The 132,063-nt window shown below is 59.9% G+C and overlaps 1 protein-coding gene across 1 annotated transcript; it reads right to left on the bottom strand.

Annotated features, from left to right (window-relative positions):
- Positions 1 to 17,765: 17,765 nt before the first annotated feature.
- COL22A1 (collagen type XXII alpha 1 chain) lies at positions 17,766 to 127,002 on the bottom strand (the record flags this gene model as incomplete). Its single annotated transcript, XM_081111084.1, has 63 exons — positions 17,766 to 18,151; positions 19,968 to 20,045; positions 21,950 to 22,132; positions 22,513 to 22,579; positions 23,137 to 23,316; positions 25,620 to 25,664; positions 27,167 to 27,202; positions 27,583 to 27,654; positions 28,538 to 28,591; positions 30,821 to 30,874; positions 31,134 to 31,187; positions 31,696 to 31,740; positions 33,589 to 33,642; positions 35,694 to 35,747; positions 37,356 to 37,409; positions 39,348 to 39,401; positions 39,666 to 39,719; positions 40,721 to 40,774; positions 45,645 to 45,698; positions 46,270 to 46,383; positions 48,131 to 48,178; positions 50,950 to 50,994; positions 52,096 to 52,149; positions 52,598 to 52,633; positions 53,113 to 53,190; positions 55,645 to 55,689; positions 56,414 to 56,518; positions 57,867 to 57,920; positions 59,008 to 59,061; positions 60,303 to 60,347; positions 61,165 to 61,218; positions 61,490 to 61,543; positions 62,296 to 62,328; positions 63,951 to 63,992; positions 66,309 to 66,362; positions 66,762 to 66,824; positions 67,394 to 67,438; positions 69,325 to 69,378; positions 70,674 to 70,727; positions 71,553 to 71,606; positions 72,254 to 72,307; positions 77,262 to 77,315; positions 82,331 to 82,384; positions 84,396 to 84,449; positions 85,240 to 85,269; positions 85,523 to 85,567; positions 87,972 to 88,016; positions 88,317 to 88,370; positions 89,703 to 89,747; positions 90,081 to 90,134; positions 91,073 to 91,117; positions 92,018 to 92,071; positions 98,797 to 98,835; positions 100,033 to 100,095; positions 100,841 to 100,885; positions 101,865 to 101,981; positions 102,262 to 102,342; positions 103,055 to 103,330; positions 105,840 to 105,963; positions 107,637 to 107,748; positions 109,436 to 109,510; positions 123,185 to 123,751; positions 126,915 to 127,002. The coding sequence occupies 63 exons, from the start codon at positions 127,000 to 127,002 to the stop codon at positions 17,964 to 17,966; spliced, it is 4,794 nt and encodes a 1,597-aa protein (XP_080967210.1). The 3' UTR covers positions 17,766 to 17,963.
- Positions 127,003 to 132,063: the final 5,061 nt, after the last annotated feature.

Here is a 132,063-nt window from a genome sequence, read left to right as displayed (position 1 = left end):
GACCTGCACCCCGTTTCCTCCACACCTCTGTGTTTCACATTAAAAAGTACAAGTTCAACAAAAAACATAGCTCAAATACATTTCTCTTACTGGGTATCAATGTTTTCTCGCTGAAATGAATGTATTTTCTATTGTTTTAAGGATTTTTTATTGTGAAACCAGAGGCCCATGTACCGGGGGAGGGCGGGGGGCAGCAGTCCCTCAGCCTGGCCTATGCCCTCTCACAGTTTGGGACCCATCGGGGGATATCCGCCTGCCAGCTTAGGCAAATCTCCCGAAACCGGCTCTCCAACATCCCCCGAGGGGTCCTGGATTGCAAGAGGGCACAGGCCAGGTGGAGGGACCCCACCAGTGCATGATCTGAGCAGGGGAGAGACACAGGAGGTTGGCCAGCCAGGGAGGGACCGCAGAAGGTCTCCAGGGCCAGACCCCAGCAGCAAGCTAATCTACTGGTTGGAGCATCTGCCCCTTGGTGGTCAGTGCACGTCACTGCAAGTAGTTGAGTGGCCTTAGCATATCATTAGCATATTTTGCTTTGATCGGTTGAACAGCCAACCTGTGGATCAGACACTTAGCATATTAGTCTTTTATCATATAGGATTGATCAAACAGATAAAATTACATATATGCATAAATACTACACCCACACAGTATAAACATACATGTTCATAAAAATAACAATACAAAATTAAACTGGACACACCCCTGTACACATTTGAAGGAAAGGCACAATGCCCATACCTCTTAGGGGTCAAGTGGGTCCCTGCCTGACCCGATCTCCTGGTTCTTCCTCACCCGTGGACACTGCTCTGAACTCTGTGTCATTAAGTCCCATGCTTTCCTGTAGTTAGCACATATATGTATCTCTTCAAATGCACTCCTTATTTTTGTGATAGGAGTTAAATTATATGCATTCTTCTGAGACCTATATATTTTTTCTCATCATGTTTTTGAGAGTCAGTCATGTGGCTTTGGGTACATTCATTCATTTTCATGGCTGCATAATGTTTCATTTAAGAATAAGGAGGGGCCAGGGTTGGGGAGTTGGGTGAAAAAGGTGAAGGGATCAAGCAGCACGAATTGGCAGTTGCAGGACAGCACAGAGGACCCATGGGGAATGGAGTCAGTAAGATGGTGATAACTGGGGGGGGGGGGCCAGGAGGGGACATAAAGCAAGCGGGGACCACTCTGTGAAGCCCATGATTTTCTCATCACTTGGCTGTACATCTGATACTGATACAGAATCATATTGAATGTAAACTATAATTGGAAAAACATCAAAGTATAAAGTGGGACTCACTTAAGAAATGCTAGTCTTAAGGGATATGTGGGTCATTTCCCCTGTGTGTCTGTGCGCTTGCATGCTATTTCCAATAAGGCATTATGAATATGCATGAGCTCATGAATATTCAGGAATGCCCTCCTGTTCCTCTCCTGGTACACTTCTCTATGCAGGAGGGCAACTGCTTACATATAGAGTGCGCCCATGCTCCGATGTCCTGGGGAGCAGCATGCCAATTTTCAAAATTATTGCATCATCGTACACTCATTTCAGCAAAGGACACAAGGTCCCATGGCTGCCTCTCTCTAACAGCTGGTAAGGTCAGACTGAGACTTGGCTATTTGGATGGACTGAACATGCTGGTTTGAACTTGAGCTTTTCCTATGACCAACACTGTTCAGATGTCTGTATATATTCACTGGCCATTCGTGTCTTCTGTGCCCCGAAATGCTTGCCTTTTGCTGACTGTCATTGGATCACTTCCCTTTTCCTGTAGGTGTGAAGGGATTCCTGACAGATTCATAGCACTTCTCCGGTTTTGTGTGTTCAAACATCATCTCCCAGCGGGTGGCTCTTGTGTATTCACATTTGCGTGATGTCTTCTTATATTAACGCACGTTTACCTAGTTTGTCTATATCTTGGTTTTTCTGTGCTCTTTAGCACACTTTTCTCTGTCCTGAGACCGTGAAGATCCTCTCCTACGTTACTTCTTAAATTCTTTGCTTTTTACCTTTAAGTCTCCCACCCAGTTCCCTAGCGGCATTCCCTGTCCTGGCCCCTCCCCCCAGGAATCCCCAGATGAAGTTTCCCAGGCCCGGGGCCGGCTCTGCTCCCTATTTGCTCCGTGGATGCAGTTTTCCTCCTTCTTACCAACCATTTGCCACTATTTGTAATACAACAGTTTCACACTAAACTCTGCCGTCTGGCAGGATGTCGGCACACACCTGGGCCGTCTCCTGGGTCGTACATGAGCTACTCTGGACAATAGGAGATGAGATGGTCGAAGTCTGCAAGGAATGGGACTCTGATTTCTTCATGTAAATGTTAGACGAGGTTCTGGTAAGCTCCACTGGAATTGCACTGAATCCATAGAACACTTTGGAAATAACTGACATATTTAGGAAAATGACTATACATCCTTTTCGATCTTCTAATGCAATACAATTTTTTAATCATTTCTTTTTGTTAATCCTTGCCCGAGAATATTTTTCCATTGATTTTTTTAGGAAGAATGGAAGAGAGAGGGAAAGACAGAAAGGAACATCGATGTGAGAGAAACACATGGATTGGTTGCCTCCTGCATGAGCCCTGACCAGGGCCTGGGCCAGGGAAGAGACTGCAACCAAGGTACCTGCCCTTGACCGGAATCAAACCCACGACCCTTTGGTCTGCAGGCCGACACTCTATCCACTGAGCCAAACTGGCAAGGGCTCATTTTTAAATTTAAACTACTTGCAAATATTATATTAGGTTTTGACCTAGATACCATGTGTAGATCTGTAACTAGTTTAAATGTGTCCTTTGGAAAATCACACTTTCTAACCTTGGGCAGGTAGAAATGCAATAGACTACGGCATTGTTTTTGGTTGGCCACACCCCTATAATCCCTTATGAATTAAAATAATTTGTCCATAGAGTCTGTTGGCTTCTTACAGAGAAAGCTGTATTATCTGCGAATGGCAGTAACTGTCGTTCTCCCTTTACATGTTTTATGCAAATGGTTCATCTCCCATGTCAGGCTTCTGGCTGAGCCCCCACAGAGCAGGGAATTGAAGAAACGGGAGTGAGCGGCCCGCTGGCCTTTGCAGGGAGAAGGCTTTCTGACAGCTCAATGTCGTGCACACCGTCCCACTCGTTTATCCGTGGCCACTTACTAGTTACCTGTCTTTGCACTTAGGTTGCTAACATTTTTCAATAATAAATGGTTCTTGAGATCTTATTGAAATGTCTTCTGTCTATTCAGATCAGGGAGTGACTTTCCACTTCTGCTAATGGAATCAGTGACATTAATACGTCACGTAAACTTGCTGTATATTTGCATTCCTGGAATAGGCCCCGCCGGTCACAATGTTCCATCTCTCTGTGCCTCCTGTTCTCTGCAGCCTGCCAGCGTTCCACTCAGCATTGTTTCACGGTGTCCATTAAAGAGGTTCCAATATTAACTTTCTTTCCCAACCTTGCTTGGTCGGAGAATCAAGGTTACACCACCCTCTGGGAAGCAGTGTGCCGTCTCCCGTTTTTCACTTCTTGGGAATGTGAGGTATAATATTAACATGTGCGTGTGTTTTTAAATATTTAACCGGAAGGCCTTGTTGGGGAGTGGGGGGTAACGTTTTCTTTGAGGGAAGAGGGCACTGACTGATCGGACCGCCAAGTGAAAGTTACCGAGGAAGCCCAGGGAGGGACGAGGCTTGCTTTTTCAGGATCGAGCCTGTTTATAAACGGAAAGAAGCTTAGAGGGTGAGACGGAGATAAAGGGAAGGGTGTGGAGGGGACCTGGGGGTTAAGAAGAGGTAAGCTCAGTGCCCAATGGAGTAGACAGGCCCTGGGAGCCACTCTGGCCCTGGAGGCGGGATGTAAGAAAGATGGGGTCTCCGAAGGTGAGAGGCTGGAAGCACGAGGAACTAACTCTTGCCAATGGACTTGGTTTTCTCTGAGAGGGAGCACACGGGCCAGGCAGCCTGGTGGGGAAGAGGTGGAATCAGGGCAGGAGGACTGATGGAGGAGAACAGGTGGGAGGGAGCTGGTCTGGCCTGATGTGACCCCACAGGGCAGGTTACCGAGCCGGGGTTGAGCTTCTAGAGGGGCCCTCGCAGGCCTGGAATGAAAGGCGCTGGGGGGGGGGGGGGGCTATGAATTCAGGTTACTACCTAATGTCGGCTGAAGAGCTGGATCATGATGGACTGGAAGAGAGAGAGAACTGGGGACTCCATCCCGGTGGGTGGCAGCTGATCGATGATTCTCTCTCACTGATGTTTCTATCTCTCTTGCCCTCTCCCTTCCTCTCTGAAATCAGTAAAAATGTATTTAAAAAATAAAAATAAGAATGAAGTGTAGATAAGGAGTGGGAGGGAAGGAGGAAATTGAGAGGCAGTGCTGGGTCAGAAAGAAGCGGTCTGAGTGTATGCTTGTTGCGGTGGGGTGTCCGGGTTTGGGGTGGGTAAGGTTAAGTCAGTCCTAGTGATGTGGGACTTCGACGTGAGAGCCAATGGAGCCGGGGCCTGCGAGAACCTACTGCCCTGGAAGTCTGCCTGTATGTTCTCCTTACTGTCTGCCCTCGGAGTGCTGAGGAATCTGCGTACATAGTGTAACATAATGCTCGCTGTCAAATGGATGAGGGGGTCCCAATAGTATCTCTAGATGGAGAGCGCATGCTCAGAGAGACAGAGTGCCATGCGCAGTAGGGATTGCGTAAAATGAGCGAAGGTCCCCCACAGCTAAGACAATCTGAGATGCAGTATATGGTCCCTACCTCTGGGGCACGTGCACCCCGACCGCCCTCTACCTCACACTCCAGCAGAGCCAGCACCTCAGAAGGCAGATACAGGCTGGGCATAATGGATGACAGGTGGGTTTCAGCAACTGGAATGATGGATGGATGACAGGTGGGTTTCAGCAGCTGGAATGATGGACGGATGACAGGTGGGTTTCAGCAGCTGGAATGATGGATGGATGACAGGTGGGTTTCAGCAGCTGGAATGGACGGATGACAGGTGGGTTTCAGCAGCTGGAATGATGGATGGATGACAGGTGGGTTTCAGCAGCTGGAATGATGGACGGATGACAGGTGGGTTTCAGCGGCTGGAATGATGGATGGATGACAGGTGGGTTTCAGCAGCTGGAAGGACGGATGACAGGTGGGTTTCAGCCGCTGGAATGATGGACGGATGACAGGTGGGTTTCAGCAGCTGGAATGATGGACGGATGACAGGTGGGTTTCAGCGGCTGGAATGATGGATGGATGACAGGTGGGTTTCAGCAGCTGGAATGATGGACAGATGACAGGTGGGTTTCAGCAGCTGGAATGATGGACGGATGACAGGTGGGTCTCAGCGGCTGGAATGATGGATGGATGACAGGTGGGTTTCAGCAGCTGGAAGGACGGATGACAGGTGGGTTTCAGCAGCTGGAATGAAGGATGGATGACAGGTGGGTTTCAGTGGCTGGAATGATGGATGGATGACAGGTGGGTTCCAGCAGCTGGAAGGATGGATGACAGGTGGGTTTCAGTGGCTGGAATGATGGATGGATGACAGGTGGGTTTCAGCAGCTGGAATGATGGATGGATCACAGGTGGGTTTCAGCGGCTGGAATGATGGACGGATGACAGGTCGGTTTCAGCAGCTGGAATGATGGATGGATGACAGGTGGGTTTCAGCAGCTGGAATGATGGACGGATGACAGGTGGGTTTCAGCAGCTGGAATGATGGATGGATGACAGGTGGGTTTCAGCGGCTGGAATGATGGACGGATGACAGGTCGGTTTCAGCAGCTGGAATGATGGATGGATGACAGGTGGGTTTCAGCGGCTGGAATGATGGATGGATGACAGGTGGGTCTCAGGGGCTGGAATGATGGATGGATGACAGGTGGGTTTCAGCAGCTGGAAGGATGGATGACAGGTGGGTTTCAGCAGCTGGAATGAAGGATGGATGACAGGTGGGTTTCAGCGGCTGGAAGGTCAGATGACAGGTGGGTTCTAGCGGCTGGAAGGATGGATGGATAAAGATCTGGCAGGTGGGTTTCAGTGTGTTTCAGCCTAGGGAAGACTGAAGGAAATACTACATCCGTTCATTTGTTTAATCCTGTATCAGATAGAGAGTGTGCACTGTGGCCCCGCACCACAGTAGGTGCAGAGAGCTCAGGGCACCTGGGAGGGGACACAATTTGTAAACAGGTCATCAAGGACTACAGGAAGCCTGCCAGAGGGCAGCTCCCCAGGCCGGGGGCAGCCAAAGAGGTTCCAGAAGATGGGCCTTTGTCACTCATTGGCTGTGCGACCCGTGACAAGTCCTTCCAGGGCACGGCTGGGAGAACCAGGAGGGTTAAGGAAGTGCTCTATACACGGCGACCTGAATTACAAACGCTGTTGATTATCAGGAAGGTGACTGCCCTGAGACACGGTTAAGTCCCAGCTGCTCAGCATGACAGCCAGGGCAGCCGGAACTCTGACTCACACGTCACCTCCTGGGCCATGCGGTCTGCGCCCCAGACATGCAGGGCACCTCGCCTGTCTCAGATCATCGATTGCTCGTCAGCCTCCGGCCCCTGCTCACTCCTGCATTTATGTACCAGAGCTCATTTGTTCTGATAAGCTTCTTCATTAGAACCACTGTCATTGATCACTTTTCTTTATCACAACGAAAGCCTCACACGACACAGGTAGGCGCGTGCATACACACATACACACACACACATACACACACACACACACAGTCTTAGATCTGCTCTCCTGGGCAAACTGCTGGATGTCAAGATAAGCCAGAAGAGACCAGATGCATGTAACGGCCCTCTGTCACCTTCTTGGGGTGTCCGTGGTTCTGACGCCGCCGCAGGGGGAGAACCCCGAGGCTTTATTTCCCGGAGCCGACCTGGAATTCTCGGCCAGCCTCGCTCCTGCAGCACAGGGATGTCCACCCGGCACTGTTTTCTGGAACACAGACTCCAGGGAAATCGCTTCATGTGCCACAACAGGGGAGAGTGGTCGAATCAAATGAAAGGTGACAAGCTATTAATCCAAGATAAAGTCATGCTCTGAATGTATTTTAAAATAAAGTGTTCTCTTAAGTGAAAACATAGATTTTATAAGAGTTTTATGGTGTGTGATCTGTTTTGATGTAAAATTAATAGAAAAAATATAATAGCCTAAAAGTATAGAAAACCAAGACAGGTTCTGAGAGTTGGGAGTACAGGTGATTTTAATTCTTTTCACTGTGTTTCGCTACATTTTCTAAAGAGCCTATAAGACATTATTTTTTCATGTCATCAGGTAAAAGAAAATGTTGTTTAACATTTTAAAAATCACCTTGACTCAAATGATCCAAAATTTTGAAGTCTAGGCCTTTGTATATTTCAATAACCACCTGTCCACCCATCCACCCATCCTTTCATGCATCCATCCTTCCTTCCTTCCATGCATCCATCCACCCATCCCTCCCTCCCTCCCTCCCTCCCTCCTTCCATCCCTCTACACCAGGACAAATAATTTATCCCACGATGTTGGCCTCACCTCCTGACACCCTTAGGTTACAATGAAGCCGAGGGAGGCAGGGAATCTGAAATGCAGAGGGAGGAGGTGGGAGCCTGTGGTGTGGTCCCTCCTTCACATCGAGACCCAAGTACCTGTCACAAAATAAGCAGGGCGCAGTGCTGGCTCCACGGGCGGCAGCCGGAGCAGGACAGGAGTGAGGGGGAGCAGAAGCGAGGGCCAGAGGCCCGCCGGACAGCGCCTTCCGCGACTCCTGAGTCAGACGCTGCGCTGAGACAGGGGAGATCGCCAGGCGAGGTCTCAGCAGCAGGGGCTGAGGCAGCGATATCACCTGTGCCCAGCCCTTCACAGGTCCCGGAGCCCGTGCCCCAGGTCCTGGGCAGCCCCCTCATGCACACGGAGGAGGGAAGTCCAGCTCAGGAACCCTGAGAGACGCAGCCCTAACAAGGACCCCCGTTCCCACCTCTCCCCACTGCTCACTGCCACCGACATGCCACTTGCCGGCCTCGTGTCCTCAGGTTACAGCGTCAGCGTCTGTCAGTGGTGACCATGACCCTGGCTAGCACTGCCTGCTTTTTAGGGTCTTTTAAGCAACACAAGATCCAACAGGTGTGGAAAGCGCTCAGGGAAAGCGCCCCCCGCCTAGGAGACCCGTGATGTCCATCACACACGCAGTCCCTCGCTGGCCCGCTTCCTTCTGTGGAAACCCGCCCGCCCCACAAACCGCGGTTTGCACATGAACGCGTCTTGGGAAGCACGGAGGCTCCGATTGGGATGTCGACGCTGAAAAGAAAACGCGGCCCGTCCCCGCCGCTGTGAAAGCAATTTACTCACTTCCCACAGAAAGGACCCTCTCACTTAAATGGAGAAGAAATCTTAATAATAGATGATTGCTTTATGAATATGAAAACTATATATATTCGCTGCATAATCAACCGTTTAATTGGCACGTTGTACGTAGCCTCTCCTTGGGGTGCGTGGGACGGGTTTGAAGCCGCATGGCCGGCTGTCCCAATGCTTCTTATAGAAAACCAGAGACTGCTCCTCAGCTGAGGGGATGGGCAGTATCACATTCAGGTCCTCCACCAGTTAGTGAGCACCTGCTGTATGCAGACTGCTGCAGGGTTTACTGTCTTCAGGGAGCCCCACCCCACGACGATGCTCAAAGTCCACGAGATTGAAGCACAGTTATCACAGCACAATCTACATAAACTCCACAGGGGAAAAGGCTGCCCATGGGGACGAGAAAAGAAAAAGATGCACGTTTTCAGAATGGAGCACTGACGCGCGCGGACGGTGACGTTTCCTGCCCACTCGTCAACTTAAAGCAGGTGTCACTCCCTCTCACCACCTGGATTCAACGTTGTATTAGCAGTCCATCTTCGGTGATCATACAAGGAAAGGACAGGAAATGCAGCCAAACAGGAAAGGGGGAAGCAAAACTGTCCCTGTTTGCAAACGACGTGCTACTGTACACGGAAAACCTTCCAGACACCACCAGGAGTCTCTAAGAACTAATACACGAATTCAGTGACGCTGCAGGATCCAAAATCAAGGTTCGGAAATGGGTTGCATTTTTATGCACTAATGACAACCTCCCAGAAAGACAGAAGCCCGTTCACAACGGCATCCAAAAGAACAGAACACCGGGAGTAAATCTTTGCTTGTTTCTAAGTATTGGACAATCAATCGGCTTCTGAACACACCCCTGTGGGAGGAGCTCCTCTGACGGCCACGGCGAACGGGCCTGATACCCACCGAGGCGGGGCCTGCGGCTTCGCAGGGGCATCCGTTGGCCACGGGGCCCCTTCGTTTGCTGAGAAACGACAAGTCGATTTTGAACACACAGTTAGGAAACTCAACTCCCTGCCATTCTCCCCATCGGGCTCCTGCCTGTGACTCCGTCTCCACTTGCGCATCACGGCTGCGAGTGGAAACGGAGGCCCCGGGTTTGGCTGACATGGCACCGTTTACCGCCAGCGCCTCTGTGTCTCGGGATAAATGGCTGGTCCGCTCTCTGCTCAGGGGTTCCGGGTTCAGCGTCCCTTGGAAGCCTTGGGGAGTCACGGCGGTGTTCACACAGCGACCGGAGGGGGAGAGGACCCAGTAACCTCACTCATCGGGCTGCAGGGCGCCGGTCACCGAGGGGGAACGGGCGGGGGGCAGCAGGCTCTGCAAGTGGGCTGTCGCTCCGAGGCCAGCCCGCCCGCCGGCGGCTCGGCTCTTGACTCTCCGTGGGCCGTGCCGCCAGAGGCGGGAAGGTACGAGGCACGTGTCGGTTTGCTCAGGACACCTTCCGGGAGAACCTCTGCCACGTTTTCAGGGGCGTGGAAGGCAGTGTGGCAATCTGGACAGACACAGAGCCAGCCCGAGGCCCGTGGCGTTTGTAAGCCCCGGCGTGAGCTCGGGGAGGCTTGTTCTGTGTCTGGGGAGTCCTTGGGAGGTGCTGAGCAGGTGGGGGCGAGGCCTGGTGTGTTTGGAATAAAGATCACGGGTGCGCAGAGCGAGACGGTGGGCTGGAGCCAAGCAGGTCACAGGGAACGTGACTTCAGAAGGGGAAATAAGAACGAAAGAGAAGGCCTTGGAAAGAAGCTCTGGGCAGAGTGTGTGTGTGTGTGTGTGTCTGTCTGTGAGGGGGGTGGGGGGAGGGGGAGGGGGAGGGGGAGGGGGAGGGGGAGGGGGAGGGGGAGGGGGAGAGGGAGAGGGAGGGGGAGAGGGGATTGAGCTCCATTCTAGGACAAGCAACACAGTAATGAATGGAGTAACTGCACTGAAAAGCCTCAGTCGGGCTGTGACCAGGGAGACATTAGGCCTGACTCAGATAAGCGCCCTAGAAAAGCGGAGCCCGGACGGAGGGCGCCCCGTTCGGCCGCCTCAGGGGTCAGCACGTCCCCGCGGGGTGCCAGCGAGGCCTCGGCCCCCGGCCACTGCCCAGCGCTGGTGAGGACGGGGGTGAGTAAACGAAGGGATGGAAACACGGACGAGACAAACCCCGTCCTTCCCGTTGGCGTAGCGGCGGTCACTCACCTGCGAGCCTCGGCCGCCGTCGTGCGTGCGCGGTGCTGCGGGCATTGGTGTAGATGCGGCCCGGGCAGCACGGGACAGGCTCACCGTCCGCCGACCCCACGGGAGTACTGTCCCCGCGAGGCGAGAGGCAGAGCCTGAGTTCCACAGGGACCCACGCTGGGTCGGCGGCCAGCTGAGCGCCCCAGGCCGCGCAGGAAGCAGTTATTCTCCTGGTGAAGGTTCACGTTTCCATGAGTCAGCGCCAGAGCGCCGAGCCGGGGACCAGGAGTCACGCGAGAGCGCCGAGCCCGGGACCAGGAGTCACGTGAGGGCGCCGAGGCGAGGACCACAAGTCACGCGAGAGCGCCGAGCCCGGGGCCAGAAGTCACGCGAGAGCGCCGAGCCCGGGACCAGGAGTCACGTAAGAGCGCCGAGCCCGGGACCAGGAGTCACGTGAGGGCGCCGAGGCCAGGACCACAAGTCACGCGAGAGTGCCAAGCCGGGACCATGGAGAGAACTGGCGCTGCGCACGCGTAATAAGAAACATTGCGCGCAGGCGTGGGCGTGTGATGTGCTGCGTTCCACAGTAATATACGCTCCTTCGAAAGGATTTGGAAATTATACCAAAGCGGGAAGAAGAAAATGAAATTACCCACCAGCCAGAGACACACTCCATTAGCATTGCAATAGGTTTCCTTCACGCTCTGAGTTTCCTCTTTATGTGACAGGTTTTAACAACAAACTGCAGAGCAGCCTCTCTTACCGGCAGTGAGAATATGGTGTGTGAGACCCAGCACTTTATGCTCGTCCGTTTGTCTTGTAAGTGAGACATGCTCTCCTCCTCCGCGAGGCCCGGGAGGGGCCTGTCTTCGCCTGCACATGCGCCCTGTCCTTCCTCGCCAGCTGAGGGTGTTGCTGCCCCCACTGGTGTCTGTGATGACGGAGGGGATAGAGTGCAAGTCCAGTTCTCGTTTTCAACGTCTACTCTAGACAGTCCTTTGCATCAGCTCAGCCTTTTATTGTTTGCAAACTTGGCTCAGCTGGCCCGTCACCGAGGACGCTTGGAGTGCCTGCCGGACGCCGGGCACCGCTCTGCGCACTAAGACGCCACAGAACACGACAGAGAAGGCCCTGCTCTCCTGGGCGTGGTCGGTTCTAGAAGGTGGTCGGCGACCTCGCACCAGCCATCACGTGCATCCGGGGCTGCGGTCCTCCCTGCGGCCACCGGCTCAGGCACCAGGAGCGTGGACACACCGATGACTTGTTCGTGGTGAAGGACATGAAGGTGGGGTGTTCTGGATGCAGCCCAGCGCTCTCCTGCGTTCCCCGCTCCACCCCGCGAGCAAGAGCCCGGGGCTGGTCCCGTGCGGTCCTGCAGGGTCAGCGGCACGTTCACGCTCAGAGAGGGGTTGTCAGAAGGACACCACCTGACGCTGCTGGCTCTGATGATGCTGGAAGGGTCCATGAGCCAAGGAGGGTTGGCAGACTCTGTCCGCATCTGTTCGCCCACCGGCCTGGGAGCCCGTCAAGGGGCGACACACAGTCCCAGCACCTCCACGTCCTCAGGGCTCAGCTCCCTCCATGGTGCTTGATGGGCAAGTCCGCGGTTTTGTCTTCTCCCTCCAGGGTCCACTCTAGTACAGGTGCCTCCGCCCACCCTCCTGTCAGCAAACCCATGTCCTCAGCCGGGCTGCGAGCATCACCATAGGCCCGAGCCGTCCAAGAATCTGCCGTCACCACGGGCAGCGTGTGGGGGCTGACACTCCCTGTGGGCCTCCCAGGTTCCAGCCTCACACCCTGGGCGGGGTCAGCAGGGAGTGCCCAGGGGGAGTGGGGGTGAGGGCCCTGAGACTGCAGGAAGCGGGCAGGGCTCAGGGAGAACAGGGCTGCTTTCCACCCGGGCGTGAAATAGGGTTTTCTCTGAGGCCAAGGACAGCGCCCGTTTCCAATTTGACTAATGCCTTCCATTAGAGCTTTGGCACGGCCCAGCGAGAGGCACCATTGGGCTTTGTTGTGATTGCTTTTCAAAGCCAGAAACTGCTTTGTCATTCAAAACTGTCCCCGGTCTTGTCCCAGAATCCTAAGCCAAGGTTTATTGAGACGGAGCTGAAGAAGGGCCCCCCCTCCAGCTGCTGGCTAGCTGGCGGCCTGGGCAATGCCTCACCTCTCTGAGCTTCAAAGTCTTCTTTTTTAAAAATATATATTTTTTTTATTAATCTCAGCGAGGAAGGGAGAGGGAGAGACAAAAAGATCAATGATAAGAGAATCATGGATGGGCTGCCTCCTGCATGCCCCCTACTGGGGATGGAGCCTGAAACCCCGGCATGTGCCCTGACCAGGAATCAAACCGTGACCTCCTGGTTCATAGGTCAGCTGCTGAGCTATGCCGGCCCGGCAGCATCTAAGTATTCTTCTTTCAAAGGGGGATCATCACACCTGCCCAGCCTGCTTCCCGAGTTGGTTGTTTAGATGAAACAATAGGCAGCAATGACGGCTGCAATGTATCAAGTCCTTACTGTGCAGCAGACACTGCACAAGACAGTGACCCTCAGCATCTCCCATGGCCCTTGGAGCAATCCTGCGAGATGCGGTGGGTAGAACAATAGCCCCTAAGGCGGCCGCAAAGCTCCCTGGACCCTGTGACTCTAGAGCAGTGGTTCTCAACCTTCCTCATGCCGTGACCCTTTAATACAGTTCCTCATGTTGTGGTGACCCCCAACCATAAAATTATTTGCGTTGCTACTTCATCACTGTAATGTTGCTACTGTGATGAATCGTCATGTAAATATCTGATATGCAGGATGTATTTTCATTGTTACAAATTGAACATAATTAAAGCATAGTGATGAATCACAGAAACAATATGTAATTATGTATGTGTTTTCTGATGGTCTTAGACGGCCCCTGTGAAAGGGTTGTTCAACCCCCAGAGGGGTCTCGACACACAGGTTGAGAACCGCTGTTCTAAAGACTGCATGGCCAACGGGAAATGCAGATTGCACGTGGAATCATGGTTGTTGACAAGCCAACCTTCAAATGGAGAGTCAGAGTCAGAGAGATCACCATGGAAACGAGGTGGGAGAGGTGGTGTCAAAAGGATGCCACCTGAAGCTGCTGGCTTCGCTGATGTTGGAAGGGCCATGAGCCAAGGAGTGCTGGCAGACCTGAAAAGCTGCAAAGGGCAAGGAAATTAATGTTCCTCTAGAGCAGTGGTCGGCAAAATCATTAGTCAACAGAGCCAAATTTTTTAAACTTAAACTATCTAGGTAGGTACGTTGTTATTAACGTAATTAGGGCACTCCTAAGGCTTAGGAAGAGCCACACTCAAGGGGCCAATCTGTGGCTCGCGAGCCGCAGATTGCCGACCACTGCCTAGAGCAGTGGTTCTCAACCTTGGCTGCACATTAGAATCACCTGGGAATCTTTAAAATCCTGATTTCTGGGCCTCATCCTCCGGAAATTCTGTTTCTTTGTTACTAATGTTGTGGCCCCAACCCATAACAAAGAAACAGAATTTCCGGAGGATGAGGCCCAGAAATCAGGATTTTAAAAAGATTCCCAGGTGATTCTAATGTGCAGCCAAGGCTGAGAACCACTGCTCTAGAGCTTCCAGAAGAAGAAAGCAGCCTGCTGACGCTGACGTCAGCCCTGGGGAAATGTAAGATAAACTTGAGTTGGTTTAAGCCAACACTTGAGGCAACTTGTTATAGAAGCGACAGGAAGACAATATGCTGTTATTTTTTCCTTTCTGTTTGTAACAGATTAAAGAAACCGAGAATCAAAAAAATTAAATGTCCTCTTCGGAGTCTGTCAGCTACCACCAAACAAAAGCCCGCGCTCCTAACTCGGGCTCCAGCTGTGGGAGCAGCAGTGGTGACCAGCGAGCCGGGGGCAGGTTCTGGGGTTGTGCTGTGGAAGGGCCCCATTCCTCGCTGCAGCAAAACCCGCCTGAGCCTTCAGGTTCCAGCAGGCGGGCAGTCGAGCGCGCATCCCTCAGAAAGAGCCTGGGGAGCACCGAGAGAGCTGCTAACTTGTGTCAGAGCCACATTAATCAGAGACGTAACCGGGGAGGGAGAGATCTTTCATTTCTCAAGTTAATGAACAAACGATTTCCCATTCATTATGCATGGGCTTTCCAAGCGCAACGAATAGCTCAGGGACAAGCAGGAAGTTCCGGTATTTATAGGAAATCAGCACCCGCCAGGTTCAGGCGCATCACGTATTCAAGTAGCGGTTTAGTCCGCGTGATGGATCTCACTTATTACTCTACCTGGTGTTTATCGACTTTACATTTTTAAGGCGCGAGAAGTGATGAGTTCGTGGAGAATGCCCCCGCTCCCCACTCGGCGTTGGTTTTGTTCCTCTGTGGCAGTCAGATGCAGGTTCCCAGGAGCCTCAAGGCCTGCTGTCCCGGTCTGAGCTCCCAAGGCTTTTGCTTGTCTGTCTGTCTGTCTTGTTTGTTTGTTTCCAGGAGAACTAAGTTGCCTCTTGATATTCATCAGCCGTTTTCCATTCATTTCTGCTGCTGCTTCTGCTTGGAAATTAATCTCTTGCCTCTCTCCCCTCCAGCGGAAGAGCGTGGTGGCTCCTGGGTGCAAGGCCGAGGTCAGCCATCAGGAGAAAGGGCTGCTGACGACTAGGTCTTGGTGTCCACTGCCAACCAGCAGCAGGACTAGAAGGAACAGGATGGAACGCCACCTCCCAGCCCTCACCCTTTCCCCGTGGCTACAGCCACAGACACTTACAGAGAATAAACTCAAGGTACTTTCAAAAGGAAAAGAACAAACCACCATGAGGCTGACATTACACAACAAAGCCCATCGCTACACCGTTACTGTAATAGTCAGTGTTCCACTCGGCACAGCTTTGGTTGAGGGAGGAGCTAAACACACCGGAAGCAGGAGCGTGAGCCCATGTCACTTTCCCTAATGGAACCGGCTGTCATGGTAGGACCCCCCCACTCCCCTTGCTGAGAGTGGTTTTCTTCAGCGTGTAGGTCGGATTCGGTCTTTTTGCCATTTTCCGCCACCGCAGCCTCCTGCGTCCGTCCCTCGTGGAGCGCCATCCTGCTGCTGCGAGGGCTCAGCTCCATCCCGGGGTCCTCGCCAGCCTGAACCCCTGTCTCGCTCCATCTGGGGCCTGTGCATGGCTGGCTCCATGTCAGTTACATTGGGAGTGGGAACGTGAGGCGAGGGGCTGCCTCTCCTTTCTCTGACCCCGTCCCCGGCTGCCTTCCCCACAGCCATTTCCTGCTCCCAGCAGCTCAGCCAGGGAGGGGGGCGCGGGGGGGGGGGGCTCCTACTGGGGAGCAGTCCAGTCACCCCTTACAGAACCTCCGGGTTGGTCCAGAGGCTCCTCAGGGGCCCCCTCTTTGGGATTCCCCAGCCCATCGTGAATAGCTGGCAATCATTTTATTTATGTACAACTGTAGGCCTGGTGTGTGAATTTGTGCATGGGTGGGGTCCCGCTGGCCCGCCCCTATCGGGGTCAGTTGGGTGGGGCAGGTCGGGGGGAGGGGCCACAGGTGATTGGCTGGCCAGCCCCACCCCCTAGCTAAACTCCTGGTGGAGGGGACAATTTGCATATTAGCCTTTTATTATATAGGATTTCACCTGTGCCTTACAAGATGCTATAATTTCTTGAAAGCAGGAAACTTGCCTATTGTGTCCTTCACTGGACACTCTGCTTCCAGCACAGTGTGGCCTTCAGTGCCTCCCACAATCCTCTGTGCTGGGGAAGGATGGGCTCGGGGACTGTCGGGGGAGATGCTCAGAGGTGATAGTTCAGACCGGGCAGGTGCTGTTATTCTCATTGTTACTGTAGAGTCGTCCACGCCGGCCCCGGATTCTCTCTCGCGCGGCACTAATGACATTACATTGTCAGGCGCTGTCCCAGGCGTGCCCGTCTCCCTGTGCCTTGTCCAGAAATAGCACTTGGAGTTAATTATAGTCCACTCTGCAGGCTGTGACCTCTCTGTGCCCGGTCACCTTGGCCCCCCTCCCCAGCACCTGGCGCCATGTCTGCTGAGCTCAAAGGAGGGAGCGTCCGTCTGGGAATAGACGCTGGTCCTCAGGCCCGTCTCTGTCACATCCTCGTTCGCTTGTCCCCACGTACTCTGCCCCCTGGAGAATGAGGCAGCGCCGAGTGACAGCCGGCCCAGGAACACCTCCCCTTCTCCATTCTCCCCGACCACGGGGACCACAGGGACCTGGGGCAGGAGACCAAGGTGAGGCCGGGCCAGGTGCCTCAGCAACGTCTCCCTGACAACAGCCCAGCCTGCGACACGCAGGGTCTGGGTTAATAAGCAGCCCAAGGTCGGCTGTCAACAGGGTGCGCCTCCTGGCAGGTGCACCGCCCAGAGCAGGGCCCACTTCGTCCGCCATCTGCCCTCAGACCTCAGGGCGATGGGAGGCGGAGCTGCGATCCCCACTGCTGGGGAGGAGCAGTGTGGGAACGGCGGTCTGGGCGTGGTCTGTGCAGGTCCTGCTCTGTTCCATGAGCCTTCTTAGGTCTCGAAAGCCTGGATGACAGAAACCCCATGTTCTCTCCTTCCCACAGGTGCTGATAAGGACATGGCGGTAAGACAGGAATCGTCACGGGGCCGAGGAACAGGAAATCAGATTTATTGAGCACCTGTGTGGGCCAGCGTGTCACACGCACATGCACACGCACACCCAGGCTGGTTCAGGGGTGCGGGGGAGGCACCCATCCCAGCTCCGGCAGCACCTGCACACCTGCACCCTCAGGAGCGCCCGGAGCGGCCACCGCCGCCTTTACAGTGCAGGTGAGTGAGGTCAGTAAGGCGCTCGCACGGACAGGTCCTTCCGTGGCTGAGACGCCAAATCCACATCGAAGGGCAGGGCCTGCTCCCCCGACACCGGCCTCCCCATCCCAGTCCAGACAGGATCCCGGGGCACTTCCTCCATGCAGAGGCCTGGGACGGATCCCGCTCTCTGCACCCCCGGCGGGAGGCAGAGCATTCACGGGTCTGCAAACTCGTTCCTCCCGCTTCACTGTCCCTCCTGGGAAGGTTCCCGGCGCCTCTGGCTGGGCCGGGAGAGAAGCACCAATTCATTCTCCAGTTCCCTTCGGGGCGAACAGGTTAGTTGGCCAGAGGCTGGTCGGTTTCAGCACCAGGAGTTCCTTCATGGGCAGCATCCAGTCGACGGGCTGTCGGGACTACGACTCAATCCACTGACCCCAAAAGAAGTTTCCACTTCAGAGGAGAGGGAGCAAAACTCGCAAAGCATGAACAAATGCAATAATAATAATAATTAATAAAAATAATAATCTGACTGACCGCCAGCATCTGTTGGTTTTAATAACACCGAGGTCTCTGGAGAAAATAAAACAAATGATAAAAGAAGAAAAGCAGGTGGCCAAAATGTTTCAAGATCTCTGACGTCCTCGGGCTCTGAGTTCAAGTTTCAGAAATCCACCGCAGTCCCCGGGCCTTCTGGAATCTTCTAGGGGCCCTTCACATTCCCCGGACGGGCGGCAAGGCTGGCGAAGTAGGCGCACTGGGAGGGGTCGCACTGGCCGGGGGGGCCAGGCGGGCCCGGAGGGCCGGGGTGTCCAGCGGGTCCGGTCTCCCCCTGAGGGCCGGGGCCCCCAGGAAGCCCGTCTTTGGCGTAGCCGGGCACCCCAGGTTGACCTGGCCAAGGAGCAAAACAAACAGAAGGGAGTCAGGTTTCTCCGGAGCAAAGGAGCCCTTTCTCGGTGCCTCCACTGGGACGAGCTGTCCTGGAGACACCCTCAGAGAGCAGCCGGGTGTGGGCACGGCACGGTGCCCTGGGAGACCGGGACGGGCTCCGTGGACACCAGGGCGCAGGGGCACCTGGCTGTGCAGGGGAAGCGCTGCCTGGACTGTTGGCCAGGACAGCGATCGGTGCCACCGAAGAGGAGCAGACAGAGGCAGGGGATGGCCGGGGACGGAACCTGTGCTCCATAGGGGGCGGATGGGAAACCCGGCCTTCTGTGTTCTCACAGGCTCCTGGGAGGAGCTTCTGACTGCGAGTGGGACGCCCAGTCCTGTCACTAACCATCATCCGATTCACCTGTCCCTAGAGACACCTGGTGACATCCCATTCTCCATGCCCAGCTTGTCCCAGACAGTCTGCGGTCGCTAAGCTTTATCACGTGTGCACTTGCAGACGGGGACCACATCCGCCTATTGTGCAAATCATGGGCAAAGACCACGTAAAAAGCATGTAAGCAACTGACAGACCAGAATGACCCAGAAAATATGACCCATGGACACGCTTCCCTGCCTCCACTTATTAAGCACCATGACACAATATATAATCAACCTGTCTCCCTTTTTGCTTTGGCAACTGGGAAGCTCGGTGCTAAGGGCTAGAGTTAACCTGCACAATGAGATTCCTTCTTAAGTCTTAATAATCATGTTAGGAAATCTGAGTCCCCCATAAACGAAATAAAAAGTAGATTCTTGCCTTCAAAAGACCTTCAGACATTTCGGGAACACTAAAATCCCTGAGGGCTTTGGTGGTCGCTATGTCACCTACAGCCCTGCCCTAGACCAGGTCCTGAGACCAGCAGCTTACTCATTCCTGCAGCTCAGAACCCCTGAACTCCAGTCTTACCCCAACCGCATCTGTACGGTCAACTCCCCCTTCTTTACTTGGAATTGCCTTATTTAAAAATATTATTAACATTCAAGCTACTGAGAAGCAGGCAAGAAGTCAGAAATAAGTATTTACAATGCATTTGTAGGCATCTTCTCTAAGGAGAATAGCAATTGTGGCCACTGGAGGGCATTTGGAAAATCAAGAAGATATATATACATATATATACACACTAAAATTAAAATGACCTCTAGCTTAATATTCAGAAGTGACCTCGGGCCATCGTGTGAACTAGAAGTAAACCTAGAAACCTCAGTGGCACGGAGCTCGATAACCACGCAGTGAGTGTCACTCCTTCCACTTCCTGCTTCCATCTCGCACTGTGGAACTGCTGCGTTCCCACAGAGCCCGGGGTGGGGAGATGCACTTGCCTGGTCCCCAAACAGGCCAGCCTGGGACAAGCCAGCCCTACTGGCCACCCTGCCGCCTGGCCAGCACCCCCTAGATATGCTGAGACATAAGGATGGGGCGCAGAGGGAAAGAATCAGGGCTCCACGTTCAAGGGTATGTGGGAAAGGCTGCTTAACCAACTGAACTTGCATTTTTATGCAAGTTTCTCAGCCCATGTAAGAAGCCAGCGCGCCCTGGGGATGGCTGAAAGGGGCTGCAGCTCCCAGCACGGCCCAGGCTTCTTTCACCCCAAATCAAGGGCCCAGGGATGTCCCACCGTTGTCCTAGCAAGTCCAGAAGCGGCATTTCAGATGGGACAGAAAATCCCTGTCCGGTGACCTTGTAGTTAAAGGTCACCCTTTCTCCCCAGCCTTCCCCGAAGGGACCCACCACCATGGACGCTGCCCCCACAGAGACCCCAGATGCCACGCCCACCTGGGATCCCGGGGGGGCCCATCTCGCCTCGGAGGCCGACACCTGGCGTTCCTGGGTCACCTTTGGCTCCTCGCTCACCTGTGAGGGGAACACGCACCTTCAGACGCAAAGACGGACCCATGGTGAGGGCAGAGACAGGGTCCCCCGTGTAGGAGGGGGGTCCTCAGGGGCCTGCGGCCTCCACTCCGACCACCCACAGCTGGGCCCTAATTCCTGTTCACACACTCCCCACACTCACCTTCACGTGCACGCATTTGGAAATACGCACAGGTGCACACAGCTGACACTCGCTCCTAAATGCACGCTCAGGTCACACATTTACACCGTGAACCCCACACATAAGTACCTGTCACATGCCCACACAGGCACCTGCACACGCCAGCAAACAGGTACATACTCATACACACACGGAGACTCACGCAAACGCAGGCAACCACATGCACACACACACACTCGCCGCAGACGCACGCGTCCGTGCATCCACTCACGCAGGCTACACGTCACGTCCTCAGAGCATTTGCCAGAACCTCTGAGAGGGAGCAAGGCCAGCATCCCCGGGCCGGTGGCACGTGCACAAGGCAGAGCTCTCCTCCCGAGAAGCGGGGACGCGGCTGGCGGGGAGCGGCACGGGGAGCACGCTGGTCCGGAGCAGATGCGGCCCAGGCGTGGGACACTGAGAATCCACGGGAACAGTCCTCATGACACGTGGGCTGCGCCCCTGCCTCGCTGAAGGGCACACCCTCCCTGGCCTCCCTCGGCCCCGCAGAGCCCACGTTTGTGGCACCAAGGAAAGCACCGCAGAGGGCACCGAGCCGCGTCTGGGTTAACACCGTACGGACGGAGTGCGCGGCCCCGCCGCTCCTTCCCGTCCGCCACCTTTCATGTCGTTTCTACAGTATCTCCGCCCGGCGACGGCTCTCTTTTGTAATCCCGTGGGAAGTGTGCTGGCCTGCGGGGCGTGGGACCAGTCTCCCTGCTGGAACGGCTGCATTCGCTCAGTCTTCCTCCCGGTCTGACGTTTTTCTACGTGTTATGTTTTCTTACGGACACTTATCTCATGCATTTTGTTTTATGAAAAGAGATGGGATTTGGACACAAACGTAACAGAAAGCCTTTTCCGGAGGAGAAACATTACAGGGAACGAATGAATGAAGAACTAGAAGGAAACAGGCCATGGGAAGGGAAGAGGCAGGAGCATCCACTGCCCGAAGCCCAAGTCACCAAGTGGCAGCTGAAATCCCGCCACACACGGTGTCCCCTCCATTATTCTTCCCAGCGGGAGGAGCTACTTATCAGGTTGAGAGTTTGGTTTCAGTCCTTCCTCTCACTCTCCCACGTCTGTCTGCCTGCAGGGCTGTCTGTCTGCCTGCAGGGCTGTCTGTCCGCCTGCAGGGCTGTCTGTCTGAGGGCAGGGCTGTCTGTCCGCCTGCAGGGCTGTCTGTCTGAGGGCAGGGCTGTCTGTCCGCCTTCAGGGCTGTCTGTCCGCCTGCAGAGTGAGTGCCTTCTCGCTGGTTGCCCCGTGGGCTAAGCTGCAGGTGAGACCTGCTGCCCAGAGCGCCCGGGTCCAGGGAAGGCCTGGGGCCTGAGAGCTGGCGGGTCTGCCACCGTTTTTAGCTGCAGCTCCAGCCGGAGGTTTGGTGCCCATCTGCCTGGAGGTCCCATCTCCCGTCCTCAGTCAGTTCTACTCTCAGAGGGGCAGGAAGGCGTTTCCTTGCCCCCCGACACCAGAGCGGTGGAGATGGGAGGACAAGGGAGGGGAAGGCAATGGATTCAGTCCTCCTGGCAGAAGCAGAATTTTGCAAAACTGTCAACTCCGCAAACCGTGTGTTTATCCTTATGGCCAAAGTACACGATGCCAACGCGCTGGCTAGCACGCCGCGATGGGGACGGACTAAATCACGCCTCAGTGGTGCAGGCGCCTCACCGAGGTCCTTCTCTGCCCGTGGACACTGCGAAGCACATCCCCCCCGGTCCTCACTCACCTTTGGGACCAATGGGTCCGGACGGTCCTTCCAGACCCCCCTGCCCGGGCCGTCCCGGGTCCCCCATGGGGCCTGCTCGGCCGGGAAGCCCATCTTTTCCGGGGGGCCCCGGTGGCCCAGGTCTGCCTTGAGACGTCTTCACGTGCGCCGGGGGCATCTGGGCCACGAGGTAGGCGAGTTTGGCTGCGGAGTGGGAAAAACAGGTTCGTGAGGGAGGGATGAAGGATAGAGGAGAGCACGGTGACCCGCTGCAAGGCTCGGGGACTGAGTGCACAGAGAAGGAATGATCACGGCAGAACTAGCTCTACAGGTGGTGAGCTGCCCGTACGAGAGGCAATCAAGCAGGGGCTAGCTGGGCCTCGCTAGAGGGAGCTCTGGAGAGTGGTCCGTGTCAGGTGAGGCTGGCTAGAGCCTGCCAGGTGCCCTCAGCCTGGATTTCTATGGGAGCCGCTCTCAGCCGCCTTTTCCACATGAAGCTGCAAAGTGCTGAAGGAGAAGTGACAGGATGCTCCCGGGCAGTCAGAGCCCCGGCCGCATCTGCGCGCGAGAAAGGCAGGACTCACTCTCCAGCTGCTTCCCGACTTCTTCCTGGATGAGCCGCCGTAGGGTGTCCAGGGAGGGAGGCTCGCCCTGGGAGGGAGGGAGGCGGGTTATATACCTCCCCAGGAACTCCTGCTCGGAGATCCCGGCAGGAACCACATATTCCACGTCTGCCGGCCCGGTCCTTTCCACGTCTGGACTCCCCTCCCCTCTCCTCATCGCACAAGCAGAGCGTCCTGTTTTACTTGTGACCTGGACTCGGCTTGCTGGGCCCCTGCGCTGGGCCGCCTGCTCCTCCCTGCACAGACCCGGGGGGCTGGCCCCGGATCTCCCCTGGGGAGGTCCTGCCCGCCCCAGGACCGGCCGCAGCCCCGCCCGCCTGCATGGACTCGTGTCGCATGTCCTCTGGCTCTGACCCTCCGCCCGTCACCCCGGCCCTGCACAGGTGACCGCACAGTCTTGGAGTTGGGTTCTCAGAGGAGCAGAGTGCGGCCCAGGCCCATGCAGGGACACGGGACACTGACGAATCTCCGAGAACAGTCCTCATGCCACATGGGGCTGCGCCCTTGCCCCGCTGAAGGTCACACCCTCCCTGGCCCCCCTCGGCCCCGAGGGGCCCACGTTTGCGGCACCAGCAGCATCCTTACCCTCAGGCCTGGGAATCCTGGCTGGCCCGGAGGCCCCGGGGGCCCGGCCGGCCCACTTTCCCCAGCCGGGCCTTGAGGGCCCATCAGGCCCGTGTGGCCTTTGTGGCCGGGGATGCCCGGGTCCCCAGGCTGGCCCTTCCCACCGGGAGCTCCTTTGTCACCCTTGATGCCGGGATCTCCCTAGAGGGGGAAAGAAGGGTCAGCAAGCAAAGGACTGGAGGTGCCTTGGGGCAGGGGACCCCAATCCTCTGCTTCCCAGAGAGGAGACCTCCGTCCTGGCCCAGGTGAGGACATGGAGCCCAGGGGGACACGGCCACCCGCCACAGTCACGCAGGTGGTCTGCAGGATGAGAACTCTGATTCCAAACCCCAGCCCAGGGCTCCCTCCGTCTGCTGCCTCTAAGACCGACCACCCAGCTGCCGGCCCATTTCCAGCCCCGGTGTCCTCCGTCAGCTGTAGGGACAACGGCACCACGGACAGAGGTGCCTCACACGTAGGTCACACGTAGGTAACCTCCCTTCCCTCCTCCCAGCTCTCGTGAGGCCACCGAGCATCATGCTGCCTGGACCCTGTTCTCCCCACTGTGGACCCAGAGTCCGAGGTCTTGGATCAGTAACTGGAAACCATGGCAACCAGGGGGGGTCCCGTCCTCCACCCCGTGTGCTACTGTGCGGCTGACCAGCAGGACTCAGTGATCCAGGGTCTGAAAACATGGTGGTCACATGACTGGCCTCGAGGTCAGCAGGCCCCACTGCGGGGCGGCAGCAGAGGGAGGGAGAAATGGGGGGAAAGACCGGAAGCTGGTGACCACTGGAACGGGGGCCTGGCGTGGACGTGCCCTGAGCCGCGTTGCCGGCGGATACGTTCCCAGGAAAAACCAAAGAAACAGCACAGCGGGCGCGTTGGGGCTATTCCGGGCGATACGCAGGGGAACACGCAGGCGTATCGCACACCCACCCGCGGTCCTCTGCACGGACGGCGGCGGGGACGGACCCTGGGAGGGGACGGGGACCGAGGCCCTGGGGGAGGGCCCTGCTTTCACTGCATCGCTTTTTGCAACTTGCACTGTCTATGTGTCTGTCTGACTTCACCAACGATGAAAGAGCCGTGAATTAGACATGAACTTCGCCAGACCTGAGGCTGTCACTCCATGTCTCGGGTGCGATCACGTCGCGGGGGCTGTCCTCTCGGGATCGTAGCCCAGGGCCCGGGGCACCTGGTGCTGAGGCGCCTCCCCTTGGGGCCCAGTGTTTCCTACCCGCCCGGCCCAGCACCCTCTGCGGCAGAGGCCTGTCCCGCTCCCGGCTCCCGGAGCGCAGGGTGAGTGCCTGCCGCTCCCTGGCAGAGCTCCACCGAACCACTTAACGTGGCGGCCACGCTCGGCGTAGTGATTGGGCCTAGAGAAGATTCACAACTGGGGGCTGAGTGTCCTGGCTCCCAACCAAACCTCCAGCCATTCCCGCAGCAAGAGCTCCCGGGGCACCCGCAGGACACCGGGCGGGGGGGAGGGGGCACCCCTCAGTACCGCCTCATCTGCAGCCCTTTCCTGGCTCAGCCTCAGAACCAAGAGCCACAGGACAGAGGGAGGGACACCAGAGGCGCAGGGCTTCTCCTTGCCCACCCGACTCGGAAGAAAACCAAGATGAACGCTTTGCAGGATGGGGGAAGACACGCCTGGGGTGGGGCGGCGACACCGTGTGGGGCGACAGGGTGACAGGCGGCCAAGCGGAGGCTCCTGGGCACACACAGTGTTTAATCCGCCGAAGGCAGGGGCGCTGTCACCCTGTGAGGGTGCCCCTCCCCCACTGGTGTTGCTAAAAGAATAAATGACTTCCCTCTGTGCTTCTTTTTGGAGAAACGAAATGTAAGGGAGGCTTTCTGAGCATAACGCCAAGCAATTCATTATGGAAACACCTGTTCCCTGTCACCCCGGGTGACAAGCCTGGCTCTGGGCGCCCAGCACGGTGCACACAGCGTGCCCAGGGAGGGGGAGCTGTCCCGTCTCTCACGTCCTTGGCATTTGTAATTGCAATGACGTCACTGCTTCAAATAACAACCAAAAAAGGGGGACCATCCGGCCAGCGTGGCTCAGTGGTTGGGCATCGACCTATGAGCCAGGAGGTCACAGTTCGATTCCTGGTCAGGGCACGTGCCTGGGTTGCGGGCTCGATCTCCAGTGTGGGGCGTGCAGGGGACAGCCGATCCATGCTTCGCTCTCATCATTGATGTTTCTTCCTCTCTCTCTCTCTCTCTCTCTCTCTCTCTCTCTCTCCTCTCCCTTCCTCTCTGAAATCAATAAAAAATTATTAAAAAGGGGGGGGGGCGTGGGGACCAACAGCACTGACTACAACAAGGTGGTGGACAGGACCCGCCTCCGAGAACTGCGGACGGAGGAGTCAGCTCTCCAGGCGGCTGTGCAGGCAGCGTGGGGACAGGGTCCCGGCCCCTGAAGCGTCCCCTGCAGGTGGCACGTTCCCACTCACCCTCTCTCCTCTGGGTCCTGCTGCTCCGGGCTTCCCGGGGGCGCCCTGCAATGAACCCAGGACAGACGGTCACTCACCGGGCGGCCCCTCTGCGCGGGCACCTCCACCCTTGGTGCTTCTACCCGACCCCTGTGCTGAGGACAAGGGTCTCGACTCCTTGCTCCGAGAGCCCCCTCTTCGTGCGGACCCTGCAGGCCTGGTCCCCTCCTCCCCTGGCCTCCTCCCGCCAAGGCCCACCCTGGCCCGTGGCACCCGCTCACGCTCGGCCCCCTTCCCCGTCCTCCTCCCCTTTCCGGGGACTGTCCTCTTCAGGATCGTAGTCCCCCTCCCCCTCCACGCCCTTCCCACGCAGTGGTGACGTCTATGACTCCGATGCAGGAGCGTGCGGCCCTGCTGTCCAGTGGCCATGGCCAGCCACCTCCCCTCCACCCTGGCACACTTCCTGTCCGCTATGGACGCATGTTCGTGTCCCAATTCATATGGACCCAGGATGTGGGGGGTGTCTTTGGGGTGATTAGGTTTGGATGAGGTCATGAGGGAGGGCCCCCATAATGGGGTGCGGGGGAGTGGGCCTGGGGACTCAGTGGCCAGCTAGCGCAACGAGGGAGGAAGGAAACCAGTCGGCCAGAACCTTGACCTTGGACCTCCCTGGTCCCCAGAGCTTTGAGAAATACACGTCTGTTGTCTCGGCCACCAAGTCTCTGTCAATGTCATAGCAACCAAAATCAATCGGTCCTGAAGCAATTTTACAGGACCCCGTGCCTCTCTCTGGAGGCGGGAATGGGGGGCACAGTGTGGCCGGGCAGCAGGGGACAGGGCTCCCGCTGGAAAGGGGGGTGGTCAGGTTGGGGAGACCTGGGTGCCTGCTCAGAGCCTAGACTTTGGCCGAGAGGCGCAGGGAGCCAGGGAGGGCTGCTGTGATGGCAGACACGGGCCGGGGAGCTGGCGGGGTTTCTCTCCCGTCACCAGTGAGCGGCAGGCAACAGGGGTCGATGGCTGAATGAGCGATCCGCCCGCTGAGCTGGAGCATGGCCGGGGAGGGGCACCCGCTGCCCGGGTACGGAGCCCTCCGACCCGGCTCCTCTGGTTCAGAAAGTGACCCGAAGGCACAGAGGGGAGCAGTCTTCCTCATTCCAAAGGCAGGGTCCCTGCCCGGCCGTGTGGCTCAGTGGTTTGGCATCGACCTAGGAACCAGAAGGTCACGGTTCCATTCCCGGTCAGGGCACATGTTCGGGTGGCGGGCTCCATCCCAGTGTGGGGCGTGCCGGGGGCCGCCCATCAATGATTCTCTCTCATCATTGATGTTTCTATTTCTCTCTCCCTCTCCCTTCCTCTCTGAAATCAATAAAAATATATTATTTTTTTAAAAAGATGGTACCCGGGACCGGCTACGGACTTGGTGGGGCCCTTGCCAATTTAAACTCTGGACCCCCGTTCAGTGAGCAAGTGTGGAGCTCGGCCAGGCCCAGCTGTGTCACCCCCGTGGAGCTGGCCCGCATCTGCATAGGACAGGGTCACCCAGGGAGGGCAGGAGGGGCGACACTTGCCTCCTTGCCTGGGGTTCCCTTCTCGCCGGGCTCCCCCTGTGAGACAGAACACGACATGGTTAGCTCAGCGGCTGCACATCACAGGTCACGGACTGTCCTCAGAACACAATCCACCCAATCCCGTTCCAGCCAAGACCTCGCCGGACCAGCCGGGCAGGGGCCTCGGGCAGGGCTGTGGGCCAGCCTGCGCGGGAGACGGGGAGACCTCCAGGCGGGAGGAGGAGGCCGCGCCGGGCCTCACGATTAGGGCGCAGGGAGGTGAGGCCCCCACAGGTGTGACCCAGTGCATGAGGCACCCTGGACCGCACACCAGGTCGCTGTAACCCTCAGGCGGACCTGAGGACCCGGGGGGTGAAGGACACGTGGACTGTACCCCGAGAGGCAGGCATTCGGCCCTCTCAGGGTGCTCTGCTTACCGGAGGCCCGCGGGGACCCAGGAAGCCAGGGAGCCCGGGGCTGCCGTTTTCTCCTTTGCTGCCCTTCTGGCCCTGCGGAGGGAGAGCCGGATTAGCTCTTCAAGGTCAAGTGCCAGCTGAGGCCCGTACCTCCGTCGCAGGCTAGATCACTGGCCCCTGTCAGGGAGCGTGCAGGCAGCAACCAACCGACGTGTCTCTCTCACATCGATGTTTCTCCCTCTGTCTTTCCCCCTCCCTTCCAATCTCTCTTAAAAAATCAATGGAGAATGTATCCTGCGTGAGGATTAACCACAACAAAATACACAGGAGACGGGGCTGGGAGGAGATGCATGGACAAGCTGACATTTCTGAGCCTAGACTCCATCAAAGACCCATCTTCCCCACCACGTCCGCCCCCGGCAGACCTGACCCCGACCCCGGATCCTCTCTCCAGGGACCAGGACTTTGCTGGTGACTCGTCCCACCCTCTTCCTACTCCGTAGCCCCCGATCCTTGTCACCTCCCAAACCCCCTCCTCACCAGCAGGACGCCCATCCCTGCTGCGCACTGGCCCTGCTGCCTGACCCCGGCTCTTCATCTTCTGAGCACAGCCAGCAGCGCTGGGCCGTTTTATGACCCATTTCCAGAAAAGTCTTTAATAGGTTTGCTCCTTGGATGCCTGTGGTTGTCCACAGGGAGCCAACTGCATAATCGCATCTATTTAATTTCTTTATTTTTTCCATCACCGTTTATCCTCTCTACGCCCCCTCCTCCCTCCCCTCCCCTCCCCCATGTATTTGAGCCGGTAAAGGAGGCCTGCCTGCACCCTCTTGCCTCCGCCGCCTGCTTCCGCCCGCGAGCCCCACGCTTTCCCGTCGATGCTGCGAGGGACGGAGAGCAGACAGCGTGCGACGGGAGCCGCCCGCCCTTCCGGGAGCCTGCCCGCCTCCGTCACGCGGCCCAGGGCGGTACTCACTGGGTTTCCCGCGGGGCCGGGGTCCCCTGGAGTCCCGGGCGATCCACTCTTGCCCTGCAGGGAGAAGCAGAGGGAGACCGCTGCAGGGCACAGCGCCAGCGATGGGGCAGGGAGTCCGGGGCGGGGACCTGCCTTCTCACCAGGAGCTGCTCCCGCAGCGCGGCCCCGTCAATCGCTCCTGACTCACAGGAGCTTCCAACAGGAGCTCGGAATATCAAGTTCATAATATTGTAGAATGAAATGCATCCGGGCACGTGAAAAAGCCTACCCAGCAGCCAGTGCCCCCGGCCACGCAGTCACTCACCACGACCTTGTCCACCCGTGCATCCACACGTCCTTCACTCACAGCGTCTCGAGGACAAACGGTCCCACGCAAAACTGCTCACATCCCAGCCACACTGTTCCCAGCAGCTCGGGAGGCACGTCTGCCAGCTGACCTCTCTGCACGCCCCCCTCCCCCAAGAGCGCCCTTATTCCCATTTAACAGATGCGGATACTGAGGCTCGGACACGTGGCTCATGCAGGGCCACTCCCTACGTGCCAGGCTCCAGTGCCCCACCCACCGCTCACCACAGGCGCACACTCCAACCAGCACAGAAATGCCAGGTCACCTGCCCAAAAGGGAAGTGAGCTTGGACCCAGGCGACCTGAGCCCACCGCATGTACCCAACCTCATCAGGACATGGCTGTCAGTAGGATCGCAAGTAGGGCCTCCTGGGCCTAAAAGTGCACGTGTCTGGCCAGCATGGCCCAGTGGTTGAGCACCGACCCATGAACCTATCAGGGCACACGCCCGGCTGTGGGCTCGATCCCCAGTGTGGGCCGTGCAGGAGGCAGCCGACCAATAATTCTCTCTCATCATTGATGGTTTTCTCTCTTTCTCTCCCTTCCTCCCTGAAATCAATAAAAATACATATTTTTAAAAAGTTGTCCCATAGCTGTCCTTATCTCTGTGGCACAGGTGGGTAAACTGAGGCACGGGGCCTGCGTGGTCACAGCCAGCCTGTGTGTGAAACCACCTCCCGCTCACCCCCTCCAAGGAGGGCTGCCGGGCGCTCCTCCCTCCGCCCACCCACCACCCACCTGTGTGGCTCTAAAAATACGCGCTTCGCATCTCTCTGCCCCTCCTCCCTCCGGCCCTCACGTTTGCGGGAGGGAGGCGCCAAGACATTCGCTCAGGGCATCCGCACAGCGGGTGTGCACAGGAGGGTGGCTCTCGGCGGCACCTGCCACCTGCTCCCTCGGGGCCGACGGGGCTGAGGCGCGGCTTCCTCCTGGGCTGAGGCCCCTGCTCAGGCCCCACTCGTCTTCGGGGTCCCCTCAGTGTCCAGCCCCTCCCCACGGCTCTGAGCTCCAACCTCCCACCCAGGACCCTCCTGCCAGTGGTGCTTCTGGGGAGGAAATCTCGCAAACTGTCCCCCAGGAAGGTGCTGAATTAAGCAGCAGCCTTGAGTCCAGACCCTGGCTCTACCCCTGAGTCGCTGTGTGGTCTCAGGCAAGTTACCTGACCTCTCTGTGCCCCCCGTTCTCATCTGTGAATGGAGACAGGAATGGCACCTGCCTCCCAGGGTTTGGGGAGGACTCCGTGAGTGAGTTACATAGATGCCCGGGCAGCCTTGGCACCGGGCTCTGCCGATATCGGACACAGGCAGCGTCTGGTTCAAGGTGGTGAGAACCCGCTGGGGCTGGAGGAGCCGCCTCTGAGTCAGGGCAGCAGATGCTCCCAGCCGAGGCCGAGGCCGAGGCCGAGAGAAAAGCCTGGATCCTCGGGCGGAAGCTCGATGCCAGGGCAGAAGGGGCCGGGATGCCCCGGGGGGCCTGGGGGCTCCGGAGCCTGGCCTCCACCTGTTATCACACCCCCTCCTCCCTGCCTGACCCGTGTTTTGTTCCCTCACCACCCCTGGGACACGGTAACATCACAGCTACACACGTGTGTGCCTGCTCTGTGTGCACACTGGTTAATATATGAAGGGTTTCGGCACCACAAGAACCATGTGTGTCCCCTGGGGTGACAGCACCCCCACTGGGAATGCGTGCCAGAGGTCCGGGCCCTGCCTGACCAGGTGGCACCTTTTAAATTTCTGACTGTGGGTAGGTGGCTCCAGAAAAGAGGTGGGGTGTGGGCGGGATGCTGGGGAGCTCAGGGCGGTCACCACGTCCTAACGGCTCAGACATGTTGAGGCTTTTAACAGCACGTGGGGCTGCGGGGTAAAGCACCAGGTATCACCATGGTAACAGGCCCCGCAGACACATGGCGCACGTGGGTCTCAAGGCGAAACTCACCGGTGGGCCCCTCGGTCCTTGGGGGCCCTGCGGCCCCGCGGGTCCGGCATCCCCCTGGAACGGAGAGAGGGACGTTATCACCGAGTCACGCAGGAGTGTGATGGGACACAGATGTGGACCGAGGTCACCTCGCCCCCCAAGACCAGCAAACTGTGCTAACGTTCACCATAACTGCCGGTTACTCCCACAGGTGCCCCCGTGAGCTCCTCTCTGGTAGTTTCTGGGGGGCCCTGGTCCTTCGGTGAAGCCCTTTGCACCTCCCCTACACGCCTGCTCCCCCAGGCCCAGCCAGGCCCCCAGGATGCCCACTTACATCTTTTCCTGGTGATCCCTCCCGGCCGGGGGGTCCCATGGCCCCGGGCTCTCCCTGGAAGGAAAAGCAGAAAGGAAGCAGCGCTGGGAGGGCCGCGATGCCCACAGGCCAGTGTGAGTCCTGGCCGTGTGCCCCTCTGAGCTGCAGGAAACAGCAGCGAAGGGCCGGGCACACAGCCTGGGATTCTGCCTCCTTACCCGCTGACCCCCCACACCCCAGCTTCTCCCCATTCCCAGGGCCCGGCAGGGGCTTCTGCTCATTGATCCTGAGGATAAACCGATGCTCCCCACAGTGAGTGCTGGGCCCTGGGCCTCCGATGCCCAGTGTGTGCAGCCCAGCCCAGTGCCACCTGGATTCCAGTGACTTGGTCCAATTGTTTGTAAGTCAGTGTCTGCCCCCCACCGCCGAGAAATTTCTAGAAAAACTAGACCAGGCGAGGGATGATGCTTTAGGCTTCTTGGGTGACAAGGTGTCGCACTGGCCTGCAGGGCCCAAGAGCCCAGTGTCTGGAAGCGCCAGCCAGGCCCACCTGGGACGACCTTCGCGGCAAGACATCACTTACCCGGGGGCCGGGGGCGCCAGCATCGCCCGTGTGTCCCTTGAAGCCCTGGGTGAGAGAGACCGGAGTTATCCCACCGGAGGGCAGGCTGGCGAGAGGGAGGGGCAGGCACCTGGCGAGATGGCCGGGCGGGTCCTGACTCTCCTCACTCTCCACCCACTAAGAGGTGCGGGCCCTGCTCTGTGCTGGGCGCTGGCCATGCCCCCGGTGCCCGCGGACTGCGTGAGGGCCCTTCCTCCCGGCTCAGTCGCAGCGCGGCAGGGCTGGCCCCACACATGCCCCAGGTGGTGGGGTGGCAGCTCGGGTGTTGCCTGGCCACAGGCTTCTCCTCCTCCTCCTCCTGGCCTCCCACCACTGGGCTGGTCCTGCCCCAACACAGGCCCCAGCACATGGGTCTCCATGGTGACGCCAGGAAGCCCTCCGCCCGGTCAGCAGGCGCCACCTGGGTCTTGGGCCCCACGCAGGTGCCTTCTCCACCCCGAGGTTCTCTTCCTGGTGTGATCGGGTGGGCAGCAGCGGGATTCAGCAAAAGGGACATGGATTTCGTGTTTTATTTCCTTTGTATTGAATGTGGGCCAGGGGAGTTATTGATTTTTTTACAGAAAAACACATTAAGGAAAGAGAACTGGCATTTTGAGCTCCTCCTTCTTGCCAGATAATTGGATTTTAGAATTTTCATGAAAAATAGTACTTTTTTCCAAAAACAAATTTAAGGATTTGTGAAAACAATTTTAAAATTATGAAGGAGTATTTAGCAAAAGCAAACAAATCCACACAAAAAATCCGCAACAACCCCAAAACATATAAAATGAGTTCATTTTTATAAAAAACATGTTATCTATGATAGCCTGACACCCAGGTAGAGATTTGGGCCCATAAAGGTCAGAATTCATGCACATAAAAAAGACCATAAAAAATATACTGGACCATTCACAGAGCATAACCTGTCTGCGTTGTAGAATTACAAGTAACTATTTTCTTCTCTATGACATTACATTATTTTTTCCATCATCATTGTTACTGCTTTGCAATGAGAATGGGTTACTTTTAAACCTGTGAAAACACCTCTAGCTGTGGAAAGTGTTCAAAGCTAAACTGAAGACTCCATTCAGGTTCTATCATCCAGAGAAAGGCCACGAAAACGATAACAAACAGGACAAGAACAAAGGAGCCTTAGAACCACGGCGTGGTCACGTGGCTGCATTTGGAAAACGCACTGCACAGCCGCGCAGGGAGCACTGAGTCTGCAGGAGAGCCCGGGGCCTGAAGGGGAGGGACCCTGCACCCGCGGCCTGGCTGTCGGAGACCTTACCCGCCGCGTCAGAGCCGTGTGGCTGACGCTTATTCTACCAGGGACAGAGCACACTCACACTCACACACACACTCACACACACTCACACACTCACACAGTCATACAGTCACACACATAGTCATACAGCCACACACACAGTCATATAGTCATACAATTATACATTCACACACTCATGCACATATACTCACACACTCACACTCACACACACACTCACACACAGTCACACACTCACACACACACACACTCACACAGTCATACATACAATTATACATTCACACACTCACACACACACACAGTCATATAGTCATACAATTATACGTTCACATACTCATGCACATATACTCACACACACTCACACAGTCACACACACACGCACAGTCACACACACACACACATACACAGTCACACACTCACACATGCACTCACGTACACACACATACATGCGCACACACTCACCCCCCGTCCCCCACACTCACAAACATCCGCGCGCGCACACTCTCAAAACACTCACAAACTCACACCCACACACAATCACACACAAGCACACGTACACACACACATGCTTACACATGCATGACACTTACGGGGGGCCCACGGGCACCCTCTGGTCCTGGCAGGCCTGGCTCTCCTGCTTTGCCCTGAGGAGAGAGGAAGAGAAGGGGTTGAGGGCAGCATAAGGGATCCCCCCATTCTTGCTGCCTGGGCTTCCGAGCACTACATTCTACACGCCCGTCCCTGCCTGCCAGCCCCGCCCCGGCCCTGCAGTCCACTGTCACCCATTCACACCGCCACCCCGCACCCAGCCTGCTGCATCCCTCGCCTTCTCAGAGGTGTCCGGCTGCTTGAGAAACGACGCAGGCCCCGTCATAAAGGGCTCTGTACCTCCCCACCGGCCACCTCCAGGACCACCCCCTCATAGGTCTCTGTGATCAGGGGAACAGGGGCCTGGCTCCTGGGCCCTAGTCAGGTGGGCTGGCCATCCTATCACTGGCCTGTTACCAGCAGAAAAATGCTCACAACCAGCAACTGTTGAGGGTTTTCAACATGTGGGTAGAATGGAGCACTTCATGGGAGTCTATCAATGCCTCCGCACTGGAACCCAATGAGGGAGGCACTGCTGTTCCCCTCAGGCCAAACACTGAGGCACAGAGAGGGTGAGATCTGCTCAAGGTCACACAGCTGGGGTTCTGCCCCAGGCATTTTGGCTCCAGAGTCTCTATATGGCATTCTGTATTATTGTAATTATGGCTCAAATGACTCCTAATAAAAATTATGCAGCAGGCAACTCAAAAGGCTGCCTATCATCCATCTACCTGTGTATCCACCCATCATCTATCCATCTATCTGTATATCCATCCATCATCTACCATCTACCTGTGTATCCATCCATCATCTATCCATCTACCCGTGTATCCACCCATCATCTATCCATCTACCTGTGTATCCACCCATCATCTATCCATCTACCTGTGTATCCACCCATCATCTATCCATCTACCTGTGTATCCATCCTTCATCTACCCATCTACCCGTGTATCCACCCATCATCTATCCATCTACCCGTGTATCCACCCATCATCTATCCATCTACCCGTGTATCCATCCATCATCTACCCATCTACCCGTGTATCCATCCATCATCTACCCATCTACCTCTGTATCCATCCATCATCTACCCATCTACCTGTGTATCCATCCATCATCTACCCATCTATCCGTGTATCCATCCATCATCTATCCATCTACCTGTGTATACACCCATCATCTATCCATCTACCCGTGTATCCACCCATCATCTATCCATCTACCTGAGTATCCACCCATCATCTATCCATCTACCTGTGTATCCACCCATCATCTATCCATCTACCTGTGTATCCATCCTTCATCTACCCATCTACCTGTGTATCCACCCATCATCTATCCATCTACCCGTGTATCCACCCATCATCTATCCATCTACCCGTGTATCCATCCATCATCTACCCATCTACCCGTGTATCCATCCATCATCTACCCATCTACCTGTGTATCCATCCTTCATCTACCCATCTACCTGTGTATCCATCCATCATCTACCCATCTATCCGTGTATCCATCCATCATCTATCCATCTACCTGTGTATACACCCATCATCTATCCATCTACCCGTGTATCCACCCATCATCTATCCATCTACCCGTGTATCCATCCATCATCTACCCATCTACCCGTGTATCCATCCATCATCTACCCATCTACCTGTGTATCCATCCATCATCTACCCATCTACCTGTGTATCCATCCATCATCTACCCATCTATCCGTGTATCCATCCATCATCTATCCATCTACCTGTGTATCCACCCATCATCTATCCATCTACCTGTGTATCCATCCATCATCTACCCATCTACCTGTGTATCCATCCTTCATCTATCCATCTACCTGTGTATCCATCCTTCATCTACCCATCTACCTGTGTATCCATCCATCATCTACCCATCTACCTGTGTATCCACCCATCATCTACCCATCTATCTACTGTCTACCTCCCCATCCATGTCCCTAGAGTATAGAAGTGGCAGAAGTAATGCACAGAAAGTAGCCTTCACTGTGCCCAGGCCGGAGCAGCTCCTGGGCACATAGCGGCTGTTACCGAGAAAGCGCTGCCTGGGCCTGTGGGATGGTGAGAAGTCGGTCCCTTACCGGCTCTCCGGGGGCGCCGGGCTTTCCGTCCCTGCCCTCTTTGCCTTCTGCTCCCTGCAAGAGAAACCCACATGGGTCATCTGCCCCGAGGTGCATGGGGCGGGGACACACGCAGCAGCTAAAAAGGCGTTTCGCCCGCCAGAACTGGGCTGATTTCCTGGTCTTTCCGCAGCACTGAGATTCAGGCTCGGATGTCTGGTCCGCAGTGTCTGGCAAATAATAAAAAATCAGGAGATTGCAAACGTTTCTGTTATTGCTGTCGATCTAGAGGCCCTCCAGGACACATTCCCGAGGTCAAACATGGGATGATGGGCCTCGTGTCTGGGCTCTGACTGAGCACGGCGGAGAGGAGGGGAGACACCAGTGCTGACGAAGACGAGGAGGACACCGAATGATGGACCGCACTCAGCACGGCTCCTGGAGCTCACAAGGGGCTGCAAAGGTCAAAGGCGTCTGCTGTTCACTAGGAGTAAGGAGAGGGCTTTCTGGGCAGATAGGAATGCACGTGCAAAGGCCCTGTGGCCGGAGAGGTGAGGATGTGGAGTGTCCTAGGCCCAGAAGGAAGCCAGTATGGCTGGAAGGAAAGAAGGCACCATGGAGGGTAAGTGGGGGACTGTGGCCCGTGGAGGCCCAGAAGCAGGCACCGGCCAGACTGCAGCCACACACAAGGATTTGTTCCCAGCGGAGAAGGCAGCCCTGGCCTCTCCCGACCGGCCGTGTTGCTAACAGAGCGGAGAGCTCCATCCGGGGGGAAGGCTGCTGAGTTAAAAAGCCCAGCATTTGTGGAAAGAATCATGCAGCTCGATTCTAGAACCTTAGACAAGACTAACCTCTGACAAGTACCCCACTTTAGGGAGCATCATACAGAATCAGAAAGGGGCTGTGCGTGCGAGCTAGTCTCCTGCAGATTTAAAAACTAACTGTAAGACTCATGAGGCAGCAGAGACATGAACGTAAACCGTAGGGGACATTTATCAGATGGAGTGTAGGTAAAATTTATGAACATGCAATACCAGCGTGGAAAATAGAAAATGTTTATATTATCACAAGAATTAATTATCTCAATTCTGTATGCATACATGTGTATGATTCTACTGCCTTAACTGTATGGGTATATATAGACACCATTCATATACACATACACATATATGTGTGGAGAGACAAAATATACTATTTAAATAAGCAAACAACAAATATGTACATAAAAGAATGATACTAAGATAGACCCCACCGAAAATTTAATTGTTTTTACTCTTAATGCGGTATAAAGGGAGAGATTAGAATGAGTTTAATCAACGTATCAGTCATTGTTTTTATCAATGTTGTTTTTATATCATGTTTTTGTTGTTCTCATATCATGACTTCATTGTTGTTATATCATGTTGTTATTGTTTATTAACAATTTACATATTATTTTCATATACATTTTGCTAATTTTCTTTCATCTCTGACACTTGTATTATAAAGAAAGGGCGAATAGCGATATTAAAACATCTCTTCTAATTAATTTCCTTTCAATGTGCACGAATCCGTGCACTGGGCCACTAGTGTTCTATAACACACACAACTCCCCTGGGGGACCGTGTCTTGCTTTAACGAAGGTGAAATACAGTTTTGTTTGCTTGTATAGGAAAGAGACTGGATTTTTCAAATGTCACTTACTGGGATTCCGGGTAACCCCGATGGGCCTCCGAGGCCGGGGGGACCTTCTTTCCCCTAAAAGATCCAAGACAGAAAAACACCATCAAATCTCTCAGGCTGGCTGTTCTGCAGGCAGATGATGTCACACAGAACTGCTTCCGAAGGCTGGGGGGTCGCAGGTGAGAAACGGCGATGCTTCTGCTCCTGCCTCCTGCTTCTGGCATCGCTTCCCGGGCAGGGGTCCTGGGCAGCACATGACTAGGCAGCCTGGTGTGCAGGCTGGGACTCATCCCGGCCCGGCTGCATGGCCTCAGGAGGGAGAGATTGGGGGCCAGGTGAGGAAAAGACATCTGAGGAGGAGAAAGCCGTCCTGGGTGACTCCCGCAGGACTCCTGACACCAGAGTCCCGAGACGCCGGGCCCGGACCTGCTCTTAGCCAGACGGGGAACATGACTGCGATTCCTGAGACGGGGTGTGTGCCTGGCGCTCACCTATCCCCGCTGTGCGACCCTGAACCGTCGCTTCGCCTCTCGGACCCCCCCTTTCCTTAGTTACAAAGGGGGGTCAGGATTCAGGACCTTCTAATGCTCAGGGCGGTCAGTGAGATCAGGGACACTCGTTCGCCATGTAGTCCTTCGAGTGAGAGTGTGCGCAGTGGCCACGGCCTGATGCCTGCCACTGGGCCCCCTGCCCGCTGAATCCGAGAGGCTCTGGAAGCTCCGGCGGTGAGCACACCTCGGGGTCTGAGATGACGGCCGGGGGTCAGAGGCCAGCTCCCAGTTGTGGTTTCCAGGCCTTGGCCCTGACTTCCCCTTCCTTAGCGACACTCTGCCTCTTGACCACTGGCTGACAGCGGCGACCTCCCATGGCACGCTCCCTGGCGCATGGCCACAGGCTCGGGGTCTGCGCCAAGCCCTCCTCTGCCTGCGCCTGCTCACACAGAAGCCACACAGAGAGGGACCGGGAGATGGGCTCCACGTGGGCCTGTGCTGGCTGCACCGCATTCTGGTCTCAGGTCCCAGTCATCTCTCCTGAGCCTTTACCGTAGAGGCCAGGTGACTGGGGCTCGGGGGAAAGTCCCCCTGCGGTGGACTAGGAGAGACAGCTTCGGGGGGTGCCGGGAGCTGGTCCATGCTTGCTGTTTCAAGGGACCTGGCATATATGGCATACTGTTCTTAATATGTTTGCTCACCTTCTAGGCACTATGTGTTTTAACCAAGGTCTCTGAGAAAGGTTGTTTCCCCCAGGTAGGGATTTTCCCCTGAAGTTAGGGAGGGAATAAAACCTCTTAACTAAGTGCCAGGTGGGTAATTAATCACTTTAACTATGAGCAATCATGCTTAAGCTACATAATCTTAACTCCCTGGAATGGAGATAAGAAACACCCTAACCTTTGTAATAGAGATTGATAGGATTGAATCAACTGGTATAAATACAGATGTAACAAGACAGAGAGAGAGACAGAACCTAGGCACAGAACCTACACAGAACATTCTCTAGAGACAGAAGAACTTCGCTGGAGAGAACATGGCAAAAGATCCTGGACAGAAACTGGCCTCAGAACCTAGCGAGAGAACATGGCAAAAGATCCTGGACTGAACCTGACTACAGGAATTGGCAAGAGAACCTGACTAGAACCTGGTGACTGAACCTGGCTGGAGAACCTGGACAGAACCTGGCTGGAGAACCGAGCGAGGAACATGGCTACAGAACCTGGCTGGAGAATCTGGAGAACCTAGCAAGAGAACATGGACACAGAACCTAGCTGGAGATCCTAAGCAGAACCTCTCTGGAGATCGAGACCAGAACTTGGCTAGAGATCCTGGCTAGGCTGCTGATCAACTGAACGCTGCCTCCGTGTCATTCCTTCTTCGCCGACTCCGTCCACGCCTTTGGGTACCCCTGGACCCGCTGGGGTTGGACCCCGGCAGGGGGGCAAGGGGGACCAGGGCAGGTGGGCGAGCGCTTGGGCTTCTGGGAAAGCCAGACCCAGCCCCAGATGGAGGAACGTACCGGTGGCCCCTGGGTGCCTGGCGGTCCAGCAGCTCCCGCGACTCCAGCGGCTCCCTAGGGACAACCAAGCGGGAGGTGAGTGTGTGCGCCTGGCCGCGGTCAGGAGCCCGGCTCTGAGCACGAAGCAACCCGCGGATCTCATGCCCTGGGCCCTGCCCCGCGGCCTGAACTTAAGCATTTCCCCGCAGCCTCTGCCTTCCCCACGGGCTGGGCTCATCTCTGGGACACAAAGACAGTGGGGAGGCAGCATCTGCAGTGGGAGTGGGGTGTGTTCGGGGGACAGGGTTGACAGAGGAGGGGACTGAAGATGGTACGTACCGGTGGCCCAGGGTTCCCCGGGGGCCCCATGAGGCCTGGAACTCCGGGGCGGCCCTGGGGACGAGAGAGAAAAAGGCGTGGGAGTGAGTGAGGAGACATGGGAATGAGAGCGGCCACGACAGCTGAGAACACGTGGCTGCGTGACGCGCAAGGGTCCGTCCTGACATTCTCTCGTCTGTGTGTGCGAGTGCAGTGCCCCAGAGCAACAGCTGAAAACCAGCAAACGCACAGACACAATACAAGCTGCAGCGGGTTACAGGGATCGTGTGCCCCGCTACGACAACCATACCATTCTTTTAGGAAAAAGATCCATGTCTCCATGCGGAGAGGAGTCCACGTGAATTACAGTAAGAACTAAAGTGTAAAGTGTGGGAGGGAGGACTAGAGGGGGGGATGGGAGGTATCTGTAATACCATCAACAATAAAAATAAAATTAAAAACATTTCACACAACCATGTTATAAAGCCAAGCAAAACACCATAAATAAATGACTTCCTGCCCTGCACCCCCAGCTCCTGCCACCTGAAACACCAGCTGCAACGTTCACCATGGATTGCAACGCCTTCGACGGCTCATCGAAAACTCAATGGGTCTACGGCCATACCACCCTGAACGCGCCCAATCTCGTCTAAAACTCAATGGACCCGGCCAGCGGGGCTCAGGGGTTGAGCATTGACCTAGGAGCCAGGAGGTCACAGTTCCATTCCAGGCCGGGGCACATGCCCAGGTTTTGGGCTCGATCCCCAGTGTGGGGCGTGCAGGAGGCAGCTGATCAATGATTCTCTCTCATCACTGATGTTTCCATCTCTCTCTCCCTCTCCCTTCCTCTCTGAAATCAATAAAAATATATATTTTTTAGAAATCAATGGGAAAAAACGTTCTCAGGAGAGGATTAACAAAAAAAAACAAATGAAAAGCCGACTCCTCAGAGAACTGGGGGTGGGGAGCGTGACCAGGAGCCAGAGGGATCCAGGTGGGAAGCAGGACCTGTGATGTTGAGAAGCCCCACTGCGCTCAGGAAGCGTGGGAGGTGCGGGAGAGGCGGCCTCGCTTACCTGATCGCCCTTCGGCCCGGCCTCGCCGTCTGCTCCGCGCTCTCCTGTACTTCCCTTCGGGGAACAGAGAACACAAGTCAGTGCGCATCTCGCTAGAGCCACACTGCGAAAGGGAGTCCGCATGGTTCATCCACCGGCTCATCGCTCATCCCCCGCCCTCACCAGGCGCAGAGCAAGTTCCTGCTGCAGACCCAGCGGGTGTCAGCGACAGAAATGAAGTCTGGCTGGAGGACCGCCAATGGGATGGCTGACGGGCTGTGGGTGCTAGGGGGGGCAGGGAGATGGGATGGCTGACGGGGCTGTGGGTGCTGGGGGGGGCAGGGAGATGGGATGGCTGACGGGGCTGTGGGTGCTGGGGGGGGCAGGGAGATGGGATGGCTGACGGGGCTGTGGGTGCTGGGGGGGGCAGGGAGATGGGATGGCTGACGGGGCTGTGGGTGCTGGGGGGGCAGGGAGATGGGATGGCTGACGGGGCTGTGGGTGCTGGGGGGGCAGGGAGATGGGATGGCTGACGGGGCTGTGGGTGCTGGGGGGGCAGGGAGATGGGATGGCTGACGGGGCTGTGGGTGCTGGGGGGGCAGGGAGATGGGATGGCTGACGGGGCTGTGGGTGCTGGGGGGGCAGGGAGATGGGATGGCTGACGGGGCTGTGGGTGCTGGGGGGGGGGGCAGGGAGATGGGATGGCTGACGGGGCTGTGGGTGCTGGGGGGGGCAGGGAGATGGGATGGCTGACGGGGCTGTGGGTGCTGGAGGGGCAGGGAGATGGGATGGCTGACGGGGCTGTGGGTGCTGGGGGGGCAGGGAGATGGGATGGCTGACGGGGCTGTGGGTGCTGGGGGGGGCAGGGAGATGAGATGGCTGACGGGGCTGTGGGTGCTGGGGGGGCAGGGAGATGGGATGGCTGACGGGGCTGTGGGTGCTGGGGGGACAGGGAGATGGGATGGCTGACGGGGCTGTGGGTGCTGGGGGGGGCAGGGAAATAGCGGGGGAGACAGCAGAGCCCCCTTCCTGAGAGCATCATGGCCGATCCCTGAATACGGACTGAGTTGGGGGCTTTGACAACCAAGAGGAGGAGGTATGGCCGCCCCCGGTTTCAGAAGGGCTCCCCTGGCTACAGTGTGTGTGTGTGTAGGGGAGTAGAGGTGGGGGGCCTGGAAGGTTCAGAATGCAGAGAGCAGGGTCAGGTGGGAGGACTGTGGGTTGTTACGGAGGGCAGGGGGCAGGGAGGGGAGCAGGACCAGAGGTATCTGGGCATTGTTGGGCAGGTATGGGGTGAGCAGTGGGCAGCTGAGCAGGTGACGGGCGGGTGGCACTGGGCAGGGGCTGGGTGGAGAGAAAACCACCCGGTGCCTACGCTCCTGGCCCCTCCCCGACTCCTTGCGGGACCTTGAGCCGGTCACCTAGACCCTAAAACAGACAATAACGACGGCCTACCCATGACAGGGTAGGGACATAAAACCAGGGCAGACGCGGGAGATGCTTAGCACGGAGCTCTGGCACTGGACGAGCTCAGTACACACTGGTGACCATAGTTATTCCGCATCATGTTGGGTGTGATTCACGCCTTGGCCACATGCTGATGTGAGTCCCTGGGCAAGTCCTTCTACTCCCTGTGTCCTGTTCTAAAGGAGAATCGCAGCGTCCCCATCACCACGCTGTGCGGCTCAGGGACCTCCAGGCCGCGCATGTTGGCTCCAGGTGAACACTAGCCATCGCCTTCTCGTCCCTACTGTCGCCACCATCGTCGTCAGCATCCCTGGTCGGGAAAACACTGCGACGCCCGACCTGCCCCACGCCCTCTCACGGCCCAGCCCCGAGGCAGCGCTCACGGCCCGGGCTCCGAGCGGCCCCTCCGCCGGCCCTGGGTCACCGGAGAACAGATGTGCTTCGGGGAGATGTGGTTACAGGAGACGTCTCGGTGCCTGAGAGCAGGCCTTACGCAGCGAGAGTTCATCTTTGGCAGCGCGTCCACGTTGGCTCCCGTTCCAGGGCTGTGGTCTCGCGTCTCCACATCCTTGAGCCGGGCCTGGCTCCCCATTTGTTCATCAGTAAACGAAGGACGGGGAGGCCCACCTAGCCCCGTGGTCCGCAGCCTTTTCCTGGCCGTGCCCCACCTCAGCGTCTCTGATATCCTGATACCCCCCCCCCCCCGTGACATAGAATTCCTATTATTCAAAAAGTGACTCCTAGTCACGTGGAGGAAGCCGAAAAGGCCAGGAACTTGGTCTAAACAAGCTTCCAAAGAACATGGCGTCCACAAAAGAGAAAAATGAAAGAACGAAAGGACAGCTGAAGTACTGAGGAAGAAATCACTAAGAAACTGTTAAAAAATAAGAATATGAAGTGACATGAAGAAAGAGCAAATAAAGTTTCAGAACATGTAAGAGACCTGAGATGCATAAATATGTCACAACAGATGTTTATATGCTGCATACGAGGCCCCTAGAACCATAAGAAATGCAAAAAATTCCCTGTTAATAACTCATTCTCGCATTGCCCCCCTGTGGGGCGTGCGCCACGTCGGGAACCACTGGGCTGGAGGGCCCTTCCCATCCAGAACCCAGAGTTCTCCCGCTGAGGCTTCACGTCCAGCCCTCTCCCCGGATGCGCCGTGTCCGCAGTTCCTGGCCATGCTGACTTCTGAGCTTGGCACCCCTGCCTCCGGGGCCGTGGGGTGTGGGGGAGCGAATGCGGCCGGCGCCCGTGCCGTGTGTCGAGCAGGAAATAGGTTGGGGGGGGGGCACTTGTTCCAACATCTCGGCGTGCAGTTACTTCTACTGCTCTCAGGCCCACAAAGCCAGCACCCCGTCAGCACCCCGTCAGCACCCCGTCAGCACCCCGTCAGCACCCCGTCAGCACCCCGTCAGCACCCCGTCAGCACCCCGTTGTTATCTCAGTGAAGAGGCCCACGGCGCACGGGCCTCTGACACGTAGGACAACTGCTTTCAAAGAAACGGCTCCTTTAGGAGGCCAGCCCTCGGGCTGGGCTGGGCGTGGTCTCCATCCCCGTCTCCTAACGATGACAATGTCGCGGTTCCCGGATCTCCAGGGCCGGCCTCGTCTCCTCTGCACGCAGGTGGGGCTCAGAGCCAGCAAAGCACCCCGACCTGACTCACTTCCTCCCAGGAGAGAGGCTGACATTCGCCGAGCCCCGCCCCCTCTTGCTGGGCACTCTGCCGGGCTCCCCCGGTGAGACCCCATTTCATGCACGTCCTTGTTAATATCCTGAGCTGATGTAAAATGTACATAAATACTAGTATATATATATGTATTTAATGCATGTGTTTTCTAATCTAGCCAATGAGGTAACTCCACGAGGTGGGGCTACCGCCAGAGAGCAGACAGGAAAGCTGAAGCCACGTGCAAGAGTTGCTGTCACCCAGCAGCGACGACTGCGGACGCTCAGAGTTCCTCCCACGTGTCCGTCCCTCGCTTCCTCCGAGCCTGCACATCGCTGGCGCTCTGGGAACGCCGCCTGCCTCATCCTCCCCGTGAGCCTGGCCAGGGGCGGGCCTGAGGCTCAGAGAGGTCAGTGAACTGCCCAGACCCTTTCCCCGGTCAGCAAGTGTCAGTCAGCGCAGAGGAGGCGGAGCCGGGCCCGGAGCGGCTGGCCTCCAAGGCCATGCCCACCGCTCTCGCTGCCCACCAGCCGCCTGCCTACCCTGTGAGTCACCAACTCATCCGTCTCTTCTCCCCACACAGCCTCAGGCCTGGAGGGATGGCCCATCTCTGACCCACCTGCCAGCTCCGGACGTGGAGGGAACTGTTGAAAGGGACGCTTGGGCCCGACCAGCGGGGCTCAGTGGTTGAGCATCGGCCTACGAACCAGGAGGTCAGGGGTCGATTCCCGGCCAGGGCACAGGCCCAGGCTGTGGGCTCAACCCCCAGTGGGAGGCGAGCAGGAGGCAGCCGCTCCATCATTCTCTCTCATCATTGATGTTTCTGTCTCTCCCTCTCCCTCTCTGAAATCAATAAAATATATTATAAATAAATAAATAAATAAAGGGCCGCCTGGTGGGAATGCTCCAGGACGGAGGCAGCGACCGGTGGAAGAGAGGAAGCAGGGAGGGAGGTGAGAACCGTCCCAGGTCAGAGGGGTTCCGCCCGGAAGGTCTGCCCAGCGCCTTCGCCTCCTGGCATCTGATGTTGCCTCTCCCGGCAGACGAGCCAGGCTGTGTCCCAGGCAGGCCCCCGGATCACTGCCGCCGCGGCACTTTTATAAAAGGTTGGAAGGGGTGGTGGCCACAGCCTGCAGCTGCAGGGGCCACGGGGGGTCAGGAAGGGCCCAGGAGGGCCCCAGGGTTGGGGGCCGGGGATGAGGGTGGGAGGTGGCCCCCCTCTCTGCCCCCGTGCCAGCGCTCGTGCGGTCTCTTCTCAGAGCTAAATGCCGTCCCCAGCGGGAGGGCAAAGGCCACAGGCAGACACTCCTGGCAGCCAGAGCACCCACTGCTCTGTGAGCCACAGGGCGAGCCTCACTCATTCATACTCATCCGCCTTCTCCAAGCACTTGCCTAGCAGTGATGTTCCTGAGCCATGTTCTCCCCAGGCCTACGTTCTCCCACGCTAACACACCGCGGAGGCTATTCTTAGTATCATTAGCGAGAGGGAAGGTGAGGCCCAGAGAGGTCAAGGATTCTGCCTAAAGCCACACAGCTCCAAAGGCCGTGCCTGAACCAGTGAGACCACACATCCCAGTCCCGCAGCTCATCGCATACTGTCAACCCCTCGCGTGTCTGTACGCGAACAACCTGAGACTGGACGAAGGGGAGTGACCCTGCCAGGCCCAAGGTCACCGGGAGCGTCAGTGCCGGGGTGAGACCTTGAACGTGGGGCTTCTGCTGGTAAACCGTCCTTCCTTCATGCAGACATCGCTCCTCCTCCCTCAGACTAAGCAGTGAGGGGCGGGGGGTGGAGGCTCACTCACCTGCGGGCCAGCAGCTCCCGGGGGTCCTGGAAGGCCTCTGGGCCCAGCCTCTCCCTGCAGCAGGGAGCAAAGGGAACAGGAATGAGTGTCCTGCCTGGCCCTGGTGGCTCAGTGGTAGAGCCGACTTATGAACCAGGAGGTCACACTCAACTCCCCGTGGTCAGGGCACATGCCCAGCTTGGGGCCTCGATCCCCAATAGGGGGTGTGCAGGAGGCAGCTGATCAGTGATTCTCTCTCATCACTGATGTTTCTATCTCTCCCTCCCTCTCTGAAATCAATAAAAAAAATTTTTTTAAATATTCCATTTCTTAAAAGAAAAGAATGAGTGTGGGATCCCACACCCAGTCAGCAGCGACCCATCACCCCACGACTCCTATTCGAGGGCCTCCCCCTGGGGTTTCCCCACCCCAGCGGCCGGAGCAGAGGGCGTGGCTGAGGACTCACAGGTGGACCCACACTAATGTGGTCAGCGGTGTGGCAGCCAGGCCCTCCTACGACCCAATGACCTCGCCTCCCGGGGTCACGCCCTGGACTGGGCTGGCCCATGGGAACCAGGGAGGCAGCCTGGGACTTCCACAAGGACACAGGACGCTGCAATGGAAGCACCGTCCCCTCCCTCCTCACCTCTTTCCCGTCTGTGCCGTCTCGCCCTGGCTTTCCCGGGAGCCCTTTGTCCCCCTTAAAGCCCGGCAGGCCAGGCAGGCCCGGGGGACCTGGGGGGCAGTCCTTGCACACGTCCTGGGAGAGAACACGTAACAGTTACTTGTAGAGCAAAGGAGCCCGGCCCCGCCTCTCCGACAGGCTGCACGTCTGGAAGGCAGCGGGCGAGTCACCCTCCACAGGCTGCTCTGTCTCCATCTGAACCAGAGGTCGGCCAGCACGGATCTGTCGGAACCTCTGCCCCGCTCCTCCCCACTCTGGCCAGCAGGCTGCTGGGAGCAGAGCCCAGGGCACTGATGTCCAAAGTGCACAAACAGCCCTGGCCAGTGTGGCTCAGTGGATAGAGCGTCGGCCCTCAGACTGAAGGGTTCCAGATTCGATTCCGGTCAAGGGCACGCACCCCGGTCGCAGGCTCGATCCCCAGCCCCATCGGGGTGCGTGCGGGAGGCAACCAATGTGTTTCTGTCACATCAATGCTTCTCTGTCTCTCTGTCTCTCCCCCTCTCCCTCACTCTCTCTAAATATCGATGGAAAAATATCCTCGGGTGAGGATTTAAAAAAAAAAAAAGTGCAGCTGGCGGTGGCGGCAGCACCTACCGCTCAGAGAGCAGCGTCAGTGCGGATGCTGGCCTGGGGGACAGCCGCTGTGCCCTGGGCCGGAGAGACGCAGGGCAGGAAGCTGAGCCTCCACCCGGATGGCGGGAGGGGTTTCCAAGAGAAGGAGCAGGAAGCGGCCACACCCTCAGGGCTTCTGCGGTGGCCACAGCCCGACCTGGCATGCCCGGCGGGACTCCTTGCTCCAGGTCGGAGTTCCATCAAGGCGCCCTGGGCCTGAGCTCTGCTCTGCGTCTCAGGGGCAGCGAGTGCTGCCGTGGCGGGAATCTGAGCTCCTCTCGGCCCAGGGAACCCGTCTCTAACCCGTCTGTGGCTTCCCGAGCTCTTCAAGTTCGGCTGCACCCGCCATAAAGCCCACCCACAGGGGCTCTTGGACGTATCCAGGCACGTGTCCAACATCCGAACGAGATCACGCTAGACCAGTGATGGCGAACCTTCTGAGCTCGGCGTGTCCGCATTTTGAAAAACCCTAACTTAGCTCTGGTGCCGTGTCACATAGAGAAAATTTTTTATCTTTGCAACCATAGTAAAACAAAGACTTATATTTTTGATATTTATTTTATATATTTAAATGCCATTTAACAAAGAAAAATCAACCAAAAAAATGAGTTCGCGTGTCACCTCTGACACGCGTGTCATAGGTTCGCCATCACTGAGCTACGGCATCCACCCTGCAGACTTTGGCAGAGCTGTGGCCCAGCACCAGCGGAACCCATGCCCAACCTGTCTGACTCCTTCCAGAACAGGAGGCAGTCCTGGTAGGGTTAAAGGGCAGCCTCTGGGGTCAGTGGGGTTAAAGGGCAGCCTCCGGGGTCACTGAGAATGGAACCAGATGCACATCAGGCATTCCTGAGCCCTGCCCGGGGGAACTCCTGGGATGACGGGAACGCCGCGTCCGCATCGGCCAATAGGACAGCCGGCAGCCGCTGTGGCTATTACGAACCTGGAATGTGGCTCCTGCCACCCAGGGCCTGATTCTTCCTTGTATTTCATGTCCATTAACCTGAATTTGAACGGACCCGTGGCCTGTGGCTGCCTGTCGGACGGTGGGCCTAGCACATCGCCAGGCACGGTGAGCTCATTACAAACGCTGCTGTTATTAACGCTCGAACCCAGTTGTTCGGACAGAAAACACCCACACGGTCACATTACCGAGCCCGGTCCCCCATCCGCGTTTGCAAAACGCGTGCAGGTGACTTTACGCTTTTACCTTAACCAGGAGCCGGACGTCCTCGGGAGCGAGCGGCGAGGAGGGGCCCTGCCGAGGTAGAAGTGAATGAATACAGGCAGGTGCATGTACACGCATGCACACACACGCGCACACACAGAGACGCACGCATGCACACACACGCACATACATACACACAGAGACACACGCGTGCGCGCACACACGCACGCGAATGGCCTTACAATGTAACCCCTCACACACCTGGCCGTGCACTGACGCACACCAGCCTGGGAGCCACGAGGACTCTCCTGAGGCAGGGACTGTGGGCGGCCAGTCCTCGCCCCATCTGACAGGCATCGTCCGTTCTGGTCCCCAGTCCCCTCCTGCTGCTTCCGCTCTGCTCCTGGTGGCCCCTCCTCCCCACTCCCATGAACCCCTGTAGGCCATGTGGGTACAGGGAGGGCGAAGGGGAGGGCTGCATGCATTTCCCAGAGGAGCAGAAGCTGCTATCGGTCCTCCACAACCTGGCGTGGACGTAAAGCCATTTCCTCAGCTCTCCCAGGCGAGGCAGCAGTGAAGCCTCATCTGTTACAAGTTGGAAGTCTCTGACCCCGAACGGGGGTTCAGACGCCGGGAGCAGGAACAAAGCCCCTGAGAAAGGTGGGGGTGGCCGGGCCCTGAGTTCACCTGCAAACCCCATGTGGGAGGAGGTGCTGTTATGATCATGGCCGACCCTGAGCCCAAGATGGGGGGAGGCTGGGCTCCCTTTAGGAGCAGGAAACACAGGGCTCAATCCCGGGTTCCAGCACCACAAAAAGGGGGTAAAGGAAGGAAAAGGAAAATGCAGATGCCAGAGGGAGAAGGGCCTCCGGGGAGAACTGGAGAGGGGCGTGCCGTGCCGCTTGGCCAACCGGTAGGTTTGCCACAAGGAGAATGGGGGCGAGCGCCCCTCTGAGAGGACGGCGGCCCATCCCCTGGGGAAGGAGGGGCCTGCGGCCACACTGACTGTGGTGGCCCATCTTCCCATCGCGCTTGAGTCTGCGTTTATGATCGCAGGCCCAGCCCAGCACCCTGGGAGGCTGAAGCCGAGACAATCCCCCTAGCAGCTCCTGTGTCCGGCCCCCGGGGGGTTCCTGCCGCTTCCCCGGGCTCACAGGCCGGCAAGGCTGGCACCATAGGCGTCTGCACAGGAAGCATAACCTTGGCAACGTCTGGGGGTATGTTCAAGTCTTGGTCAACCCTCTGGGCTATGGCAATGGAACACCCAAGCGACAGTGGGGTTGGACCAACTCAGGTTTGGGGTGCTAAAGAAACGCCCCGCCCTGCAGGGACAGCTCCCCGAGGTCGAGGCTGCTGACGACAAAGCTGAGACCTGCCCTGTGACCCGCAGGGACCCTGTGGAGGAGGCCGGCCTTGGCCATATTCACTTCCTGAGACTTCAACTTAAAAGGGGGACGGGTGCTATGCAGAAGCCTCCCAGTCACCCTGGGGAGCTAGTAAGATACAGGGCTCACATGGCTGGGGCCGGGGCCCATCGGTGCCGCCGCGCTGTGCCCCTGGCAGGCTGGCGTGCGGTCCTTTGTTTGATTAGAGAGAGCGGCGTGAGACGCACGCTCATACCAGTTACAGAGGGAGAGGGGGGTGACTGTGCCGTCCAGGTAGAGTGGCCCTGGGGTCATTTAATTAGTGACTTTGCTCTGACCCGTTTCTGCAAACCTCGCAAGGCAGCTCTCAAGATGCAAAGGCGCCGGGTGGGGGGGCGGTGACCTTCCAAAGGCCAAGCAGGAGGGTAAGCTTGCCCCGCACACCTTGGAGGGCCGGTCACGCGGTGGGACAGGGAGCACCCGGGGCGGCACTGAGCCTGTGCCCTACCGACCCTCCTCACCTCCGCTGTGCCCAGCCGCCTGCTGCCGGGACCACGGGCTGAAGTGGCAGGAGCCCCAGGCCAGTGCGGACCAGGTGGAGTAGAACGGCCCCTCCGCTCGGGTGGGGCAGCCCCACGGCCCTGTGCCCGCCCACACCTGCCTGGGCGCCGGACGCCAGGGGAGCCCACCTGAGTGTGCTTCCTCACCCGTCACCTGCCCAAGTGGCTCTGCTTCGAGAGAACCCAGCCCAAAGTGGGTGCCCCAGCACAGGGACTGTGGGTGCAGCACTGGGGAGGCGCCCAGGTCCCACCATGCCCCCCAGGGGTGGCGACAGTGCAGGGGAGACAAACTCCGCAGGCCTGGCTCCTCCAAACCTGCATGTGCCAAAGAGAGGCTGGGCCCTGACAGCTCCTGAGAGCCTGGCAAACCCACTGGCTGTGTCCTTGTTCACCTGCTCACAGGCCACAAGGAGGGGCCACGCTCACCGTGTGACTCAGGTGGGGGCCAGGGCCTGCGGAGGGCTGGACGCTGAGGAACAGCTCAGCCTCGCCTGCGCTCCAGCCTCCGTCACCCCCAAGAAGGCATGGCGGGCACCCTGCATTGGCCACACATCCTGCTGCCCGAGTACTCACTGCCACCCCACCTGCATGGGTCCTGGCGGCAGGGCTCTCTGCCCCGTGCCCAGGGGAAGGACTCCAGGAGCTCACACCTGGCCTCCTGCAACCCCCCTGCCCACCACCCCTCCAGCCTTGGCTGTGGATCCAGGACAACAGCTCCCACCACTGCCACTCTCGCTCTCGTGGGCCCGAATCAGGCTATCGGTGGCATTGGCCGCACTGTGGTTTGTCTGGGCATCTCACTCCTCACGTAGCCCCCCTGCCCACAGCTTTAGGAAAAGGCCCCCACAAAGGTCCCTGAGCCGTCTGGGTGGCCCGTTATTCCCGCCGGAGCCCCGACAGGTCGTCAGGATCCACCCAGAACAGGGAGACGACGTACCGGTTTGCCCGGAAGCCCCCTCTCGCCGGGACTGCCTGGTGCGCCCTAGAAGGAGAGAGAAGACACGTGATCCACACTGAGCACGCAGCCGCTCCGCGCGGCCCGCACCCCCGACCTCTGCCTGCCAGTGGAACTCCGTGGGAAACAGAACCACCCAACTGTGCCGCCTGGCGCCGGCCGAAGTTCCTGTTCCCAGGAAATGGTCGGTGCGGGAGGTGCTGAGGACAGAGCGCTACCCCTCCTCCAACTCCCGCCCAAGACACAGACTGCAAACAACTGGAGCACAGAGTGTGTGCACACGTGTGCACAGGCGCGCGCGCACACACACACGCATACACGCCTATCTTCAGCATCTGCCTCCTTTCCCGCGCTCAGGTGGGAGCCCACTTGGCAGAGGGGGAGGCCCGTCTGCTCTCCTGGCTGTGAGATGCCAGCCCAGGTGCCTGGGGAACGTGAATGTGTCGGGACCAGGAGATCACTCCTTCTCTGACGTGGAACCGGGGCGGGAAGGGGCGGGGTTTCCCGGGCCTGCTGAGAGCGGACTGAACCGAGAGGCGGGAAGATGTGCGGCTAAGTGGTCACTGTGACCGCCACGGGGTGGACAGCTCTGCCCGGAGGAACCCGAGGTCATCACCCATCCACTCGGTCAACAAGCGAGAGTCCAGTGACCGCTATGAACCGGCACCCCGCCAGGCCTGGGGACCTGCAGGGCCTCAGACACATGCTCCGTCTCCCCGGAGCCCACGGCTGTCTGAGCAAAAGCCCAGCTGTGCAGGTAACAGTGGGAGGCTGCACCCCGAGTGCCGGACAGATCTGGAGGACACCCTGAAGGGAGAAAGACATGGGGGGGCGGGAACAGTCAGTGGAGAAGTGGGACCTAATTGAACAGGACGGATCGCCTGGACGTGAGAGAGAATTGACCAGAAAGGAGGAGGCGAGGCAGGGGACACCCAGGAGCTCACGGGTCCTGAAGGTGTAACACAAAAGCCAAGGGAGTAACTGGACCCACAGAGGATGGGCCATGATCACCAGCAGCCGACACTCCTCAAAGGCCCTGGTGATGGGCAGAGCCCCTGGAGGTGTGGAGGGCGGGCGCCCTGGGATCTAGGCTAACCTGGACCCAGCCCCGACCAGCGCTCTACTCACATCCTGGCCAGCGGGGCCCTGGGGGCCGGGGAATCCGGGCGAGCCTCGAGGTCCCTGGGGAGAAAGAGGAGAAGAGGCCCCTGTGGCTTTCCGTGCGTCTCATCTATGGGGTCTCCACGGTGGGCTGAGGGGCGAGGCGCCCCCGACAGGCTAAGAGAGATCCCTCGTTTGCGCGAGGCCCAGTGGTTGGGGCTGATGAAGCCAGGATTCAAAGCCAGTGCTCCTGGGGCTTTGACGAATCCAAGCCCCACGGCCGTCCCTCTGCGATGCAGAGATGCCGAAAAGCGCAGCCAGGCTCAGTCTGCCCAACGGCAAGGTGGGCGCGCGGACAGTGACCCCGCCCCTCCCGCCCTCCACCCGCAGGTGCACCTCACGTCGGGGGGTCTGCACTCGAACGGCAGGAGTTTGCTTTATGTTAGGTCCCGGCCCCTCCGATGTAAACCCGCTTCATTACAGAGGACGGCTCCCCGGGAACCCGCCCCTTATCCACGCCATACTGTACCGGGGGGCCTTTGTCGCCGGGGGGTCCGGAAGGGCCCTGGAAGCAAACACACCGCAAGTCAGCAGAGCAGGCAGGAGAGGTTCCCTCAACGTGCGGTGGGTTTACTTCTAAGGCAGGGCTTCCGTGGGCCTTTGAGGTAACCGCCCAGGTAACCGCCTCCCTCAGCCCCACGGCCACCCCCTCACCCCCGCCCGCTAGCATCGCACGGGGAACCTTCCTGAACCGGCACCCTCCTGTCCTGGCTCCCATGAGGCTCCTGACACTGAGCCCCTCCCTGGTCTGTAGCTCTCATTCAGGGCAGGAACCAGCACCCAGCATCCTTGTGCTGCACCCCCTTCCTGCTGGGGTCGGCCTGGGGGACACAGGGCTGAGGCTACAGGGGTGCCCCGCCCCTCCTACTAGGGGGTGCACACACAGACGCGTGCACACGCCTGCACGCACACACACACACATGCGTGTGGGTCTGCATTCCTGCCAGCTGTCCAGCCCAGGATGCTGGATGGATAGGAACTCACAGGAGGGCCGGCAACCCCGATGCCCGGGTCGCCGCGGGTGCCCGGAGAGCCTGGGATCCCAGGGGCACCTCGCTCCCCCTAGAAAGAGAAAAACAAGATGAAGAGGTCAGTTCCGGAAAGGAGGGGCTCAGGGTTCCCCAGGAAGTATGCTCTCCTCACTACTCCAGTGGGACCCCAGCTAAACCCAGCGCCTGCGCCCCGCATGCTCACAGCTCCTGCACAGCCCCTTGTCCTACCCAGGCTACGGCCACGGACCACGGCCACCAGGGTCCTCAGGCCCCTCGAGGCTGACCACGCCCAGCCTGCCTGGCTCCAAATGCGACTGTAACACACAATCCTCCACATGACCACAGACCCAACGTCACCTGTGATCCCGTCAGACCCCATCGTGGCCCCATCCTGACCACACCCCAGACGTGACCCTGCACCCACATTTCAGCCCAGGTCCCTGATCACCAATCAACACTCATTCACCGATTCACCAAAAACTTCCAGGAACCTGTCTTTCGGGGTCACTTTCTAGGGGTGGGTGGGGCAAGGGTGAGCGAGCTAGAACCTCAGCCTCAAGCACGGGGGTTAATGGAGGGGGGTTTACATCCTGGCTTCCACCCTGACCAACTGCTGACCTAAGAGCCGCCAAGCTCTGTGAGCTCATCACTGTCATCAGGGGGGTGGGTAGCGAGGAGCTGCCGCGGACACAGAGGCACTCAATGCGACCGGCACAGGCCCTGCCCAGCTCGGTGCCCGGCCACCAGCACGCCACCCCATGCTAGCCGGCGGCTGGGGGTGTGGCACCCTCATGCCCGGTCACTCCGGACTTTGATGGGAAGAGAGAAAAGGAGGAAGAAAGAGAAAAAAGGGAAGGACTGTGTTTGCCGCTTCCTGCAGGAGGAAGCTGAGACAGCCAGGCCTTCTCATGCACCATTTCACAGGCCGCCACCTCTGAAGGCAGGGGCCCATCTCGGCTCGGTGGGCGGGGTCCGGCTGTCCTGACACGGCGAGGACAGCCCTTAGCTGTCCATTTTTTATGACGGAGACACACTTCTGGAGCATCGACAGTAACGAGGTCGATCAGGCGTGTGCCTCACACTCCGCATGAGTGTTGTGTACACACACAGAGTTTGCAAATCACTACCTGTCCAGATTCCGCAAAGAAACTGAGCCCGGCCAGCTGTGTGGAGCAGGGGCTGAGCATCGACCTATGAACCAGGAGGTCACGGTTCGATTCCCGGTCAGGGCACATGCCCGGGGTTGTGGGCTTGAATCCCAGAGTGGGGCGTGGAGGAGGCAGCTGATCAATGATTCTCTCATCGCTGATGTTTCTCTCTCTCTCTCTCTCTCTCTCTCTCCCCCCCCCCTTCCTCTCTGAAATCAATAAAAATACATTTGGGGGGAGGGGGAGAAACTGAATCCAGAACACATGTGGCCCCAACAATTCTGAGTGACCTCAGCCAAACGCAGCAGGAAGGGGCAGGTGGCCTGTCCCAGCACCTCCTGTCCCTGGGGTGACATTAGTCTCCGGGACACACGGCAGAGCCGTGGGCGGTGCTCGGGGAGCCGGTGAGAGAATGAGCAGCGACCCGGGGGCAGGTGGGCCCTGACATTGCCCGGCAGCACGTCGCTTTATTCAGCTTCATGCTTTTAAACATTTAAAAAGTCCCACTAATATCAGTTTACGCTCCAGCCCATCGTGGCCATGTCTCCTGAGAGCCACAGAGTCCCTCTGCCCCTCCCTCACCTCGGCCAGGTCCCTCCTGAGATTCTCTTCAAAGTCCCAGGTGGTACCTGCTGTTTTTTTGTTGTGTTTTGGTTTTTGGGGTTTTTTTTAGAGCAGTTCCATTTCCCTTTGGTAATACTTTTTTTAAAAAAATATTCTTATTGATTTCAGAGAAAAAGAGAGAGGAAGAGAGAAACATCAATGATGAGAATCACTGATCAGCTGCCTCCTGCACGCCCCACACTGGGGATGGAGCCTGCAACCCGGGCCTGTGCCCTGATGGGGAATCGAACCACGACCTCCGGTTCATGGGTCTACGCTCAAACCCTGAGCCACGCCGCTGGCTGGGCGGGGCTGTTTCTTTAGATAACGTGGTCCGACTGGTTCTGGGAAATGCAGGACGCTTGGGCTGCTAGGACATGTAACTGGTGCGCATGGGGAAGGGGCGCAGAGGGAAGTCAGGAAATAGGGCAAAGACGGAAGAGCAATGAACTGAGAATGATGGATCGGTGCTGTGCACGGGGTGGGGGCCAGGGGGGCAGGTAGGAAGACCTCAAGCGGGCAGTCGGCTGCCTCTAGGTCCAGTCTCGGGACGATGTCAAGTGGGTCCTATGACCTTGAGTAAGTCCCATGACCTCTCTGCACCTGAGGACCCTCATCAATTAGAAAAAAAAATAGAATGTTCTCCCAAAGCCCATCAAAAGGGAGGTGATGGCCGAGGAGCCTAGAGGTGGGATGATGTGACCAGGGAGCCTGACAACGAAGTTTTACAAGTGCGACCCTGGCGCCCACAGCGTGCTCAGGTGAACACGTACCTTGGTTCCAAGAGGTCCAGGTAACCCGGGCGGTCCGCGAGGCCCCTGGGAAGGGAAGGGGACAAGGACGGTCATGGAGCCACGAGAGGCCTTGCCCACCCGCTGAGTGCCCGCCCGCCCCGTGCCCGCTGAGTGCACCCTCTGCTGGTGGGGGAGGACCGAAGGGCAGCCGTCTCCCCGCACCTCACTGTGAAGGGAAACACCCTGTTTTTGAGCTGCCAGGCCCTCGGGGGAGAGGCCGACTCCGCCACCTACGGCTTCTGTGTGGCCCAGGGCCCGCCCTGGCCTCTCCGACTCTGCTTTCCCACCTGAGCTCCTAACTTCACAGGCTCCCGAGTAAGGGCGGGGCCTGTCCCCTCCTCGTTACCCGGCTCCCCAGACCTGGGAGCCCGTGGGGAAGTCTAGCTGCAGCCCCAGGCTCCCCTGATGCTCCCTGACACTCAGCTGAGAGGCCTCTGTGTGCACAACCCTGACCGGCCAGCTGTGGGCAGCTTGCCTGACCGTCCGTCTCAGGGGCCTCTCGGCATCGCAGACCTGGTCCAGCTCTGTGTCCCCACACCTGCCGCACAGCGAGCCGTCCACACAGGACGTGGGGCCGCAGCGGCGGGCGATGCCCTGGAGACCGCTGTTCCCCACCACACCTTCCTCCTGCCGCCCCATGCCGCTGGCTCTGACACGCCTTCTGCAAAGATCGGCCCCGGCGCCTTCCCCTTCCCGCCTCGAACTCTGGCCTGGCTGTCCTGGGCGCAGACAACCCTGCCCGACTCACCGGCTCTCCGTCCTTCCCCGACCCGGGAGGCCCGGGGTGCCCGGGAGCTCCAGGATCCCCGCGGGGGCCCGCCGGCCCCGGGCGCCCCTCTTCCCCAGCTGCTCCCTGGAAGGAAAAACGGACAGGTGCCAGAATCAAGGACACCAGCTTCCCACTGGGGAGGCGGCCCGCGGGGTGGGCAGGCTTTCTGGTGACATGTGACAGACTTACTGCGTCCCCTGGGTTCAATACTGCAGGCCTAGCCCAACACTCCACTGAGAAATCATTTTAATTCATTTTTAACAGTTAACGGTCGGGGCACGTGCCCAGGTTGAGGTCACAGTGGAGCAGAGTGGCCCTAAGTCCAATATGAGCCGGAGTCCCCGTGAGAAGGGGCCTCGGACGCAGACATGCGCACAGGGAGTCAGTGTGGGGCCCGGGGGGAGACAGCCCGTCAGCGTCAGCGAGGGGAGCGGTGCGAGAGCCCTGCCCTCACGGCCGCCAGGGGACGAGCTGACCCCTGCCTGCAGGACGCCCAGACGGGGTGGGGGTGGCGAGCCGGCTGTGTGTGTTAAGGCACCAGTCTGCCACCCTCTCTTAGAGCTGCCTGAGCAAACGAAGGCAACGTGGGCGCGGAAGGAAAGGGTCACGCGTGGTGTCCCGGTCCAGCCTCCCTCCCGGCGCCCCAGCAGGTGCGGCTCCCACCGCAGCCCTCCCTTCCGCCGGGACCGCGGGAGCTCCACGCCCGGGCCAGCAGGTTCCGAGAGGGAGCTGGGCTTTCGCTCGCTCCGGGCAATGCTCACGCTCTCTCACCGCGAAGCCCCGAGCCCGGGGGCGGCTCTGGCTGCGGGACCCCGGGTCGGGCCCCAGAGCCACAGGGCCCGCTGCTCCAGGCAGGGCTCCCGCGGCCTCCTGCAGCCGGACAGGGAGATGCACCAGGACGCAAAGCAAGTGAGGGGGCCTCTCCCAGGCCTAGGGCGGTCCGTGACCCTGGGCCGCCGGCCAGCCCTGCTCACACACAGGGAAGGAGCCTGCCCTGGGGGCCTGGCCTTGGCCCTCAGCCTGGCGCCCTCCGCCAAGGACAGCTGTTTGACTCCCTCTAGAGATGGGATGCGCTAACTGTTGGTGTTCCGGGGGACACTGTCCCCCTTCTCCCTAAGAACTAACGCGCTTCCTCAGGGCCTGGGGGCCTGAGTGCACGCAAAGGCAGGGCTGGTCAGGTCGCTGCACTGAGATCAGAGAAAGCGGGATTTGGAGTCGGACAGACCTGGCTGCCAGGCCGTGTGACAGCAAATCAGCTCAGAGCCTCAGTCTCCACGTCTGTCAAATGGGGGCGTGTGAGTCAGGTCTGCTGTGAGGGTGACGGGAGATGGCCAGGGCCTGCTAGCTCCTGCCCCTCGGAGGGCAGTGCGGGCTCCTCCGTCCCTGCTTCTGAGATGGGTCTACCGGCTGTGTGCTCAGACCACCGTCTTACCGTCTCGCCGCGCTCCCCGTCTTTCCCAGGGGGGCCTCTGATCCCAGGGGGGCCCTGGAGAAAGAAAGGTTATTGACATAGTGGCCGCCAAAGAAGGGGGACCAGACCCCTTTGTAGTCAGTGACCACAGCTCTGTCCTCATGGGTCCCCATTCCTGACTTAACTCCCTGGAGGCCTGGAGCCGCCCCGCCTGGCCCACCACCACGGCTGGTCCTGCTCTGCTCAAGGGCCTGATCCTGCACCCCAGCACGCCCCATGTGTAGACAGGGCTGCTGACGCTCTGTCCCCAGGCTGTGGCTCCCAGAGGGCGGGGCGGGGGCTGGCTCAGGGGACACAGGGAGGAGGAGGACAACCTAAGGACAGGCCGGCCAGGAGACCTGCTCCAGCTGTGTGACCGGAGCGCCCAGAGGGTGACCTTGAGACAAGGCTCAGGACAAGTGTTCAGGGAGTGCACCCAGGGATGGAGAGGGGGAGGGGTAGCCGGCGCTCAGTGGCGCCCAGGCCCCGGGAGCCGGCGTGGAGGTGGCATCTACAACCCATTGGTCAGGGGTGCTCCTGGCCAGCTGGGGCCACGTGCTGTGTGCTGGACAAGGCGGTCGCTAAAAGCCAGGGAAACCCCAGCAAAGGAGTGCGGCTCCTGGAAGCGGGTGGTGCACCAGGAAGCGGGCGGGCTGGGGTGATCCAGGCAACGTCCTGGGAGCAGCTACAGCCACCGCTAAGGACGGGACTCGGCCTCCGGTGCCTCGGTTTCCTCCGGTGCAAACGGGGCAGTGGCCATATCCACCCCCGGGGTGGGGAGGGCTAACAAGTCCGCACGGGTGGTGCTCAGAACCCAGCCTGGCCCGTCAACGCCCACATCTGTCCTCTAAACCAGCGGTCACCAGCCCCTGCTCCGTGCGCCCTGGTGGTCCGTGAGGTCCGAGAGGCTGGTGAGCGCTGCTCTAAACAGCCAGGGGCATTCCGGGCCAAGGCTCAACCCCTCCAGGAGCGCCGCTCTGGGGCCCTGGAGTCGGGCCCCTGGGCCACAGGGAGGCAGAGCCTGGGCGGGCAGGTGTGAAAGGTGAACCAGCGCCACCCGCTCCTCCACTTGGGAGATGAAAAAGCGGAGCCTTCCAGGCCTGGCCCCGCCCCGATTACTCACCACACTTCCCGGGGGGCCACTGGGACCCGGGGGACCTATGGGACCAGGAGCGCCCTGTTCAGAAGCAGAAGCAGTTTAGACAGGCCCGGTGCACCCATCACAGTAGCTACCCCCATCTCTCTCCAAACCCGCCTGCACTCAGGTCCCCAGGATTTGCTGGGACTCCGTGTAGCCCGAGATTTCCCTCCACGGTAAGACGAGCCTCCTTCTGTCTGAGCGTCCTAGCACCCCAATGAGCCGAACCCCAAAGGTGTGGGACCCTGGCACATAGGTGGGACGGGGGTGGGCAGGACTCTGGGAGGCTCCCTGGGGCACAGAGGTGGGCTGTGTGTTCGTGCGTGTGTGCATGTTGGCTTTGGCGAATCAGGGAATGCTTCCTGAAGGAAGTGGACTTGACCTCGGCATTGAAGGTCGGGCCCAGCCTCCAGGGGAGGCGTGTGAGGCTGTTCCGGGTGGCTGGACACTGTGGGGTGGGAAGCCGGGGGCTCTGGAGGTATGGAGGCCATTCCCTGCGGGCCTTGGACTTCCGCTTCCTCCAGGCTGCAGGGGCCCAGCGCTGCCTCTCCAACAGGGAGGGGCTGCCACCTGCCCCTCCGACTAGTCACTGCCCATGGCTGACCCTGCTTCCACGAGGCCACCTGCACGACAGCCTGGTCATGCAAGCACTTTACAGCCGGACATCAGGCCTGGGAGCGAGGGGACAACTGCCTGTGGCTCTCGTGCCCATCACTGCCCCCCGGAGACGGGCAGGAGGCGCCTTGTCCTGCCTCCCACGGGAAGCGCGAGCACAGCCCGGGAGACAGAACTCTAGTCGGCCAGGGGACAAGTGCCAGCCCTCTGAGGCTCCGGTGCAAACAGAGCAGGCACAACAGGAGCGTTCCAGGCGTGTGCATGGAGGCGTGAGCATGGAGGCATGTGCATGGAAGCGTGAGCATGGAAGCGTGTGCATGGAGGTGTGTCTGTGCTCATGGCTGCATCTGCACGTTGGGCATTTATATGCACAAGTGCACCGCAGTGTGTGCACCAGATTTTAGAATGTACGTGTGTGATGTGCACGCAAGCACATGTCAGGGCCATGCCATCTGTGTGTCCCTGTGCATCACCGAGTGCGTGGAAGGAAGACGGGCACGTGGACACATGGGCCCTGAAACGCTGGGGTGTAGGGAAGCCAGCCCCTCCCTGCAGATGGTGTGCTCTCCCCCATGCCCCCCCCCAGTCACCCAGAACTGAGCCCAGGGTCCCTCCTGGGTGACCCTCCCCCCCGACCCCGAGGAGGCAGGCAGGGCAGGACTCACAGGGTCTCCAGCTGCTCCGCGTGCACCATCTTGTCCCTTGGCGCCCTGCACGGGTTATGGGTTGGGGGGGGGAACAACATTATAGGCAACTGTCCTCGTCCCCATGCAGGGACTCTCGGAGCCCCTGCCTGTCAGTCAGGTGACCCAACCTGAAACCACGGGAGGGTCTGCAGGTGCAGGAAGCGTGTCTGGCCTCCATGGGCAGGTGGCCTTGTGCCCCAGCCTCGCCACCCAGGACGCAGATGGGTGTTTACCTAAAAGGGGCTCTGAGGGGCAGGTGCCCAGGCGCACGGCAGCCAGGGGCCCTGGGATCTGGCCCAGGCAGGTCCCCCACCAGGTCCCCCAGAAAACACGAACCCCTGCCCCAGAAACAGGCAGCCAAGAAGCCAAAGCCAAGAAAAACATCAAAATGAAAATGAATATGGACGGCGTCCTGCAAACTGGAGCTGCCGGCCAGGCTGGAGGGCGAGGGTTCCTGCTCTGAAAAGCCTTCAGGAGCCAGGAGCCACCTGGGCCTGAGCTCGCCGCCCTGAGGGAGGGCCGGAGTCGGAAGGAAGGCAGTGCGACCGAGCCCAGCCCTCCTGACCTGACACATCAGTGATGAGCAAGGACACCCAGGGGCCTGGAGGCAGGGCCGCCCTGGGGGGGGGGGCGGTGTTTTGGGGGGCTCTGGGTAGACCACTCCACCCAGGGTGCTGGGCTAGAGGTCCCAGAAGCACTGTGCCAGCGCCCTCTGGTGGGTGCTCCTGCAATGGCAGGCCAGCGGGGCCAGGGGGCCAGGGAGGGACAGAGGGACGGAGGACAGAGGGACTTGTGGGCACTTCTGTGTCTGGGGCCAACGGGTGGAGCGAGGCTTTCTTACCGGCGGCCCAGCGAGTCCCGGAGGCCCGAGTTCTCCAGGACGGCCCGGCGGCCCCTGCAATGACACAGCCGCCATGAACGGGCCACCCCCATTCTGTGCAGAGGGGGCGGGTGTGGACATGCGCAGTGGGAGCGAGCTGAGATCCACAGATGGGGGGACGTCCTTGGGCCCCGAGGGAGGAGGAAGGGACCACATTCGGCTCAGCTGGGCTCCTGAGGGCGGGCCGTGCAGTGTAGACCTGGGGCTGCGGGGCCTTGGACGTCCTGTCTCGGGGGGTGGGGGGGGGGTTGCCTGGGGCATGGGGCTGTGGGCACGGGGCACTCACCGGCTCCCCAGGCACGCCGCGGTCCCCCTTCTCTCCTTTCGGTCCTTGCTCTCCCTGTTGGTGGGGAAGCACCAGGTAGGGCAGACCCAGGGCCCCCTGCCCTCTGCGTGCACCTGCCCCGCCCCCCACCAAGGCGGCTCCTCCCACTCCGCTCTGACCGATTCTCACTCCTCCTTCAGACCTCAGGTCAAGAATGGCCTCTCAGGGTAACTGAACCCCAGGCGGGCCACGCCCTCCATGGGGCAGCTCTGGTGGCAGGTCTACACTCACCTGTGTGGCTTCACCCTGCCCCTCCCGCCCAGAGTCTGGCAAGACCAACAGAAACTGAGGCAAAGAGTGCCCAGGGCCCCGGCTGCTCGGGGAGGCGCATTCTAGCTTCTGAGTCAGGGAGCCTGGGCGGCCGGTCAACCGTCCATCAGGCTCTGCCGTCCTCTGAACAGCTCTCTCAGGCCCGTCCCCTCACTGCCCCCCTCCCGGGTTCCCGTCACTGCCAACTCCCTGGCAGGTGCCTCACCCGGCCACTCGTGTCCCCCTCCCACACGATCCCGCTCCCTCCACACCACCAGCGCCTGCGTGGAGGGAAGAGGGAAGTTACCCCCAAGGGTCTGCCCTTGGCCTGGGCCTCGGGGAGGTGACCTCCAGGCCCCTGGACACGGAGCCTGCTCCTCACACGGCCTGTTCCCACGGCTGTCAGCACGAGCTGGCCGTGACTGGCATGGTGGGCAGAGCCAGGATCCAGCCGAGCCCCAGCCCCCAGAGCACCCGGGGGGTCACAGACAAGGGCCGCAAGGAGCCGCTCTACTTACTGGCATCCTGGGGTGCGGGGTGAAGAAGGAAGGCTGGAAGGAACGAGGGGAACGAGAGGCGTGAATCCGTGCTGAAACCTGCCCTGAGGGACTGAGCCCGGGAACACATTCCCCACGCGTCCTTCATGACCAGCCCCGACCATTAGAACCGCGTTTCCCTCAGGCCCCTGCACTGTGCTTAAGGCAGGAAAGTACAGTGGTTAGATGTTGGGACCCTGGCATCACAGGGTCTGAGCTCAAGCCTGGCACCCCACCTAAAACCCACGTGACCTCTGACACCTGCCAGCGTCTGCGTCCTCAGCAGTAACACGGGGATGAAACATCCCCCTCTCAGGGTGTGTTGGGGGCGGGTCCCTCGAACCCGTGCGTGTAATATAGCCGCGCCCGGACACTGGGCCATTGTGGAGAGCGGCTACAGCGTCTGGACAGGTTCAAGCCTGGGACTGATGAGAGGGCACGGTCCTCTCGTGGCAAAGCCACGTGCAGGTCCCAGCACAATAATAGCCAAAGGCTACAGCTGTGAGCTTGACCTTCTGGTCCGAACCTGTGGGCCCACGTGGCTGAGTGGTATGGGCTGCAGGAGGTGCAGCAAGTAAACAAAGCTTGACCAGGTGCATGCAATTGAGTAGATTTGAAACCTGTGAGAACATTGTAAACATCTTGACCTCGCCCTTACTTTGCCTCGTGGGATCTGCTATAAAATAAACACTAGGCTTGCAGGCTGTGGCGCTCCACCTGGCCCCCGCTTTCTTCTCTTGTCCGTGTTCTTTAATCCTTCACCGCCCCTCAGGCTCATCCATGACCGTGCCAGCTCAGCACATATGGTGCCCAACGTGGGGCTGAGTATGGGGGCCTGGGCCGGCTCGGCACAAACCATCACTGCGTGCTTCCCACCTCAGCGTCTCGCGCAGGGATGCAGGTGATGTGGGAACCAGGGCGTGGGCTCAGCCCCTGGGCACAGAGCCCAGCTCATGCAGCTTCTTTATCTCCGCAGGGAGAGACCCCCGGACTAAGGCAGGGCCTCCGCCTCGCCCACCCATGCTGCACTCACACCCCCCTACCTCCTGGGTCGTGTTTCCTCCAGCCTCCAAGCTTCCGTACGCCCTCCCCCTGCCCGAACACCCTCTGCTCCCCCGTTATCCAATGAACCATGGCCCAGCCTTCAGGCTCTTTTGAAAGTTAAGACACAAAGACCCTCTTCCCCTCTGACCCTCCATACAGGTCAGGCCCCTCGTCACTCCCGGAGCACCCTGGTCTCTGACAGCATCACTGTGACCCCTGCTCTAGGTTCAGCCGGCTGCTCTGCGACTGCAGTGTCTCCCTCTGACTACGCAAGGCCTGGATCACCCCACGTGCCCATTGCTTCTTGTCTCTGGGCCTTGGTTTCCCCACTGTGCCAGGTGGGTGTGTGTTCTCAGGGCCTGGCCAGTGTTCTGATACGTGGCAATGTGCTTGCTGGGCAGGATAAAAGGGTGGGCACAGGTGGTCCCTGGAGGCTGACACAGTATTTTTGGACTAAAACCGAGGAGTAGGTCCAGCTGCTGGTAACCTATTGAGAAGATGTTGATGACTAAGGGGGGTGTGTGGGGGGGGGAGAGGGGTGACGGGCAGCCCGATGCCTCAGGAATTGAAAGGTTAGAAGCAGAGACACTTACTGTTCCGGGCAATCCCGGGGGGCCGGCTGGACCAGCTTCACCCTGGTGGAGAAACAGAAAGCACGTGACCAGCCATCCCGCCGACGCCGCCTGTCCTGGGACACCTGTCCCCCCACACCTGGGGCAATGGATGGACAGACAGACGGACAGACACACAGATTCCCAATCATCAAATACGCAGACACGTAACACCTTGCGTTTGAGAAGCATCCCTGCTGATAGGATCAAGTATTGATCCCTGGCATCACCTTCACCTGCACCCAGCGTGGCAGCCACGCCCGGGCACTGTGCCCACAGCACCAGGCCTCCCGCTTGCTCCCTGAGAGACCCCCCTGGGGCCCTGCCCCACCCCTTTAAGGGGACCCCAGGGGACAATGTGACATCCCTGTAAACAATTCGGGCTTGAACCTTCTGAGCCTGAACCCCAACTCTCCCATTTATGCATTATGTCAGCTCTTGGGGTCCCAGCACCTTCTGGGGACTGGATCCCTGTGATCAGCAGGGCCAAGAGGAAACTGTTTCCACATCTGCCTGAGGAAGGTCCCTGGGTGCTGCCCGTGGGGAAGGCACAGAGCAGACACGGTCCCCACACCTATCCCTTCACCTGTGCCAGGAGGGGTCCGGCACAGGGGTCTCTGCCCAGGTCTGGGCTGGTGGCAGGCCTCCGCACATGGTGATCAGTGGAGAAAGGAAGGAATAAAGTAGCTTAGAGGGCGAGGCCGCCCTCGGTAACCATCACACACAATAAAGGAGATGCTGTATCGTTTGCTATCATTGTTTCCATCGCGCCGTAGCAGTGAGCTCCCAGTGCCGGCTTACACGGCTTACATGTCTGCACACGTATTAACGCACTTGCTCTCCAGCTAAATGCCGGCAGCAGAGATACTGTGGTGTCCACTTCACAGGTGAGGACAGGGGAGAGGAGCGCCCGTCCACCTGCCCAGTCGCACAGCCAGCCACCGCGGGGCCTGACCTCAAACCCAGAATCCAAGGGCGGGAGCACCCGCGGCATCGCCTGGGGGAGCTCCTGGGATGCGGAGAGAAAACAGGTCCTCCTGCTCCTCGTGGCCCGCGCTTCCCCACCTCCTCCCCACAGGCTCCCCTCCGGCTGCAGGACCCAGCAGACCCTTTCTAAGCCCCCCCCCCCCGCCCCCAGGCTCCATTAAAAAGTGCAAATGATGATGCCCGGGCCGATGTAGCAGTGGTTGAGTGTCGACCTATGAACCAGGAGGTCATGGTTCAATTCCCAGTCAGGGCGCGTGCGGGCTCGATCCCCGGTGTGGGGTGTGCAGGAGGCAGCCAATCCATGATTCTCTCTCATCATTGATGTTTCTCTCCCCCTCTCTGAAAGCAATAAAAAAAATTTTTTTTTAAAAGTGTAATGATCAAAGTTGAGCATTTTCCAGGCAAAGCAAGAACGGGTATAAACAAGCAGGGTTGGTGGGGAGGCCTCCAGCATAGAGGCCCTAAGGCGGCCTTTTGGGGAGCTGTCCTTGTGCGCCGTGGGCGCCGTGGACGAGGGAAGGCCCTTGGGCGGGGCAGGACGACGCGTGGCTCTCCCACCAGGAGGCAAGGAAAGGCTGAGCTGGGAAGGGCCCCTGTGCCTGGAGTGCATGTGACAGACCTGGGGTCCAACCCCCGCCCCAGGAGCCGGTGAAGGAGCCCCAGGTGCCCAGGCTCCACACTCACTGAGGGCAGGAGGCAGGCGGTGGGAGGCAGGAGGTGGGAGGCAGTGGATGGGGAAACAGAGTCAGGCAGGGGCACCGCACAGTTAGAGGGGGCAGAGTTGCTGCAACATCTTATTTTGGATATTTGAGCCAGAATTGTCTATCATGACCTAATTCTCTGAAGGAAAAGGAGAGCAGACCAGATTCTCTGGAAGCTCGAATGGGGTTCTGCCGTGACCCCCGCAATTCCGCGGATGCGATGAGGGGGTTACGGTGGCACCAAGTCCCTCGCACTCTGGAAATGAGGTTTCCCAACAAAAACGGCATCTCGGACACGTCCAGGGAGCAGCGGGCCTGGCGGCCTCCATGCAAACCCTCCCCAGCCCACAAGCTCTGCTTCTAGATCCGCCCCTGGGCTGCAGAGCAGGAAGGGGAGGAGGCTGCACCCTTGGGGGTTGGGCCTGGGCAGTGCTGAGGGGGAGGGCAGGCACAGGCCCTGCGGGTGTGTCACCCGGGCAGCCGGCCAGGGCACAGGTCAGAGGAGACGCTCAACCTCCCAGCGGGTGGAACCAGGTCGCAGCCCAGGCCTCCCTGTGGGCTCCAGGCACAGCCTCTCCTGTCCCTGTGGAGCTCACACACACAGCGGGGAGGTTCCCAACCTTGTCCCTGACGCGGGTGCCCCAGCGCCTACCTTGTCACCTCGGTCGCCTTTCTGTCCCGGGAGGCCCAGGCCGCCCTTCTCTCCCTGCGGCAGAGACACAGTTAGGAAGGTGAGCTCAGAAGCAGCATGGCCTGCTCCGGGCACGACCAGAGGCCCCGGGGACACCTCTCCCCCGCACCCCCCGCACCCCTTACCCCTGTAACCCCAGGGGAAGCCAGGCCGGGCTGCCAGTGGAGAGTGGGGAGCACCTGACTGCAAGGGGCCCGATGGGCATCCTCCCCCAACCCGACCCCCTTCCAGCGAGACCGCCCGCCACTGTCCTGTCCCAGCTCCCAGCAGAGGCCTGGCCCTTCCTTCCCCTGAACCCGGGAACCCCATTCCCAGCCCAATCACCCCCACTCCCCAGGGACCCAGACCCAAAGGGGCACTTCCCACGGTGATGGCACAGGAGAGGGGCCTCGGGGCGGACACGCCAACACCTACCTGCTGTCCCTTCTCTCCCCTCAGGCCGGGGAACCCGGGGGCTCCGGGGAGGCCCGCCTGGCCCTGTGGAGACACCCCGTGGTTAGACCCTGGGGGAGGGCTCCTGCAGGCCAGGCTGGGGGCGGGAGCTCCCCCTGCTCTTGGCACCCCCAGGTCTCTGGCTTGTGGGGTGGGGGGAGGGGGGTCGGAGAGAACTCGTTCATTCATGGGGTGTCCGAGCTCTCTCTCTCCTGGGCTGTGCGCTCTCCCAGGAATCCCGTGTGGCCTGCCTGGTGTCTACCTCCTCAGACGCAATGTCACCTCCCCGCCATCTGCCCTGAGGGTCCCCAAGGCTCCGTGGGGGCCTCTCCTGCCTCCCCCACCCCCTTCACCTGCACATCTCACTGCGCCTGTTCACCTGGGGCCTGGGGCCAGCACATGCTGGGGTTGCCAGGTGAGCGAATCCGCGCGTGAAATGGACGGAGTGAGCCCCCAGACCACCCAGGGCCATGTGTGCGCGTGAAATGGACGGAGTGAGACCCCAGACCACCCAGGGCCGTGTGTGTGTGTGTGTGTGTGTGTGTGTGTGTGTGTGAATGAAATCCGTGAGGAGCGGAGGGAAAGTGAGTGAGGGAAGAGACGGACAAACACACCTTCTCTCCCGGGCGGCCGGCCAGGCCCCGCTCCCCAACGTCGCCCTGGGGAGAGAGTAAACACCCCGTTAATCCCACCCCCGCTTACAGGGGGGCTGCGGTGCCAGGTGGCCCCACACACCCTCGGCTCCTCCGGCCACGGCCCTTTGTTCTACAACATGTCACACGGCCACGGCCGGAGAGTCACGGGCCGTGGAAACCGCGTGTCCTGAGTCGGGGGGGGGGGGCTCCACACGTCCTCGTGTGGTTTTTGCTTCCCCCAAAGGGAACCAGGTCCGGAGACCCCCCCGAGAGTCTGAGCAGCCTGATCCCCTCATGCTGAGTCTAGACGCTCACAGTTCAAAACGACATGTGTGACCCCGGCCCCCCACTCAGCCCAGGTCCGGGCGAGGGTCCAGTCGGGGAGGGGAAGCAGCTGGCAGCCCGGGTGCAGGGGTGGGGGCTGCGTGCCCCTCCCCACGCTGCACCACGACAGGGGCCAGTGTGGGGGATGCTCTGTCACACAGCAGAGCCGACACAGTGAGAAGCTCGAGGCACCCTGGTCCTATTTGGTAAAAGCTTTGGTGAAGGTTTCCATGAGGAAATGTGGCTCTCTGGTGAGCGTGTGCATTGGGGGGGGGGGGGGGGAAGCCTGCTCATGAGAGCCTCCCTGTGCCAGGCCAGACTCCTTGGTGTGGGGGCCAGCACCCCCCCCCCCAGAGAGGAGGGAGAGGAAGGTGACTGAGCGCTAGGTCTGAGGACCCTGCAGCTCGGGGGCGGCGACGTGGAAACGAGAGACGCACGCCGACTCCCGCCAGTCCCCAGGGTCTAAAGCACCGTTAGCCAGAGCTGCTCCAAGCGGACCGTGTAAGCGCCTGCCACTCGAAGCGCCACTTCAAACCCGCCAGGAGGGCCACACCTCCGCTGTGGGCGCTGCCCGTGCTCAGCAGAGAGGAGAGCAGTCTCCTGTCTGCGCACAGGCTCCCCCCACACACCACACACACCACATGGGCCCACATACACACCACATACACACCACATACACCACACGGGTCCCAAATACACACCACATACACACCACATACACACACCACACACACACACCACACACACACCACACGGGCCCACATACACACCACACACACACACACACACACCACACACACCACACACACCATACACACCACACACACCACACACACCACACGGGTCCACATACACACCACATATACACCACACACACACCACACACACCACACAGGTCCCACATATACACCACATAACACCACACACACCACACGGGTCCCACATGCACACCACATACACACACACACCATACACACACCACACATACCCCACGTACATATCATACACACAAACCACATACACACCACACATACACACCATACATACCACATACACACACCACACATACCCCACATATATACCACACACACACCATACACACACCACTCACATACCACACATACACCACATACACACCATACACACCATATACACAAACCACACATACCCCACATGCATATCATACACACCACATACACACTCCACACACACTCCACATACACACCACATACTCATCACACACACCGCACACATTATATACCACATGCGCATCCCCACACACACACCACATACACCTCACACACACACACACACTCTCTCTCTACTGCAGGGGTCGGCCAGCCCCGGAGCAGTGGAGGGACAGCAGGGTCCAGGGCAGGGGGCAGGGATCCAGAGGGAGGGGCCCCAGCCACGGCGTCCTCTTGCTCCTCCGTCCCAGAGGCGCTGTCGTCATCCCGGCTGCAGCCTCTTCCCATTGATCCCGCTGTTGCCCACCAGACCCCAGCTGACCCAACACTGCTCCCTCAGGAGAGGTTCACACCCGCCCCCACTACACCCCGAGAACCACAAAGGGGGCGAGTCCATACCCGCAGGCCCGGCTTCCCAGGCAGGCCATCCACCCCGCGGTCTCCAGGCTGTCCCTGCAAGGAGAGCCGAGTCAGGTTCACGGGTGGGCGGGCACAGGGGAGGGGGGTGGGGGGAGGGACAGGCACAGGGGCAGGCACAGGGGAGGGAGAGGGGAGGGACAGGCACAGGGGCAGGCACAGGGGAGGGGGAGGGGAGGGACAGGCACAGGGGCAGGCACAGGGGAGGGGGAGGGGAGGGACAGGCACAGGGGCAGGCACAGGGGAGGGGGAGGGGACGGACAGGCAAAGGGGGCGGGCACAGGGAGTCCAGGCTGGTGAGGAGAGGCCCCTGCTCAGGTAGGTTCGCTGTCACTCTGCGTGACCGCTTAACCCCGCTACCAACAGCAGCAGCTCATCCCGCCTCCTGGCTCCCACAGGACCTGCCTCCACCTTTGACACATTTTATAAAACACTAGAGGCCTGGTGCACAAATTCGTGCACGGGTGGGGTCTGGCCGGCCCACCCCCTCGGGGCCAGCCGGCCGGGGGGAGGGGCCTCAGCTGGCCAGCCCCGCCCCCATCGGCCGGTTGGCCAGCCGCCGTGTGACCAGTCATTCCGATCCCTTGGCTCTTACAGAGAGCCAGCTGAGCAGGAACGGTGCCTTCTCTCACCGGAGGTTCATAAGGAAGGTGTTACAGCCTGTTTCCGAGCACAAAGCTCCTAGCTAGCCTTGCTTCCGTCTTAAATGTGCGCGAGAAGGTGGAGGATCTCACATTAAATAAAGGCCTGTGGCACGGAGTTAAATCCGTGCTCATCTGGTCATTAAACACCGAGCTTCTCTGTCTGCTTATGGCAAAGGTGAGCTTCCCAGGACATGCACACGCTGCCCGTAAGGACCGCGCCTGGAAGCTGGCTGTGTGCGCTCGGAGAGCGGAGCGCTTTCTGTGCACACGTGCTGCAGGGCTTGTAGCTGTTCACTCGCGGTTTGCAAACTGTGACTTTGCTTCCCAGCTTTTACAGCGTTTAACCTGGTTCTTTTCGCAATGTTCCTACTGTAATCATTCCCACCAGCACGGTTTAAAACGGAAGCCTCTTATTATGTGAGAGTCTCTGAGGTCTGTCCTCCTGGCCAATAAAATAAACACGGATTTCTAACACGAGTGTTAAAGCCACACGCTCCGAGCCCTCCCCGGTCCCCTCAGGGAAGTGAAGGACCTGCCCACACCTGACCTGGAAAACCCACGCCCCTGAGCCCCACTGGGCTCACAGGCGCCTGACGGGGAACCCCAACAACCAGGAATGGTGGGTGCCCTTCATCTCCTCTCTGCTGTCTGGGGCTCCCAAGACCATGCCGCCCCGAGAATACCTACCTTGGGCCCTGGCAGGCCTGGGGGTCCGGGCAGCCCATCCTTCCCAGGCGGCCCCTGTGCCGAGAGGGAGACAGGAAGTGAGCCGTGAGGGAGCCCTGCGCTGGGCAGTCTGCAGGGGGAGCTGCCTGGCCAGCTGGGGCCTCCGCAGCGAGGCTGCTGGTCTGCGGGCTGGTCCTCTTCCACCCTCGTCCTCACGGAGATGATCAGGTGCCCTGGCCTGGCCGGTTCCCAGTGCCTGCCTGGCCTCCCCACCCAGGGCCCCCCCAGAGAGAAGCAGCTGTCAGGAAAGCCCGTCACGTGCAGCCGGCCTCCCTGAGGGCCACCGTCAGGTCTAGGGGGGCCCATGTCACGCCACAGGTGACAGCCCGGAGCGCTCCAGGCCAGCGGGCGGCAGACGCGCCCTCCTCGCTCACCCACCCACGAGGCGCGCACCCACCTGCTGAGGTCCGGCCTCGGGACTGGAAAGAAATGAAGGCCCCCCCCGCCCCCATCCCGGAACGGAAGCGTCAGGAGGAGGAGGAGGAGGAGGTGGTCCTGCATGGCCATTTCTCCTCCCTCCGCCCGTCACTCCTGTGCCCTCTGCGGGCGTCCCTCAGCGACAGGCACACTTTAAACAGCCAAGGACTCTGGGATTTGCCTTTGGGTAATGGGAGCGGGGGGGGGGGGGGGCAGACTGAGGAGAGGGTGCCCCTCAGTTCTCCACTGGGGCCGGGGGGGCGGGCGGGGGGGGGGGCAGGCCCAGGGACAGCACGTGGAGGCGCCACAGCAGGAAGGAGTCGGCCGAGCACGGTGGGGCCGCTGCTGGGAGGGAAGGGCCCGGGGCAGCCCAGCTCCAGAGCAGCCCTGACACAGAGGGGACGGGGGGGGGGGGGGCCTTACCAACGGCCCGGGGTGCCCAGGTTTTCCGGGGAAGCCGATCTCTCCTGGCAAACCCTGGAAAGGGAACCACGGAGACTCAGTGACCATCTCAGAGACCCCTCTCGCGGCCCAGCCCAGGCCTCTGCTGTGAGGAGGGGGCCAGGGGTGGTCCCCCAGGCATCGGGCTGTGCTCAGTGCAGGCCACCGTGAACGGTGGTGTGGCCACACCTGCAGCCGCAGGCCAAGGGCGCGTGGTCTGCCCTGGGCCAGTCCTGCCTCCCGTGGGGGGGGGGGGGGAGGAGGGGGAACCGCCTGGAGGGCCCACCTCCCTCTTCGAATGCCTGCTGGGTCCACCCAACCAGGGTCTCGCCCCGCTCCCCACAGCAACGTCCCAGCTGACCCTGACGCGGGGGAGGGGAACAGTGGCAAAGGCCTCCCCTGGCGCCCCTGTGCCTGGGAGCCACCCGCCCGCTAGACGACCCCAAGGACCCCGCCCAGCGGCCTCCTCTGCCGAGTCTCTAGAAGCAGCCAGCCACGCGGTGCATGAGCTCAATGACGTCTCTCATGAGAGGCTCCAGGGCGGGGCAGCGAGAGGCTGGGGGGAGGATGGAGCTGCAGGCAGGTCTCCCATGGGTGTGACCACCCGCGAAGATGCTCCTGGCACCCATGGCCACGGAGCCCCCACCTAAGTGCCCAGTGAGAGGACAGCAGGGCCACCTTACCGCGGGGCCTCCAGGGCCAGGGGGGCCGGGGACACCGGGCGGTCCGGGAGGGCCCTGTGGAGAGAGCAGAGGGTTAGGGGTACGTGCAGCAGCCCCCCCCACCCCCGTGACGGTGTCCTGTCCTGTGAGAGGAGACGGGGGAGGGGACACGGTGACGGGTGGGCTTCAGCCTTATCGGTAATGTCTTGTGTTTGAAGCAAAAGAGAAAAACCAGAAAGAAAATATCTGAAGGAAAACTTATAACATGTTAGCATGTCCCCTGGGGTAATGGGAGCATAGCTGCTACATGATGTATGCTGCCATAAAGTTGAGCTACTCGGGCATTTAAAATAAATACGCACGCACGGCATGTATGAATACACACAGGCATGTATGAGTACACACACAGGCATGTATGAGAACATACACAGGCATGTATGAGTACACACACACGGCATGTATGAGTACACACACGCTCACAGTGGGCCACCCCCAAGGCCTCCCAGGACAGTGTTCCCAGGCCCGACCAGCATGGAGTCAGCCAGGGGGGTGCGGGACCTGGCGGAGCCGCCCCGCCACGGCGATCGATCGCAGCCCCACACACGTCCTGGGAGGCGACCTCGGCCTCAGGTTGCTCAGCATCCTCTCCAGATGCGCCCTCCCGCACCCTCCCTTCTCCAGTGTCTCCACCCCTGACATCCTCTCCAGTTCCCCAGGAGGAATGCTTCACGCCCCCCACGCTCAAGGCCAGCAGAACTGTGTGCATCTGACCCACGTGCCCTGAGGGCAGGGCCCTCTGCGTCTCTCACACGCGACAGCCCCAGGGCGTGCAGGGCGCAGGCATGTATGAACAAGTCTGAACAAGTCCACTGGACCCACTGGAGCTAAGGGGAGGGCTGTGCATCAGGGAACAGTCTCACGTCCCCACTAGAGGGCAGTAAACACTTAAAAATGGCAAAGGACGCTGCTTCTGTGCAGTTCCCTGTGTCTCCCTCTGGGGGTGCACGTGAGTCAACAACAGGTCTAGAGAGGGGCCTGAACTTTTGGGGGGCGGCTGGACCTGTCTCCTCTGAGCTCACTCTGGGGGCTGCGTCTCCCTTTCTCCGAAGACACTTGCTTTGAGCTGGAACAATGGAGGAGGCAGACAGCGCCGGACAGAAGGTGGCCGGGGCAGGTGTGAATACAGGGTCCCCCTAATGGATGAGGGGGGCAGAGGGCACCGAAGAAGGTTCCCGGCCTCACCCCTATTGTCACTCAGCCACACGCACCCACATCCTGCAGGTAACAGGAGCCACCTTCCACCACCTTCCAGAAGGCCTGATCCAGGCGGCGTTTTTCTTTCAACCTCACCTCTGGGGTTCTCACAGCCCCTCAACCCACAGAGCGGGGCCCAGGTCCCTTCTCCCGACACAGCCGCCCTCTGCTGGCTCTTCGGGAGTTACTGTTCTCCCTCCTCGCGTTTCCCCGGATGCCATGGCCCCGGGGAAGTTCTGTGCTGCCCCCTGGCGACTGTTCCGGGAAGCCCGCCTCCGGGGCAGCTCCGGACTCCCACTCCTCCCTCCCTCCCTCATCTCCTGCAAACTGCTGCAGGCCGCTGGCGGCGCCTCAGTTCACAGCAGGTTAGCGTAGACAGACCCGTCGTCATCTTCTCCGGAAAGTCACCCTCCCTGTGTGACGACACACACACTGAGGCCCAGGGAGGGCCAGGCCCCGCAGCCATCATCTCCGGTGGGGCCTGGAGAATCCCGGGGAGCTGGTCCTAACAGCAGGTGCACAGGCCCCGGTGTGGCCCTGAGGCGCACGAGGGTCGCGTCCGAGGGGCCCGTGACTCGAAACACCCCCGGGGACTGTGTGGAGAGTCGCCAGGTCTGGAGATTGCCCGTCTAGATGAACCCCATGGACCAGGAGGAGCAGAAAACACACACACACACACACACACACACACACACGTCCCAGTGCCCGCTCCGCACGTCAGCCCCTGTCAGTCCTCACGCTGAGGAAGAGCTGCGGCTGGGAGTGAAAGGAACTGGTGGACAAAACTGCCTTCAGATCAGTGACCCTGGCCCCTTCTCCCTCCCAACCCCGCACTCCACGCTGTGAGGCGGCTGCACAGCTGGGGACCCTCCTATCACAGCCTGTCCCACCCCCACAGTGTGCTCCGCATATGGAGTGGGTCAAGAACAGGCTGGAGGGTGGAGCACCCCCCTCCCCGTGGGACCCGCAGCGCCTGGCTCACTGTGACGCACCGTGGGGAGCTGGCCACGGCTTGTTTGGTGCTGGGCGCTCAGAACAAGAGCAAAGGCCGACACGGCAATTAACCTAATGGGCGCAGTAGCCGTTACAGAGGGAGAAGGTGCTGGAAGCAGGTGCAAACCACTGCCAGAGTGGAGACTGCTCCCAGCAGGGCCACAGGGGCGGGGGGGGGGGGGGGGCAAGTAGCCTGCAGGGTCCTTTGCAATGGACTGGAAGCTTCTTGCAAGTCCAGGTGGGAAATGCATGCGTGGGGGAGAGGAAACAGCAGTCAGCCTGCAGTGTCAGCCGCCTGCCCCCCAGAGACCCCTGGACCTGCTCCGGGGCCACACCTGCCTTCTGAGGGCCCAGCAGGAATGCACAGAGGTGGAGGGAGCTGGACCAGAGCAGCCCACGGCCCCTCCCGTAAGGCCGTCCGCTCCTGTAAGGCCATCCCCTCCCGTAAGGCCCCCTCTCCCATAAGGCCGTCCCCTCCCGTAAGGCCCCCTCTCCCATAAGGCCACCCCCTCCCATAAGGCCGTCCCCTCCCGTAAGGCCCCCTCTCCCATAAGGCCGCCCCCTTCCATAAGGCCGTCCCCTCCCGTAAGGCCACCCCCTCCCATAAGGCCATCCCCTCCCATAAGGCCGTCCCCTCCCGTGAGGCCTCGCCAGCCTCCTGGAGGTCAGCAGCACCTCCTGCAGATTGGAGCCCACGGTCTGTTTCTGACCCAGCCCCTGGCGGCACCCCCGTCTCTGCTCCTTACTGACCCTCAGCCCAGCCCAGGCAGGTCTCCCTCGGGGACACAGGGCGTCCTGCAAACACCTGCGAGTCCCCAGGGGCCCATCTCCAGGGAACCCAGCTGGCATGAGGCCTTCGCCCTGCACAGGGTTTCCGGCTGCGGGCAGATGCCCCGTCTGCTACTTGAGCCTGGGCCTTAAAGATGATAGATTGGGTGGTTTTGAACTAAGACTATTGGACTATTCACAGCATTACTCGCGCTAGCAGTGATCACATAAAGAGATGGAAGAACCTGGCTAAGGTGGTCAAATGCTGGGTCACCTCGTGCCGCCCGAACGGACTTGGGCAAGGACGTCACTGCCCAGCGCCGCGGCCTCCCCCTCCACAGCCGGTGGGAGGCCCCTCCGCCACCCCTGTGGTGGGATTCACGGGGGGAGGAGGGGACTGCGACCTGGCCCAGCAACTGGGCGGCTTCACAAGCGTGGCTCCCTCTCTTCTGTTATTGATCAACACGTCTAAAACCGACTAATCTAATTATTAAGAGGGAGACAGATTAGCCAATACACCCAAATGTTAACAACAAAGTAATGGCTCTTTTAATTATTACTAATGAAAACAGCTACCGGTGCTGCCTATTCATTAGCCAGCCAGCCGATTACCAGGGGAGCAGTATTTGATCTTTCCAAGGCGACAGCGACCCACCAGCTAGTTAATGCGATTAGCAGGGAGAGCGATGATGCATGAACGGCCGATTAACTGAATGATCATCGATAAGCCAATGGCAAGCAGTGATTCCTGCGAGCCAGCTGGTTCTGACTGGAGCAGATAAGGAGCCGGGGAGAGTCTGAAGACGCGGGAACGAGGTGCGTACATCAGCGGCACCCACGGTCCCCTGCGGCGTGGAAACGTTTGCCTGTTGGGGGAGCTGATCACCATCTGCGAGGCCTCCCCTCGCACTGTGGCCCCTGAGCCCACCCACGAGGGCTGCCCACCCCAGCGGGTTCTCTGTGGGGCCCAGGCCTGCAGGCCCACCCGCCCTGGGCGCCTGCCCCTCGCCCGGCTGTGTCCCCACCGATTTGAGGGACTCCTGCGCGTCCACACGGCAGCACTGCCTCTGCAGACCGGACTCGGGCGTCCCTTCTCCCTAAGCGGCCGCCTGGATACAGAAGCCGCCGCCTCGGCCCCATCCATGTGCACATTTACCTAAAACACCCTGCCCGGCCAGCGCGGCTCAGGGGTTGAGCATCGACCCAGAAACCAGGAGGTCAGGGCTCGATTCCCGCTCAGGGCACATGTCTAGGTTGCAGGCTGGACTCCCAGTAGGGGGCGTGCAGGAGGCAGCTGATCAATGATGTTTCTCTCATCGATGTTTCACTCTCTCTTTCCCTCTCTCTCCTCTCTAAAGACCAATAAAAACACATTTAATAAATAAATAAACGAACACAACACGCTGGCAGTGAAGTTTCTCCTTTTCAAAAAGAGGCACCGTAACCATCATACAGGCCTGGCCGCCGTGGGCTTCCTGCTGGCCCAGGCTGCGTGGGGCCCTGCGCCGGTGCCTTTAGATGCGAAACGGGCGAGCATTCTTCCCTCGCGGCGGTTGTAAAGAACACGCACGATTACCTGTGAGCGGTAACAAAGGATTCTGCCCACAGCAGAAACAAGACACGTCCCGCCCTTCCCTCTTCTCGTCAGAGCAGCAACCGTCGCTGAGGTTCCGCCCTCCCGCCACCACCTGACCCGCCGCACAGGGTGCCCGTGGGCCCTCATCCCGCGCCCCTCCCCACGACTCCACCGTTCCCCCTCCTCCTAGCACTGCCACCCCTGGTCTGCCCTCCTGGGCCTGAAATTCCTCCAGGACAGCGACAGCGGGCATTCCCCCAGCCCACGAGCGGGAAGACAGGCGAGGGGGGGACCGAGGGTGGAGACCCACCGAGCATGCTTCTCCGTGCTCTGAGGAGCGGCCACCCGATCACGGTCGCCACCCCGAAGTGCTACCTGGTCATTCCTTCCGTCAGACAGAGCAGTGTCTCCACCGCGGAGAACATAAGGAGCGGTTACCTGCGGCCCCAGCGATCCAGGCAGTCCGGGGGCGCCCGCTTCGCCCTTCTTGCCCTGCGTGCAGGAAGAGAGGCGGCGTTAGCAGGCGGCAGCGAGCGGCCCCCGAGGCCATTTGGGGCGGTATGTCTCAGTGGCGATGACCGGGTAGCGCCCTGGGAGGCCCTGAGAGACCGGCTCCAGCAGGGGGCAGGCAGGCCCAGCTTTGGGGCCCAGCTCTGCTCCTGGGATGATTTTGCTCACATGGGGCCCCACGTCCAAAAGACCAGAAAGATGCCCCCGCGGGCAACCTCCCCGTCCTGTTCCTGTGCTCAGCCGCCAGCTTCTCCCACCAGGTGGGACGCTCCTCGGCTCAAGGCCATGCTTCGCTGCCAAACTCAGCAAACTCCCAGGGCCTCGGCCCCCTTTCCATGGCCCCTGGCCCCCTGCTGCCTGTCCTGTGCGGCTCCCTCCCACCAGCCACCGGCCTCCCTCCCGCACCTTGAACAGGCCCACGCGCTCCACCTCAAGGCCTTTCCACCGGCCTCTCCTTCTGCCTGGAGGCCGCCGGGCTGGGAGTCCCTGGGATCAGCCCCTCCCGCCAGCGGCCTCGCTCCAAGGCCCTCCCCCGAATGTCTTCTCTGAGCAGCGAGTCCAGAAAAAGAAAAGTGTTAGGAATGTGTGATCACACTGTCCCCCAAGAAAGGCATCATCGCTCATGGCTCACCCAGGAAAGGGCACCACCCCGGGGCCAGCCCCGCACCTGCGCCACGTCCAGGGCCTGCCTGCCGCAGCCACGGCCACAGGGGCACGGCCTGCTCACACGCCCTGCTCCTGCTCACACCCAGTTCTTTCCCTCCAGACATTTCGGGGCCAACCCGTGCCAGCAGGTGATTCTGCCAGGACGAGAGAAACTCGGTCCAAGTCGCCGTCCACCTCCAGCACAGTCAGCACTCCTCCTTACGTAACCGACAGGGCACCTGGCTGCTCTATTGGAACCGGCCAGACGCTGTGATTCTGGCACCTTCTGTGCCCGTTGCCCAAAGTCTGGTCCCCGAACAATAGCTCCAGTGACTGAGATGGGCCCCCAGGCCCCTTTGGGACTCCTGACCTCTGCGATGCTGCCCACACTGCTACCTCTGCCTGTCACCCCTTCCCTCCATCTCAGCTTGTCAAAGTCATATCCCAGTCCAGCGCCACCTCTTCCAGGAGGCCCCAGCAATCCGGAGGAATCATGGCAAGATATGACAAGAACATACCTGAGATAAATTCCCCAAGGCTTCCTGCCAAGAGCTAATGAGTTACGCCTACCAGGGACAGGGACGGGCTGGGGGGGGGGGGGGTGGCTCAGTAAGCAGTTAAGAGGCATGGCCACCACTGCAATCACGGCTTGTCCCTGCCCCTGCCTCTGCAGCCCTGAAAAGAAAGGAGTTCCAAATCTCAGGCCGACGGGGAAGGGCAAGCCGCTCAGCTTGCTGAGTCTCAGGTCCTCAGGTGGAGAATTATAATCCCTGTGATCACCTGAGCAGACAGCAATGGATGAAATAATCCCATGTTTGAAGAAGCGATTTATAAGGCATAAAAAAGCATCATGCAAATGTAACAAGTAAATGTGAGGAGGAGGAAGATGGTGGTGATAGTCAGGAAAAAGAAATGAAAACAGTCAGGATGCTAGCTCCTTTGAGTCCCCATAGTGGGTGAGGCCACAGGTCAAACGGATCCTTGAGATGCTGTGGAGGTTAAATGAGACCGTGCTCACCGGGTGCTGAGCACAGGACCTGACATTAGGGAATGCACGGCAGTAATGGTGATGGTGGTGGTGGTGGTGGTGGTGGTGATGGTGGTGATGGTGGTGATGGTGGTGATGGTGGTGATGGTGATGGTGGTGATGGTGGTGATGGTGGTGGTGGTGATGGTGGTGGTGGTGGTGATGGTGGTGATGGTGGTGGTGGTGGAGGTGGTGATGGTGGTGGTGATGGTGGTGGTGGTGATGGTGGTGGTGGTGGTGATGGTGGTGGTGGTGGTGATGGTGGTGATGGTGGTGATGTGGATGCGGATGGTGGTGGTGGTGGTGGTGATCGTGGTGATGGTGGTGATGGTGGTGATGGTGGTGGTGGTGGTGGTGATGGTGGTGGTGATGGTGGTGGTGGTGGTGGTGGTGATGATGGTGGTGGTGGTGATGGTGGTGATGGTGGTGATGTGGATACGGATGGTGGTGGTGGTGGTGGTGATGGTGGTGGTGGTGGTGATGGTGGTGATGGTGGTGGTGGTGGTGATGTGGATGCGGATGGTGGTGGTGGTGGTGGTGATGGTGGTGGTGGTGGTGGTGGTGATGTGGATGCGGATGGTGGTGGTGGTGGTGATGGTGGTGGTGATGGTGGTGGTGATGGTGGTGGTGATGTGGATGCAGATGGTGATGGTGGTGGTGGTGATGGTGGTGATGTGGATGCAGATGGTGATGGTGGTGGTGGTGATGGTGGTGATGGTGGTGGTGGTGGTGGTGGTGATGGTGATGGTGGTGGTGGTGATGGTGGTGGTGGTGGTGATGGTGGTGGTGGTGGTGATGGTGGTGATGGTGGTGGTGGTGGTGATGGTGGTGGTGGTGGTGGTGGTGGTGGTGATGGTGGTGATGGTGGTGATGGTGGTGATGTGGATGCGGATGGTGGTGGTGGTGGTGGTGATGGTGGTGGTGGTGATGGAGGTGGTGACGGTGATGGTGGTGGTGATGGAGGTGAGGAAGATGGCTCTAGTAGTGGATGCAGCAGTAGTTACATAACCTCTGCATTTTGGATATAAAATTAAGGATCTGAGAAGTGCTGGCCAGAGCAAGTTTTGAAGCAATATGGAACTATTTCACTAACAATAAGCCTTTTTCTTGTCATTTTTCTCTTCTTCTCTTTTAAATGGCTGCCCAACACAATATCTGGGCAACTGTGTGCCATTTATCACGAGGGCAGATAATTCAAGCCACTCTGCACACCAGACGCTGACGGGCTGATGTTCCCAAGGCTGCCCGCCGGCCTGCGGAGGAGGGCGCCGTACACTCAGAGCCGCGGCTCCGCCCCGGCCAGGACGAGTCAGCAGAGCCGCGAGGGGCCAGCAGCAGATGAAAGGGTTGCTGTGCGAGGGGTTCTAATATGCGCCGTATGGCCTCTCGCTCGGTTCCTGTTCTCCACGCCTCTAAGTGTCAAACACGATTATTTCTACCGGTTAGAGCCGACCCAGGTGCTGTCCTCGCACACACCCTGGCTCCGCGCCACAGGATGAATCCAACAGTAGCCCGTGATCCAAACGACGCAGTTACCATCTGGCAGCGCAGGACAAAAGCCTTAAAAATTGCAAAGTAAAACAAACGCATCCCAGGCCCCGCTGCAGGGACTCCTAGCATCCAGTTCAGAACTCTGGTGCGCCTCTCTCTCTCTCTCTCTCTCTCTCTCTCTCTCTCTCTCTCTCCCCACCCTAACGCAGAACACTGGAGGGCCTGAGCCAGGCAGCCCTGAGTGCTAATCCTCGCCCCACCATCGATCACTTGTGTGACAAGGGTCACCTGATTCACACCTTTGGGGCTTGGTCTTCTCATTTGCAGAAGGAGATTGAAACGCCGTCCCTCAGAAGACCCTCGTGAGAAACCTGCGTGCAGACAGCTCCCTCGCTGAGCCCGCGATCGTCCGCTCACTATTGCCTTTCTACCTGTGTTACTTCTGCCCCTGCACGCAGAGCTGCTGCTCGGAGAAATATGTCCTGAGGGCAGCTGACGCGATCAGGCACCAGGAGACAATGGGGGTCGCTATTGGTAGGAAGAGGGGAGCACCGTCTCTGATGGGACAATAGTCCTTCTCACCTACAGGATGGGGGGAAGTGACCAAGGGGCCAAAGAGATTGCCACTGGCTTGTGGGAGGAGCAGTGATGAGGGCCTGGGTGACCTGGGGCAGGCAGGCATTTCATCTTTCTGGACATGAACCTTCTCACTGTCCGTCTCGGGAACCCCTTCCATCGGGACGGTCCTATGGCCGGGAGAGTCCACGTTTTACACTAAGTTGAAATGCCTGACAACACAGAACTCTCATCAACAAAAATGTTTTTTTTCTCTTCTTTGGACAATGAAGAGGAAAGAGGAAATCCAGGCGGGTTGAGGTGGGACTCAGCACCACAAAGCAAGGTCAAGGCAAAATAAAAGAAAGGTGCGGAAGGGACCCGCGGTCTCCTCTACAACTGGACGTTCCGAGTCGGAGGCCGGAGCCCAGGTGGCCAGAGGCCGGTCCTGGCGCTGAACGCCTCCCGCCCCCCGCGTGTCACTGCCCAGGGAGCGGCGTGCGTGGGGGCTCTCTCTCGCACGCTGATTGTGTCCGATGCTCGTGAACGCATTAGATTCTGAGCACATTTACCTGGGCTGTGTTTATACACTTTATGTGAGTGTAAGTGAGACGCTTGGTAAGCGCGAGGCCCTCTTCCATGTGCTACAGACATGGGGTCCTGCATGAGCTCTGCCTGTGTCCCGGGGTCCCCACTGCCTGGCCCAGGACGGGTGCACCGCCAGCCTCTGCCCTGCTCGGGGCCACCCCCTTTCTCTTTGGCCCCAGGGTCATCTCCTCAAGGGCCTCTTCCCCTGCCGTCTGTTCTCCTCACAGTGGCCACACTGAGAGTGCAAACCGGGCCACGCCACTTCTGTACCCCAAATCCTGCAGCGACCGAACTGCGCCCAGAGACGTACGAGACTGTCAGGGAGAGTCTAGACACACGAGGAGACGTTTCCGTGGGTTTGGGCGGAGGGCGGGACTGTGCTTTTGCTGCCTTTCTCTTCCCTCAAACATCACCTTTTCCAAGCGGCCCTGGCGGCTCCCGGTGGGGTTTCTGAGAAAGTCCTTCTGTCTCATTTTTCCTGACTCGGCCAGAGCAGTGGCCGCTGCCTCTCCCGCCAGGGCTCTGACCACACACGGGTGTGAGCTTCTATGTCCATGACTCAGGGCAGACAACAAACTCACCTCCATCTCCCCAGGACCCAGCTCGGCGCTGGGCACATCTCCTCCATGTGAGCTGCTAAATGGGGGACAGATGGGTGAGCTGGGGACCGGAGAGGAAGGAGTGTACTTACTCGGAGACCTTGCAGACCCGGAGGTCCAGCCTGGCCTTCTGGGCCCGTCAGACCCTGGGGGAGGGAGAAAGAAACAGATGAGGCAATGGTAACTGCGGGTTCAACAGCATGGGTGTCACTTGGCCGCACATTCCCTGGGCAGGGAAACACTGTCCCTTCCAACCGGGACACTGGAGGGCAGGTGGGAAAAACACCCTATTCCCTCAGATCTATAAAACTCTGAATCATGTGACCTAATCAGGTGTGTCTAACAACCAAGAGGAGTCCACGAGTTAGAGAGGAGGAGTCAGGATCAGCAAGAAAGGAAGCCTCGGGCACCAGGGGGCTCAGCCCTGAGCCTCTGTCGCTCCCCTGGCCCAGGAGGACTGGTTGGGGGTGTCTGACTCCCAGTCAACAGTGACATGCAATACAGGGCAGTCTGCGCAAATAAAACTGGGCACGAAAGATGATTTCAAGTAAGCAAGGAGCCGCGGTGCAGGAAGAGGTCACACTGGTTCGAATCCTGTCCGGACCCCATGTGTCACACTGAACCCCTTCTATCAGCAGCATCGAGCCTGGAGGACTCTTCAGGACCCTGGACAGCTCCACGGGGGCGGGTCCCCGTGAGGTCCAGTGACCTGAAGCGCCAGGGCCAGGACCCCAGTCCCTGCTCTCTACACCTCAGTCCCCGTAGGGATGACGCAGCAGAGACTGCAGGGTGCGCGCGCAGTCACTTCTTCGCCTCTCCTTCATTCCGCGATGAGATCGGGCGTGACTTTTCATCCCTGCATCCCCAGCTTCACACTCTGCTCCATAGGAAGTAGGTGGCCACATAGGTGACATTTCTTCCTCCGCTCCCTCCCTCATTTATCGTCACAAAATCTGCACACGGGGTCAGGGGGGGACCACCTGTTGTGCTACCCCCGGTCGCAGAGTGAGGGGTGAAGAAGGCTGCCTCCTGATGAAGCCGGGCTACGCGTTCCTAGCTTCTCACTCCTCCGCGGGAGCCAGGGAGGGAAGCAATGATCCTGCAGCATCTCGGGGAGGTGCCGGTGCGCTGAGCACCCGGGTGCAAAGGGAGTGGGTGTGACGGACGGGTCTGGGTTCAAAACTCTCAGCGCTGCTGCTTAGTAGCTGTGCGACTCCGTGCCGGCCACTCCGTACCCGCGCACAGCGTCTTCATTGTGAAGGAAGAGAGAAACACCTTCACCCGGGCAGGCGTCATACACGTAAGGTGTGTCTGCATATAAGAACATGCTACAGTGTGGACATTCGACGCCGGCCAGTTATGGGTCTGAAACACACGTGCACAGAGCTAACCACTGAGCAGATACCGCGTGTCCTGCGTTAAATCTCACAGCAGTGACAGCAGTGGCAGAGGTTGAACAAGACACCTAAGGGGGCGGCCCCGGGAGGGAGCTCTCTGACCTGGACTCTTGGCATGAAATGGTTACGCTGCTGCTGGAAGGGAACACCTTCTACGCTGCTCCTAGTGTCACCGCGGCGAAGCCACGCACATCTGTCCTAGAGGAAGGGGCCTTGGCCGTGTCACAGGAGAGTGACAACTGTCTCTCTCCTGCAATAAAACCCTGTCCCTAGAAGGACGCGCACGCGCCCAGGGGCACGAAGTCGCCGGCGTGGCATCACGTGTTCTCATCAGTCATCCGAGCATCTGCCCCCAGCGCCCCGCGGCCGCCGAGTCCCTGCGAACGGCCCTCCCGGATGGTTATTCACACATCACATTCCCAACAGAGGGAGGAGCGAGGCTGGGCCTTCCCCGCCACGGCAATGTCGCGTCTGTCAGCACCCGGGAGGAGCCCGTCAACTGGCAGGATGCGCCCAGTATTTTTATTCCGTTATCTGAAGGGAATGTAACACCAGAGTGAACCCCAGAACCCCAGGTGTGGCCTGTCAGGGACGGGGGCTCTGGAGGCAGGCCGGCCGGGCTGCAGACACCTGGGACCTGCATCACCTGTGGGCAGGCGCAGTGTCCTCCTGGGCGATGCCTGAGCTTCGGGAATAACAGGCCTGCTGCTTTCCAGACCTACTGTGTGCAGAGCAGACCTGGGTTGGGACAGTGACTTACCGGGGCTCCGGGAGGCCCAGGGGGGCCCTGGTGACCGCGTGGTCCTGGAGCTCCCTGTAACCCAAGCAAACACGCCTTAGCCACAGTTCCCCTCGGCTGGCTCAGAGCTCACCTCCCAAGTTCCCAGCAGGAACCAGTCCAGGGTGGCGTCTGCGTTCCCAGCAGGAAGTTTCCCCCCTACGGCTGTGCCTTTCTGTCTCTGCCCCGCCTGTAGCCCTGCACAGAGGACCCACGTCCTCCACCTGCCCCACCTGCCCCGCCTGCAGCCCCACACGGAGGACCCACCTCCTCCACCTGCCCCACCTGCTCCGCCTGCAGCCCCACACGGAGGACCCACGTCCTCCACCTGCCCCACCTGCAGCCCCGCACGGAGGACCCACATCCTCCACCTGCCCCACCTGCAGCCCCACAGGGAGGACCCACCTCCTCCACCTGCCCCACCTGCAGCCCCACACAGAGGACCCACCTCCTCCACCTGCCCCACCTGCTCCGCCTGCAGCCCCACACGGAGGACCCACGTCCTCCACCTGCCCCACCTGCAGCCCCACATGGAGGACCCACCTCCTCCACCTCCTCCACCTGCCCCACCTGCAGCCCCACACGGAGGACCCATGTCCTCCACCTGCCCCACCTGCCCCACCTGCAGCCCCACACGGAGGACCCATGTCCTCCACCTGCCCCACCTGCAGCCCCACATGGAGGACCCACCTCCTCCACCTGCCCCACCTGCAGCCCCACACGGAGGACCCACCTCCTCCACCTGCCCCACCTGCAGCCCCACACAGAGGACCCACCTCCTCCGCCTGCCCCACCGCAGCCCCACGGAGTACCCACGTCCCCTTACCTGCTCGCCCTTCAGGCCCTCTCTCTGCACCTGAGGGGACAAACAGGCGTCAGCAAAGGCGGCAGCGAGTTCTCAAGTTGAGCTCTGGCTCCACTCGGGGCATTCACACGGCAGGGCAGGTCGTACACAGCAATTCCTGACTTTCTTGGATTTTACCCATTTTAGTGGGGAAAGCGTCATGTGCCGCTTCCGCCTTCACCGAGCTCTGCCTCCAAGGAGCAGGGACTGGACTCTATCAGCCCGGGCGCCCGGCATTCCAGCCGCCAGGGACGGTCCCACTTACCACGGAGCCCGGGATGCCAGGCGGTCCTGCAGGCCCCACGTCGCCCTGCGGGGAGATGACAGGCATTTCACCAGAGGGCAGGCCCGGCCACCTCTGCCCTGCCCCCACTCCTCCAAGGCCCCCGCACATCCCCGCACGTCCACGGGGCGCTCCCTGCGCTGCCCCGCCACGCACGGCCCTCACGCTGGGCTCCCTCCTGCCGAGACACACTCAGGTTCCCGGGGGAGGAGACAGGCGTCTCCTCGTCACGCCCAGGCCAGTCCCGCCTCTGCCGGTGCTTTCGCGGCCGCCTTCTGCTCTAGAGCAGCCCCTGCCCATGGCCCGGGAAGCCCTGCGGCGCCGGGTGCCGTGGCAGACGCACCACGTGAGCAGGGACTGTCGCCGCGGCGTCCCTGCTGCAGGTCCGCGGTTCGCACGCGGCCCCGCGTCAGTGCATAGCCATCAGAGAAGAGACTGGCACGAATGCTGGGAGGCTCGCACCCGCCTCCATGGGGGACGAGGCCTGAGCCTGGGTCTGCTCCTCTCCGTTACCTTCAGGCCACGGAGCGACAGGGCCCGGGGCTGGGTCAGACTCCCAGCCTGTGAGCCACACCTGCGTTCCACGTAGGCACACCTGCCCGCTGTGGCCACAGGAAGTCCTCACAGGCTGGTGTGCTCAGTGGTTAGAGTGTTGGCCTGAGACTCGTGAGCACCATCAGCAGCGCGGTGGCTGCCAGAAGGAAGGGGCGGGCGGAGAGGAGGGGGTCCTACACATGGTGACCGGAGAAGATGGGACCCTGGGCGGTGGGCACACGGTGCAATACACAGATCTAGTCACACAGAAACCCACCCTGACACCTGTGTGATCCTGTTAACCAACGTCGCCCCAATCCATTTAATTTTAAAAATCCATGGAGGAGGTGGAAGTTCAGAATATAATACAACCTCCTCTCTCTCTCTCTCTCTCTCTCTCTCTCTCTCTCTCTCTCTCTCTCAGGAAAGAGTCAGCATCAGATCCAAACCTCAGTGATCCTTCCTTCCTAGTGACTTGAATAAACCGCGCACTTATTTTAGGATTTCGCATCTTGCCAAGGAACCGCAGGAAGAGTTTAAAACCCCGACGCGGGGATGACGTAACAATGTCAGCTTCGCTCTAAAAATACCTGGAGGGAGAGCGGATAATTCACCCAGCTCCATCGCAGCCGAGGGAGGGGTTCGGCCGACACCAGCGCCCAGCTCTGTCCTCCGCTGGAGCCGTGCAGCCCCCGTGGGTTTGTGTGTTTCCTTCTAACGCACACCCTCCCGCCTGCTTCCCGTCCGGGCAGCCTCCCTCTTCTCCCGCATTGTCAGCGGGCGCTGGGAGCCGGCCCAGGCCAGCCAGCACCTCCACCTGAGTCCACGGACCCTGAGTGGACATGTCCCACGGGCCACACCCATCTTGGTTCGCTGGCTCCTCCGCCTCCCTCCCTCTCCCCCGCTCTCCTCCAGCCCAGCTCATGGGATGTCCTTGCTGAGGGCCTGTCCCAGAGCCTCGCAGTCAGGGCCAGGGCTGGACCTCGGCACCCCTCCTGTCACTCAGAACACATCACACCTTCCTAGCCCTGCCCCCGTTACCAGACGCTTAGGGAGGTCATTACCTCCCGGTCATTTCTGTGGCACCCCCAGATCCGTGGAGCATTCTTACACAGTGTGTCCAGCTGAGACACTGGGACTCTAAGCAGGGCATTAACTGAGCTAAGCCTTGTAGGAGCCGGTTCTAACACAGACGGCCAGCCTGCCCAGCATGGCTCAGGGGTTGAGCATCGATCTTTGAACCAGGAGGTCATGGTTTGAGTCTCATCAGGGCACATGCCCAGACTACAGGCTCGATTCCTAGTGGGGGGTGTGCAGGAGACAGCCGATCAATGATTCTCTCTCATTATTGATGTTTCTATCTCTCTATCTCCCTCTCCTTTCCTCTTTGAAATCAATAAAAATATATTTTTTGAAAAATAAAATAAAATAGATGACCAGTGTGACAAGAGAGATGCCCTTTACTCAGTTTATCAAGGATCCAGCACATTTTCAGAAATGTGTAACCTGGTTACAAAAAAGTTTTAAAATCTTTTTAAACATTGCAGAGGGGAGAGGAAGAGGAAAAAGAGTTTGTAAGATATTTTTGGTATTTACTCCTATCCTGCCTTAGTCCAAAAGCAATTTAAATCATATAATATTTTACTGTGTCTGAATATAATAGGAATTCATGAAATAAAGTTTTATTCCTATACGTAGGAAAACAGGAAGTAACCAGAAATGACTTGCTAGCCGAGGCCCTCAGGTCCAGCGCAGGCCGGTGTGGACACAGCCCCCGGAGCCCAGCCTGCCTCCCGCCGTCCCCCCACCCCCACCCCGGGACTGACCTGTGCAGGCGGGCAGCCCACACCTGTCAGTCCAGAGCCCAGACCACCTCCCACCCCCGGGCCTGGCTTACCTTCTCTCCGGGGGGCCCAGCCATGCCGGGAGGGCCAGGCCTTCCCTAGGGGGGAATGGGAGACACCTGTAATACTGTCAGCAATAACACAGAGACACTTCTCAACGCGGACACATCACTTTGAACACGTGCACGGCACCCGTGACCTTTACGTTCATGAACACACGTCCATCGCTGAGGTGAGGATGGATTTAAGGTGCCGTGTTCTCTGGGTCCCTCCACTCAGGTGCTGGGACTGTTGCTGGGCTGCTGGCTGGACCAAGGCCCCGGCCGGACAGCACTCCAGCCCCAGCCCACCCTGTCCCCCAACAAAAACCACCCACTACCAGTGCCAAGGCCACCTACCTGCTCCCCTGTCTCCCCAGGCTTCCCGGGGAAGCCGTCCAGGCCGCGCTCCCCCTGGCAAAGAAAGAGAATGAAGAGAGGGCCAGATGCACACCATGGTCAGGGTCACAGAGAGGCAAGCAGAGGCTGAGTGTCCGACTGGATGCGGCTCCACTCTCCCCCGGGCGCCTTCAGCTACAGGACATCCACACACACTCGCCACAGCCCAGCGACTGAGTGCGTTAGGGACCAAGGAGCATGTGCCAAAGGTCAGAGAAACCAGGTTCCTAGCTCTGCTTTTCGTCCCCCGAATCTGTGACCGAGGGGCGGCCACAGAGCCTCTCTGAACCACAGTCTCCTCATGCCCCAGCCACCGTGGGGGTCCTACGAAGGCCCGCGTGGGTGGGGTTCATGCCTCAGGTATTCAGGTCTCAACCCCTCAGCGCTCGGCCCGCTGGCTGCAGCTCCGAGGCTCCGACAGCAGAGGGCGCGCGCACCCCACTTGAAGCCAAACCTCCGAGCCTGTCTTCTGGGCTGAAGTCCTGACAGTTCTGAATTCTGGCTGTTGCTACACACATTTCACATGGGATGGCGTGTGGTGTGTTTTTTCCAGGCCGCTTGCTCCGAAAAGGTGCTATTACCCCTAAGAGGGCGTGGGCTGATGCAAGATGCCCGGCCACGAGGCCGGCAGGCAGTGGCCACGTGGACGGGCGATGATGGCTCCCTCTGGCCCAGCTCTGCGGGGCAGCTGGGCAGGCCGATCTCAAGGGGGGATGGAAACTTCCTTCTTGCGGACATAAGGGATCTGGTTGGCGAGACTATAGACTGCTCTGAGTACCCGTCAGATCCCAGAACCAGGAGAGAGCCCGAGGGGTCCCACGGCCCGGCCTCTGACAGTGGGAACAGGGAGGGGTGAGGGGAAGGGCCTCCGTCACCAGAGCTAGTGCTGGGGTCAGACCTGCCGCCAGGCTGAGCCAGCAGGGCCAGGCTCACACTCCTCCCTCTCCTCCCCTTCTCTGTCTGTCTGTGTGTCTGTCCATGTTCTAAACACATGCCACATGCTGCCCGCACCATTCTCGGGGTTTTACAGGTGGTCATGCTCTTACTGCGCGAGCGGCCTCCTGTGCAGATGAGTCCTCGTGGCCTGAGGGAGTCTGCACTCAGGGAAAATAACCCCCCGGAAGCCACGCTGGGACCCAAGGCAGGCAGGGCCCAAGTCCCTGAGCAGGAGGCCACGGGACATGCCGAGCTTCCTCTCCCAGACCTGACCTGGAGGGGCCCGTGCACCCCACAGGCCTGTGCATACACGCACACACACGCACACACACAAGCACAGCGCAGACGGCCCAGCGCCCTCTTCCTTTTCCCACGGGAACCTGCATTAGTGTGTGGAGCGACCGCACATACCTTTTCTCCTCGGGCTCCCCGCTCCCCTCGCTCTCCCTGGAGACCCTGGGGGTGGGGAGTGGGGGGGAAGGTTAGTCATAACATCTTGGTCCAGCTTCTCCCCCTCAGCCTGCCAGGGGAGGGGCTCCTGGCTGGTCCCCTGGGCGGGGTGACCCAGGGCCTCCCGGCGAGACTGCGACACACCTGGCCCCTGAGCTCATCTGGCCAAGGGCAGGCTCCTGAGTCAGGCCCATGGCCGCCCAGCGCTGCGACCCATCACCGTCACTCCACCGACACGTGCAGGACGGTGGTCCCCGTGGATGGATGGGGGAGGGGGGCTTGTCCAACAGCCTGGGTCTCCCACCCCCGGAGAAGGGGACAGACCAGCATGGTACTTACAGGAGCCCCGACGTGGCCGGGAGGGCCGGGAAGTCCAGGCGGGCCCTGGAACCCCTGTGCGGAGAGTCACAGTTTGTGAGCGGGAAGCAAGGGCAGGCGCCAGGCCATGCTCAGCCACTCCGCGTGGGGGTGCGATCCCTCTGCCCCGCCGCTGCTGCCATGCTGCTCCCCAGGTCCCACCGAGACCCCAGACCACTGCCCCCAAGACCCCCTGCTACCCCCTGCCTGGAGGGCCAGGACTCACCCCCCATCCGCCCAACTGCATGGACTAGCGACCAGTGTGTCTGAGCTCTGATGAGGCCAGTGCGACCATTCCCACTTCCACTTGCCTCCTGACCAGTGCCCCTTGCACTCTGACCTGTGCCCCTTGCACTCTGACCTGTGCCCCGTGCCCCTTGTGCCATGATCGGGCCAGGACATGCGCACGGCTCCCGATGCCCGTGGCAGAGGCCTGCAGCGCTCACTCTGCCACCGGCCCGTGCAGCCTGGCAGGGCCCCAAGGCTCCTCCGTCACCCGCACCATGAATGGCTACAGCCTCTAAGTAACTGATCCGGCCATTTCTATTAGAAGCTACTCAAGTTCAAAGGCGCATTTCCTCAGCAACAGGTGTGCCAGCCTGTGTCCTCTCTGCCTCTGAGATAAATGGAGGACACCGGGAAACCGCGTCGCTGACTTTAGTGGAAACGAGCGACATGGGAAGCCGCCCGGGGCCGTGAGTGGGGAGCATGTACACCGCGCTGCCCGGGGCGTGGAAGGACACGGCCCAGGAGGACCGCACCTCCGTGCTGCTGTGGGAGGGTCCCTGGTCTCTCGTGAAAGGAAGCAGGTAAACGCAGAGCGCGGGGGCTTCATTTTGTAAGAATTTAGGAAAACTCGCCTGTGGACAGACACACACAAGGGAGGGAGGCATCTGGCCCTCCCCCCACCGAAAGCTGTCAGTTTGCCTCAAGCTCGCCCCCTGGGACGCGAGAACACAGCTGCAGCGACTCACCCGCATGCCCACCTCGCCAGGCAGCCCCGGCTCTCCAGGCTCCCCCTGCACACACAGGACAAACAGCATCGTCAGGACCCAGGGGCCTGGGCCCAGCCACACAGGCAGTGCCCACCTGGGGCCCATTCCTGGAGCTCAGGACGCATCGCGGGGCAGGGCAGCCCCGTGGTCAGAGCCCAGGCCCCTCGAGCCTCCTTCTGGGAGCGAAGGAGCTGGCCTTGGCTGGGAGGTGTCACCCACCGCGTCGCCTGCGCTGAGGCTCTCTGAAGGGCAGACGGGCAGTGGGCAGTCGAGCCACGGGGGCGACAGGAGGCTCTCCTCACAGAGGAGCAGGGGGGGTCTGGAGCCTCATGGGGCTCCCCTTTCTCTCCTGTCTCCACCCAGACCTCCCGTCCTCAAGTGCTAAAGGCGGTGGGCTCAGGGGGCTCCCCCGTAGGGCTCCCACACTGAGGCCTGATCACTGTGGCTGGAATGGTGAAGGGAGCCAGGGTGGCACCCAGACCTGGTCTCCGCTGGGTTCTCGGTGGAGAAGGCTGAGCCTGGAGGGGAGACCGCTCTGTCCGGGTCCCGGAGCGGGTTCCCGTGAGGCGGTGGAAGGGGTGCGGCACAGGGAGGCGGGCTGGCCATGCGGGGGACAGTGCTGTGCGGGTCCCACCCCAACTCCTCCAGCTACACATGGGGGTTGTGAGCAAACCCCTCCCCTTGGACCTCCATTTGGTTCCAAGTCTGGGCATTGGGGACACGCCCTCCCGTGAGAACTAACTGAGAAAGTTTCCAAGCGCAGGCAGGCGAGGCCGGAGCCGCCGCCGCTGCCGCTGCTATAACCACAGGCTGCCCTCCAGGTGCCCGGGAAGACGCCTAGCCCTGGCAGAGGCCATCTTAGCGGAGGATAGGGGGTCCTGGCCTGGCGATGCCCTGTGGGGAGGGTGGTAGGAGCACACGTACCCGCACGCCTTTGCTGCCGTCTCTCCCGGGGGGACCGGGCGGGCCCAGGGAACCCTAGGAAGAGAGAGCACAGCGTGAGCACAGGATAGGCAGCGCTGGGACGGGCTCCTGGCATGCCGGCACCAGGGGACAGGCGGGCAGGATGGGCCCAGGTGTGGCTGCTCAGAGGGTACCCCCCCACCCCCTCCCCCACCAGCCTGCACCTGGGCAGCACCTGGGAGAGTGAAAGGCACAGACGCTCCGGCTTCACATGGGAAATGCTGTGCCGGCTCACAGGGTAGCAGGACCCGGAGGTCTGCCTGCAGCTGACGGCGTGGGTGAGAGGAAGGGCCATCTCCCTGCCCTGTGCGCAGCGCGGCCACCCGGCTGCCAGCTCAGGGCCACGCGGAGAGCAGAGCCCGGGCCTGAGGCCACGGGGCCAGACAATTCTTTGTCGGGGCTGCCCTGGCTGTGAGGTGGCCACGGCATCCCCGCTGCCATAACCAAGACTGCCTCCAGATACTGCCAAGGGCCCCTGGGAGGCAAGACGGCCCCTGCTCAGAACCAACCGGCTAGCGCAGGCATTTAATTTACTTCGAAGCTGGGCTGGAGGTCTCCACTGGACCGAGACACACGCAGAAGCTGGTGACCGGCACCCCGAGGGGCAGCGTGGGGTGCAGGGACACCCGGGCCAGGCCGCTCACCTCCCTGCCCCTCCCCGTGCACATTTCCCCAAGGGACCGGGGCCACTTCAAAGCAGGGGCCTCAGGCTCCCGGGCCAGGTCCCGTCCGTCTGATTCCACTCAGGATCCCGCCGAGACCCCCAGCCCAGCCTCCCTGTCCCTTTCCGTGTGATCCGGAGCGAATCGATGCTCCTGTGAGGAGGGGCCGGGGCCGCGGGCAGGGGCTCCCGGAGCCCGAGGGGGGGGCGGCCTTCCTCAGAGCAAGACGAGGAAAGACGGGGACCCACTGGCAAGCACTGCACCCAGGGGGTGTGGAGGGGAGACGTGCTCCTTGGTCCTCGGGGATGCAGGGCCGGTGAGCCCTTTGGATGCCCCCTGTAACCTCTGCCACTGAGCAGAACCAGTGAGGCCCCCGCTGGTCCTGTCTCGGCCGCACCCGTCAAAAGAGTGACGCTAGGGACGGGGCTCCGCCCAAGTGGCTTGAAAGATGCTGTGATGAGGCTTTGCACACAGCGGGACTGGAAACCAGCATCAGTGCGCCATTTCTGGTAAACGATCCAAACCTCTTCCTTCCCCTGTGAAAAGGAAATCGCTCGCCCGGCCGGCGTGGCTCAGGGGTTGAGCGTCGACCTATGAACCAGGAGATTGAGGTTCAATTCCCGGTCAGGGCACAGGCCCAGGTTGTGGGCTCCATCCCCAGTGTGGGGCGTGCAGGAGGAAGCCGATCAGTGATTCTCTCTCATCATTGATGTTTCTCTCCCTCTCCCTCTCCCTTCCTCTCTGAAATCAATAAAAATATGTTAAAAAAAAAATAGAAGGAACCCACTCCGGGTAAGAGGATGACACTAGATAAGCCCGCGAGACCCGTTACGCACGCCCTGTTCACACTGGCGGCTGCGACTCCAAGTCCAGCCCTGAGCCCAAGTCAAAGCCCCGACCTCCCTGTGCACCCACACGCTGCCTCTGTGAGCTCACTGGGAGCCGCCCGGAGAGGGACATCTGGCAGGAAGTGGCTGCCACGCCCAGGTGTCGGAACCAGAGCTCCAGGAATTGGGTGGTTACCTCATTGGGCAAAACACCGAGGAAAGGAGCCAGCACCCGTACTTCTGGCCCATCAACGACCGGGGCCTTTCTCTAAATGTTCACCAAGAGGCTGCTCCTGGCAGGAGGGGTGAGGTGAGCTCGTCACCACCTGGGGGAGCCAGGCCAGCACTTCGGGTGGGGATCGAGAGGCCCTCTGGGCCGCGGTCCTCAGGGGGGGCCTGGCGCCGGCAGCCTCGGACACTGGGGTGCAGCCCAGCAAGCTGCTCTCACAAGCCGCCCAGGCAGTTGGGGCGCTCGGTCAGTGTCTGAGAACCGCTTCTCAGCGCCGCTAAGCGCAGGCTGGGGAGTCCGACAACAGCCCAGGTCCATGCTCGGCCACGTAGACAGACAGGCTCCCTCGCTCCTGCTCACCTGGTTGGTAAGCGTGTAAAGCGGGGACAAGAACCCCCCTAAGCTGAGGCGCGGGTACAGCAGCCCTTATAAACACCGGTGCTGCCCGCATCCTCGGATGCTCGGTGAGCCGTTTCGGATGAACTGAAGAGAGGAAAGGACAGCTCCCCCTGTACGTCAGCCACCTGAATGCACTTTCTAATAACGCCCCCCCCCCCAACCCCCTGGCTTCCTGAGGCTTTGGGAGGTCAAGTCATTTCCCAGCCGGGGGCCGCCCCTGGGGATCAGACCTCACAGATGCGGAGGGCAGAGACGTCATTTGTGTATAAAAAACGAAGCGCCATGCTGCCGAAAGGGTAATTACACTTAACACATATGAGCACTCTCCACAAATATAACTCATTTATTTTCATTGGCTCATTTCATCCTCGTAGCAACCCTCTGGGGCAGCTGACAGTCGCTGGTTTATAGCTGAGAAGAGCGAGGGGTGCAGGGGTGGAGTGACTGCCAAGGACCACGCAGCTGTGAGGGGCAGAGCCCTCGGTCTCCCGGCCCCCCCAGGCCAGCGGCCCAGTCATCCAGCATTCACACCCCACCCATAAATGCTCCCACCTGCAGTGTGCAGCCCTGGGTCCTGGGATGGTCCTGAGTGTCGGACGGAGCTGGGGGAAATGCAGACGTCCCTGTCTGGCTCTGCCTGGGGCTGTGAGGTCCCCTAGACCAGTGGTCGGCAAACTGCGGCTCGAGGGGCACATGCGGCTCTTTGGCCCCTTGAGGGTGGCTCTTCCACAAAATACCATGTGCGGGCGCGCATGTACAGTGCGATTGAAACTTCGTGGCCCATGCGCAGAAGTCGGTATTTTGTGGAAGAGCCACACTTAAGGGGCCAAAGAGCCGCAGTTTGCCGACCACTGCCCTAGACACACAACTTCCCCAATGCATCCTTCAGCACCACGGACAGGATCTGCGGCACCTTTATTATGTATGCCAACTTTTGGCATTTTGCTCACAACCTACAGGCTTTCTGAGGGCGCACAAGCAGCTAACTTATTTTACCCTAAACCCTTTAATTATTATAAAAATAGGAGGCTCTCCACCAGTTATCCAACTCAGTGGCCATGAATAACACACATTAGTGCACAAGCTAAGAATAGGAGCCGGGCGCTGAGGAAGCCGGCCATGACCAGCGAGAAGGGGCCCCAGAGCCAGAGGCAAAGGGCATGAACGGACCTCAGACGTCTCTCACACACACACCTACAGTCGTGTGTCAGGGCCCAGACGCTCTGCAACGCGGCCCTTGGACACAATGAGCTGCTTCCCACTGGGGCCTGGTTTTGAGGGTCAGGGATTCTCAGGTCTGAGCATCACATGGGGAAACTGGGTGAGTGGGGTCCTAGGGTCAGACAGACAGACAGACAGACACGGCCTCTGTCCCCTCCCCCCACCGCTGGGAGTCACTTTTTGGCAGGTGGGTCGTCCCCAATGCCCCTCAAGCCGCCTGCCTTGCCCGAGAGGCGGGACAGTTCGTGGTCCACAGCGTGTGGAGGGCCCAGTGCCATCCAACTTCAAATCAGAGAAGGAAGCGCCGGCCCCCTGGGGGGTGGGGGTGGAATACGTGGGGGCAGCAGCTGCTTTTCTCAGACCTGGGGGCTGGCGGCTCGCTGACAGCCCGCGCCCGCCTCCCCCCAACCCTCCTGAACTTCATCTCTGGCCTGTTTTCCAACTGGCACCGACTTCTTTAGCTTCGTGGAGAGCCAACCCGCAAAGGCCCTCCTATGCGATGGCCTCAGAGCTCAGGCGCCTGCACGAGGCCCTGGCAGCCTCTCGGGTCGTCCAGTTGAAGCTTCCAGAAGGCAGCGAGCATCCTGGGAGGTCGGGGCGGCCTGGGCTGGTGTCAGCAGTGCAGACACCCCTGGCCCCAGCTGTCCCCAGTCGAGGTGATGGCCCCGCTAGAAACGGGAGACAAGCATAAAGGACAAGGAACCGACGCCCGAGTGACCTAAAGCTCTGTCTGCCGGGCGTCCCGGCCCAGTAAATTCAGCTGAGCCTGCGCATCTGCTCGGTGTTTTTTCTGGTGCGCGGCCCTGAGGAGTCTGGGCACAGAATCCATATGGAGCTGTATTTACTGCCGAGTGGGCTGCTGTGGAAATGCTTAAGGCAGGCTTTTGGGTGATTGTTTCTGGGTTTTTTCCTCTAGCGAGTGCTGAAATAAGTTGCTGACCCAAGCACCGCTCTGCGGACGCTCTGCCCCAATTCCGTCCCTCTTGTCTCCAGGGCCTGGGCATCTGCAAGGGGTGGGCCAGATGCTGCGAGGGCCGTGGGGCGGCTCCCGTCCCCCCGCCCCGTGCTGCTCCTTCCCGCTCCAGGGGACCCAGGCTCCTCAGCACTTCCCTCCCTGCCCTGGGCTCCCACTGTCTCCCGGCCCAGCTCGGCTCTAACGTGGGTACCAGCCGCCTTCTCCAAGACAGCACGGGCGGCAGGAAGCACACGGCGACCTCCATCCTCCGTCAGGGCCACGGGAGACCTGGCCCCGGAGAGCCCTGACTCCGCTCGGCAGTGTCGCTCACCAGGACCCACTCCAGGCCGACTTCTGAGCTCCCCTTTTCCCTGCTCGAACTGGCCCGTCTCATGGCAGCCCAACAGCAGGGATTTGCAGCTCCAGCCTCCCACCTTGGACCAGGGGACGGAGCCGCTGTCTCCGGACTCCTAAGCAAAAGCACCGAGTTCGTTCGGTATGAACTAACGTAGCAAAAAGGCGCCTGAGCCCGGCCGGTGTGGCTCAGCGGTTGAGCAGATTTGTACGTGCAGCTACCGTGTGCCAGGGATGACGCCAGGTGCTTCCACAGGCATCATCAACCTCCTACAATCCCCCCCCCCCGCACCCCGACCACAGCCCAGGGGGTCGACGTGCACGGCCCCACTTCACAGAGGAGGAAGCCGAGGCCCAGAGAGGCAGTAACCAAGCTCTCCCAGCCACTGCAGAGCGGGGTCCAGGCCAGGTCTGCCCACCTCCCCCAACCTGGTTTGAGCCCCAAACCAAGGCTCCCCTTGTCCTCCCTCCTCCCAGGGGCCAGGAAAGGAGGCCAACCCAAAAGGCAGGCACTGCCACTCCAGACAGAGGTCACATGGCAGGGGCCCTGCAGAGCCAGCCTGGAGCCTGCGCTCTGGCTGCCCGACACCAGAGGGCGCTGTGGGCCCAGGAAGGCTGCAGCCTCCTCCCTGCAGGCCCTGGTCCCCCAGAGCGGGACCCTGGGATGCACCACAGGAAGCTCCCTGGAAACTGACTGTTTCCTGCCCGCGGGATCTGCGGACCTCACCTCCAGGGATGCACACTGACCCAGTGCCCGCCCCGCAGACCTACACCACATCCTCACTGAGCTGGAAAGAAGGGAGGGGCATGGAGGCCACCCCCCCACCCCGCCCTGCTCTCGGGGGGGCCTGGTCCTCTCAGGGGCTGACGCACACGGTCCCAGGGTAAACTGCACCACAAATACGAAAACGTCACAGCCAGGCCAGTGACATGATGCCCGGACCCACGGCCCCTGTCCCTCCAGTCACCCTCCCGGCCCCACCACTCTGCAAACCACTAAGGAGAAAATGTTTCCGCCAGGAAGCCACTTGCTCAGCCCTGTTCCCGTGTCTTAGTCACAGCGACGGTCTCCCCTCCACGGACTCTGTGGTCGGGGGGACCCGCCCGGCTGCCCGCGTCCTCGGAGGGAGACCAGAGACTCCACAGGAGGAAGCCCCAGGGGCTCAGGCTGCAGGGGGCTCGGGGCCAGGTCTGAGAGCCACGCCTGCCAGGCCTGCGGGCATCGGCGTCCCGCCCCTCATGTCTCAGGCTGGGAAAGCAGCGGCTCAGAGAGGGAGGTGGCACCCCAGTCACCCAGCCGCCCCTCTGTGGCGGGGACAGGACTCGGACTTCGCTGAGAATGCACAGCTGACGGCCGAGAATGTGAGCCGAGGGCAGAGCGAGACGGCCGGTCTGTTCGGCTGCCCATCCTTCCCGCCAGCACCTTCAGCTCTGGGTTCAAAAAGCAGTGCCACAGGCAGGGCTGCGGGCACCGGGGGGGGGGGGGGGGGGCGCGCCTCCGGGCGTCAGGAGCCTAAGGCTGCACGTCCTGAGCTCCGTCAGAACAGACAAGGCAGAGCTGTGCCTGCAGCTCACAGAGACACCCACATGCCGGTCAGAGGACAGGCTGGTGCAGGGGTGGCACCTTGGCACTGCCCAGACCTGGCACCTGCCCTCCAGGGCTCCAGCAGCCCCAGTCCTGACACAGAGGGTCATCTGGGGTCCTGCTCACACCCAAGCTCTGGTTCCGGGCCCGCAGGGAACCTGAGCCCTGGGGCCGGGGGCGGGGCTCTGAACCACATGGAAGCACAGGGTGGCACTGTCAGCCCCGCGTCAGGCGGCTCAGACTCACAAACTCGCAGCAAAGGTGGGCCGGGTGCAAAGCTCACGCTGGGCTGGGGGTCACGCGCTCTCAGACTGCTGTGTCCCCGTGCAGCGGTCACGGTGTGTGCCTGTGCCTTTAACAGGAGGACACACGAGGCCGGTGCCCAGCCCTGGAGACCCCGCCTCTCCCATCACATTCTCACCGGCCACACCTCTCCCAGACCCGAGGCCGTCCTGTCCCAAGCCGCCTCCGCAGCCCTGGGGAGTCCGACAGCGAGGGAGACGCTTACCTTTTCACCCTTTTCTCCGTGGACGAACGGTCCCCGGCCCTGAAAAGGAACGAGCAGAGGTGACGTGGGGCCTGGCATCACGTGGCAGCAGCTCCCGGGGACGGGGGGGGGGGGGGGTGGGACACGGTGGGCACCTCCTCATCACTCTGCCCGGGAGCCTAAGAGATGGCACCGCTGTGCAGGCGACGATTCCCGTGAGCACCATTGCATTCAAGTCCCCCACAGCTCCGCGGCCTGTGCGCTCCCTTCTCCCATGTCAGCTTCAGGGAGCTTTAACCTCACACCCTGTAACTCACATACTTAACGTGCACAATTGGAGGGCTTTCGTTCCTTACCTAGCGGGCACCAATCGCCACGGTCAGCTTGGGGCGTTTCCTCCCTTCAGAAAGTGCCCTGCCTGTCGGGGCCACTCCCCTGCCCCCCGCCCCTGGCCCAGGACAACGCTCGCTGGTCTGTCTCGATGGGCCTCCCTCGTCCCGACATTTCATAGAGGGCGTCCCGTTTAGTGGCGCATGTCCCGGGGAGCTTTCACCTCTCCGTCCTTCAGGGCTTGTACTGTGCTGCCCTGAGGAGGGGTCTCCGTGCTGATCCTGCCTGGGGCTCACTGAGCTTCTACCACGTGTCCATGACTGCTTTTCGCCCACTCGGGACGCCTCACCGCACGTCTGGAACCCTTCGGCTCCCCTCCCTCCTCTCCTCCTGGATTTCCCATCCTGGGCACATGGGGGACACGATGCCTGCCCCCCCCCCCCCGCCCCGACTGTCTCTGAGGCTCTATCCATCTTTCTTCATGGTTTTTCCCTCTGAACTTGGGATGACATCATCTCTATTGATCTAGATTCAAGAATGCGGCTCTCCAGCCTGCGTCCAGCCCACTGTGGGGTCTCTAGTGATTTTCTTCTATGTTTCTGTTACTGTCATTTTAAACTCCAGAATTCCCACTTGGCTCCTTTCCACGACTTCTATCTCTTTTTAATACTCAGAGTCTGATGAGATGTTGTCACATGACCGTCCTGTATTTCTGTGGGAGTGGTTTCCTGTGGTTCTCTGGATGCAGTCAGAACCGTGTGAAATCCACTCCGTGCCCACAGACAGGAACCTGGGCTTCATCGTGAGGGAGGTACGGGACTCGGTGCCTGGCTCCCACCAGGGGCTCTGTGCGTTCCAGGGACAGGCATGACTGGGGCCCCCGGGTTTCCCACCCCAGCCACGCAGAGGAGGGGTGCCCTCACTCACCGAGTCGCCTTTCTCACCCTTGGGTCCCGGAGCCCCGAATGGCCCGGGGCCTCCCCTGTCGCCCTGAGGAGTTGAAACCAGAGATGAAGATCACGTAGGTCCTCCCACAGGGCTCCCCGCACAGGTGCCCACCGCCCGCGTGCCCCACCCGAGGAGCAGCTGATCTTGGCATGGTCCCCTGCCCACCCTGAGTAACTGCCCAGCCTCCTCCTCCAGGAACTAGAACCTCTGAGAAAGCGAGTGGCTGCAAGGAGGTCATGCTTGTCCCTGGGAATGGCCTGGTCCTGCTCTGAGCCCAGGCCCCCAAGGAGCGTTAGAAGCCCCAGGTCTGCCTGGCCGGTGCGGCTCAGTGGCTGAGCGTCAACCTATGAACCGGGAGGTCACAGTTCGAATCCTGGTCAGGGCACAGGCCCGGGTGGCGGGCTCGATCCCCAGTGTGGGGCGTGCAGGAGGCAGCCGATCAGTGACTCTCTCTTGTCATTGATGTTTCTCTCTCCCCATCTCCCTTCCTCTCTGAAATAAAAATACGTTTAAAAAAGCTTTTTAAAAGAAGCCCCAGGTCGAACCCCAGCTCGGCTGGTGCTGAGTCAGGGCTGTGTCCCCCGCCACTCACAATTTCGGGGTGAGAAATGGAGGCGCTGAGCAGGGGCCCAGAGGTCCTTAACCTCACACCGCTGCTTTCTCCGTCCATCCCACCCAGCCGGGAGCCACGCCTGCGGGACAGGGACCGAGCGCCGGCTTCTTTCTCACAGGGAGAGCACGCCGAGGCTGCCCGGCCCCAGAGCCACCCCTCGGGCCCAGGACTGACCTTCGGGCCGGGCAGTCCCACGGGGCCACTGGAGCCCTTTTCTCCCTGAAGGGAAAAGGAGGAAGGGCACGAGTAAGGCTGTGTGTTAACTCCTCCCCTGCTCCCTGCACAAGGGGCCTCTCCACCCCGGGAGCCATAGCCAGTCTCTGTGAGCCGCGCGCTGAGGATCTCCAAGTGCGTCCCTCCAAGCGGCTGCATCCGCGCGGTCCAGGTCTGTCTCCTTCCTCCCTGGCAGCGTCACCGAGCACCTCCGGGTGCCGCTCGGCTGGGAGGGGCAGGCACAGCCACAGACTAGACCGCAGGCCAAGGCCCGGGGCTGTGGGTCCGTGAGCCTCATGGAGACCCTGCCCAGCACGATTCCTCTTTTGTCATCTTGGTGCTGCTTGTGTCTGTGATGCCCAGCAGTGGACAGTGTTTTGTTTAGTGTTTTCTTACCCAAAGGGCCAAGGGTCCACAGAAAAGCAGAACAGACGGCCGCCCGGGCACTCGATGACACACTGAATCCAGGTAATGGATGCGGTGTGTTCACAGACGCGCACTCGTTTTTAAAATTAGAACAAGATCCATAAAAATCTATTCATCTACGCACTGAGGTTACCGAGTCCGGCTAATTAAAGAAACGTGGAGAAGAAAGGGACGAGGGCCCACAGAGCACAGCCACACCCCACCACGGCCCTTCTCAGTCCGATTCACAAACCAAGTCCTGCTTGGCTTGGCTGCCCGCGAGGGCAGGGGATGCGGGTGGGGCCGGGACCCCGCGGGAACCCCTCACTGACTTCGGGAAAATGCCCTCGGAGCTGAGTGAGGGGCCCCGTCCTGGCGTGCACACGACCGAGGAGTGAGAGGTCCAAGGAGCAAGAACACTTCCCTGACCCGAGAGTCACGGGCGCCTGGGAGCCTCAGGCCCTGGCAGAACACGTGCATGATGGGAAATTCCCACCTCCATGGCCGGGCCTGCGGGCCAGCCTGCCCGCTCGGCTCTGGGGCTGCCGGCTGAGGCCTGAGATGGGGCTGCAGGAGGTACCTTCTCTCCGGCTGGGCAGGAGCAGTTGATGGTCTTCAAGAACCCGACCTGCTCGCTGCCGGCGGTGGGTGGTGGCGGGGGCAGGGGCGGGGGCTCGGTCCTCACGATCACCTGGCACTGGAGGGAAACCCGGGCGGGTCGGCACCTGCTTCTCACCCAGCGCCACCCCCGTCAGGCTCCGCCTGGAGCCTCCTCAACCCGGACAGACCTCACGGCCTGCTCGCCCCACTGCACCAGGAGTCGGGTCCCTAGCAATGATTCCGGACCCCCTGCCAGGTCCCCTTCTAATGGTGGGCGTCCCCTGAACCCCAACTGCCCCTCCCCAGGCATGGACACCCCCCCTTCTGGAGGCTCAGGACCCATTTCCTCCCGGCCTCTCTGTGCAAGGATGGCTCACCGGGCCCGAGGGGATGTCACAGCACGTCTCCAGCTCCGCGTGGCGTGAGTCGCAGTAAATCACGATTCGCTGCAAGTCAAACTGAAAGAGAGCCAGGGCGAGGGGGCGTCCTGGAACCGGGACCCTGCCAGGGTGTGCACCCGACAGGACTGGTCAGGGACACGCCTAGCATCTGTGCAGTTTACTGAGCGATCCCACCTCAACGAAGCAAAAAACAAACTGTCTGTTTATCGAGTTAGTTTAGCCTCGCCGCCGAGACCAAGCTGCTTTATTTACAACGTAACAACCATCTAGACGTTTCAAAGGCATTATGAAAATCAAATCGGGTTATACGTTTAGTACCTGAACCAAAGTAGGGACACGTATTAGTAAAGTGAACAAACAGTAGGGTTATTCTATATCACATAAGCATGTACAACTAAACTACAACTATACTGTTTGCCAGTCCTAAGTAGTTAGTACGCATACGGGCTATATGCTATAGTGTTTTTTAAATAGACATGTAGAGAGATACAGATATAGATATAGATATGCAGATAAACGTACCCTGCCAGTGCTGAGCTCAGTGCCTGGCACACAATAGGTGCCCAATACAGATGTGATCAATGATTGACTGAATGGCTGGCTGATTGAATGAATGAGTGATTGAGTGAGTGAGTGAGTGAGTGATGTGACCTTGGGCTCCCACATGGCAGTTCTGAGTCGGGGTCCTCCCTTCTAAGATGGAGCGAGGCGATGACTCGACAGATGATACAGGCAGGTGTGGGGGGCATGGGGAGCACCTGGTACTCACGTCGATGGGCACGCTGTCGTAGAGGCGCTTGCCGATCACCGTCTTGCCCTGGATGTCGATGTTCTCCCTCTCCTCGATGGGCAGCGTCTGCACCAGCGCGCAGTCGATGTACAGGGAGACGTTCTGGGCCTGGATGCTCAGCGCCAGCTTGTGCCAGTCCCGGTCAAAGAGGTCGTTGACCCGGGTGCCGCGGAAGACCACCCTGACGGCGTCCTTCACAGCGCCCACAGCGTTGTACTCGACGGCCTTGTTCTCGCCGTCCAGGCGGATGGAGACCTGGGGGGAGACCATGGGACTGAGTGGGAGGGGCCTTCCTCTCCAGGCCCAGGGAGCCTGAGGCACATTTCAATTCCCTGCCGGCATGCTACTGTTGGGGTGGAAACCTGGAAAACCACACACCCTGACTGATAACCCAACACGTAATGCAATACGCCTTCTAGTTCCTGAAACTGGCTTCACAGGTTGGAGCCCCGTGTCCTCGGCCATCTGGGCTCTGGAGAACCTGGGGCTCCCCTCCAGGTTTCCATTCTTCCAGCAAGTGCAGATCGGGGGCCGGGGAGGGTGGTGGACCCGAGGCCTGAGCCTACCAGCACGGGCTGGGCCCCGGCGGCGCTTCACGGCTCAGACCCATCGCAAATCCGTTGGTTTTACCTTCATCCACCGAGGCGGGCCGCGTCCCCACAGGTACTCTCCCTACCGGCGGCCAGTCAGCGTCATCTTGCCCGGACGACTGTAACCCTCTCCCTGTTTCTGGGCTGCCCACCTCCGGGGCCTGGTCTCCAACAAGACCCTAACCTGCCAACAAGGCCAGGACCGTGGCCTCACCTCTAACGGCCCCACACGCTGCCCCTTTATCGTGTGGGCATGAGTGACGGCCCTTGGTTTCTCCAAACGGCAATGGGAAGTGCCAGCGTGCAGGGCGGCTGTGAACACAAGTCCGATCACGGACCTGGAAACCTCCAGAGCAGATGGACAGGGCTAAGGGCATGGACGGCCGGTGACCCCGTCCTGCTCAGTGTCCCGGGACCTCCCAGGGCACGGAGCTGCCCCATCACACCACCGGGGGCGGCAGTCACCCAGGCTGCCCAGTGACGGTGAACTGCCCGGCGCCTCTGGGAAGGGGAGCCTGAGGTCCTGGCAGGCGGCTCAGCCTCTGCCCTGCTCATCTCGCAGCATCTCAGCGAAGCCCGGCCGGCAGGCGGAGGGAGAGGCGGGCCGGCCGGCGGGAGCACCAGCTCTGCAAACCTCATAAAGGACCAGGCCCAGACTGCGGGGGAGGCGCGGGCTGGCCCACAGGAATGTCGTGGCCGGCGCCCAGCCGTGGCTGAGACCCTGGGAACCGGAGAAGCAGGACCGGGTGCTGGCAGGCCAAGGGTGAGGGTCAGCACGAGCTGCCTGCTCTCCAGAAGGGCCCCGGGAGGACTCTCGTCCCTGCGCGCTGCCTCCCACACGAAGAAATCGGGCCGCGCGGCAGGCAGCCTGGGGAAGCCCGTGGTCAGTGTGACCAGGGCCGTGACAGGAACATCACTCATCTGTCAGGACGAACTCATGAGACAGGAGCCGCCAAACATGGTGGAGAAGAGACAGACTTGGGGCTCAACTGCCCGGGTTCAAATCCCGCCTCTCCTCTCACCACCTGTAAGAGGCAGCCCGGGCCTAACCTCACTGTGGCCAGTGCCCTCCCTCGTGAGATGGTCCAGCTGCAGGTCCACTCACAGGGCTGTGATGAGGACTGAGTGAGCTGGAATGTGGGAAGTGCACAGGACCACCCCGGCTCCTACCAAATGTGCATGCGTGGGTGAGCACGTATGGGTGAGCACATGTGGATAAGCACATGTGGACAAGCACGTGTGGACGAGCTCGTGTGGACGAGCTCGTGTGGACAAGCACGTGTGGACGAGCTCATGTGGGTGAGCACGTGTGTGCCAGGTCAGGGTCCGGGGAAGCTGGTCTCCACACGAGGGCCTGAGCCGCCTCCATGCTAATGAAATCCCGTGTGAAAGTACAGTTGGCACCCCCAGCTGGGGAGCCCTGTCTTCCTTCACACGGTTCATGGTTCAGGAGAGAACAGGGCAAACCACAGACAAAGACGTGACCCACGGATGCCGAAGCCGGGCCCTGGACCTCGGCAGAGCACAAAGCAGAGCCGCCGCCTCTCGCACCGGCACCTCGTGCTGCGGCTGCGACGCTGAGGCCGGCTTCCTCCCCCGGCCACGGCTGCTCATGGGCTGACCCCCCTTTGCAGGGACGGAGCCCACACACACCAGGTGGGCAAAGACCCGCTGCCCGGCTTCAGCAGCGTGACACCCAGACGGTCCCGGAGGGCTGCCTGTGACCAGCGGCATTGGTGTCAGGCCCTGCGCCAGGTGCGGCCACCGACCCTGGGTGGTGGGTTTGTGTCCAGGTCACGGCGAAGAACTCTATCAAGACCCAGAGGACCACTCTCAGGGCCAGGGCCACACACAGATCAGAACCAGGTCTGCTGACCCCGAGCCACTTTCTCCTCCTCCACCCCGAGCCTCGCTCAGGCTGCGGACAGACAGTGCCATCGGCCCGCCCAGCTGCTGCCACGCCTGCGGGAAGCAGGTCCTCGCCCACCGGAGAGCCAGCACGCCACCCTCCACGGGGGAAGCGGTGCCCAGGGAGGCGTAAGGTGTGACGCCCCCCGCCCCGGGCCCTCGCGGGTCTCCTGGGCCTTTGTACATCCAGGCCCAGGACAGAGGCCCTGGGGGGCCCTGGGAGGGGCGAGGCCCGCCCCGAGAAGGACCGGCTGCGGCCCGCGCACCTGCGGGATGCCGTACTGGTCGATGACCTGCCAGATGTACCAGTCTTCTTTCCGCGAGCTCTTCCGGAAGCGGAAGGTGGTGACGAAGGCGTACTCGTCAGGCAGGCCTTGGGGGAACACATCCCTGGGGGGACGGAGACAGACAGTGACTAGCGACCAGACAGGAGCTGCCAACAGAGGCCGTGCAGCCTGGTCCCGAAGCCCCGCCCACCGCGCCTCCTGAACACTTCTACCCCCGCCCCCACCCGACTGCCTCCTCCTTCCATCAGGGCCTCTGGCTGGCCCTGTGAGACCTTCCTGTGGCCCCTCCACTGGCCCCTTCAAATCCACCCACAATGCTTCCCTCTCCCCAGGGCCACCGTCCCTGACGCAATCCAGGCTCCCAGCAGCTGAGTGGCCCAGCGCACCCTCTGCTGTCCCTGGCAGCAAGGCCCACCTTTGATCCCTGCCCTGCCCAGTCCCCTGCCCCTGCACCAGGACATCCTCCCGTCTCCACAGAGCTGGGGGCTCCAGCGGGCGTGGCCGCAGCCCCCATCTAGAGTCCCCGACTCCCTGCAGCTCCCCTCCCAATTCAGAATGGAGGGGTCCCTCACAAGGAGTGCTGAGGGGAGGGCGTCCTGATCTTTCTCCTGTTGGGGCGACTGGGCTGGGAGGGTTAGCTCCTCGCCATCTGGCTGGAGCGTGGCAGGCAGAGGCTCACACCAAGGGCCGGTCTCAGAGCTCGCCTCCCCTAAGCGGTCTATGCCAGTGATGGCGAACCTATGACACGCGTGTCAGAGGTGACACGCGAGCTCATTTTTTTGGTTGATTTTCCTTTGTTAAATGGCATTTAAATATATAAAATAAATATCAAAAATATAAATCCTTGTTTTACTATGGTTGCAAAGATCAAAAAATTTCTCTATGTGACACGGCACCAGAGTTAAGTTAGGGTTTTTCAAAATGCTGACACGCCGAGCTCAGAAGGCTCGCCATCACTGGTCTATGCCCCCTGCGGACCTGGGCAGGCGGCTGCCTGGGGAGCGCACTCGCACTCGGCGTTGGCTTCCCGGTTAGCCGTCTGGCCAGAGAGCCAGGAGGGGAAGTGAGGAGGCGGCCGGGTTCCTGGTTCTCAGACACGCAGACCCTCAGGGACCCTGCGCTTGGCAAAGTCTGGGCCTCCCCGTCCGATCCCCGTGCACAGCTCTAAGCTGGGGGTGGCGGGTTGTTCCAAGTCCCTGTCTGAGCTGGTTTCCCAGGCCGCCCCGGGCACCGGCAGCAGCGCCGGGCCCAGCTCCTGGGCCTCCTCGGGATCCAGGGACGCTGAGGCCACGGCCTGGACTTCCCCTCCGTCCCCACACGGGCTCCGAAGCCAGAGTTCACTCCCTCACTTTCTCCGTCATTCCTGAGTCCAACTAGTCTGTGGTTGTCTACACACACTTTCTTCTTATACCTTCAAAAGAACACGCACGTGTGTGTGGATGTGTATATAGAGATACATCTTTATATGCTATATATTATTCTATCTATATATTTATGCCTATAGCTATCTACACTATATCTACATATCTACATCTGTTTCAATTTTTCTATGTCTACAGAGAGAAGAACTAAGGCTTTTCTTAGGATATATATATATACGAATATATATATATGTATACATATACACACACACACACACATATATATATACGGAAAAACAAGGAAAAGTTATGACAACGAGGACGGGAAAGGCATTAATGGCGACTGTCTGCAGGAAGCCAGTGGCCCGGCCTCGCCCTCCCACAAGCCCCGCCGCAGAGGAGAGGGAGCACTCACTCTGTCCTCTGCACCACGGGGAAGGACCCCATCCGGACGTAGGAGCTCTGCACCCCGTCCTCTCGCTGCCCCAGGACGTCCTTCACGCGGAACAAATTCATCAGGTCAAACCCTGTGGGAAGGCGGGAGTGGGGCAGGTTTGGAGAGAAAAGCATGGGGACCAAGGAGCAGCCCCTGGCTCTGCAGAGGCAGCTGGCCCCTGGTCCCGGGAGCGACGGGGCTCCGCGGGGGAACCCCTGCAGGAACACACTCAGAGCAAGCACAGCAGTGAGTGAGGAGAGGTCCAGCTCCCATTGCAATTCCCGTCCCAGGAAAAGGTGCGGGGGGGGGGGGGGGGAGGTGCAGGCTCCAGGCCTCCCACCGAGACCGGGTGCGGTCCGAGCCCGGCTGGGGACTGAGGACCAGAGCCGTCAGCAGGGGTGGCCAGCAGTGTCCCCCAATGGGCAGTGACTCAGCTGTGAACACATTCACTGGAAGGTGATCGAGTTAACAAGGCGAACAGGCTGAGTCATTTCATGAGTCGGACAAAGGAAGCAGATGGTGCTGGCACCTTCTGGGCACCGAGCAGGAACCGGGTGCTGGAGGTTAGGAGGTGCTGACGGGCAGTGGGGGCGGGGCAGGGAAGGAAGCAGCTGGTGAGAGTGTGGGGCTGAGCCAGCAGCTGGATCCATCGGGAAACTGGAAATGGGGCCCAAGGCGTCTCTACATCAGTGGTCACTGGCTGGCCCGGCCGGTGTGGCTCAGTGGTTGAGCACTGACTTAGGAACCAAGAGATCACCGTTCGATTCCCAGTGGAGGCACAGGCCCAGGATGCGGGCTCGATCCCCAGGGTGGGGGTGGAGGGGGGCGTGCAGGAGGCAGCCATCAGTGATTCTCTCTCATCATCGATGTTTCTCTCTCCCCCTCTCCCTCTCCCTTCCTCTCTGAAATCAACAAAAATATATTAAAGGAAAACAGTCACTGTCGGGCTGCTCCGGAGGACTGCGAGCCCCTCCCTCTCCGCCCAGTGCTCCCAGGCAGCACGCCCACCCGCCCCCATTCTCTCAACAGCCCCCAGCACAAGAGGTGGGGCTGGCACCTCTGAGTCCCCAGCAGCGGCCCCTGACCTGGCAGGTCCTGGGATGGGGCGGGGACTGGCAGCGCCTGCATAGCACCCTGTCCTGAACGTCCCCCGCTCACTGCCTGGAGGGGAGCCTGACCCATGGGCATCACACATGGGCCAGAACTGGACCCGAGGGTGGTGGCTGGAGAGGAGAAAAGTCCCTGAGGTCAGGCCTTGGAGTGCTTTGCAGGCAGGACGCCAGGCGCAGGGAGGAGGAAAAGCCCATCGTTATCAGGATGATGGGCAGCCACCTGAGCCACGCCCGCCTGGCCCCAGCACCCCTGTCACCACAGCCTCTGAGGAGAGGCTGGGTCCCGTCCCTTTGCGCTCTCACCACCGATTCACTCACACATTCACAACTGTGACTCGCCCGCCCTCACTCCCAGCGCCTGCGGCATTCCCCCGCTGGCCGCCAATCCCACTCACTCACGCCCAGCTGGGCCACCGCTCATGCCAGCGCCCGCACCACGCAGTGGCCCCCACAAGTCACCAGCCCGGGGAAACGAGCATTTCCTGACGGGCAGGCGGTCTGTGGAAGGGTCTGGCCACCGGCACAGCTCAGACCATCCTAGCGGCTCTTTGGTTAAAGACAGGCCCGGGCCCAGGAGGGCGAGGCCGCCCTGCATCGGGGAGAGTCGGGCGCAGGTCCAGCAAGTACTGCGGCGGGTGGGCACGCGTGGGGGCCGCTTCCTCTCACCTGTGATTTCCCTGGTCCCACCGTTGGTGTGCTTAAAGCGATGTCCTTCCACGCGGACGCTGGGGCACAGCACGTCTGAGAAGCAAGAGCAGCAGAGAGGCCAGTGAGCCCATGGCAGCCACAGTCCCTCTGGGAACGTGATCTCACATGGACCCGCCCCCACCCGATCTTATAGCATGTGGGGTCCACACGGATCCCCCATCTCACAGCATGGAGGGGTCCACACGGATCCCCATCTCACAGCACGGAGAGGTCCACACGGATCCCCCATCTCACAGCACGGAGGGGTCCACACGGATCCCCCATCTCACAGCACGGAGGGGTCCACACGGATCCCCCATCTCACAGCATGGAGGGGTCCACACGGATCCCCCATCTCACAGCATGGAGGGGTCCACACGGATCCCCCATCTCACAGCATGGAGGGGTCCACACGGATCCCCCATCTCACAGCATGGAGGGGTCCACACGGATCCCCCATCTCACAGCATGGAGGGGTCCACACGGATCCCCCATCTCACAGCACGGAGGGGTCCACACGGATCCCCCATCTCACAGCATGGAGGGGTCCAGTGCCTGGAGCAGATGCACATGTGAAGGAGGCCCCGTCCCCACCCGGGAGGAGCCCAGAGGGTCTGCTGTGAGAGGGAGGCAGACGCCAAACCCAGGATGGACAGGTGACACGGGGCAGGAAAGGGCATGGGTGCTGGGGGCTCTGGGCACAGAGCCGACTGCTGGCCCGGCGCAGCGTGGGGAGGGCAGGGGCCTCCCTGGGAAGCGAGCCTGGAGGTTCCTCTTAGAGCAGGAAGGCTGAGACAGACGCACAGACGCCGCAGAGGGCGCCTCCCCGAGAAAGGCGTACACTTGGACGTGAAAATCCAAGTCATCAGGGGGTCCCTGACACGGTCTTCTGTGCCAGGGACCCACCAAAAGGTGCCTCTTATGCACCTTAAGGAGCTGCAGGTGCAAATCCAGGAGCATGCAAAACTGCTGGGCCGTACAAAGGCAGCAGGGCAAGCCATGCAATAAAACATGCTTCATGATAGGGTATCCATAAGCGTCCTCATGATTCCTCACTTAAAAGGAAAAGGCTGGAAGGAAAAAGGGCTCTGTAGGTGCCCTATAAATCCCAGAGGCACCCACTCTGAACTTGAGAGTCCTGGGTCCCAGTGTGGGCTCCCCTACCCGCCTCCTAAGCTCTCAGTCTGGGTGTGCGTGTCGGTAACGGGGGAGGCCCTCCCGAGCACACCCGTGTCCTGGGGCTGCACTGAGGATGGGGTGAGACCATGCCCAGGACAGGACTGGGCTGCGGGGAGGCCCCTCCTAGCCCCTGAGGCGGCTTAGTATGGACACCCCACCCATGAAGCAACTTGGTCACAGGCGATATTGTTATGACCACACGTCACTAGGCACATCCGCATCCCGTCAGCTCCACGCGCAATGCCCTCTCCTCACCTTTGGGGCACACGCGTTCGAGGGTGGGGCAGGCGTGGGGGCCCTTGCCCCAGCAGTGAGGGGAATGAGTGAGGTCATTTCCTGATTTGGAAGGAGCTATTCTTTCATTTTTATTTTTGCTAATCCTCACCGAGGATATTTTTCCATTGATGTTTAGAGAGAGTGGAAGGGAGGGGGAGAGAGAGAGAGAGAGACAGAGAGAGAGAGACAGAGAGAGAGAGACAGAGAGAGAGAGAGAGAGAGAGAGAGACACTGATTGCTGGCCTCCTGCACACACCCTGACCAGAGCCAGGGATCAAGCCTGCAACCAAGGTACCTGCCCTTGACCGGAATTGAACCCGGGACCCTTCAGTCCTTGAGCCCATGCTCTATCCACGGAGCCGAACAAGCTAGGGCGGGAGGAGCTATTTTTAATGCTGATCCCAAAAGGCACCAGGGGGTCTGACGAGCCCCATGGCAGAAGGTATTCTGGACCCAGCACCGAGCTGTCTGTCGAGGACCCGGTCTGAGGGAGGAGGCCGGCGCTGGGTGGTATTTAGACGGCTCCACCCAGGATGGTGGCAGCTGTGGGGTGGCGACCGATGGCTTTAACTTTGGCAGCCGGCCAGACTGACTGGCTGGGGAGCGTGCGTCATCTGAAGTGAGTTGACTCGGAGGTTCGCCTTGATTATGAGCGAACCCCAGGGCTGGTGGCTGGGGCTCAGGTGGGGGGCAGAGCCACTGAGCCTGGTCTCCGCAGTTATCCGGGAACAGCCTGATTCCCGAACCCCAGCGGACAGGGACAGGCTGAAGGCCCCAAAGGCGGAAAAAATAGTCTTCCCGCAGCGTCAGCACTTGGCCAGGCCGCTCTGAGGAGCCAGACCCCCACGCCAGCTGCCACCCCTTTTGGACATCACTAAGCCCGAGAGGCTTCCGGGCAATTTATAGCTGCCCCCGCTCGGTCAGGACACATGGCTCCCAGAATACCCCGTCCGGCAGCTCCCCGGCCTGTGGGGCCAGGCTCACCTGCTTGGCCTCCACAGTCCCTCTCAGCCCGTAACTCTATCCCTTTGGCCGAGAGATTTCCATGACCTGGGTAATGATCTATTTATTTCCGCATTAACGCATTTATTCTAACTACACACTTATAGGGCTGCAGATACGGTCCAGGCACTGGGGTACTTCTGGGGACACACAAGAGGGATAACAGAGAAGCCACCGTCCCTGCCTCCAGGGCCCTGTGGGCCGACTGAGGTGACAGCACAAGAAACGTCTGAGCTGCTGCGACACCATCCGTGTCTCCTTGCTTCTCAGCCCCTCCTCCTGCCTAAGCTCTGAGAGTCTTCCTGGCCTGGAGCCCCCTACCCCCACCCCCACCCCGGCTCTGTCCCCCTCTCTGGGTGAGGAGGCTCTCCCCCGCCCGTGTCCCAGGGCTGGGGTGCCCTGCAGAAGGCACTGGTGCTCCTGTCTGTCTCCCCGTGATGGGAGTCTGCAGACTCGGCTGGATCTCAGTCCAACTCTAGCTACACGGTCCCCACAGCCCCAGGTGGGGACAGGTCTGGAGCCCACGCAGAACAGAAGTGACAGTGACACCTGATGAGAAGGAGACGCTGAGCGGTGGGCTGGGCCCCTTCCAGGCATGGGCTTCCTCGCCATGTGGATGAGCCGGTGAGAAGAGCTCACAGGCTAAGGACTCCTGCGTGAGGGCGGAGACTCCCTGCGCGGTCGGCCTAGCATCCTGTCCCAGCGCCTTCCTGGCTGAAAGCACGTCACCTTTGTGCCGATCGGCAGCGTTCTCGGCACAAGGAGGAAAGCTGCAGCCGGTTGGTCTTGGACTATTACAGTGACGCCGACGCCCCGCCTGTCCAGCCTCCCTTGCAGCTAGGGACGCAATGTGACCCGTTCCGGACGAGGGAACAAGTAACAGACGTTTGCGTTCACTGGGAGAGGGGTGGCTTCTTAAAGAACGCTGGCTCTTCCCAACGTAAGGGGTAGACAGATGAGAGATGTGGGCAAGTTTATGCCCCCTCCCTCCTCCTTCGAAGGCTGGCTGCCATGTCTGGGGGATTAAGGGCTAGAAGAACCGAGGGGAGAAGGACTTTAAACCCCTGGCCGAGGTGAAGGCAGAGGGAACGTGAACTTCCGTTTGTCTGAGCCACTGCAGCTGGGGGTGGTGAGAACAGGTCCACTGCTTCTCTGGGTAAGTGGTTCCCAACAGACGGTGCCGCCTTCATCATCCCAGTGAACATGGGCTGATCGGGTAACGGATCCACAGAGGAGGCAGCTCGGGATTGAGGACCGGGGTCGGTTCTCAAGAATCAAAATGCGCCTGCAGTCAGTTCCCGTTAGGGGGCATTTTCCTCCTTGAAAGCATGAGAGGACCGGGCTGACTGCATCCCTCATTGCCTCCCCCTGACATGCGTTCCCCTTGGTCTCTGGGTAAGTAGAGCGTCCTAGACGCCTGGAGAGAAACCGGCTCTCGCCTCCCACGGTCGGGTTCTGTTTCCCCGGAGCCTTCCACCGAGGCCAGACTCGGCCGAGCAGAGCTGCCGCCCCAGGGGACACACCAGGAACTCACGGAGGTTTCTCTGGGGAAACGCTTCAACTCGTTCTCAGTTTACCACATGGCAAAGGGGAGGGGGGTCTGCGCATTCGGGGAGGAGGAAGGTTTGCACAAAATGGTCTCTGATGTCCTCCTGCTTGGCAGGACACACCCACGGTTCTGTCTGGAGAACACACAGCCGGAGGCCCTGGCTCTCAGCCAAGGGTGTCTCCAGTGAGAAAAAAGGAGTGTCTCAATTTAAATAAAGGTCTACCTGCCTCTAGAATCTGGGCGTAGAGACGGTGGCCCCAGACCAGGAGATCAGATGGGCAGGACCAGGGGAGGCAGGGAGCGGAGCCTGCGGGCCGGGGTGCAGGGAGAGGAAGCAATTGCTGCCCATCCGTCACCTCACAGCAGCCGCTGCTGAGAGCCGCTCACCACAGACAAGATGAGGACATTGCAAGTGGGCAGGGAAGAGGCGGAGGAGGGAAGTGGTGAATCAGACGCCGGCAGATGCAGGGCACAGCTCCTCCGCGGCTCCCTGCCGGCCAGGAAACATCCACATATTCCCCCTCGGGAGAGCCCCAGACGCTGAGGCGGGCCCCGGGCCCGGGATGATATGAACAATCATTACAGTCCCGGCACCGGGGACCGTGTCTGTCCTGCTGGGGGTGGAGTGGCCTTGGGGCCAGCAGACACACATGCAGGCAGCCTGCTTGCACCAGCTGCTGATTAAGCCAACCCTCCCTGCAGCCTCGCACGATAGGTGCTCCTGTTCACAGATACGGACAGAAAGGCAGAGCGAAGGGAGGAAGCAGATCGCCAGAGGCCACAGGCTAGCAAGTGGTACAGTCAGATGCTGGCCGCCCCCCGCCCCGCAGTCTCTCCAAGGTCACCCAGCTTGTGGGGCCCCAAGTCTGTCTGTCTCTGAAGCCTGCACGACAGACAGCCAGCTCGCGGCCTCCTGAGAGCCCCTTTGCCTCTGGACGGCCCTGACTTGTACAGGGGCTTGCTCACCTGAGCCGACCCAACCGGGTGCTCTCTGAGTAGGGCCCGCGTGTGCCCACCTACGGGGAGCTGGGAGCCCCGGGGTGGGCAGACGGCAAACACACCCGCCTGCCCGCTGCCGGCACCAACCCCCAAACAGGTCCCCGTTCTCTCTCGTGAAAGCCACTTGGATGTTTCAACGCATCACGTGCTCCTCCCAATCTCCAAACGTCTCCAGCTAAGCTTCCCCTGCCCCCAGCAGTGCCCTCCCCAAGAGGAGTGGAAAGAGGTCTCGTTGGAGCCGTAAGAACCTCCGAGCACGAGGGCAGAAGCTGGCGCTCAGAGAGGTTAAGAAACTCATCCAACATCACACAGCTAGCGAGTGGCAGAGGCAACAACTGAACCCAGGCCCTGGGGCTTGGGCATCAATCGAGCACTGGGCCGTTATCCTACCCACACAGCTGGCATTGGAAAGCAGCCTGCGTGCAAATACAACAACACACAGCCAGCCGTGGGCAGCTCCACTGTCCCGGGTCGCACACAGTTCTCATTTAGTCCTGCCCCAGCCCTGCAGGGCAGGTATTCACCCTTCACAGGTGCATACAGAGGTTGTCAGGCTGCGAAAGATCAAAGGCTGCCGGTGGCTGTGCCCCAGGGTCATGGTGTTGACCGAGTGAGAGGAAAAGCCCACCCAGGGTCAGGTGGCACCGCCACCTCCTGTCCTAGGACCTCCCGGAGATTCCTGGCCTGCGGCTCCCTTCTAGGTCGAAGGGCATCGGCACCCGCCGCCCCCAGCGGCCCCATGTCCCCTGGCTGATGGACTGCGACCCCCAGCTTTAGGCTGGAGGGAGGGTGTGGTCAGGTTGGGGGAATATTGGTGTGTTTTCGAGCAGCCTGCTGGGCAGTGACAAGACATTGCTAGAAAGACATGTCCCTCTGGACCTGCTGACAGCTGCGAGCAGGGGTTCCGAGAGCCGGGTCACATGTCCGAGGCCTCAGGAGGAGCTGGTGGGCGAGGCCTGTGGGCGAGGCTCCCACAGAGCTGAGCCCTTCCTGACGTGGCTTGTGATGGGAACGTGTGCCGATTGGTTTGGGGCCTTGAGAGACAAAGGAAACAGTGACAAGGGCCATGTCTGTCTCCCAGCCCCGGCACGCGCCTGCTCCCCGGTGGAAACTGAGGCTGAAACAGGAGAGCGGGGGGCGGTGTCACCTTAGGGGGGGGAGGAGGAGGTCTGGGCCTGCAGGCCTCACCTAGACCATGTCCATTTCTCCTTCCGTGTCTGTGTCCAGACCCAGAAATAGGTGTAAACATTTGTGGGGATTTTTCCCCACCCAAGGTCATCCTGACGGTTAAATGGGATAGAGGGCAGGAAGTTGGCAGGACACCTGGCATCTAATACATGCTCATTCGTCCATTCATTTATTCAGACAACACATATGTGCCCAGTGCCCGGCACATGTGTCCAGCATGAGGAGAAAATGTGCAAACGCGCAGGTGGGGTGGCCCTGCCCACTTACCTGGCGCTAACGTGCCAAAGAAGGGGGCAGAGAACAAACAGAGACACAGAGAAGCCAGCTGGTCGCCACGGGGTCAGGGCTGTGGATGAAATCCGTGGCCACGTGAAGGGCGCTGGGTGTGGGGACAGGACCCACTCAGACCCGAGGGTCTGGGAAAAGCCCTGGGCTGAGCCACACTGGAGCGGAGAGCTACTAGGGGAACCAGCCGGGGAAGAGCAAGCAGGCAGCAGGGTGCAGCCGCGTCCCAGCCAGAGCAGAGCCCTGAGGAGGGAGGGGCGGGGAGGGAAGCCCCCTGTCACCCGGCTGAGGGGGGAGGAGAGGGTGGGGGGATGCTGGCATAGGAGCAGTCTGGGCCTCACCCAGGCGGGGTGTGGAACTCAGGGCTATGAAGAGATGGCGTGCCCAGGTGCAAGGTGTGCTCTGGAGGCCGGGAAGAGGGGCGTGTGATTTCCAATGTCCCGGGGCCCTGGGCCCCCTTTCCCTCCGGGGGAGTGTCCCAGGGGCCAGGCACCAGCAGGTGTCACCAGAGACTGCAGGGACCTCCTGTGGGAAGGGCTCCTGGCTTTGCCTGGACAGTGGCCAGTGCTAAAGTCTTGGGAGGGGATGAGGGAGAGAGGAGTCTCCAAACTCAGTCCCGCCGCCAACATTCCTCCTGGGGAGACGAAGAGGAAGTGGCAGAGGAGGGGGCAGGTGGACAGGAGAGCAGGGAGCGAGGAGGTCTGAGTCCACGGGATGATGGCCTGTGTCTCCCGGGGCCGAACTCCGCCCGCAGAGCTTTGCCTTCTGTCTGGTGCAAACGCTCCGCTCACGCCCCCGCGGTCAGGTCATCTCAGCACAGGGGGCTGTGTTTTAAACCCTCTGGGCATTTGCTCAATTCAGGAACACAATCCACTCTTAATGGCCGCCCTCCGGGTCCTACAGGGCTTAGTCCAGAGAGAGCACGTGAGCCAGCCTCGTCTCAAGCCACCACAACCTCGCAACAGTCCCCCTTTGTCTCCGGTCCTTTCTCACCGAGGCCCGGGCTGCCGAGGGAAAGGTCATGGCACCCAGTCTGCCCTCGGTCACCCACGCACCCTGAGCTCCAGAGGATCGCGGGGAGGGGCAACCCCCAAGGACTTCATCATAAGGGGCAGGTGCCGAGCTGGGAGGACGGCGGGGCACACCTGCAGGGAGGGAGAACCTCCCTTCTTCCCACGCGGACGGGTCCCTCGCGGACGGATTGTGATTAGATGGCAAATGCACCCACAGGAGGGCTGACGAGCCACTCCCCTGCCCTCTGGAGCGGACACTGCAGTCCAGGTCGGGAGAGAAGGTAAGAAACGCCGTGACAAGGCTGGGCTGCTGGGGGCAGCGCTGTCCCTAAGTCACCCTGTGGCCACAAACCATCCCCCCCTCCCTTAGCCTCAGAAAAACAGGACTGACTGCAAAGCCCAATAGGCCTGGGGAGGGGGGGGAGGGAATCCCTGCCTCCGCCAGCAGCCTGTGGTTCTCAGGGGAGATGGGCAAACAAGATACGGTGCTATTTATTTTTTCTAGCCGTGGCCACATTCTCTCCATTAGCATGTGGCCTGGGACCAGACATATCTGTATCCAGGCTCAGGGTCGCGTCCCTAGAATCAGAACACCAGTGGCAAAGGCAGGCCCCAGGGACAGGATACCCGACCCACCCCCCACCCCCCAGCAGGCAGGGGCCAGGAGCTGCCCTCTAATGCCTCAGCAGCAAGGCCAGGGACCCTCCACTGATCCAGGGTGCCGGCCAGCCCTGCCCCTCGTTTGCCCTCCCCTCCCGAGGGCTGGTGGAGGTGGGTCCTGGAGTGGCCACTGGCTGCATTCCTGCGGGGACTGGTGGGAATCACGGCCAGCTGTCAATGAGGAACAGCTGGGCGCCCTGCGCCTTCCCTGACAAATGCAGCTGGGACAGCAGGGCTGTGGCTGAGAAGGGGCGGGGGCCTGGGGGAGGGGAGGGGGAGGTGTACACACTGAAAGGAGGGCCACTCCCCAGGGGCTCCCGTGGGGCACCCACCTGCACCTGCTCCACCTCAGGCCTTGCAGCCCCGGCCCAGGCCTGCTTCCTAGGGCACAGCCTCGCTGCTGACCTGCCTCCTGCGGGGGAGTCAGAGGCCAGGCTGGGAGGCCTCTGTGTGGGTCCTGGAGGGAGCTGATCTGCATCTCATGGCAGGTGCCCTCACAGGTGCCCGGGAGGCCTCCAGGTGCAGGACCGTGGTGGGCGGCGCAAGGAGCAGGGGGCTGGGCCAGGTGTGGTTCCCCTGGGCACCGTGACTCTCTCTGCCACTTAAAGGGCCAGAGGATTCCAAACACGGACCTGCCTCCCAGGCCCCTGCTTAGGGCAGCGGAGCATCTTCCCGGAACACTTCTTAAACATGGTCGGTAACTCAGACACAGAGGGGCAGCCCCACGCCTCCCCTGTTCTCAGACCCAGGCCTCTCAGGGGTCAGGGCCGCCAGGTGAGGAGCAGGGGGTTTGGTGGGCGGAGGCGGCGGATGGAGGGGTTCAGCTCGCGTTCTGGCCTCGTGTGGCCCTGGGTGTCCCTCACTCCCGCCTGGCACAGCCCTGCTCTGGCCCAGAGTGCCTCGCTTACAGCCCAACCTGAGGACGAGGCGGGATCTGGGGTCAGAGGCAGGAGGGGCTGCGGAGAAAACACACCTCCCCCCTTACCCCCCCCCCCCCATCCCCGCTGCGCAGACACGGAGGGACCCAGGACTTGCCCTGCCAGGGAGCGCCGCCTCCTGCTGCCAGGCCCCCCAGGGCGCCCCCGGGCAGTGAGCACAGAGCCCCCTCGCCCACTCCTTCCTACACGTGCTAGGCTGATGTAAACAAGAACCTTTATTAGAAACAAACAAACACAGCACCCGTCCAGGCGGCTGTCAGCGCAGCCAGTCGGCTGGCCAGAGTTCCTGAAAGTGGGCGCGGGGCCCTCCCAGGCGCACAGGCGTCAGGTGCGCTGGCTTTAAAGCCGTTCCCGCAGCTGCACGTGGGCTGCCCAGGGGCCGGGCGGAGGGGAGTGTGCGCACGTGCATGCACCTAGGGCAGTGACTGCAAACCTTCTGAGCTCGGCGTGTCAGCATTTTGAAAAACCCTAACTTAACTCTGCTGCCGTGTCACATATAGAAATTTTTTTGATATTTGCAACCATAGTAAAACAAAGATTTATATTTTTTATATTTATTTTATATATTTGAATGCCATTTAATAAAGAAAAATCAACCAAAAAAATGAGTTCGCGTGTCAGAGGTGACATAGGTTCGCCATCACTGACCTAGGGTGTGCACGCCTGGGCATGTGTGAGTGTGTCCCTGGGTGTTTGCGCAGATACACGTGTCTGTGTTGGTGTGAGTGTGAGTGTGAGTGGGTTTGCACAGGTGTCCAGGTGGGGACAGACTCAGAGAAACCAGGGTCTCTAATTAAAAGGACAAGGACGGACACGCTTCACGGTCACACGCGTCACCTGAGCAGCCGCTGACAGCTGGAGGCCCCGGCCTTCCGGGAAGTGGCCGGCTGGCCGGGGCACTGGCTCACCGGCCACACGTCTTGGAAAGCCCCGACCTGCTGGGCAGCCCCGAGCCCCCCGTGCCCCCGACGAGTGTGAAACGAGTTCAGTGAGGACAAGGGCAGCCGCAGGGCGGGAGACACAGACACCCAGCCTTCCCCCGTGGACTTAATTACAAGGAGCTGTATTTACAGACGTCGGTTTATAGACGGTGCATATGGACACATGCTTTCTGCAAGTGCCAATTTGGTGGTGGCCACTCCATTCTGTCCCTTTATCAACTCAAACCTGAGGCCACCGTGAAACACGCAGCCAAAGCCCGTGAGCCGGGACGCGTGGCAGGACACACTCCCAGCGGCACAGTGGCCGCGGGTCAGTGTGGGGAGAACCGAGGAAATAAGGAAACGTGCCCGCACGGTCGAGCGGGACGCACTCGTTCTAAAGAGTGAGACGGGGTGAGTGGGACAGTCCCCGGTCCACAGAGCTAAAGGCAGAGCCGTCTGATTTTGTACGTGGCCATGCAGGCTCGGGGCACCCAGGGCTCCCCGGGGTCACCGCCAGCTCGGGCCTGGCTGCCAAAGCCTTTGTGCTGTAAACAAATTAAAAGTAAATGATGGGTGGTTCTCAGTGTTTCGTCAGCTTCGGACAGTTTCTAATAAAATTGCTCAACACATGGTCAGAGTTAAGAGCCCAAGGACTATTCTAGGGTGACCTCGAGCATAGCAAGCTGTTCCCGGAGGCACTCCCGGTGACCCGGGAGAAGGGCGGGCCCTCGCCTGCACTGCTTCCCGAGGCTGGCCCGCCCGGGGCCCAGCCACAGGCATCCACGTGGCGGCTCCCAGCCCACAGCCGAGGCCGCCGCCGATGCCTCCTGGGCTCCGGATCCACCCAGGGACCAGCTGGGTGGGTCACCTCAAGGCCACATGCATATTCCCAGATGTGTGTGTGGGGGGGGAGGGGGTATTTTAGGGGGTATGTGTATATGTGTGTTGTGTATGTGTGTATGCATTTGTGATATATGTGTGTTTATATGTTATATGTGTATGTGCATGTGTGCACATGTGGATGTGTTGTATATGTGTTTGGTGTGTGTGGTATACCTGTGATGTGTGTGTGTGTGTGTGATGTATGTGCATGGATGCTTGTGGATGTGTGTGGTATATGTGTGTATCTAGTGTGTGTGGTATATGTGTAAGTAATGTGTATATGTATTTAGGCTGTGTGTGTATATAGTGCAGCCGTGGGCAAACTACGGCCCACGGGCCGGATCTGGCCCGTTTGAAATGAATAAAACTAAAAAAAAAAAAAAGACCGTACCCTTTTATATAATGATGTTTACTTTGAATTTATATTAGTTCACACAAACACTCCATCCATGCTTTTGTTCCGGCCTCCGGTCCAGTTTAAGAACCCGTTGTGGCCCTCGAGTCAAAAAGTTTGCCCACCCCTGATATAGTGTGTATGTGTGTTTGGGGGGTGTATTGTGTCTGTGTGTTTGGGCTGTGTGGGGGGGGGGGGGGCTGTGTGAGTGTGAGTGTGTGTGTGTGTGTGAGCGAGTGTGTGTGTGTGAGAGAGTATGTGTGTGTGTGTCCCCGAGTTCACTGCGGAGTCCCTGGGCCGGGCGGAGGAGAGGAGGACCGGGCAGGAGCATGTCAGGAAGGAGACCGTGTGCTCACCCCTGTGAGGAGGGGCTGGGTCACGTACGGGAACTGAGGTTGAGGCTGCCCTAATCTAATGCCGCGTTGGGTGCAGACACCCCCAGTTTCCCAGTGAGAACTGCGGGAGAGCAACACATCAGTCTCCCCCAAAGAGGCACCTTCTCTGTCTGTCTCTGCCTCTGTCCCGCCCACGGGGGAAGTACAGTGTCCAGCGGTCAAGCTCTCCTCGGAGCAGCGCTGGAGCTGGTTGCGACCACATCAAGCAGAGACGGAGGGTGACCCTGGGCCAGGAGACAAGCCCTAGAAGGATGGGAGGCTCCTTCCTGGCGCTCATCCCCGCTAACATCTCAGCCCCCTTGTCCAGGAGCTAAAAGATCGGACCCAGGGTCGTGTCCCTGGCCCGTGGGAGAGGGGAGAGGGGAAAGGGGAGAGGGGAGAGGGAAGAGGGGACCACCACAGTGTCCTCGAAATAGAAGTAGGCGGAGGCTCTCAGCGGGGCTGGCATCCCGCAGGCTCGCTACGGCGGCCCGACAAGCTATATGCAGCTGTTCTGTGGCCACCCCAGAGCCCGGGTGGAGAAAGCTCTTAATTACAGCCGATGTTCTGGGGCTGGGCCCGCCCGCCCCACACGCTGCAGGAAGCCAGGCTGGATGGAGTCCCCTGGGAACCGTGTCAGGCCACGGAGGCAGGACTCGATGCCGTGACACTGAGCTGTTTCCCTGGAGGAGGCCCAGGCCAGGGGGGCAGGAGCCACCGGCCAGAGCAGGCGGGAGGGAGGCCCTAGGAGAGGCCCCAGGGCGTGGCACCAGAAATCCACCTCCCATCACATCTGCCCTGCTCTGCGCCCTGGGGGGGGGGGGGGGGGCTGCATGTGGGCCCCTGTGCTGGCTGGCATGTGATAGGGTTGAGCCAATGGGAGGCACCAACCAGCCAGAGCAGAGGGGAGAAAGCCCCCAACAGGGCTCCAGCAACCCCCCATCCCTTCTAGCAGCTGGCTCCCCAAGGCCAGTTCCCCAGGACCTCACTCATCTCCCCCTCCCCAGAGCTCCCACCCAGGGAGAAGAGCCCAGAATGGAGAGAGGGGGATGAGCCGGCTCATCGCCTGAGGCCACCTGCCCTGCCCTCTGCATCCTGTGTGACCACAATCTGCTCCATTTCTCCGTCAGTTAGAGGGTCTTCTGTTCCCCGGGCCTGAAACCATCACCCCCGAGTCAGAAGCAGGTCAGTGATGGGAACTTGGGTTCCTGGGACATGAGGTCAGCAAGAAGCTCAGGGCCTGGATTCTGTCCCGAGCCCTCCTGGGCACCGTGTTCCAGGGACCGCCCCCTCAGGGCTGTCCCTGCCACTCCCAGAGCCACCCCCTGGAGCAGAAGTTCTTCGCCATCCAGATGCAGCTCTGGCCGGGTCCAGAGCCGGGCTGGGTCACGGCCGGCAGGACAGCACAGGGCCAGGGGGAGGGTCTGGAAGGGGTCTTGCTTCCCAGGGCCCGGCATCAGGGGCTCTGGGGTGACAGCTGGGTGCTCGCTGACCCTGAGCCACCACTCCGCATGTCGACCTCTAGGCTGGGCCCGGGACCCGGTGTCTGGCTCTGGTTACCCAGATCCATCCTGGCTAGGCTGTCGCTTCCCTTACTCCTCTTTCCCATCGTGGCCTGATCCCCTCCCCGGCCCACAGCTGAGGACCCAGCAGGCCTTGCAGCTGTGCCTCCCAGGGTCCCAGCACCCTAATGCTCTCATCTGTGACAAGGAGGCGTCTCTATCCTGCGAGGCTGTAATGACCCTGGTGACAGGCACGTGTGGTGTGCAGGCGCAACTGGGTTTCTTTCCTTATGGAGCCCGGAAGTGGTGGACACAGGCCACCACTGTCACCCCCAGGCATGTAGCTGAGGCCTCACTCAGCCTGGCCACTTGGCCTCTCCCTGCTCAAGGAGGCCCGTACCCGGACTGCTGGCCCCAGGCCTTTGGTAGGGGGGAGCTCCGCAGCCCGCAGCCCCTCACCCCCTCCCGCAGCCCTCCACCCCAGCAGCACGCATGCCTCCACCCTCTTCCCCCCAACCCAGCACCTGCAGACTGCACCCCTTCGCCCACAGCGGGCAGACTCACTCTCGCACAGGCGGCGCCGCAGCTTGCCCCTGATCTTGTCGATGGCGTCGAAGTCGGACACGTGGAAGACGTGGGCGGACTTGGGCTCCGACGCGATCTCCTCCAGCTCCTCCTTCAGCGCCTCCCCGACGCCCACGGCGAAGATGCGGATGCCCGCCCGGTGCGCCGCGGCCGCAGCCTCCAGCACCAGGTCCTGGCTGCGGCCGTCGGTCAGCAGGATGGCCACCTGCTTGAAGGCGCGGTCCCCGGGGCGGCCGCCGGCCCGCGGGGAGAAGCTGTGGCGGGTGATGTAGCGCAGCGCGTCGCCCGTGTTGGTGTGGCCGCCGTGGAAGGCCAGGGAGCGCGCGGCCGCCTTCACCGCCTCCCTGGAGTGGAAGCGGCCCAGCTCGAAGGCCGTGGTGGGCTGGTCGCTGTAGTGCACGACCCCCACGCGGGTGTGCTCGGGGCCCACCTCGAAGGTGTCCACCAGGTTGGCCACCCACTGCTGCACCTTCTGGAAGTCCCCCTGGCCCACGCTGGAGGAGGTGTCCAGCAGGAAGACCAGGTCGTACTGGACGCTTTTGCAACCTACAGGGGCCACAGGAAGGGTGGGGTGCGGTCAATGGGCTGTGGAAAGAGCCCGCCCGTGGGGGCCTGGAGGTGTGGCCACTGGGTCACACCACCTGCCTCAGACCCCCGCCCACTCTGAACCCACTGGCAGGGGCCTTGTCCAGCTGCCTGCAAGCTAACCCTCAGGTTCCTGTCACACGGTCATGCGTGTCCCCAAGGCTGCCGTGAGGCTCAGCGGACAACATACACTCTCACAGGGAAGTGATCAGCATTCATGGAACATCACTGTGCCAAGTTCCTTAACGACGCGGTTAAAGTGACTTCGTTATTTTTTTAAACCAGCCACAAAAGAGTGCATGCCCGGTTCAGAACAGGCCGGAAAGGCAATCAAAAAATGTTTGAAATGCTCACATTCCCATCTTCGGGGACACTGTTAACCACCTTGCATTGACCTGACCATTTCCCATTTACTTCCATAGCGTTATTGATGGGATGGGGCTGGGCCAGACACGCTGACGGGCAAGCTGTTTCCCCTGCATCCAGCAAGGTGCTGGGAACCCGTTTTCAGCGGATAATACCGGTTTCCATGGTGACAGAGCATCTACTGCAAGGATGAGCATAATTTATTTAGCTGATGCTCCCTTCTTAGATATTTAAAGAGTTCCCTGCCCCTCACCATTAGAAAGCATAGGAAACACACTGCACTCACATATTGTAAATACAAACGTGGGATTCTGTAATGCTTTGTAAAAATGTGCTTACATTCTATGATAACCATACAAACACAAATTTCCTATTCACTGTCCAATGCTTTTGGTTAAGCAGCAAACAGCATTATTTCTGGTCTTCACAGCAACAAGAGCAGACACTCTGCTCATCCCCGTTTCACAATGAGATGACATGAGGGGAAGCGTTTTCTGAACCCCAAAGTGCGGCACAGACATACTTGGGAGCAATCAAGAAGCCCAGTCTCGCCCAGCCAGCCTGGCTCAGGGGTTGAGCAACAACCTATGAATCAGGAGGCAGAGGTTTGAGTCCCTGTCAGGCTCGATTCCCAGTGGGGGCATGCAGGAGGCAGCCCATCAATTATTCACTCTCATTGCTCGTTCTCTCTCTCTCTCCCTTCCTCTGAAACCAATAAAACTGTTGTGTGTGTTTTTTAAAGATGCCTGGTTTGACTCTCCCAGAACCTGAGGCGTGGGCCTGCCAGGAGCAGCAGCTGACCACACCTCTGAGGACGCGGAGAGAGAATAACACGGGGCAGAGAAAACGTATTGTGCTTAGCAGGTATCTAGCAGAGAGCCTGCAGCCTTGAGGACCGCATAGCTGGGACAACCAGAAGACACCCGGCATGGGAGGAGCCAAGGACCGACGGGACGGTCAGGTCAGCGGAGCGGCTTGCAGCCAGCAGAGGTTTATAAAAGCCGGCCGCCCCCTCCAGTCCCCGCTGCACCCAGGTGCCTGAAATAAAAGCTTCCTCTGATACATTATGGCCTCATGTCATGGCGACCCCGGCCCACTCCGAACCTTTCATAATCCTTGAGCGAATTTGTTTTAATGCTGCAGAAAGTTTACTTGTTCAAAAGGCCTCGCCAAGGAGCCCGTGGGAGCTCTCCGCACATTTTCTCCTGGCGGCCATGATTGAGTGGTAGGCATGTGAGCGTTAAGTGTGATGGCTGAGCCAGGGCCCTGACCCTGGGGCTGGTGCCTGGCTTCTGGCCTCTGTTCCCGGGGCAGGTGAAGGCCATGTGACCCCTCTCAGGTCACGACCTTTTCCCTCCAGCGCATTTTCTACCTGTGAAATGGGGCCTTGGAAAAGCCCGGCTGTCCTCAGCCTCCCCACTTGTGAACTGGGTAACCTGTGTGTGAACTGTCCACCGGGATGTCTCGGTGGACACACATCCAGATTCACCTGAAACCCAGGAGTCCACGGGCATCACTGCCTTTCCTGCGAACGGGGCTTTGAGAGGCTCAGGAAAAGTAAAATACAAGAGACTGATGCAAGCCTTCAGGTTTGGGGGGGGGGGGGGTCTTGTTTTTCATTCTATCTTCTTGCAGCTTCAGAGAAAAGAGCTGTGCCTCTGACTCAGCACCGAGTCCCCCAGTCTCACCTGCAGTCTTTGCCTCTGTCACCTGGGTTCTCATCTGCAAACTGGGCACCAGCGGGGTGGGTGTGGCTGTACGTGGGCACGGTGCTTTATGTGGGGTGGGTGTGGCTGTACGTAGGCACGACGCTTTACGTGGGGTAGGTGTGGCTGTACGTGGGCACGGTGCTTTACGTGGGGTGGGTGTGGCTGTACGTGGGCACGGTGCTTTACGTGGGGTGGGTGTGGCTGTACGTAGGCACGGTGCTTTACGTGGGGTGGGTGTGGCTGTACGTAGGCACGGTGCTTTACGTGAGGTGGGTGTGGCTGTACGTGGGCACGACGCTTTACGTGGGGTGCGTGTGGCTGTACGTAGGCACAGTGCTCTATGTGAAGTGGGGCTTTGTGGGGGCGGAGCTTTACATGGGGCGTGGCTTGATGCAGGGCGGGGCTTTATGTGAGCATGGAGCTTTGTGTGGGGCGGGGCTTTACGTGGGGCGGGGCTTTGAGGGGGCGGGGCTTTATGTGCAGGGATCTGGTGCCCAGTGCTCCGGCTGGTCCTGCAGGCCTCTGCACCCAAGGTGCCTTCCTCCCAGAGGCCCTGGACAGGTGACAGGTGAGCAGAGCCATCGTCAGGCCAGCTTCCCCCCCACACCCACCCCCGCCTGCCCCAGGTTCCTCTTCTCCAGTAAATTTTCCCGCTTCCTTCATCTACTGCAGACTCGCGGGGCACCCCTCCTGGCCGGGCCCAGTGTGTCCATTTCCCCTGGAATGGCGGCAGCACCTTCGCAGGACACGACGACACACAACACCTGCCTGCTGCCCCTGCCCTGACAGGCACTTGAGAGGGACAAGCTCAGGACCCATTCTATGATTCACTCAAAACGGGTTCAGACAGCTCATTCTTTTCTCAACACACACACTCACACTCACACACACGCAAGCACACGCCCTTGCTGGATAAGTGACTGTTACGCACATTAGTTAGCCCCCCCCACACAGTCACCAGCCCCCTCGAGGGCACACCCTGCCCCGCACCCTCCCACACCCAGGGGCGCGCACACTGACTTAGGCCTGCACAGGCCCCTGCGCCCCACCTGCTCTCTGGGCCCAGCAGCCGCGGCCCGCACTCCATAGCAGCAGCATCCAGAGCAGGCAGCGGGCATCCCCTCGCAGGCTGGCCATGGCTCTCCTGGGCGTGGGCACAGGCGTTTCTCAGCCAGGAAGAGGCCTCCTTTGGTTCTACTGCAGTGTTTCCTGCGTGAAAAAAGATACTTTTAGAGGCGGCCCTGGAGCTGAGACACCGCACATGCAACCTCTGGGCCCAGGTGGGAGGAATTCCCCCAGACCCGGCCCCTGGCATGTCTTCCCTCATCAGACCCGACCCTCTCACGGCCAGCAGTGTGACCTCCCTTCGCCGCTTCCATCTGTCCCCTCCACCCCCCACCCATTGGCAAACCTGGGCCAGGACCACCAGGCCCATCACCATTGACCACCTCAGGCTATACCTGAGGCCCCAGCACCATTGCTGTGATATTTTCTACATTTGGACATTGAATAGGCTATTTTGTTAGTTCAATATGTTACAAGAGGACATCTTTGCACCTGCCTTTGCCTATATTGAGTTCTTTTCTTAGGGAAGGTTAGTGGAAAATACTTAGGATGTCATTTGAGTTTTGAAAGGACCCCGATATGAATTGTCATAGTACTTTAAAGAGAGTTGCCCTGATTTCCGCTGCCTCCTGGCAGGCATGCGTATGGGCCCCCCTCGCCCAGACTTGGCAGCATCGGGTATCATCATGCCTTCACACGTGGCCACGTGGATAGGAGAGACACCGGTTCTTGTTCTTACTTTCTATGCATTTCTTTCATCCATGAGGTTTATTAGCTAAGTGTATTTTCCCTGCTCTGTATTTTGAAGGCCTTTTCAAAAAGTACTTAGCATTATTAATGCAAGATCCAGGAAAGGGAAAAGAGTTTATAGAGTTCACAGTTAATTTATTCGCTTAATAGGTATTTACCAGTGGCCTCACGTGCCTGATGCTGAGGGCAGCCAGGTGAATGACACCAAATCCACCCTCGAGGGCACTCACTCACACCTGGAGGACAGGTAAGACTTGGGCCAGAGGAAGGTACTCCGGGTTAATCTCCCCTCAACTGGGAGTTCAACCAGGAGTTAGACCAGGAGGCGGAGCCGGCCAGCCAATCACCTGCGGCCCCTCCCCCTGGTTGGCCCCGCCCCCTATTACCCCCCACCTCAATCAGGGCAGGCTGGCCGGACCCCACCCAAATTTGTGCACTGGGTCTCTAGTTAAGCAATAACATGACATATCATTTCATTTATTTAGGTCTTCATTAATTTCCTTCAACAACGAGTTACAGTTTTCAGTGTATAAGTCTTGTGTCTCCTTGGTTAAATTTATTCCTGAATATTTTTATGCTGTTATAAATGGAGTTATTTTCATAATTTTTCTTTTTATGATTATTGGCTGCTAGTGTACAGAATTTGCAACAGATTTTTGAGTGTTGACTTTATATCCTGAAACTTTGCTGATTTTGGTTATTACTTATCATAGCTTTTTGTGGATTCTTTAGAGTTTTCTACATATGGGACTATGTCATCTGCAAATAGAGATAATTTTACCTTTTCCTTTCCAAGTTGAATGCCTTTACTTCTTTTTCCTGCCTAGTTGCTCTGGCTACAATCTCTTAGTCGTGGTGTGTAAATTCTTCTTATATATTAGCATACTTGATTTGCTAATATTTTTTTGAGGATTTTTGCATCTATGTTCATGGGAGATTTTGGTCGGTCATTTCCTTTTTCTTGGAATGGCCTTTGGTTTGCGGATTAGGGTAATGCTGACTTCATAGGCTGAGTTTGGAAATGTTCCCTGTGCTTCTATATTCTGGGAAAAATTACATAGAAGAGAACGGCCTTCGACCCAGGAGTAAATGGAGCGATCACCGTAAATGCCTCTGAGTGCGGCGGGCCTGGTGTGGGACCTGAGGCCCCTTAGTGGGTCAGCGAGCATCGCCTCTCCCTAAAAGGAGGGTGGTCTCTTCGCCATCAGGGGGTGCAGTGAGGGTTACAAAAAGTAGTTTTGCAAAGCAAGCAGGACAGATCCTGGCACAGACTAGATGCACAGTCAGTGCGAGACCTTTGGCAGCCCCCCATGCGGTCCAGCCCATCTCAGGTGGCAGCCCCTACAAACTGCAACGGGCACCATTACTCTCCCTCTCCCTCGCCAGGCCCAGAACTCCTTCCGGAGCCTGGCTGCCCAGCTGGCATGATGTAGGCCGCACCCTGTCCCTGGGAGGCAGAGCCCTGCCGTTAGTCTCCAAAGTCCAGCAATTAATTTACTAAGCCGAGTTCCTTCCACAAGCCCGCCCGTCACCATAGTAACCAGCATTCCCTACTCAGGGACCCAGAGGTGGGGGAGGAAAGACACTGAGCAGAAAGCAATTTAGCAGGAGAAAATGAGATTTGGCACATGGCTGGGGCAGCCTGGGCAGAGTGTGAGCTCTGTCTGATTCAGAAAGTCTGGCCGCTGGCTGCTGCCCACCGGGGGAGGAGGCTGGGGGGGGAGAGGTACCGAGGATGTGTTGCTGGGGTGACAGGTGATGCTCCGGGCAGGAATCTGGCTGAGACATGAAAGCCTGGCGTGACTGTGTCCAGATCACAGGCCCCGCCGGGGCCCCGGGTGCATGCCTGCTGAGCTGTGTGTGATGCAGGCTGCTCTGCCGGTCGGGGATGGGCAGAGGGAGCTGGTGGCTTCTGTCTCTGCGGGGCTGCCTGAGAGCCCAGCGGCCTGGGAAGAGCCGAGGCCTGAGACCTGGATTCAGAACTGAGCTCTGTGTGACCTGACTCGGTCACCAAATACATGCTGAGCACCTTCTGTATACCTGGCACTGTCCCGGGCACTGGTAGCTCCAGGGACAGGGAACGAACATCCTGACGAAGCTTCTCGATCAGAATCCCTGTGTTCACGTTCCAGTCCTGCCTCTCTGCACCTCAGAGCCCTGCATGGACTGGCTTGTGCCCACCTCTCCGGCCTCACCTTTGTCACCTGGTTACATGTAGGCGTGGCCCAATGTGAAGGAGGGAGAGGAGAGAGGGAGAGGAGAAAGGGGGCGTTGGCAGTGCAGGGGCAGCGGAGGGGCAGCCTGCACTCCCAAGATTCCATGTGGCGAGTCTCCCATGAGTCACAGGGGCTCCACGGAAGGAAGCCGGGTACTGGGTGGGTGCCCATCCAAGAAGCCACAGGGGAGAGCTCGGTGTGGAGAAGCTGGGGGCCACGTGGCATGACACTGAGGGGACAAAGGCTTCCCAGAGGCCAGAGGCACCCCGAGCTCTTCCCGCCCATTTTATCTTTCCGTTTTGTTTGATTGCTCCAGGAACCAAAGTGAATACTTAACTGAGAATGAAAAAAGCAATGACGACACGTTACAAAACTTAAAAAGCTGACAACCAACCACAAACATCAGCACATTCAGGAAAATGTGTTTAGCTGGCCTCCTGGCCGTGCTGTGTCCCCTCCATGGGGAGCTTTAAGCTCTTGGATTCTCCCTTCATTTGCCATAGTTGTGCAGTACATTTCCTCTGATGGGCAAGGGCACCCGCACCCAGATTTTAAACTTCAGCCACGGTGAGTGGGTTCTCCCATGCCGACCACAGAGCAGGCCGGACAGCCAGGGCAGCCTCGTCTTGGGGCTCCCCCAGCCTCTCCCAAGGGGTGTCTCCAGCTCCTGCAACTCCTTCCTCATCCCGTGTCTTCGCTTCTCTTCCTCTCCTTCACCTTTGATTGACAACTCAGTTTAGATACGCTTTCTCAGTTACCTGCTCACCGTCCCGCTCCATGGGCCAACTTCCACCTCCGTCCACACTCCCTCCCAGCTTCCCCCACCTCCGTCCACGCTCCCTCCCAGCTTCCCCCACCTCCGTCCACACTCCCTCCCAGCTTCCCCCACCTCCGTCCACACTCCCTCCCAGCTTCCCCCACCTCCGTCCACGCTCCCTCCCAGCTTCCCCCACCTCCGTCCACACTCCCTCCCAGCTTCCCCCACCTCCGTCCACACTCCCTCCCAGCTTCCCCCACCTCCGTCCACACTCCCTCCCAGCTTCCCCCACCTCCGTCCACACTCCCTCCCAGCTTCCCCCACCTCCGTCCACGCTCCCTCCCAGCTTCCCCCACCTCCATCCACGCTCCCTCCCAGCTTCCCCCACCTCCGTCCACACTCCCTCCCAGCTTCCCCCACCTCCGTCCACGCTCCCTCCCAGCTTCCCCCACCTCCGTCCACGCTCCCTCCCAGCTTCCCCCACCTCCGTACACCTTTCCTCCCAGCTTCCCCCACCTCCGTCCACGCCCCCTCCCAGCTTCCCCCACCTCCGTCCACGCTCCCTCCCAGCTTCCCCCACCTCCGTACACCTTTCCTCCCAGCTTCCCCCACCTCCGTCCACGCCCCCTCCCAGCTTCCCCCACCTCCGTCCACGCTCCCTCCCAGCTTCCCCCACCTCCGTACACCTTTCCTCCCAGCTTCCCCCACCTCCGTCCACGCCCCCTCCCAGCTTCCCCCACCTCCGTCCACACTCCCTCCCAGCTTCCCCCACCTCCGTACACCTTTCCTCCCAGCTTCCCCCACCTCCGTCCACGCTCCCTCCCAGCTTCCCCCACCTCCGTACACCTTTCCTCCCAGCTTCCCCCACCTCCGTCCACACTCCCTCCCAGCTTCCCCCACCTCCGTACACCTTTCCTCCCAGCTTCCCCCACCTCCGTCCACGCTCCCTCCCAGCTTCCCCCACCTCCGTCCACGCTCCCTCCCAGCTTCCTCCACCTTCATCCACGCTCCCTCCCAGCTTCCCCCACCTCCGTCCACGCCCCCTCCCAGCTTCCCCCACCTCCGTCCACGCCCCCTCCCAGCTTCCCCCACCTCCGTCCACGCTCCCTCCCAGCTTCCCCCACCTCCGTCCACGCTCCCTCCCAGCTTCCCCCACCTCCGTCCACGCCCCCTCCCAGCTTCCCCCACCTCCGTCCACGCCCCCTCCCAGCTTCCCCCACCTCCGTCCACGCTCCCTCCCAGCTTCCCCCACCTCCGTCCACGCTCCCTCCCAGCTTCCCCCACCTCCGTCCACGCTCCCTCCCAGCTTGTCCACCTCCGTCCACGCCCCCTCCCAGCTTCCCCCACCTCCGTCCACGCTCCCTCCCAGCTTCCCCCACCTCCGTCCACACTCCCTCCCAGCTTCCCCCA

This window comes from Myotis nattereri (assembly GCF_964212035.1).
Source record: "Myotis nattereri genome assembly, chromosome: 17".
NCBI lineage: Eukaryota > Metazoa > Chordata > Mammalia > Chiroptera > Vespertilionidae > Myotis > Myotis nattereri.
Note: the sequence above shows the minus strand (reverse complement) of the source record. Positions and strands in the feature narration are given on the sequence as shown.